Below are 141,880 nucleotides of genomic sequence, written 5' to 3'. Positions count from 1 at the left end.
AAGAACTTTCAAGGCAGATTGATGATCAGATTTAATTGGGACTCCTGATGTATTTAATGGAGAGAAAATCCTATATAAGCCCAGAGCAAGACCCCATTCAATACCATTGAACTGGATCTTGCAAGCTTCCGTGGTCCATGCTCTGAGGTTCTCTGAAAAACTGATTGCTGTTTGGTTGTATTTAGAAGTCTCTGCTTTTGAAGACAGTTCTTGTTTTTAAGTTATATTCTACAACTACACTTCCATATAGTGGAAGGTAAGAACAATTTTGAATTGATATCTCATTTATATTGATGCATTGCTATAAGGAATATGATTTATATTTTAGCTGTTGAGAGTGATATATTGTATGTTGTAGGAGTTAGCGGTGGGCGCTTTAGTTTTTTCCTTGGCTAGCCTAAGGTCTTGCATATGATAATCATATTTGTATTACTGTATTGAAGTATTAATGCTGTTAAATCTGTAAAGGCACTGGAAACGCCCAGACTGCCTATTAGCAGGGATCCAAAGTCGCTTGCAACCACTCAATCCATTATTAAGCATTTAATAAATCGAAGGAGTACTAATACTGCTCTGATTTGTTAAAACTTCAAATTAAATGAGTCTGTGTGATTATTAAAAAGTTCTCTGGACATATAGCACGCACAGAGCATGAACAAAACCACTTACAGGAGTTTAAAACATCTCTGTCCTCCATAAACGTCTCCCCTGAGTTTAAGAGTGTGCTCAAAGCATAAATAGAAATAAAAAGAGTATGCGCAATGCGTGTTGAAATATATGTTGAGTAAGTGTTGAAAAGGAAAATAAAGGCTCCTCAGATACAGTAAATGCATAAGTCAAATCAAATTCACTCAAAAACAATACCAAAATCAATTTGACTTTGTCACTCTAAAGAGGATCCACAGATAATCGGTGTACTTGATGTAATTCAGTTCTTTCTCAAATAATATAATTTAAAAAAAATATATGTTTTTAGTAAAAATAATGAAAAGCTACTTCAATTAAAGCAGAGCTAACTCAGATTTTTAATTCCATTCTTTTACTTCCTTATTAGCATTTAAGGCATTAGCACTGGTCCTCCTTGTATTGCCTGAGTTTAGCAATGCATATACTGTAGAGTAGGTTGTTCTCTTACAGATCAGGAATAACTCAAGCTCTTTTAAATGTGTCACGATGTCCGCATTCTCTGACTGAAGTCATTTCTGGCTACTCGGGTCCTGTATGGGAATTTTGTATAAATATGCATTGATTTTCTATGCAGTTATCATTAAGTGTACTGGATTGTATTAATAATTCAGCAGCTGCAAGGGCTGTGTGTGTGGAGCAGAAGCACTATCTCAACATTTCTAATAGTCATAAAGGTATTTCACCACAGTTGCATTGGTATATGCTGACAAATGTTTTTACCTAGGACAATAAAGTTGCCAGCTTAATTGCGAAGGGATACCTGATGATGGAGACAGAGCAAACAAGGTCAAGTCTTACCCCTTCTGTACTGCTGATCGTTGCAAGAATTTACAAAATGCACCAGCAGATGCTTGCTTTACTGGTTTAACCTGCTATACTTAAGGGACTGTACTAACAAGACCATGCATTTTTTTCTTCAATAGTAAAATGTATAGGGCTGCTTTTGAAGCAACACAGCTGTTTTAACATTGTACGGTAAAACCAGCAATGTTATTGCATTCGTTATGTGATCAAAATGTGTAGTGATTATAATTATTATAGTTGTAGAGACATCTTTTGTGATTTTCCAGCATTGGCAAGTGCATAGTTAACCAGAAGAACAGAATTCAAGTAAGATTAGTATTTGAGACGTCCCCTTCAAAAGTGATCTCAAAAGCCCAGATAGGTATGATAAAGCTTATTGGAAAAACACGGCAAATCAAGGTAAACAATGATGAATGCAAAGTAAAACCATGGAGAAAACACAGGAAAATGCAAAATTACCACACAAATTTACTGTGGTAACCATACCAGTAAATTCATCCCATAAATATACCATATATCTTGCATTATATTTGATATATTTTATTTACGTAAGAAAAGCGGGCTGCATTTAATGCAGAATTTACGATTGTACACATTTAAAATATATATATATATATATATATATATATATATATATATATATATATATATATATTGTAAGATAGAGGGTTGTGAGAGACAGCAGAGAGGGGGTTAAAACCTCCCTGCGAGAGAAATGCACCGTTTTGATTTGTGTTGCTTTTTTGTTTCATTTGATTTTCTAATTGATTTCTTAATTGTATTATTGTTTTGTTTAATTGTTTTATTATTAATTATCATCCGCACCTGGGCGTTATTGGAAATTAGGCCCAGGTGCGGGGTTTAAAAGGAGAGCAGGCAGTCTGCTCGGGGCTGCTAAGGAGAAGGAGGCAGAAGGGAGTACTCTGCTTCCTGGCAGTCCCGAGGTAAAAGGTATAGTGGAAACCTGTGTGGTTAAGTTTTGGGACAGGGAAACGGCTTAGCCGTCCTGTGGTAGTTAGGTCCCTGCGTGTGTAGTTAGTGCTCGTAAAGAGCTAGGTGTTTGTTTTGTGTTTTGTTTTATTTTGTGTTATTAAAAAAATAGCGCGTCAGCGCTGAAAACTAAATTTCTGTCAAGTTCTTAAAGGGGCAACGAACCCGAGTGGGTGAGTTCCTTTCACAATATATATATATATATATATATGATGGCTGAATTGTTTTCTGTAATGACTAAGTAAATGCTGATATTTAAAAACTATGACAATGCTCAATAGTAATCAATTCGTGTGGAGTAGTGGTTAGGGCTCTGGACTCTTGACCGGAGGGTCGTGGGTTCGATCCCAGGTGGGGGACACTGCTGCTGTACCCTTGAGCAAGGTACTTTACCTAGATTGCTCCAGTAAAAACCCAACTGTATAAATGGTTAATTGTATGTACAAATAATAATGTGATAGCTTGTAACAATTGTAAGGTGCCCTGGATAAGGCTGTCTGCTAAGAAATAAATAATAATAATAACAATATACGAGTTACCCAAGTTATCACGTGCGTTGGGCAGGAAATACTTGTGATTTAAAGGTCAAGACGTGAATTTGCTGCAGACGGTAGTCAAATTGTCAATGGTTTAAAAGATAAATCCATCTAGATATTATTTTGCATTTGTTTCATGCAGTACATATACCTCTGGCAGACTAGTATGCAGAAGAGGGAAAGAAGCGCCGGACAAGGGAAATAATGTGTCAGATGTCAAAGTGGATATGAGAATGACAGTGTTTAAAAGTAGACTGGGGGATGGGGGCAACTGGAGCACGTACCTGGGTTATGTAGGAGGCTGTGTGGTCCAGTGGTTAATGAAAAGGGCTCGTAACCAGGAGGTCCCCGGTTCAAATCCCACCTCAGCCACTGACTCACTGTGTGACCCTGAGCAAGTCACTTAACCTCCTTGTGCTCCGTCTTTCGGGTGAGACATAATTGTAAGTGACTCTGCAGCTGATGCATAGTTCACACACCCTAGTCTCTGTAAGTTGCCTTGGATAAAGGCATCTGCTAAATAAACACATAATAATAATAATAATAAAATAATAATGGAAACGTGGTATTACTCTGACAACAAAACAGACTGCCACAATATATGCATTTATTCTAGCCATGTCTCATAAGGACCCACACCTTATCAGAATGACCATGTATCCCTATTAAGAAATATATGCAGTACTGTATATTTTCTATTATTGACTTGCTTGAGGCAACAAAAACCTTAGCGAAATAATCGGAACAAAAAGAAAAAAAAAAGCAGTACTGTATTTGTTATACTGTACCTTGTAGCTTGCAAAAATGTTTTACTTTAAAGGAAGACATGAAATACTGTATACTTTACAAAATAAAACAGTATTATCAATATATCATTTTAAGATGATAGTGATATTTGAGATCCTTAAAAACCATTGCCACTATCTGTGGCGCCTCTTCTGCATAAATGAGCTTACTTTTAAAAGAAAAAAAATAAATCTGCTTGCCATCTTTTTTGATGTAGTGCTGGTATCAATCTCAGAAAATATGGAAACACTGAAAAGTCAGCGTCATTAAAAACCAAGCCGCACTATTGCCTGTTTAGTTTTTTACATTTGTCAACTATATTGTTTTCTATGGTTACAGTCCAAATGTATTATTGATTATAACAGAAACTGCTGTTGCTATGTCACACAAAACGTGAAAATAAAAAAGATGACTATTGGAAATCAATTTCAGCAATGCCTAGCTTTTTGAGTTGTCCAACTGATACAAAATGAGTGATTAGTTCTGCTCCAGAAAAAGAATACAAAGAGCAATTACAAGGCTTGCTGATTTGTGACAGACTTTTACAAGGTGATTTTTACAAATACTCTTTCCATGTAATGCCTATATCAGATTAAGCTCATTGAAAACAAAATTGAAACATGAATGGCTGACTCTTTACAATGTAATCTCAGATAATGTAAGAATCTAAATGCATAAAAGCAGTGCATATTGGAACATAAGCTGCATCATATTCTACTTTTAATACAAGATTAATTTGCATATGGCTACTAATTTTTATTTACATAAAATGGTCGTACCATAATATGGTCGTTCCATAATACTTAAGAGCACTAATACCAGAGTATACAGCACACCATGTATATAACATGCAGAAGTTTGTACAAAGGTGTCTATTATAGTTGGGAAATTACAGTAGTAATTTTTTATTAGCAGGTTAAGTTAGATTATGTATTAGACTCAGTGATAACTGTAAAATGTTACCTTGTCGCACTGAAACAATATGCAGTAAGTGAACTGATGAACAATTCATTCGGGGTTGGTGGCCATTGATCTTTTTTTTTTTCCTGAAATGGTCTATTCAGCTGCTTTTTTAAAATAGCCAGCCCATTGATTTGCCTGATTTTAATTTAAGTTTACAATGTAATTTGCAATGCATTTATTTATGTCTTTAATATCCTTGGGGCCTATCCTCAAAGTGTTTTAGTCTGTAATTTACTCCAAGAAAATGAATGATATAAAACAAAGAACAAAAAAAAAACACAATTGTGTGTGCTTTAGGAGACTTTAAATGACTGCATTGTTAAGATTTAGTAATAATTTCAATATATAGAAGACTAAGCCACCTTGAGTGGTATAGCACCATGTTGGTAACCATATGTAGAAATTGTAGAATTTCCTTCTGGTTCTATTTTGGAATGAATGTATCACTAACACATTTTGTTCATTAGGTTAGACATGGGTTAATTTTTTTCTGTAGTCAATTTAATAGCTGCATCACTCATTTTGCAACTTTGCAAGGCTGCAGGGTAACCTGTTACATCAACCAATTTAGAAAAAAAAACACAGTAAAGTCAGTGAATTAATAACCTGTGTACTCTGTTCCATTTATCATCCTAATTTATTTATTTGTTAAACATTTTTGTGTTAAGTTGCAGTGTTTTGCATACATTGCCATTTAACATTTTGATTAATAATAATCAATCCGCTTTCTAGCATTAAATCACATTTAAACACTTTACAGGAGGCTGTGTGGCCCGATGGTTAGAGAAAAGGGCTTGTAACCAGGAGGTCCCCGGTTCAAATCCTGGCTCACTCACTGTGTGACTTTGAGCAAGTCACTTAACCTCCTTGTGCTCTGTCTTTCGGGTGAGACGTTGTTGTAAGTGACTCTGCAGTTGATGCATAGTTCACACACCCTAGTCTCTGTAAGTCGCCTTGGATAAAGGCGCCTGCTAAATAAACAAACAAAAGCACTGACCTTTATGAGCTCAAGCACAGTGTATGCTATAGTTGCCTGTGAACCATATTATGTTTTTTTCAAAAGGAACAGATGTAGCCTTTATTTTTCCTAGTTTACTAATGGCATTGAAAAAGCTCTGAATGGAAGTTTTTTTTTTGTTTTTTTTTTTAATACCTCTTGAATACAATATTAAGTGGGTGCATAGTGCATGAACACATAAGAACATCCAGTTGGATACTAGCATCACCACTCTGTATGAAGAAGTTTCTCCTTCTGTCTGTCCTAAATCAATACCCACTTAATTCCAACTGTGTCCTCTGGTCCACTGTCTGTGCTGCGCTTAAAGTATTTGTAAAGGTTCATGATTTAAACTCCTTTTTAAGATTATGGAAGATTTTAATCATGTCCCCCTGTCACACGGCTGGCTGAGTGGTGCCGTCAGATCCAGGAAATGAATACACAGAGACAGATGAAATGAAATGATGAAGGCGTTTGCTTGCGTGGGTTTATTATAAATAAAAAGGTTTGAACAAAACACAGGACACGGAACTTGAGGCCAAATAAAACAGACAAACAAAACGAACAGACACTAACAAACAGGGACGAACAAACACGGTGAGTACAAACAACTATCAATTTACTTTACTTTATTTTATTTTACTTTACTCCTCTCTCCCGTTCACTACTCACCGAACACCCAACCCCGAGTGAGTGAAACGTGCACCTATATATACTGTTGTGCCGGGAGTAGTGGTTAGGGCTCTGGACTCTTGACCGGAGGGTCGTGGGTTCAATCCCCGGTGGGGGCACTGCTGTTGTACCCTTGAGCAAGGTACTTTACCTAGATTGCTCCAGTAAAAACCCAACTGTATGAATGGGTAATTGTATGTAAAATAATGTGAAAACTAAACTTTTCTAGCCCTAAAGGCTGCTTGAGCAGGATAACTGGCACAGAAATAGTACATTTATTTATTTAATACTCATATTTGCAATTTCATTTCTGTATGTTTGTGGGCCCCCCTCTGGAGTCGGGTCCCCAGACGCTTGCCCTGCATGCAAGAGCTCAAACCAGCAGCACATTGTTGTTCTTTTAATGTATTTGTTGAACAGTGTGGGTAAAACAATTAATCTCACTGCCGATCAGCAGCAGTATGGAGTAGTGGTTAGGGCTCTGGACTCTTGACCGGAGGGTTGTGGGTTCAAGCCCAGGTGCGGGACACTGCTGCTGTACCCTTGAGCAAGGTACTTTACCTAGATTGCTCCAGTAAAAACCCAACTGTATAAATGGGTAATTGTATGTAAAAAAAAAAAGTGTTAAAAATAATGTAATTCTATGTAAAAATAATGTGATATTTTGTAACAATTGTAAGTCGCCCTGGATAAGGGCGCCTGCTAAGAAATAAATAATAATAATAATTATGTGCAACCTCGTGCTCACATATTATATACTTTAAATGCACTTGAAGTGATGTGCAATCCCGTGCCTAAATACAATTATACATTTTAAATAACTCGTGCTGCATACACCCATTTATATCCCGTGCAGCCATATCTATACACCAACATTAACACACCACACGCAACATACAACACAGAAATGCAAATAGGGGCGGAGCACATTGCCACACCCCCTTAATTTTTCTTTGTTCTAAGTCAAATACATGCATTTCCTTTGGCCAATCTTTATAGCTCATTCTTTTAAGTCCTGGGATTAGTTCTTTGATGGAATTTCTCCAGAGCCACAATGTCCCTTTGGTATTGTGACCAGAATTAGACATACAGTAGTACTCTAAGTGTGGTCTCACCAGTGCGTTATACAGCCATAAATGTATACTCAAGCATTATGTTTGATTGCTTCCCCACACTGTCTGGTTGCTGGTTACCCCCTCATTTTGGTATTTGGATCCTACATTTTTGTGACCGGCATAAAATACTTTACATCTGTTGACATTCAATTTCAATTGCCACATTTTGTGCCCAGTTCTGTATGTGGTTTACTGGGTGTCTAAAAGCGTGACAGCCACTCACCCAAGCTTTGTGTCATTTCCAAATTTGACAAGCTTGCTAATTATCCCCTGATCCAAGTCGTTGCTATAGATAAGAAAAAAAAACAGGTGTCCAAGCACAGAGTCCTGTGGCACCCTTCTAAGTATTTGGCCGAAGGTATATTTCAAACAATGATGTATCCACTTGCATGTCCTTCCTTGTATTCCCACAGATTAGCATTTTGTGCAGCACTTTGTCAAAGGCTTGGAAGTCCAAGTACAGTATATGATGTCCTAGGCTCTTTTTGTGTCCATAGTTGCAGTGATTTCTTCAAAGAAGTCTGAGAGGTTTGTCAGACAGAAGCGTTCTTTTCTGAATCCATGTCCAATATTTTGAATTAAAAAATGCCTGCCCCATCACCCCCAACACACATATAGTTGACAGTGCATAATGCACGCCATGATAAGTCCATACATTTTCAGTGTTAACATTTTCTGGGAACAGATTGCTCAAGATAATTTTGAGAGAATGCTAATTCACAGCATTTTTGGAAACACTTAAACAATGCAGAAAAATTGAAATGATTGTTTCTTTGACAACATCAAATTAACGTATTGAGTTTGTCTTGTAGGAGTTAAGTTTGTTATTCTATAAAATAGAATTAATACTAATGTGTCTGTTTACCTTACTAGTATATCAGGGTCCTCTACAGTTCTGACTTTAGTATCTAACACCTCTTATTACTACAATGCAACACTTTTCACCTACCTTGATGTTGCACCCGTCAGAGGATTTTTTACTTGATTTCCATTTTCCCGCAGGCCTAATGGGTGTGACGATGAAATCTTTCCCCCTGAGTTGGTACTGCCTGGATTCTTCAGTGTCCTCCCATTTCTAATTTGAAATGACTACTACCAGGAGGGTGTATGACAGTAATGTAATTCATCTCAGAAGAAAGAGAGTTGCTTATTTAAAACTGCTGTCGTTCACATCTTGTAACCTCTCCCAGGTAACTTTATGTGCATTTAATAAAAGGTTAATGAAATTGTACATTCTGTTTAATAAAATAATGTTTTCACCATCTGTTTATTTAATATGTTGGGTTGCCATTTGTTTTCTAGACACATTTGTGTGTACCGATGTATCTCTGCCATACAAAAGAAAGCATGTATTAACCTCGCATCCCAGAGATATTACCCTGCTTTCGGGTTTATGGAGACAGGTTTATGTATCAACATCTCAAACGAAGCGAAACAGGTTTTGACAGATTGCAGTGTTTTGCCACAACATCTGTGTGACAGCAGTGACCTTTAACAAGCAGTTTGGATTTGTTACAGGAAGGACCATTAGTGATAGGGTCCTTGTTTAACCTTTGAACATTTCTTTTTGTCCTTTTGCTATATTGCAACAAACTTATTGGCTGTGAGATATTAAGCCAATATAACCAATATGTATTTTTTTTTTAAGCTTCACATTAAGGTTCAGAAATCCAAACTTTCTGGGAAGGCCAGTTTATTAAAACTATCATGTAAAACCTCTAAATGTAGTGTTATGTCAATTTGACCTTGTCATATATTTTAGATTTATATTTAACCTGACCAAAACTTTTCACAAAAAGAGCTTTGTTAAAAAAGGACCTCATGCCTCATTATTTATTTTACTGGTCAAGGTTTGTTTGCTTTGCCATGGTCAACTGAGACTTAAAGTTATGCCATGTGTTCTCTTTCAGATAAGCTTCTGGAATCATCTCAGCCAGTCCCTTCATCCTCTTTAATAGTTGTTACTGACTTTGCAGTCATTATCATGCTTCCACTGGGTAGGCACAATACTAGCTTGAGCCATCACCCTATGCAAGTAGGCAGCCTTCTGTGATATAATTACTTGATAGTTGCAAGTTTTTGCCTTAATTACATATCCACCCTGGACACAGACTTTCCTGAAGTGGCTATAGGTTACTGAGCTGGGTAAAACTAGTTAATTATATTTAAGCAGGATAGATCCACAGTGAAGCAACATTTGATGTTGTGCCCTTGTTTTACGGGAATCAAAGTCAACTTTTACCTGTATTACAAATTATCCATGACGCCAGGGTTGTATGGCATTTAGAGATATCTAAAATGCATTTTGAGATATCTTTTAAATAATTTTAAACAAAGTTAGAGATATCCAGAAATGATTTAGCGATATCTTTAAATATTTAGAGATGTCTCAATTAATTTGAGGTATCTCTAAATCATTATTTGGCTTGCCATAGGGTTGGCAACCCTATAGAGTAGAGAACCTCTAGAAGTTTAAATTGCTTCTAAAAAATATTTCTCAAGGCTAATTGTGGGGAAGTGAGGTTGAAGTATATTTGTGCTGTTCATAGTTCATTGGAGGTCAGCCTTCCAAGTACTGGACTAACTAGGCCTAACCTTGCTTAGCATGGAAAGTATAATTTTAAGAATGATTAATTTAAGGAGCATTTAACTGCAATGAATTAATCAATATGTGTGAGTCAGGGTTACTGACCTCTATAAACAAACTGCTATTCTGGTTTTGCTAGCTACTTTTGAGCCCAAAAGCGCTGTACAGTAGATAGACAGGCCAATAGATAGATTCTTAATTGCATGTAAATTGAATTTCAGCGCACTACTGTTGACATCAGTGACACAAACCTAAACAGAAAGAGAAAGTGATGTGTATTTAATACAAGGTTATCTGTTAATATGGAAAACTGGCACGTGAATACAGCCGTCATTGATTTTATGCCAGTTATTTCAGTAGATATCATACTTGCATTTAGTGGGCAAGGTTAAGCAAACAGCTAACAAACACTTCAGATTTGCATAACCCTGGCTATTTTATTTTATTTATTTTTTTTGCATGCAATCCTTAACACTGTACAGCACAATCAAATGAACTGGTTGAAAGATGGATTATCACACACAGATGTGTAACGGTTATTAGCTTTCTATTCCTATAAATATAAACATGAGTGAAGATGCAATTGCATAGGATCGGAATTATTATTATAATTTATTTCTTAGCAGACGCCCTTATCCAGGGCGACTTACAATTGTTACAAAATATCACATTATTTTTACATAGAATTACATTATTTTTAACACTTTTTTTTTTACATACAATTACCCATTTATACAGTTGGGTTTTTACTGGAGCAATCTAGGTAAAGTACCTTGCTCAAGGGTACAGCAGCAGTGTCCCGCACCTGGGCTTGAACCCACAACCCTCCGGTCAAGAGTCCAGAGCCCTAACCACTACTCCATACTGCTGCTGATCGGCAGTGAGATTAATTGTTTTACCCACACTGTTCAACAAATACATTAAAAGAACAACAATGTGCTGCTGGTTTGAGCTCTTGCATGCAGGGCAAGCGTCTGGGGACCCGACTCCAGAGGGGGGCCCACAAACATACAGAAATGAAATTGCAAATATGAGTATTAAATAAATAAATGTACTATTTCTGTGCCAGTTATCCTGCTCAAGCAGCCTTTAGGGCTAGAAAAGTTTAGTTTTCACTAAACTAAACTGTATGCGTGCAGTGCAGTGAAACTTTTCAGATATCCCCTTTTTCTATTCTATTTTCCTGCTTGCATCCTGTTCCCTTAGTCCCGCCTCTTCTCACTCCCTATTGTCTTCCGTCCTCCCCAGGTCTTCAGAAAGCTATTGGCTGATCTCGACACAGAATTATACAAACGTGCCAATTAAAGACATTTTATAATTGGCACATTTACTTTCCAACAATCATTTGACAGGTGTTTTGTTGAGCCTCATTATCAGAACGTCTATTATCGTAATGCCTAAATGCATATTATAGTGATACAATTTTAAACCATCAAAAATGAAACCTGCCAGACCTTTGGAACATCCAAATAAAAAGAAACACAAATCTGGATGTCAAAAACAGTAGGAAAAAAACAAAAAAAAAACTGCAATAAGCACAGTCAAATTTTCTATGTAAATTTAAAAATGATTATTTCAGTAAATGGTGGGAGGGGATGGTGAGCGCACTGGAGGTCAACCGCCCAGGGCCGACACAAACCTGCCACCGGCCCTGCTTGCATGGCTCTACAGAAAATATCACAACAAAACCTAAACAGAAAGTGTTTCTATGTACCTTAACAATTAATCTTAATGTCTGTTCCCATGAACTGGGTGTAAATCATTTCAATAAACTCTGACAGGAATCATTGAAGATCTCCAATTAATTTACAGTATATTTAAGCAGCAAGGCTCATGAAAAAGTGGTCACCATCTGGTTAGAAAGTATATACAAAATAATTTCATAAATATTACCTATTGTATTATGCACCTCCATTTGTTATATCGGTCTCAAGTGTGCAGTTTTTAAATAAACATGTTAAAGTTTCAGGTTTTGTTTAGTCTGTGTTAAAGAATTCTCTGTGTGCAAGCCATGCTTTCCAGGTAGTCATTTCACCAGGAGGGTGACGTGGTCCACTCCCTTTCATCTCCTTCATTCCTGTTATTAACCAACCAGCTACTTCTCTCTTGATTTGACATGCTTTCAGCCAGTAACATGCTTTAACCCAGAAGACACTGCTGAAGTGGAAGAGCAACAGATAGCCTAAGACTAAGCCATGGCTTTACAAACTGCACATTTGAGACCAATGCAGCTAACTGAAGTGTAAAGCAGGTATATTTACAAAATAATCGTGTTAGCTGTATCACTTTAATCTTATTAGCTCATTACCAAGTAAATGCTTGGCTTCAAGGAATTCATATTCTACCAGACTGCCACTCTACAAGTAGATATTTCTCTGTACAGAGTCAGAAGTTGGCTCATTTTAACATAATCCTTACCGATGCAGTGGCAGTCTGGCTGTCGGAAGGCAATATAAATGCATCAGTCTGGCTCTAGGGCTATTTTTTGTATGAAAAATAAAAAAAAAACGGAAAAAGAACACCAGGCACCAAAAATGTATCATATATTTTTACTATAATACAATTTCAAAAGAACACAATTGTTTTAATGAAGCATACTGCACTGAGTTGACTGATGTTTTGATATATTGTTGTTTTGTGTTCAGCATGTTCTAAATTGGTAAAGATATAATACAAATGTTTCTGGGAGCTTTAATAAGCAGTTTTCATAGAGGTTTGTTGATGAATAATTCATGGAGTTCAGTTACTGCCTCTGAAACAGGTCATTTTACTGTCTTTTGATCGCCGCAGACCACAATATTGGAAATCAATGGTGAGAGAATATTTTTTTTTGTTTTCTGTTTTACCATTAGTGCAATTAGCCATCTGCTTTTGTGCCACACAAAGGACAGGATCTGAATTGTATTTATGTGAGTGGTGTATGCTTTTGATGTTTACAATTGTAACTCCAAATGATTTTGAAATTCGAATAATACAATTTTCTGTTAAATAAGAATATATTTTCATTGTAGGATTCATGATGGATGACTTCTGAATTATTTAAGTCAAACAATAGGTAGCACATATTGTTGCACTATTGTATGTAGCACCTGCATGTAAATGGGCTGTGCCTCACATGACCAATTTAATTTGTAATGAAAATGGCATCACTGGTATGTTTTGTGTAATATATAAAAGCTGCTTCTCACTGTAGTCCTGATGCACAGGAGATGTTTCACAAAGAAGCTAACTTAACTGCCATTGGTTTAGTTGCCATGACATGGCTTTTAGTATACAATAAAAGTGGGTAAAACAATAGCCATAGTACTTTTTTTTTTTTTTTTTTTTAGCTATAGTGGTAGTTCAAGAACCTTGTTGCCCATGGCTGTTTCAGGTGCCTCCAGCTGCTTTGCATGAACTGCTTGGTGTACTCGTTGTTTGTCTTCCATCCTTGAGACAACAGTATAAATGTCAGAACACAGCTTTTCAACTGAAAAACTTAACACCGCTTGATGGATGATGTCCTTTATTTTAGATAGAATTTACATATACAGCTGTAGTAGTAACCAAGTGACTTTATCACTATTCTAGCTTTTAGTTAAACAACATTTGGAATACTGCATTAAGCACTGGTGGGGGAAAAAAAAAAAAAAAAAAAAACATTTTGGGAGGGTTCCCCAGGGGCTCGTCTAGTATAAAGCAACACCGCATGGGGCATGGTTGGAATCTTATTCCAAGAGGTCACAGTTATTGCCACCAGAATGAAAGAAAAGAAACCTGCCTTCAATAATACATAAGGACCAGGCGGGGTTCATTACAACTAGGCTAGAGGCCAATGGAAGTTTGATTCAGGTAGTACAGAGAATTGGTTCCCCCACTGGCAAAATGTCCTTAAATGTTGAGCAAAGTTTCGACAGAAAAGAGCAATGATATGTATTGTCTGCATTTATTGTTTTAGAAGATACAATTGATGGACCTAATTCCAGCAGCAGCAGTAACTATTAATTGCTAATTGTTCCAGGAACCTCTTTCCCTTTACTGGCACATATAACACTGAATATGTTTGGTCTATGCCACCATTGCACCAGATATAAAGCCTGGATAATAAATCAGTTTAATTCAGACTGTCTGAGGTATATTGTAACCAGTGCTTTTCTTTTACTGAAAGGATATATTTTATGTGTCATTAACATACATTCTCTTCCAAAAGTTAGGTTTTTTTTTTCCATCTCAGATTACAACATGTTGTAGAAATCTACATTCATGGGGATCGATAAACTAAATTGATCCTTGGATGAAGCGGGTTGTACAGTGTGCAATTGCAGAGTCAGGGCTGCTAGTTGCTGTTTTGAAATTTGAAAGACTTTCATTGTAGAATGTATCAGGTGCTAACCTATGCAGAGAAGAGTGAAACAGATGCTAACTGTGCAGATCTGCTTTGCAAAAACAGTCACCCTTGAACTTCAGTCAGCAATCAAACTGACACTCAACCTGTTTCAGAAGTGGCTGCTGTAGAAGGCTCTTTTTGAAGAGAATCTTGGATTAGTATTTTACATCCAGTAGTTGCAAATGTAACAATTATTCTGATATCCTGCTATAAGATAAGATATTTGACATGTATCTTGTCAGGTTGAAAAGCTGGTAAGAACATTTTTTAAAAAGTCAGTTCATGTTCAGTTTTATTTGAATCACACCACTGAGGTCATGGTGGGCTTCTGCCATCTAGAGAAGGCACTAGAGCTGGAAGCTAATTAGCAGAAGGCACTGAATCGTTTTCTGTCGTTAAATAGAGCCTCATTTTTTTTTTTTAAGCATGTCATTAGAGCCCATCACTATAATTCTCTGCTAGATGCAGATTTTGAGGTAGCACAGATTTTATTATTATTATTATTATTATTATTATTATTATTATTATTATTATTAATTTTTCTTTAGCACAAAGTCCAAAACTGAGTTTTGCTCCTACGGAAGTGTCTGACTGTCAAAAGTGCATCTGCTGCAAATCCATCATGCTGGCCCATTTATGTGTTGCTTTGTAAGTTATGGTTGTGTTTCTCCACTTCAACAGAATGCAACTTGTTTAGGTGAAATAATTCTTCTGGGACAAAATGCAAGCTGTTAGGCTTCTCAAACCCAATGTGTTAGTGGAATGCCAAACAGCTGCCAAGGCTGTGTGCATCTGTCCCAGTGAGCATAGAAATGATAGAAATAGAGTCAAAATGAGAAATCCCAAAAGAATGAGTTCAATTCAATCCAGCAGAGGTTACTGTTTTAAATATCAAGGCGAACAGGAGTTATATTATTATTAGGGCCTTTTCTTATGTTCATCTACATATTGCAGTGTATGGCTTTAACCTACACATACCTGAAATTCACCCAGAGCAATACAATCTAAAGTCATTCTTTTTAACCCTTTTTATTATTGCTATACCATAACAAACACATTTTCAGTGGATATTAATAATAGTCTTGTATGTTTACGTTTCTTAATGCACAGAGAGAAATACTTTGATTATAATTCCCACGGTACCTGGAGAAGAATGCAGCCACTGTTGAGGGTTAGTGGTTTTGTACCAGTGTTTCATTACCAGCAGTACATTTTAATTTTTAATACAATCTTAACTGCCCAATGGCTTACATCAAAGAATCATCCAATTTACATGCAGCAAGAATAACTTGTAAATGAAAACTAGCTACAATATGAACTCAAAGGTCTTTTAAAACTTGTATACTTAATTAAATGGCAACTGGAGCCTTTGTTTTTTTTACCATCACTCCCATCTTGCGATAATTCCTTTTGTTTCTTTGGTATAGGTATATGCTCTCCCTATTTCATTTAACAAATGAGTCATTTGATCATATTTCAATACAGTAGCTCATCAGGACCATAACATGTAAGATGAGGGCTTACTGTAACACTTGTTACTCTGAAGAGTAAAACGATACTAAATATGAAACTTTCCTTTCACAATGTTCATCATCTGGTGATTACTTCATATAGTAATTTAGACATAAATACAATTACATGGCCCTCAGAAATAGTGAACTGGACATGTTTAATGATATCAAACATTTGGAGAGGAATATGAATGAGTCCCAAATCAAATAAGAACCCCCATGGAACCTGACCCCTTTGTTATAATGAGAATGGATCGAAATGCCCCTTGACTGTGATTGAGAATTCAACCTAGTCAGGATTTTTTTTTTCCTGGTCTATACTGTAGTTGTATAACTTTATTCATTTACATTGTGTTTATTAAAACATCATTTTTGGCACTAGAGCACAGATTTTGCCCCATCCTTATTTTTCTCCAAACTAATATGGCGGTCAACAGCCGGGGCATTCAGAAATAATATGAAGCATAAAGGAACAGCATTTTAGACTGCTGCACCCAGACACATGCTGGGAGCACTTCAGCACAGTGTACTGTGAAATGAATTGCTTTATTGATTAGGCACCAATTAGATGAACATTAAAGTAAAAACCAAAAAAAGTTTTTGGGCTTCATGCTGGGCAGAATCAAATTTCAGGAAAAATCCTTTAATTCAAGACATCATATGTTTACATGAATGTAATACAGTTTAACACTTTCCAACACTTGCCTTAATTTATATTTTGACAAAAAATAAAATAGGTTGTTGTAAGTGAAATCTAATGCAGACACATGGGAGTGCTTTTTGTGTGATGTTAAGGGAGGGGGGAAAATCATAGACATGCAAAACCCATAAACACAAAACCTCTTACAAATCAGATTGTCCAATGGATACATTATCGTGTGAAATAGTGGGCATATTATGGTGCACACTGATTTTGTGCCACACTATGGTAATCTGAATAAATATGTGACTTGTATGGTAATGCATTATAGTGTATTCAAATGAGGCACCCCGCTCTGAATAATAAGATGAGCTTTATTCACACTGTATTTACTAAAGGGCGATAATCGTCATGTGCACCTTAAAGTGAGCGATAATTGGTTTGGAAACCAGGCTTTAACCACTGATAGGCACACTAATTTAAATCAATTTTTCTGGGCTGAAATCTATCTGGCATCATGGCTATATTAAACGTGAATAAATGTGAATTAATATTATAATTTATTAGATTTTGTTTTATAGTTCATTACATTGGCACAACCAATAGAGTGGTTAAATAAAACCCTGGACCAAACAAGGTATTATAATTTAAAACAACTATAATTTAAAATCCTCTGTGTGCAGTTTTAGTTTGAGTTGCTTCTGCCTGTCCCCTGCGGAGGGCTGCGTCTGTTGATCACTCATTTTCGGTCAATGTAAGCCACCTCCACCTTCACAATAAGCCACGCCTGGACTGCTGGGGCTTTTTATATCACAGTGGTCACGGGTAAGTCTTGAACATTATTGTGCACATATCGCTCACAATACATATAGTGTGCATGCTACATAAGACTCACTACTTAATGTGCACGTTGCAGCTACATTTAGTGCCCTTTCGTAAATGAGGCCCAATGTGTGAATTATACTGATTTGCATGGCAAAGAAACAATTGCTTTTCATTTGAGATTACTTTTCTTTAGAAGCACCAGTGTGGTATATTAAATTCTACCTTTGAATAAATAAATACTGTAGAACAACGCTTCAAATATATGCATTCAGTTTAAGGAATCTAATTTATATGGTGCTGAACACAGAGCACTGGAAGTTAAATTATAAACTGACATGGTAAACTGTTTAGCATATTAATTGCAATGTATAATAAACAAAATCAAGCAACCTGTTCGTCAAGCCATTAATGCTAAATTGATGTGTTATAACAAATAGTTTAACCAAGCTGGGCTTTGTGTTTCAGATGCAGTGCATTGTTGAAATGTATTCATGACAAAACCGATGTTTTTTGAATAGCTGCATATAAAATGTTTTTGCAATCCATTGAAATGGACACTATTTAAATATAAATATTGATGTGAAAGCAATCCACACCTTATCAGCGTGAAACATGTACTGAACTTTACATTTTTAACCCAAGAGCAGCTACAAAGCTGCAAAAGCTGTAGGGGCCCTGATTTGATATGGATTCTATCCCTCAAGTAAGCATGGTCTTATACTTCACAAGAACTGAAAATGATAGAAGATTAAACAGGTATACTTTACAATAGGGATGAATGCCTTATTCCTCTGTATTGAATAATGTATTCTGGTTTAAGCATTAAGGTAAGAACTTACAGAACAGACAATGTCAACTACAGTACCAAGGTAATGTCTGGTATACAGGGTTTTATTGCAATTAGAAACCACTCAACAGTACCTTACACTAGTCATTGTTTAAAATATAGATGTAAGATTTGTTTATCGGTTAACAGATATATATTTCTGTTCATTTTTTAATTTTTTTTTTTTTTTTAATTATGTATTTTATCTGACAGTTCTTCCCTGTGGTAGACCTCATCTAATGGTGCTTTCTGATGGATGGATTAAAGTTGTAAGGTTTTTAATCTGTGTATTTTCACAGAAAGTAATGGCTATACCCTTAATGAACTAATGTGCCTAATTAGACCTTTTTACTTGTTTTCAGCTCTTAAACAGTTGCAGTTCAAGCTACTTAAAAAACGTTACAGCTAACTTGAAGTCTACAACTGTTTAAGAGCTGAAAACAAGTACAAAAAAGTCTAGTTAAGCAAATTATCAGTTCAATTAAGGGTATGGTTAAGTAACTGAGAGCTCGGTTGGAATGAAAACCAGCAGACGGTGTCTCCAGGACTGAGATTGAGAAGCCCTGTACTAGTATATTAAATGCTAGAGGAAATATTTTTAGTTTATAAAGTCAGAAGGCCTATACGAATGCAGCTCATTTGTGTGGAGTCTTGCTTGACTGTGTTCACCACTAAGCATCTGATGGAATAAATTAACTGATTAAAATATGTGTCTATTCATTTTATTAGGTGTTATTTTTGATTGCGATTTCAAAAATCTGTTTTACATGCCGTATTATTCTTAAGAGGAAAGCCTAAGTGAAACGCTTTCCATGTTTTATGCAACCAGCTCAGACGTTTTAATTTAAAAGTGCTTTCAGGTGTAGAACTAGCTGCTGCTGAATTAGTAATCATTTACAGTTTACATTAAGGTTTTAAAAATAAAAATTAAATCAGAAAAAATACAGCAAACTCTTATAAACTTTGTACAGTCGAACCAGGTGGCTAGGGGCAATGAAAATACACAGAAAATGATCTGACTCAAATGAATTACAATTATTTTTAAGGCTGACTTGTTCCCAATTAAAAACATAGACATTAGACAATGCTTCGGATTGATATTAAATAAGAACTGGGATTGCTGACAGGAAAATATATCAGTGCAACGACTACAATGTATTATGACCTGCTTTAGTAAACTACAGAACTGAAACAATAAAGATTTAATTAAGATATATAGTTCTGGAGTAAGTAGAGTTAGGCAATATCTGGTCAAAAGGAAATGAAATGCTGAGTGGAGTTCTGCACTTGTCACAGAGAGGTCAAGTCATGGAAAGTAGATAGGGAAGGATATTGAGACATAAAAGCATTTTATGTGTGATATACTGTGAGAAAAAAATGTAAAACAAGTTTATTTTTTAAAATGAATTGTAAACGTCTGTATTTTTTTATTATTTTTTTTTGTTTGGACTGGGGGGCACAGGAAAATGACATATTTTATTACTAAGAATCAGAGTAGAGAATGTGCTTAGCTTTTTAGGAGGATACAGTTGAATGATTTCCTCATCACTCAATAGCCTCTGCTTTCTTGGCGTTAAATCTGAGGTTAGCAGTTTTATCATTCACCACCTTATCGTATTATACACAGGTCTCACACTATATAATAATATTAATAATACTTCATACTGGTGTGTGAGTATGCTATATTACTGTGATTTACTGTTATTATTTTTAATCATAATCTATAACTGTTAATAGTATAATTATCAAATGTTTATAGTGGATCTCAAACACCTTACCAACAATAATACATTATTATAAATAGTATTTAAGATAACTATTCCACTGAAAACTACCTTAAATATACTATGTAGTCAACTTGACCTTTTTTCTATTGTCAGGGGTCGAAGGTAAAGTGTCAACTCCAAACCTTCAACACATGCGGTGTGAACCAGTGCCTTAACTGCAGTACAAGAGAGCTTTTACCCTTGTCTCACCTGCATGGATACATATTCTGTAATAGCAGTGCACCACACAGCACTGTTCCACAGAGCTCTGCGGTCTCTATAAAGGTATTTTGAAACTCTCCTAAAGAGTACCTAATGATACCAAAGCCAATAACAATGGATTCTTACAATACTCTCACAACCAGAATATTATATTTGGATATTCTGAAGAACATTGACCTCTTATTGTTGGTAGAGCCTGGATAATGACAAGAAGTATCCAACAAAATGTGCATGACATTTTATCGCAGACTAGAAACACAGGGATAACTAACAGTGAGCTCAAGGAAGAAGAATGATTATAGACTAAAATAATACAACTGTATTGCTTCCCATGCACCTGCTAGTACTCTCCACTAGATGGCAATAGTTTTCTCAGTCTAAAATCCCTCTTGTACGGCTGTATATTACAGAACAATTTAATTAGACCATTTGTATATTTCAAATACAATTAGCTAGCTTTTGTATTGCTGTTGAAATTTCTGATGATTTCAAACAATTTGTTTTAAATTGATTATGTGTATTATTACAATACAGTGATAAATCCCTCTTTAAAAAAACAAAACAAAACAAAAAAATGAATATATTTAATTGAAAATAAGTAACTACCAGTCAGACTGTGTGAGGACAATTTACTGTATGCCAAGATACCTTTCATTTAACTTAAGAAGTTGCTTATTTATTGTTTCCCAATTTTTTTTTTTTAACATGGTTCTATAGTGTGGATTTTCAAAAACAATATGTGCCATTGGCATTAAAATAATAACCATTTTCCCCACAATCAATGGAAACAGCCATTTCATGGCCTACCACTGGAGGGCAGCACAAGAATGATACAAGTTTTACTATCAACGCACAGAGAAAATTTTGACTGGAAAGATCTGACCTTTCATTTTCACAAATCCACGTTCTATAACAGCTTTCCTTAATTATTTAATTCATTTTAGCTTAGCAACTGTGACCTTAATAGAATTAAACATTTTAAAAGTTCTTTCACACCCATATCAAGAAATGTTCTAATCAAACCATGTATCATAGAATTACAAAATAAAATTAATATAACTGGCATCGACCCCAACTGAAATGACAGTAGCCGGATTAGTAAGGTTAAATGTATAATTAACCAAGTAGAGTTCTGTTAAATATATAATCAGCTGGTTATGCATGATAGCTAAGAAACATTCTTACACACAGAAACCTCAACACTAATCAGGAAGCTGCATTGCAGGGCACTACAACACGCTAGATGACCAAGAAACCTCCTGATAGAGAAAAGTAAGGCATTGAAAAGGTAAATAAACTTAAATTAGATATTTTAAATGTTTAAGATAACAATAACGTCACTTTTTACCAGTTTATCATTGCAACAAATCTTTCATTGTGGGGCGTTATTTTGGTTGGTGACCTTGTTTAAGGGGGCGCGTCATCTACGGACGAAGTACCCTAATCTGTGTTACTGAAGCAACATAAGTACGAACAAAAAATGCTATGCATTTCCAAGGATGAAGCTAATATTTATATAATACTATATTAATTGATGAAAGGCATGTTTTCTACACACGTGTGGCCATTGATTTTACAAAAACTAAAAGGGAGAAACATTGACGTCCCCTTTCTCAAGTGGTTCTTAACAGTTTGATCTATGCAATGTATTGGTACGTTTAATGCAGTAACAACGTCTCATTAGAATCTCTAGGGGGCGACATTTCACTTAAAGAATGTCAATAAAAAACTAGATGGTAACTTTACAAGTACAGTTGTGGGGCTTGCTTTATTGGGAAAGTGGTCAAAGTAGCTGATTTGTGTCAAAAGTCACATTGTTTACTAATTGTCTCATGCTTAGAATGTGCTATAATTTGAAATTTCTCAAAGTTCTATGACAGTTAATTCAACAGTGGGAAGTAGCCTACTGAAAGAAGTTGATGCGGTTACTAAAACAGCTGTAGCTCTTGATTGGTACAAGTTATTTCTGTTTTGATTTCATATTTGAATAGCAGAGAAGTAGATGAAGATGTTATACCCTCTAACTTTTTGTATAGCTTGTTGGGAAAGTGGTCAAAATTTCAGTTGTTTATAAAAAGTTAGAGAAAATTTAGTTGATGCGGTTACTAAAACAGGTGTACCTCTTGATTGGTAAAAGTTATTTCTGTTTTGATTTCAGATTTGAATAGCAGAGAAGTAGAGGAAGATTCCGTATGCTCTAACTTTTTGTCTTACTTGTTGGGAAAGTGGTCAAAGTAGTTGATTTGTGTCAAAAGTTACATCGTTTACAGTAAATAGAATGTTGGAAGTCTGGGAGTTTTTAAAAAATGGGGAGCTTTAGAATGTTGAAAAAAATCCCATTAAAGTGAATGAAGATGGACAAAAAAATGACAAAAAGCTTAATAGTTTAAAAAGTATAAAAGATATCAAAAAGTTGTATACAAGCACACTATTCCAGACCGGTCTACACGTTTTAAAGTTTGAACAGCGTTTCTAGCTTCAACGGTGTAAGAGGAGTAGCGTGCCAAAGAATAAGAAGGAAGAAGAAGAAGAAGATGTCGAAGATTTAAAGAGGGGACTCTTGCTTCGCAAGCCCCACTAAAAATCCTAAAACTGAATTGAAGTTTCCTTCCTCTGCTGTGGGGTTGTACAAATGCTTGTACGGTGTAGGAATGAGAAGCAACACCTATAGCTTGGCAGCCATTAAAGACAGGCTTGCTATATTTAAAAAAATGGTTTAATGTTTTCCTTTGGTTGGGAAGTCTACCTCTCTTTGCCAATGCTAATTCTTCCTCTTTATATAAACTCCAGAGTGTTTAATGATATATTGCTGGTGACATTATGGAACAACACAATTAATTGCTTGTTGTCACCGCATTGTAAGCGCAGCTTGTTAAATTGTCAGGCTGGGAGTGTTACTTGGCAGGAAGGCTACCATGCCTGTAAATTAGACAGAGCTTGTGTTTATAATCCTATATTAAAATTCAGTGGCATTTACAGCCACCAACCGGGCGTACTTTTTTAGTCATCTTGGGTTTTATGGTGTTTTTTTTTTTATTTTAAAAAAATATAAGGATTTGAAACAGCATAATATGCAAACAGGCTGGCAAAAAAAAAAAAAAACAGCTTCTAACGGAAATTTTAAGCTTGTTTGTGGTAAGTAATGTGTCTGACCCAGTGGGAAACTGGATATTTACTTGTGAAAAACACTCTTTGCATACCAAACACTTGTGTCTCTTGTTCAAAGATGATTTATTTATTCTTCAGACCAAACATGTCAGAGGCAGATTTCTTTTTCTCTTTTTTTTTGGTACCTTTTCATGGCAATATACCATTTGACATTTTGTATTTTTCACATGAGTATAATGGTGCTGGATTTCTCACAATGAGACCAAGCTGTTGTTCTCGGTGTTAATCTTCACGACACTTGGAAGCTTTATTTTGTTCTCTGGATGGGTCAACGTTTTAATTTTGTATTCTGAATTAGACTCTGTCATGTCTCTTGGTTTTGGCACTATGTTGTAATCAGGTGCTCAAAGGGAAGTTTTAGTAAGCTATCCCTGACTGGAAATGATATCATTGTCCTGAATTACTAATTACTGCTCACTCTTTAGCTCTGCTAATGATTCATCTACTGTAGTCTCCTCAAATACACCTGGGAGAAAAGGATTTGAAAACATTGCAGTCCTATAAATTGAGATCTGTTGCTGTTATGGTCACACCATTTTTTAATCAGGTTTGAGAGACAACTGATCTAAATTTAAAAAATTAAAAACCTGACAAATCAGAAAAGAAGAACATGTTGCAGAGTTCACAAACATGCAACAGCTTTGCAAACTGGGCCCCAAATTAAATTTTAAGGAAAGCTTTAGAGCACAAGATAACAGTACAGTATCTCTAACATGTACAGCTCATTAAAACTGGGTTCAGAATAGCAGAAGACATTTCTGGGTCAGGTAGCATTGTGTTGTGCATGGGGTTGAGAGCATTTAAAATTGCTCTAATGAGTGCACACCAATGTCAAACAGATATGACCATTTACGGGAAGAAAATACAGAATGGTTTCTCTGTATTTAAATCTGAGGCTGCAGTACTGCAAGGACTGGCAGGCACTGTTCACCTAGCACAACTGTATTTATTTCCCAACCCATCATGGCCTATGATCTGAACTGAAGTTAATTACATTACAAGCTGGCCCTAATGGGTTAATTGTTTTAAACGACTAAAGTTTATATTATTTAGAATATCCATACTATTTAGAACATAAGAACATAAGAAAGTTTACAAACGAGAGGAGGCCATTCGGCCCATCTTGCTCGTTTGGTCGTTAGCATCTTATTGTTCCCAGAATCTCATCAAGCAGCTTCTTGAAGGAGCCCAGGGTGTCAGCTTCAATAACATTATTGGGGAGTTGGTTTCAGACTCCAACAATTCTCTTTTTAAAAAAAAAGTGCCTCCTATTTTCTGTTCTGAATGCCCCTTTATCTAATCTCCATTTGTGACCCCTTGTTTCTTTCTTCAGGTCGAAAAAGTCCCCTGGGTCGACATTGTCAATACCTTTTAGAATTAGGAAAGCTTGAATCAGATCGCCGCGTAGTCTTCTTTGTTCAAGACTGAACAGATTCAATTCTTTTAGCCTGTCTGACATGCCTTTTAAACCCAGAATAATTCTGGTCGCTCTTTTTTGCACGCTTTCTAGAGCAGCAATATCATTTTTGTAGTGAGGTGACCAGAACTGAACACAATATTCTAGATAGGTCTTACTAATGCATTGTAAAGTTTTAACATTACTTCCCTTGATTTGAATTCAACACTTTTCACTATGTTTCCGAGCATTTTGTTGGCCGTTTTTATAGCTTCCCCACATTGTCTAGATGAAGACATTTCTGAGTCAACATAAACTCCTAGATCTTTTTCATAGATTCCTTCTTCAATTTCAGTATCTCCCATATGGTATTTATAATGCACATTTTTATGGCCTACGAGCAGTACTTTACACTTTTCTCTTTTAAAAAAAGAACATTTTCTGCATTCAGTTTGAGAATTAATCGTTTATGCGGGACTTTGTCAAAAGCTTTCTGGAAATCTAAATAAACCATGTCGTATGCTTTGCAATTAACCATTGTCAATGTTGCATCCTCAAAAAAATCAAGCTAGTTAGTTAGACACGATCTCCCTTTCCTAAAACCATGCTGACTGTCTCCCAGGATACTGTTACTATATAGGTAATTTTCTATTTTGGATATTATTATAGTTTCTATAAGTTTACATATAATGTAAGTCTTATTGGTTTGTAGTTACCTGGTTTGGTTTCCATAACAGCAGTGCAGTCATTAATGGATAAACTTTTAAAGGGAGTAGGTTTTGTTCAATGCCCAGCAGAGGGGGTGCTGCAGTGGTCATTTTCTATTTTAAACAACCTAGTTATGACAGAGCTTGGAAATGGAATTCATAACCTTTTACTGCCGCAGGAACCAGCAGCAGGAGCTTGTCTATTTGGCTCACACGGAGATACAATGGCAGGTTTTGAGGAGGTGGAGGAGCCTGTGCCCCTTCAGCCGAAACTGCCTTGAGGGAATATAAAAAAATTAGCAATCAATAAGGTCTGCATTCAAATGAACAAAAGTGCACACAGGCTAAAATATGGAAAAGCACTGTTTGAAATACTGAACAAAAAACACTTGTGCGCACAAAATGCAGTGCTGTGTACTGAATATGGAAGAAATTCCTCATGGATGATCATGGGAAATCAAACACCTTTAATAAGATGTGGGGACCATTACTGGAGATTATTTGATTCATATAATCTTTAAAGTATGGTTGCTGTAAATACAGTGGCACACAAAAGTATATACATATTATTCGATGTCAAAGAGAATTTTACATGGTTCTAAAATCAGCCTTTTTGTGTATATTTTTGTAAATAAAAAAGGAACAAAATGCTCTTTGGATTGAAGGCCTTAACAAGCAATAGTTGACACATGCTATAACGGTACAGTATATGGAACAGCAACGCCACATACGTGTCAAATGTATACGTAGCTAACTAATGGAAAGATTTAATCAAAAGTAACCTCAGTGGGTATGCTAAATTAGCAAGAATCACAATTAAGATTAAATCATAAATTTAAACCCAAGCAGGGGACGTGACTTAATCCTACGTGTTCAAAGTATCCAGCCTAAATAATGTAGCGTGCCTCAAAGGGCAGGGGTAAGAGGACATGAATTGTTGAATTTACATGACTAATATAATCCCTATGGACAGCATGAGCGAATACCAGGAGATAGCATAAACACAACCACGTTTCCAGCATTCATCTAGGATGATGTTTTCTAGTGGGTATTGCACACTGAAGCCATACTGTATGTTGTCAGAAGAAAGTGCAAGATATACAGTACATAAAAAAAAAATACTAGAAATGACTTACTGTGTTTCGGGATCAAGAATTGTCTGACATAAGAATATAATTTATATTTAGTATTGTGTAAATCAGAACCATACAGATGTCTAGGCTTTAGCAGAATCTTGTACTACACTCAAACAAGGCTTGTACTGACTATAGAACCAAAAAATTGCTTCTGCTTTATGAATTATTTTTGGTCGTCCATAAACCACACGCCATACTAACTACTTTCCTCTGTATGTCTAGCCCCTTAATTCTTAATGTCGGGATCCTTTGTACCCTTGGCAGATTTACAGATCTTCTCTTGTGTAAGATTTTCACTTTATAACCCTTTGGTTTCAGCAAAAGAATCTAAGACAAATAGTTGTGGTCCGTCCAGATTATCTTTCATTGGAGATTTACAATTGCCACATCAAGGCCTTAAATGGGATAGACCAAAAGCATTCACAACAGTGACAAAGACTTTGGTCACTTAACATTCTTTTAAGGCTAACAACCCTCACATCCTCTTCACTTTGGCTCAGAGTATTAGAGTGTTTAGTGTTTCCATTAATAAATACTAATACTGGTAATTTGTAATGTCTGCTAATGCTTCAGTCTCCAATGCAACTGTAAGGAAAAAAAATAAAATAAATAATAGGTAAATAATATTCTGTGACACAGCCATGATATGAAAGACAATGATATGCAAGTCGATTGTTAATTAACATCCAACATTCTTTGTGCGTCTCCATGGTAACGCAAGCTGGCTGTTTACTTCACAATAGCTGCAGAGCAGTGAATTTCATTTAAAACCGGCATTCATAAAGAATGCAAAATTGTCAACACAGAAAGAGAGTGTGAATATAAAATGAATACAGAACCCAATTTCTCTATTTATATCATATTTTTAGGTTTTAGCTGCACTGCAAAATGGAAAGAATATGAGTCTGTCATAATGAAGAACTCACTCAATTGTTCAACTGTTAACACTGTGCTAGTTGTCTTATAATAGCCATCATAAGGGTTGGATTGTATCATGATTGATGATTAGTTTTATGGAATTCAAAAGGATATGTTAGCTCATTAATTCACAAATAAAGGATAGAAACCTAGTACAGTAACTAGTAACAGGAAAAAAAGAGTAATCAAAACCATGTTTAGGCAGGCCGGGCCACGTTTCAAGATGAAAACCAGGCATACTAGAATATGAGGGACACTTACCATATCTACAGAAATATCGGACATATTCAATTGGAAATCAAATTGTTGTTTTATTCTGTAATCTAGTAACACACAACAACCACCAGACAAAATCAGAAACATGTAATTGTAAAAAAAAAGATGTCAAAACAAATGTAAAACAGACTTTGCTTTCTCCAATTGATATACCCTGAAGGAAAGACTTCCTGCCAGCCATAATTTAATTTAACAAATTTAAGAAAAGGACACGAGGTCACTCTAAACACTAGATGCAAAAGTCAAGGTCTGGGTCACCAACTAGGCTAAAGCCCATAAAACACTTGGCAACCTTTTTTTTCTGACAACTTGCTGTACGTTTTGTAGACATTTTAAAGCAATTTTTGCCATGTGAATAGTTCAAACCACAATATAAACAATCTTGATTTGAGCTAATTGCTTAACAAATGGTCCCAACAACAAGAGAAGTTTCCAGAGAGCAGCCTGGTGTTGCACAGGCTTTATGATTAATAAATATTTTATAACGAACAAAGTTGGCAGTGTCAAGAGGAAATTGTTTCAATAAAACAAACAGGTATATTGTAGATATAAGAGAGAACAAGAAAGGTGTATGCCTTTGCTTCATTATGGGCTAGTTCATAGGGATTCATACACATAACAATAACATTACAAAAAATAAGACAGCTCTATAGTGCCATTATTGGTGGCAGTGGAAAACAAATTATTTCTTACTCAGCAACCCCCAATGAACTTTTGTGTTGATGATGCAGTGCTCTATTGAACCACACACTGAAAAGATGATCTCACTGGGCAGTATCAAGGGAAGGAATTAATCAAGCTATAACAGGGAAGAAATTGACCAAGTTGGGAGCTGATAGTAACCCTGGGTTCGGACCCTAGGAGGATTCTATACTCTTTTTGTTTCAGAATGAAATGGAATCCAATGGACATTCACATTCTGTTACAGACAAAATACATGGAAGAGACTCACAGGTACTGGTATAGATTTTCAAATCCTTGGTACACAATGTGCCCCGATATTAAAACTGCATATAATATATATGTGTATGCCTGTGTACATTGGGCAAAATATTAAATGCAGCTCAAAAAAGAAAACCACAGGTGCCATAATAATAAACTCATAATAAAAACAAACATTCAGCAACAACACAAGTAAGAGATAATAAGGTAGCGTTAATATGACTAATAAAACACTGGCATAATTAGCAAAGTAATGAACTACAAATGTTATCTCAATGTACTATTTCATATGCCATATTGTAATCTGTCACACCTGTTTAAATGTCATGCTGGCAAATATGTGATTGGTTTGTTTATGCTCCTGTCTTTGTGCTTGCTCAAATAAATAACATCTTTTGCTAAATGTATTTCACAGTTTAATTATAGATGGGTATATACATGTTATAAATACGGATGCAGTGTCATCCAAGCCTACAAGGTTAAAGAAGCTCTGTTTTGTAATCTGAATCAGTGCCAATCCCTAAGGAGAACCAAACTTGTTATGTTATTTCCAGGTTTAAAAATAATGTCCTAAATAATGTGTGTGTTTGTAAGGATTATATGGTATTGTAGAAGTTAGAGATCACTGGGCAATTAAAGAAAGTATTTGTTTTACAAAAGATTTGCTCCCCATCCTCAAGTAGTATGTCTTGGAGTAATTGAGTGTGTGGTTTGTATCTGACAGATCAATACATTCATTTGATTAAATGTGACAAGATATCACCTCTGCAGGTCTCCAGAGTTCTATTACTCCTTAATAGTTTGCTCCAGGGAGCATGCAACAAACTGCATTTGTAGTTCATACTGGATGTCCATGTGAAAACTAGAATAGACCATTTTAGTTCACAGTAAATCTTTTCCCTTTCCGTACGTTTTTGCCTTTGCAGTATTTTAAATAGATCAGTTTTTATTTTCATGGAATTAACACATTGCAAGAAATCCAGCCAACAACACCTAACATGCATTGAGATATATTGTCATTTTTGTAATACATTTTGAGTCAATGTTAAGTGAGTGACATATTTTATGTCAGTTTGTCATTGCCTTTTTATATTCACCTCAACAAGTGAATATTTCTAGTTTAAAGCCTGCCTCCTAACTAAGTGAGTGAGAACTAGTTCAAACTAGTTTGTATGCTAAATGCCACCATATATATAAGCAAACCCCGCTCGTCATCAATAACATCTCCTATTGAGTTTTTAACTTACTATAGTTACATTTTGTAACTTCACTATAGTAACAGTAAAGCAGGATATTCACTGTATGGGTTCTATTGACATTCGTAGGGCTCAAACAGACCTCAGGTTCAAGCCTTGAAACAGTTCAATTCTACACAAACCCGCCTGTATCAAATAGCTATTGTTCAGAGCAGCTGATACTTTATTTCAACATCTTGTTTGTTTATAAGATTTTGGAGCCTAAAGAGAGACCACTTAAAATGTATTTGAATCTAAGAAGCAAATACTGACTGTAAGAGCTTGGTAATGATATTTACTGTTTTTGATCTTAAAGTTATGAGTTTTAGTTATATGGGCCCTGTTTATTATGAGCTGCCAATATAATATTGCTAGCTGTCCCACTGCTGACCTACAGTAGAGCCAATTATTACTGGGTTAATTAATGTTTTCATAAAAGGCTACCATCAAGGGGAAAACATTCTATATTATGTCTGCTGTTTTACTTTGTGTTTCTATATTTGCTTGTTTTTATGGTTCTCCATATTCCAGTTCTAAGCCTAATAATAATAAGTGTGTCACAAAGACGGCCGGAGTGGGTGGCGTCAGACCAGAAGCAGGAAATAAATAAACAAAACGAGAGGTAGAGTTTGGTGGAGCTGAGCGAATGCTTTCGCTCAGCATTTAATAAATAAACAGAACAGAAAATAAAAGGTTTGAACACAACACAAAACAGGACACGGCACTTACGCCAAAATAAATATATAAACAAAACGGACTAAACAGTGAACAGACAAACGAACAAACACGGTGAGTGAAAACAACTATCAATTTACTTTATTTTACTTTACTTTCTCCTTCTCCTTCTCTCTCTCCCGTTCTCCACTCACGAACACCCGACCCCGAGTGAAAGAAACGTGCATCTATATATACTGTTGTGCTGGGATTCAATTACTAATTAATTATTCACTTGAATCCCAGCACGTGAATTAATTCTGTGCAACCCTGTGCTCACATATTATTACATACTTTAAATGCACGTGAAGTGATAGAGCAATCCCGTGCCTAAATATAATTATACAATTTTAACTCACACGTGAAACACAGACCCGTTTATATCCCGTGTACCAATGACTATACACCAACATTTACACACGCAACACGCAACACATAACACACAAATGCACACAGGGGCTGGGCACATTGCCACAAAGTGTTACTATTATTATTGTAACTTTACGTGTGGTTCAGGGGGCAGTAGCTGGGACTCCTTCCCCATTCTTTCCTGTTAATCTATCTGAGGCTCCTCCGCCATTCTTTACTGTCAATCTCTCTATTTAAACCTCAAGTCATGCCCTTGCTCACTGCCTTGCTTTTTTTGTTTGCGTGTCACTATTTTTGTCTTGATTATTTTCTAACGTCTAACTTATGACTTGTATCTTGCACTTTATTCATCTCTAAAAGGGTGTCGCTCACTGGCAGGGGCTCCCTTCTAAAAATCATTGCATTGGAAGGACACAGTTCTTTGGCTGGAGGAAATACATTTTCATGCAAGAAAGAAGTCCCTCCCACAGGACCCTGCCCAATTCTGGTTGCCATGATACCAAAATAAATGCCATGACAACCAGTACAACACAAAGACACAGCACTGGTGTTCTCTGCTTAATAGACAGCAAATAAAGAAACTGATTAAGAACACCAGAGTTGTGGTTTAGGTCTTGCGTTGTGTTTTGAGCACATTATTTATTCTTTATCTGCCCCTTCATATTTTACAAAGAATAAGTGGAAGTCCTAGTTGGCATTTTATTAACTTGCAAAGCAGCTTCCTGGCTGGCTGAATTGGTAGAGCATTGGACTCTGATTAGCAGTGTAGTTGGTTCAAGTCCTTCTTTTATTTTCAAATAGTGGGTAATTTCAAATATAGACAAGCAACTTGGAAGTGAGGTGGCAAAGTGGGCATACTTACTATAATACTGTGCTGTTCTTCTTGGAGGGCTGATTCCTTCCATTATTTTCAAACACTTGGCTGATGTCCTATACAGACAATGAAAAAGCAAAGCGTTCCATGGAAGTGAGGTGGCGCAGTGGGTTAATTCACTCGTATGCTGTGCTGTTATCCTTGGAGGAACTGGGTTCAAGTCCCACTGGTTCTGACCTTTATTTTCCAAGAATTGGAAATTGTCCTACATAGGCAATGAAAAAGCAAACTCTTCCTAGTATGCTGTACTGATCCACCTTGGTGGACGGGATTCAAATACCGTTGGTTTTTCTTTGTTTTCCCAAGACTTAGATAATGTCCTATGTAGACAATGAAAAGGAAAGCTGTCCATGGACGGGAGGTGGCACAGCGGGTTAGCTCCCTAGTATGCTGTACTGTTGCATCTTGGTGGACCAGGGTTCAAATCCCACTCATTCCATCCTTTATTTTCAAATATTTGGTTAATTTACCTTAAAAGGCATTGTGAAACAGAGCTTTCCTGTGGGAGCTTGTGGCGCAGTGGGTTTGTCCCACAGCCCACTCTCCCTGAAGACGGCAGTTCGAATCCAGCTCCCGGAGGTGAGTTCCTGAGGTGAGTAAAGATATTGGTTGCAAGTAACAGTGTCGGTTGTGTTTCCACAGATGTCAGAGGAGAAGACCTGTCCTGCGGAAGTAGGATAGGATAGAAGGGGGGGGGTCTGGCCCCCCCCGCCCGGGTGGAGAGCGAAAGCTGGCTGTGTTGCTGCGCGAGACAAGAGTAGCGTGACAAACAATACTTTTTGTCCACTTGTCTAACTCTTAAAAAGATCCTTCTAACTTTCACCCTTTTTTTAAGGTCTCATACTTTTACAAGGTTTAATTCTGTTTTTACTAATTATGACCATGTAAAAAAGTAGCTTGAATAGTTAGTTAGTTAGAAGGGTCTTTGAAATAAACGAAAATAAGTAATAAAGCAAAAAAAGATGCATGGACAAAAAGTATTGTTTGTCACGCTACTCTTGTCTCGCGCAGCAACACAGCCAGCTTTCGCTCTCCACCCGGGCGGGGGGGGCCAGACCCCCCCCCTTCTATCCTATCCTACTTCCGCAGGACAGGTCTTCTCCTCTGACATCTGTGGAAACACAACCGACACTGTTACTTGCAACCAATATCTTTACTCACCTCAGGAACTCACCTCCGGGAGCTGGATTCGAACTGCCGTCTTCAGGGAGAGTGGGCTGTGGGACAAACCCACTGCGCCACAAGCTCCCACAGGAAAGCTCTGTTTCACAATGCCTTTTAAGGTAAATTAACCAAATATTTGAAAATAAAGGATGGAATGAGTGGGATTTGAACCCTGGTCCACCAAGATGCAACAGTACAGCATACTAGGGAGCTAACCCGCTGTGCCACCTCCCGTCCATGGACAGCTTTCCTTTTCATTGTCTACATAGGACATTATCTAAGTCTTGGGAAAACAAAGAAAAACCAACGGTATTTGAATCCCGTCCACCAAGGTGGATCAGTACAGCATACTAGGAAGAGTTTGCTTTTTCATTGCCTATGTAGGACAATTTCCAATTCTTGGAAAATAAAGGTCAGAACCAGTGGGACTTGAACCCAGTTCCTCCAAGGATAACAGCACAGCATACGAGTGAATTAACCCACTGCGCCACCTCACTTCCATAGAACGCTTTGCTTTTTCATTGTCTGTATAGGACATTAGCCAAGTGTTTGAAAATGGAAGGAACCAGCAGGATTTGGATCCAGTCCTGCAAGAACAACAGCACAGTATTATAGTGAGTTTGCCACCTCACTTCCATGGAAGTGTTTGCTTTTTCATTGTCTATATAGGACATTATCCAGTTCTTTGAAAATAAAGAAAGGCACCACCAGGACTTGAATCCAGTCCTCCAAGAACACCACAGCATAGCAGTGAGTTTGCCCACTGCGCCATTTCACTTCCATGGAAGCACTTCCTTTTTCGACAACTATAAGGTAAAATTAACAAAGCCGTTGAAAATAAAGAAAGGAACTGGATTCCCACAAGAAGGACCAGCACAACACGCAAGTGAACTAGCCCACTGTACCACCTGGCTCCATATGCACCCAGTAGTCTTTTGTGTATGAGGCTTTGTGTGAGAATCGTGAATCTTATTGCACAGTTACAGATTCATGCCACTGAAAGGAAGACAGATTTTGAAGCCAAACCTATTGCACAGTAGGTCTATGAGGTAAATAATTCCACTTCTTGCAGGTTTGACTTTTTGCAAAGTTTCTTAGTGCTGAAACAGTAAACATTAGATGTTTTTCTTGCCATTCCATTATGAAGTAAACTGTCATACCCCCTACTACTGTACTCAATCTACTTTTAATTAATTATTACTGATGAAACAACATGAGTGACAATCCCTCCTAAATAGGTCAAGTTAGCACTGCTGTTTAGGTGTCAACATGCCTAAGCATTACCTGCAACCAAAGCAGAGAAATAACTTTGATTTATTGGCGTTGCGTGAGTGAAGTGAGCTGTATTAACACACTCCTTTTCTTTATGCAGAAGTGGACCTGGAAAGAGACAAAGTGGATTGAGAAAGGGGGTCTCAAGATTCGGGGAAGGGAAATGGAAGATTATCAAGGAAAGCTAACCCTGTAGAGGAAGGACAGTCATTATGATCAAGGACATGTGGAGGAAAATGGTTTAAAGCAGTATTTTGAAGTGTGTGTCATTGTTTATGTGTAAATACCCTTTTAGGGCTTGTTATTGTTACTGTTATTATTACTGTTCTTGTTATATTAAGCATATTTAAAGAAATACATGTGTTCATTGCTTTATATAGTTCTTAGTATTTGCTGAGAAAGGGTGTATCATGTGGTTTGTCTTACCAAACATATACAAACTATTAGAGAATAGTCAGTACATATTTAGCATTATTGTAGAATGACGCCACTGGTGGTTAGCATCTTGGACTCCTAAATCACTTGCCTGGTGGGCAAGCAGGAATATCCAAAGGTTTTATTCTTTAAACACGGGTGTCGACCTTCTATTCTTTTACACAGACAGAAGGGGAGGGGGAGAGGGGATAGGCATGATGTGGGAGGGGGAGACGGGAAAGGGGAGGGAGGGAGGGGTGAAAGGGGAGGTGGAGAGCAGAAGTATTCCTCCTGGAAGGACAGCTCCATGCACTGCACAGCCTCAGGGTGAAGCATGCAGGTTGCCAGCTGCTCGATACCATCCAGACTCAACAAACGCAGGCTCCTCTTGTAATCCTAAAAGAGAGGCAGAGGAAGAGACATGTCACAACTACACACTGGTCTACACCTGCATGTCTGTGTCTGTGTACTGTGTCTGTGTGTCTGTGCTGCAGCTAGTAACGGTTGCTTCCCAACCTTGGAGGGCGATCGGTTCAGTTTCACCACCGCCAGGTGAAACCCTGTCCTCTTTTCTAAGTCACAAAGCACTTCTCTCATTTTCCAAATCCTGAGGTTCTTCCTCCACTCAGCCCTTGCTGTGAAACCAGAATAGAAAGGGCCTAAACAGATGGCTGGTTATTCAAGGTCCAGAAAATTAAAGAACATTTTTGGGGGGATTTATTCAGGTGACTGTCAGCCACTGGGACTGACTTGAGAGCGATTTGAACTCAAGCTTGTTCATTATCATCAACAGCAGAACGAGATCAAATAGATCCGTGACTCTGTGTGGGACTCTCCAACTCATGTTAAGTCGCCGGTTTTAAAACTCGGACTGAAAAAAAAGAAAAAGTTGCTGGAATATGAGGACTGTGGATATCTTATAATGAGTTTTATTCACTGGTTTCATGGTGCAGATATAAATATTAATGTGGCATTAGTACAGGAGGCTAATAATCGAAGTTTTATTGTCAGAACTACACACTGGTCTACACCTGCATTTATGTGTCTGTGGTGCAGTTGATATTGTGTGTGTGTGTGTGTGTGTGTGTGTGTGTGTCTGTGTGTTGTATCTGTGTGTCTGTGCTGCAGTTGGTATTGTATATATTATTATTATTATTATTATTATTATTATTATTATTATTATTATTATTATTATTTAATTTAATTTAAATTTAAAATGATTTTGTTTTACTCTCCAGGGCAATTGTTTTGTAGTTGCACCAGGATTTTTAACACAGAATTTCATTTTTAGATTAAAAGAAAAAAACAAACATGTTACTAATTGTTTAGCTTTAAACAGATAATCTGCTATACAATTTCTGAAGACTGCATCACCTGCAGCTTTTACCCTTAATTTTAATTACAAAATACAGATACACAGTATTGCTGATTCAATTAGCCACAGTGTGATTTTATAATTCAGTGGCCAATCTTTAAAGCATAGGGATTCCAAAGACTTTCCACCACAATTCACATGAGTGCCTATAACAGCAGCCATGGCTTTATTCTGCATGCTGAGTATGCAAGCATTGTGACTGAGGCAATTTCCCACCATTAAATATAAGAAATGAATAACATACAATATAAACCATTCTTAGAGAAAGGGAATCTCAGAGTTTCTTTTTTATGCAGGGCTGTCAGTATAATATGGAAAGCTTTCCTTGGGGGAACACATTGATTCAAACAGTCAAAATCTGAAAACTATGAATAATGCAATCGTTTACATCAGCATAGTGGCATGACCATAATTAAATGAATAACAAGCTTTTCATTTTATGCACACTTGGTTATTGTTAATTTGTACCTGAAAGATGTGTTCTTTTGGGGCACAAAAATATAATGCATTTAATAATTAAGATTTTTTTTAAATTATTATTTATTTTTAATGTAGTTCAAAACACCCTTAACGAAATGTAGCATTGTAGTTCTGACAATGAAATGTAATTTTAATACCAAAATATACCATACATAATCATATTTACTGTATACAATTAGTATTTTTTATTATTATTTTTTTAATCAATTGCTTATCATTTTCTACCTGTTTTTCTACTCATTTGAAATTGGCAAATAAAATGTCCCCTCACTGCAGCCTGTCAGGAGGGCTGAGATCAGTGGATGACCTTCTTCATACACGCTGTCATACCAGTCTTCTCTTTTCACCCCCAGAACCAAGGCAACCTTACCCAGCCACTGAACCTTGGAGGCAAGTGACTAACCTAAAATAAGGTGCTTTGGATTTGTAGGGCACCTGGCCATTAGAGGCGAGCTACTGTATGCCAGTACTGTATTCCTGCTCAAGCTATCAGAGCGCAAAGGCCAATGCAATTCTCTACTCCTTACTGCCCCCAGACAAGATTGACAACCGGCAAGTTCATGCCAGCAATAGTACATTACTCATTTAATCATGGAGAAAGCATTGATGAAAAACTGAAAGATCCTATTTGACTATTTCCACATGTATATATATATCATGGTGGCCTAAAATTACTGGTACGACTAGGGGAAATTCTAAAACGACACAAAAATGTACAGAACCAATTTCTTTTGCACAGAGCCTATTGATCTATAGTCTGATCTGATCTTTACAGAAATCCTTGTTAACAATATGGGTTGTGAATAAGTCAGTTGTGCAAAATCTGTGAACTCGATGATAAAATACAAGAACACACTGTTTTAACATCCCTGAGAACAACAGACAACCAGGCAAGCTATGTCTTTTTGTGATTTACAACAGTCCCATGTGTTTATTTATAATTAGATGAAGATGTACGGGCAGATGTTTGGACAGACAGCAGATGCTGACGGATACTAGCATATATTGGAAGCATATTTGTAGATTATTTTGTAGACTGCCTCAGGAAGAAGTATGTGACCCTGGCCTATGTTACTACTGGAAGTGTTTTCAGCCTAGTTCCAGTAGGGGAACAAAGGGCTTTTTTGTAAGATTTCCCACTGCCATTTCACCATTGCATTGATTCACTGACATTTTATACATGTCACTAAGGGCAGAGAGTTGGGTGAAGTTCAGGAAAGAATCTGGAAAGGCTGGTATATAGTGCAAGACATCTTTCCCTGATGTTTTTATTATTCTGACTCAAATAAATTATGTTAAATCCATTAAAACAGATTTATGACATACAAAATGTGATTTTTTTTTCTCCTACTGTGAATAAGCAATCATGCTGACTTGTCAACTACAATTAAAGTTATAGAACACATTTAATATTGTTTCTTCAGTAAACCCACTGACACGACACATAATGTAATTACAGTTATATCAGGAAAGAAATGATAGCGTAAGATATTACAGTCAACATGGGCAGGAACAGTATCAAATAGATGATGCTTCTATTTGTGAAATTGTGATAGAATATATATATCATGTTTTCATTATTTTGGTCTATGGTATGTTTAGCAATTAAAATTAGGTGTGATGATATCAGTCTGTCTTTTATATAGAATTGTATTTTATCAAAGAATTTGAGTGTTTAATAGCAATAATACCAAAATGTTGACTGCTATGATAAAGTTGCCTTTAATCTAGAATGTGCAATGTTTTGCATAGAATTAAAAACTACTGTGATTAGTGTGGCTCATGAACAGAATGAATGATTCAAGCTGCTGCTCAATGATGCTCCTTCAGGCTTAAAAGCCAACTTCAAAAGCATCCAAAGAAAACAGACAGCCAGCTACTACAATGTACAGTATAATGATTGTAATATTATGGCACCTTATGGAATTGAATCATTTACGGGTTTAAGATGCTGTGGTTTAAATTCTACATATGTTGTGCTCAGCATACAAACTGCATCATTGTATGAAAGTGAAGGTATGATTTGTTTTTGTGTTCTGCTCACTTGCTGATCCACAGACTTTATCATCCTTGTATCACAGCCCCTGGGAGTTCTTCCTTTCCTTAGAATAAAACTCTTTGAGGCAGTCATTTTAACTCAGCTATACAAACATAAAATCCCCACACTGTCAAAGTGAATTATAATGGTTTTTATATAAGTATGCGATAATCCTTTAGCTGAATAGGGTTAATGAGAACTTAAACTGCTGTTGCAGTTTCGACTGACAAAGGAAAACTATAGAACAACATAAAAAAATGTATTCTTGTGAACAGTAATGTTTTTCAGTTGTGACCTGCTCAGTAAAATGAAACATGGTGCAATATATAATTCCAGTACTTTCTTTCACCTGGTGAATCTAATGGATTGATGAAGCTGCTGAAACCTAAAGGCAAGGGCCCAACCTGGGAATTCTCTGCCAGAACTCTTTGGACGCCTGACCAGTAATGGCTGCTGGAACAAAATGAGGTTCCTTCAATTCTCTGCTCTAACCCTGTGGGAGTGCAAGGGTGATAAAATGTTCCCTGTGTGTCCAACCAAGATTGTCTACTGAATCGAGTGGGATTCAAACATACAGCATACTTTCAATTAAGGGTTTTAATTGATTAATAAATAATCAATTAATCATACCTGTGGGCTGTGATCGATTAAAAAATAAATGATCAGTGCACGAAAAAATAATCTTAAGACCTTGGCAAAAGGGCAACTGGAAGGTATACCTGATATTTCACAACATCTCAGAATGAAGAAAAAAAGACTGCAATTCGCTTTCCTTTCACGGCAGTACTACAAGTTTACCATATCGTCTTAGTCACAAGTAAGCTGATTTTTTCCTTTGTATTCAACATATTTGTTTTAAACAGTATCAGAACATTAACTGCTACATTGTACTGTTTCCTCAGCTAACTAAACTAAACTGTACTCAATAAATTACATTTCTCTTCAGCTAACCGAAATCAAATAGCACTCAGTAAGTTACCTTTGCTAGTCTGAAACTTGATATCCTACAGTATTCTAGGCTGTAGATGTATTTTTAATCTTTTTTCATTTAGACATGGCATTTGGCTGAATGAAACACAAATGGGTAGTAGAACTCAAAAGAAAATGTCAGGTTACGTCACTCGTACTTATTTTTCAATACAATTGCATATCACTAATCGATCTCCTAGGTATCAAATCACATAAATATAATGAAAAGCATTTTATGGGTATACTGCTAACAGCATAGGCGTAGAATGATCTCTCTCAAACATAAATGTTTTTGTTATTAATTAATTCCAACTTCTTATCCTATCCCTGAATAAATAGTGACATTTCAATGCCTTTGGCACCAAAGCATATCATCATGTTATTGGAAAGTCTTTACAAAGATTAGTAAACTGCTACCACATTGAAAATATCCATGAATATTTACTTCCGCATGATTTCTTCTCATTATTCCACCCAAAGCATGTCAACTGTGAAAGAATTGCCCGGGATTTCCAATATAGTGTTTTTACAATACGCACAGCTTGCATGATAACATTCTAATATGTGTAAGTATAGTTGTATTTACTAAGTAACCACTGTGTAAATAGACATACATGAGAAACACTTAATGTAAAACGTTACCCTTTTGTCATGGTAATACTAAGCAAATTGACATGAAACAGAAATTGTGGTACAGATCACATTTCCCCCTCATTTTTTTTTTTTTATCATTCTCTGCTTTCACTTCTGCTCGTGGGAGGGTAGTCGAGACAGGAGATATTTTTATCACATCCAAAGTAATCCCTGACTTCATCATGTTGTCTTTGTGGACATATCAATTACAATTACAATCAAAATGCCGAACCCTCATTACCTGATTTTGTCATTGGATTTCCTATACTTATCGGTAACAAAGATAAAAGTATACTGACTCTGTCTTTTTGTTTTCTCTACCTGTTGTATTCCCCTTTTGCTGTGAGTGTTTGAAAACCTGAATTCTGACAAAGAATCCACAGATGACAAGCTCAATAACTAGGCCAATGAATAATCATGATTTTGAATGTCGTTGCATGTGCTCCAAGGGTGGGGCCACTGTTGTGGTAATTCACATGCGTGAAGCAGTAAGCCACAGTATTTAATGGAATAATAAGCACATAAGTCTGAACAACAAAGATGAACCAACATGTATTTACTTGTTTTTTGTTTAATGTTCCAAAAGAATAAATGCTTTGGATTGAAATGAAAGACACAGGTGTACAAGATAATTTTGGCCCATACTCCCAGCACCTGGTGACTCATTAAAATGCTGGCATGAGTCAGATGCCTTTGAGATACAGTAGGAAGGTCAAAATGTCTCCCTCCTACTGAAACATGCAGGCTACCAGGTAGGCAGCTAATCAATGATACACACAACAGCAATGACAATTAGGTACCACCCAATGGTTGATGACATACTCTAGCTAATTGATGGAAGCGGACTCCTTTCAGAAAACAAACTTTTCTGTTCAGAAAGGAAACTTTATAAACGTTAATTAAACAAAGTGATATATTAGCTTATGCTACCAATTACATATCATTGCATGAAGCTTTGGCCCATCCGTTTCTGCTATTTAATGCTAGCATGTGTTGGCTGTCAACAAGACCAACACCACTGTGCAGAAACAGAATTCATTACATGTCTGTAAGCGCTCATTGTGCCATAAAAATAGCCCCTTATTTAGCTTAATTCGTAATATCGTGGCCACTGTGATGTAATCTACCAGATGTGACCGCTTTCTGTGATTCTACAAGTTCATAACCCATTGATAGATATTTTCCACATGGTAGGATATGTCCCAAATTAAAAACAGCACTATAGCAGAGATTGCACCACTGGCACGTTTGGAGTAGGTATATCCATTGAGCTGTATACAGTTCATTTCTCAAATAGAATAGGATCTCTACTTTTCCTTAAATTGGTTTGAGAATGTTACAGCTATTAGTACTGTACAATGGCTTTCCTGTGATTAAACCATTAAGGAAGCTACTGCATGACCATTGGCAGAGATTACTATAACCGCACTGTATCAAACTGATTAAATTGAATGCTTTTGCGCTGCCTGTTCCCTAGATTTATCTAATCAGTCTGTGTATTTATTTATTTATTTATTTTTGTCTGGGGACTGCAAGGAACATATTTCTACAGTCAGGGATATAAATCATAAAAACACATGGTACAAGTCCATACATGTATGCCTTACAGCAGTTTATTTAGGTTCATGCATTCCACTGGTTGACACAGGTAAAGCAAATTATTCAAATCAGTGAGTCATAAAATATGTACCAGTGCAAATCTGTAACAGCATTTTAAAAGCTAACAGACCAACTGTAAACTGTGCACAGTACAATTGCAATTACTTTCTAAATAATGTAATATATATATATATATATATATATATATATATATATATATATATATATATATATATATATATGATCATCAGATTGAAATGTTCTGTTTTTATATAATTGCTGGATTTTTATTTTATTTTTTAAAATATTATTACATTGAATAAAATAGCACATTTGCTTTATTACTGTCATATGTATTTCCATTGAAATCAATGTGCTAATGACTGTTCTTAGCAATGTAGCAAGCGCTTTACTTTCTAAAATGGCTGTTGGATGCACTCTGACTGAGCCTGTGGGTGTTGTATTAAGCATAAAATCCCATTTGTAGATTGTACCATATGAGATAAGAGAATAATAACACCTGGAACTATTTTAAAATGTCTAATCGTAAGATGTCTTTATAACATTGCCACCATTTCCTTTGCTCATATCCACACATGGATACATATTTTTTGGTAGCAAGTGAACAAGGGAATCATTTTTCTCCATTCTCAATTCACAAACCTCCATTTAAGGAAATCATAATAAAGACCTTGCTCATAATGTATTATTTTCTGATTATGGATTCATAGATTATGATTATGATGATGATTATTACTATCATTCCTGACTGGAGTCCCACAACGTTTTATTTATTTTAACCTAAAAATCTATATTTACTGTCAGTTAGAATAGCATGAATGAATGAATTAGAAACAGTCCTATATTGTACAAAGCTTGCATAAATTAGTAACATTTCAGGAATATATAGCTTCCAGCACCTTTAACAACATATGCTAGAAGACAGTCCCTCTAACTTAATTATATTGCTTACCAGTGCATAACGGACATGAAACAGGATCAGAAATGTAAGATGCCTTACTTGAGGTTTTTTTTTTTTTTTTTGGTTGTCACATCATGATATAGCTAACAGACCTGTGTGCAGTTGATGGGGAAAAAGCGTTTAATGACAAAAGGGAAGATTTTTTTTAATTTATCTTAGCAGTGTTCTTTACATAAATTATCAGAATATATATTTTATTAATACATGTTTTATAGATATGTATTATTGATATTCCTAAACTGTAGAATTCATATTAAAAAATACTAATACTAAAAATAATGGTAACATCATTTAAATAATTCCTCTGCACAACTTTGTTAAAATGAGCTTAAAAATGATGTTATGGAATATGTGCTATAAAACATGTAACTCAACCATTATAAGAAACCTTAATTAGTTTATAGGAGTCTGTGTGGTCCAATGGTTAAATAAATGGGCTTGTAACCAGGAGGTCCCTGCTTCAAATCCCACCTTAGCCACTGACTAATTGTGTGACCCTGAGCAAGTCACATAACCTCCTCGTGCTCCGTTTTTTGGGTGAGATGTTGTTGTAAGTGACTCTGCAACTGATGCATAGTTCACACACCCTAGTCACGTATCTTGTAAAGCACTTTGTGATGGTGGTCCACTATAAAAGGTGCTATATAAAAGTAAAGATGATTATTATTATAGTAATTGTCAACACCTTTAATAACATGTCTATAGCTGTCCTATGGTCAATAGAAACACCCTGGTATTAACTTTTCATCTGTTCAACACAATCTACCTGATCATTGTCCAACATAAAGACTCAAAAGGTTGACTTTATCACAATGTGAGCTGTATGGGAATTTGAAGTTATCGCTTCTACTCCAGCACATCTTAGGCGAGGTGTACAGTATGTAGTTGAGGATTCAACTTGTAATGGCAATTCTTTAGTACAAGTTATCGAAAGAAAATAAGAAGCTGGAAGTATACAGTATGAGTTTGACACATTTTATCCATATAATGTATAGTTACAGCTCATTTTAATGTGCAGTCATTACCATCGCATACAACCAATGTGATATCAATAACATTTCTATTAAATGGACATTACATCCCCTACTGGTGATGATGTGTACGTCATCAGCAATCAGAAAGCTAGTGGGGCACTGCTTGTCCAATTGTTCTGAAACTTGCATAGGACATTCTATAGCACATCTTATTGATTTTTATCATAACCTGGGGGTACATAGAGGCTGTCTGTCTACTCATTTCAGAACAGTAATAGTAACTCCTGACTACCTGCCTTTTGTAGTTTTGCAATATTTGTGTTGCATAAAATATTCATAAGCCTGGGAGCAGTGTACCCTTTATAAATTAAATGCACAACAGCAGATTGCGTCTCATACAGCACTCACATAATTTCATGGACTTTCTGGAACACAGCATGCTCATGGGACATTCCACTGTTTCTCTATGATACAAAATAACGAAAGGTCTATTATATTTTGTATTGATATACTGCACATGTTCTATATAATGCAGCTGCCTTCTGTTCTGACTGCAAGAACCAATCAACCCCAAATAAAAACCAGAAGGCATTATTCTTGCTGGTGATGTAGACCAGGCAGCATTTAAACAGATGATATTATATTAATTGATCTCAATGTAAATATTTTAGACATAAGTACATGTATACAGTACAAATGAGCGTTGTCGCGGTAGCATAAAAAATAAACACATTTATAAATAAAATAAATGTATACCCAGTTTATAAATCACATTGATTGTTATAGATTGACCATACATCCATCTACAGGATACAGTCAATATATATAAGAAGTCAGATTTTCTCATACAATGCTGTAAGATAAGCTCATATACAGCGCCAAATGAAATTGACCACATTTACATATCCATACTTAAGTAGCAGTTGGAATGGGTGGCTATCTAAACAATGCCTTACAATGTAAAATATATGACAAAAGGAAAATTAAATTAGCTATGAAAAACCTTTCCCAAATCTCCCAGAGGCAATGAACTCAATTAAGTACATTTCTTTAATTCCCAGGTGCTCGTATAAGGCTGGAAGATTTCTATGAATTTGGCATCACATGTTGTTGTTCAATATCATCAAGGTCTGGAAGTGTGTTTTGCTGGTGAATACTTTATTATTATCAATAACATGAAAGAAAACTTATTAGAAAGCAATTCGATTTTAAATCATGTTATTACACAGCATATGTCAACATAGCAAAATGAAAACAAGACCATGTCCGGTCTTTTTTGAAGACCATGGCTTCAAAAAAATATGAACTATAAAAAGATGCATCTAGCTGTGAGAAATCAAAGTGCAAACTAAGCCTTGACCAGCTGCTCAGGTATCTATTATTTAAATGGAGCATTGTCAGTCATCCAGATACCAATAGAAGGTTATTATCACTGAGATCTACAGCAAGACACAACTTGTAACTTTCCAGATCATAGGTTGTTTTTGCTTTCCATTTCATTTACACATGTGGCATCCAGCAAGGAGGTTCAATCTTACTATATAATAGAATGCATTTGGTGTCTCAGCTGTCGCTGAGCTGGTGACTAGCAAGAGCTGTCAAATGGAACAACAGGTACACAACAAATCTATACACAACAGGTACTGTATATGAAGCTCAGGTTTACATCAAAAAAATCCCTTGAGGAGCGTAATCTACAATCAGTTGGCTTTAGAATTTTAAAGTATCTTGGGACTTTAAATTGATTATTTGAACCAGCTACCAACACTTAAATGGGTATTAGATCTCTTCAACCAGCACGACCATTAGAAAGCCAGAAAAAACTACTAGCTCTGACCCCAAAACAAACAATAAATAAATAGCTACATAAATAAAACCCATTGAGAAAAATGAACACTGCCACAACTATAAGGCACCTGAAACTGACCATTTGGTGAATTAGAAAAAAAAAAAAAAACTACTCGATCAATATGAAAGAAGCAAACCAATAGATAATATAATAAATATATACCAACATTCTAGCATATATTACAATCGGTTTGAAGTGGGAGCAATCGTAATGAGGGAGACGCTTAAATAATAATTGAACTGAAATGGTTTCCTAGGGCAAAGCCGCGACAGATGTGCGATTCTACACCTTTCCTGTCAGTTGAATACTGCGCCGCTGTTTTGGGGTGTGTTAATCATCTCAGTCGTGAAGTCTTTTTCTCCGGAGGAATTTTTCAGGGTTTGCCTGGTTGCCATGGATTCTGTGAAGCTCTCGATGCTGGTCACGAATGGTATCCTTCCTCTTAACGCCTTTGTAGTGGGAAACTGATTTTTTTTTTTTGCACTGGTGTGACTGCATTTAGGGAGAGATACATTCATGTGTCATTGCTCCTCCTGGCCAATTGCATGCATTTTTTTCGTACTTTACTAGTTTCCTGCTGTTAGGGAGTACAGAACTGTCAAGCCCTATTTCATTTTCAGCTGCTGCGGTGGAATTAACGTGTGCTAAAGGTAAGTATTACATCTATTTTGCTTTTGCAGATTTTTTGGGGGGCTAAAATGATTAAATACAATACATTTAAACGTACTTTAGTATTTGCATATATATATATATATATATATATATATATATATATATATATATATATATATATATATATATATATATATATATATATATATATTGCTGATTATGGTGATGTGTTAGGAAAAAAAAAGTTGACGGTTGTAAATTGACCTGTTATGTGTCTAGGTAGTCGTTTTGTTTTCATTATATTTGTAAGCAATTAAAATACCAAGGAGTGGAATGTAGAGTTTTTAAAATAAAAAAAAAATAATAATAATGTGCAAATGTTCTGGGTTGAACACGGTTATGCTGGGGACCATTGTATCCCTGGACGATTAAAATAAATGAAGACATCAACAGTCTATCATATTAGTTACATTGTATTACGCATGCATGCAATGGAGAGTTCTGTAGAAGTATTACATGCATTGCTTTATTTAAATAACTGCAGGGAAAGAAGAAAAAAAACTGTTTTGGTGCACAAGAAATACACAGTACAGTACCAAGGCATGTGAAAGTGGAGATATGTGTTGCATAGCAACACTACTTGTTCCTTGACCGTGTTTTCTATATTTAAACAACAGCTTAGAAATTGTTTTCTGGCCAGATACATTACTGTATACTGGTACTACCAAGTAATACTTCTTCTCAATTTTGGCAAGCAACTTCAAACCTGACATCGAAATGCAGTGCAGTGTTTGTGCAATGATGTGAGCAGCCTCTTTGTGCTTTTCTCATTAAAACAAGTACCTAGAACACAGAACCTAAGTTGGGTGCGGTTTATTGAATTCAGTGTTGCTAACTACACTATGCAGGTATATGAAACCTAACATACAAAAACATACTTTTTTTAAATCCTTCATTTTAAGAATTCAATGTCCTGATATATATATATATATATATATATATATATATATATATATATATATATATATATATATATATATATAACTTTATTGTATTTACCTTCAATGTTGTAGAAATGGTAGAAATGTAGTAAAATCTATTTATGTAAACTCTATACTACTATCCATATACAGTAGTCTCCAGCTGAAAGATCACCCCTCGGGAAGTAAGCAGTGTGTTTTTATAGCTGAAGTGTTCTGTAAGGGGGTGATGTAAGTATAGGCACAGTGCACATAATTGCGGATGCAAAATTCAAATTGCATTGCGGCCAGGCAATTATTTTGCACTGCGCCCTATGTAAGCTTAATGCACATGTAATGATCCGTAATCAGGTGTGCAGGGATAGTGGCCCCTAGATTGATGCTGGGGTCTAGCTCATCCCTCAATTTAGCTATGAGGTCAGAGATGACCTATGGAGTGAGACAATAACGCTTTAGCACCGCATCCTCCGACATCCCAAACAAAGTGACCCTGGGATTGAATATGCAGGGTCTTCTTCGTCTTGCCCTTCTCCTCTGAACGTGGTCCTGTCTCTCCTCAACAAGAGCCAGATGTTGCCGCATCAGGATGTGTACCACAGCAGCCATCCTGAAGCCAATGACAGGTCTCTGCAGGTGTGTGCTTTTATACAGCTCTTAGTTTCTATCTTCTACAATGGTTTACACCTTGTAAGAAGAGGTGTAAGGTTTTTGGAGGGACAGCAATTGCCTAAGTGCAAGGCAAAATCCTTACATCACATTATAATGTTTGTACTTGCTTAGTATCCAGATCCCACCCAATTCCATGCTCAGGTGAATGCCAGGTGAACACTATTCTTTACATGCTCCGCATTTTTAGCGGACGGTAAAATCACACTTTACGGCTACTAAACACGATATACGGTGGGGGGTTTTGCACCCGCAAATCACTTTGCATGTATCCTTACATCATCACCTAAGACACCAGACAAAATATGAATCAATAAATAAATAAATAAATATGACTTGTCAAGATGCACGTGCATCAACATATGAACTGAATAAGTAAAAAAAAACATTTGAATTTGATGATGAGTTATCAGGTTACAAAACGGTACTGTATCCGTTGTGAACAAATCACTATCGGTGCCAAGAAGGCGTTCTTTTAAGTGAAGTTCTTGTTCCTTTAGCATTTACAACAGGAAAAATCAGTTTTACCACAAGGGTGTTCCCTTAGGCAAAGTGCTCTCCTAGGAGTGTGTTTGTTACATTGTATCCTGTTCTTTTGGGTGTATAGCGGGTAGTTCACAGCTTGTTGTATTTTTGTATGTTGTATGTGCACTCATGTCCAGTGTATGTGACAGGGGTAGATTGTAACAATTCTATTTGCATAATTTTTGGAATAATGAGACCTTAGCCACGTTTGAGCATTTCAGAACTCCCTCAGTGGGATGAAGGTCAGCTTTGCTGCTGCCAGTGTTAAAATAAATAGACCTTTTACTGGAGATTTTATAGACACAAATACTGTTTATGTCATTTTTCTTCCTATGACCCTATGTTAGACATTCTGATAAACAAGAAGTGAAATGTATTATATTGTAACACAGAGCCCAGGTCCTCTTGGATTTCCAAAGCATCTGTGGTTGCAGGTTAACAAATAGTGGTCGTCTTGTCTATCAAACACCCCTGGGGTTGTTTGTAACAGTGTTGAAGCCTGCAACAACAATTGGTACCAGTTAAAGGAAAAAAATATATATATTACAGTATATGTAAAATGTGTAAGTCATTCACAGCTGTGAAAAATAATTGTGTTCCTTCTATCCAAATCTGTGTTTGACTACATTTCCCTTGTTACAGCCCCAGCACCATAGCAGGCTATAACAGATAACTTCCAGTTTTCATCCACTTAAAATAATATCCATAAACAGTCTCCCTTCAATACAGTAGTACTCGATAAAATGATTTAAAGCCATCTCTGTGAAAGGCCTTAGAACACAGAATGTGAGCAGAAAATAACAAATCCTGAAGGACACCACTGGTGTTGTCAGCAGATTCATGTCAAGGATCACTGACAGGGCAACCGTTGGTACTTTCAGTAATAACCTTGGAAATCAATGTATTGCTGATGAACAACTACACATGGAGAATGTATTTATTGTATTCCTGTTAGTACCTAAATGTTTTATTGCAAGTACATAGAAATCGCTCATGCACAATTAAAATAGAAATATCAGTTGAGAGTCAAGAGCTCGAGGACACTAAATTCTGCACTAAACTGATACATAAAAAGTGCCAATATCTTATTTCTTTGTGTTAAAACGGTAATTACTTTGTGGTGCCATTGTTCCATCATAGTCATAGGTCACTGTTGTTGGACTATAGGACATCATTCTTAATACACATTCATTTTAATGATTAACTCAGTTGTGATCTAAGCAGTGAGCTTGAAACGCATTTCTAACAAAGAATCTATTCCAAGAATCATATCATTCTTTTAAAATTACTTGTATGACATTTACTGAGTAAATGCAATGGTCAGTAAGTCATCTGTTGGATAATATACCCTTTGTTTCAAAGGAAGACAGTACTAACCAATGGACAACCGATGAATGAAATATGTATTGGAGAAAACTTGGTAGATGCTTAACCACAACATTTTGTTTTTCAAATTCATTTTTGAACTTGCATCATTATGTATTTTCACATTCACATTATAGGGTTTTTCCTGCTCAGTCTCTTTATACTAAGAAATTTGAAGGGGTATAGGACGTGTTGGGAGCAGTAGTTCTACTTCACTGACCACATAAATAGCACAGAAATAGAGAAAGATGAAAGCCATTATGTTACAAATGAGTACATTGTGTACTGTTTAAATGTTGTCTGGTTTGATATCTCACTCATTTAGATAAAGTCTTAACCTATTTTAAAATAGGAGCACAAAAAGCGCTGAACAGACCCTTTTGTTCTCAACCATACAATGGCTCTGCGTTCTGCTGGAGCATGAGTTGGGGACATTTGAAGTGTACCACAGAGAACGACCTTACTAGAAAATCACCTGAAGCACATTGCTTTAGAAATGTATGGTCTGATGTTAGGTGCCTTTCAGTATCTTTAGTATTTTTTATGGCTTTAGTAAAGATAAACCCCATATGTATAATTTTAAAAAAAAAACTACAAAACTACAGTACCTACCAGTATTCTATGTCAAACAAAGGAGGAAAATATTATCTGTCACTGCAAATTGTGACATTTTTATACAAATGACAGCTTTCTGATGAAGGAATAGCAGCTGATTCAATCTAACATCCAGACCTGAGTAAATATAATAACATATGGTAATATATGATTTAAATTGTGAAAACATACACATTTGAGCATTGTTGTCGCAAATAATCAAATACAATGTAAGGATTAGTATTGAGTAGCCTACGTTAAGTCTTGATGAAAAAGGGGATGGTATCAGGAATGAAAAAAGAAGCTCTGTTTGATGAATTATATCTATTGCTTGGCTCTGTATAACCCATAATGATGTTACACGGATCATTAATCATGACTGTCCTTTGTAAAACAGCAGCAGTGGTAAGATCATCTTTATTGTCAGGAAATGTATTTAGGTTTAGAATTGGGAGCTACAGTCTTCCCCTTAGGGGGAACATATTTTGATTTTAGTGTTGCAAAGATAAACAGCGTATATGTTTATTTGGTTCATCTGAATTCTCTCTTCCACATCTCACTAATGTGTCATAACATGTAGTTCAAAGTGTGGCAGGCAATTTTCATTGGTAAAATAGTTCCAGATAACAAAATCATTTTAAAAATGTCAAAATATACATTATCTTGCTCGAAAACTAGATAGATCAGCTCAAGGGGGTTTTCCTGGATAGAAGAAATTTAACAAATACAAAACAGTAAATGACTGCTATACTGCACATACAAGAGACTAGGGGTGATATCAGAACTGTGTTCAGGAATATATAAATTAAAATAAAAGATACATGGCTTTGATCTTCTTTATGCTGCTATACATGTGCTACAAACCTGGTGGTGTATATCACAGTTTTTTTAGCAAGGTCCACCTCCTGAGGCAATAACAGCTTGGACTCCAACATGTAAGGTCTCCTGCGGTGCAGTATCAGGTACCATTCATCTTCCAAAGCCTCAAACAGTGTGCAGGTTGTGGTTGCTTTGCTCAGAGGAAGTAGATCAAATTCACCCCATAAAGACTCAATTGGATTGATGTCTGGCAATTGGTCAGGTCAAGAGAGGTGAGACAGAACAGGCTGTGTTCTTCCAAACAGACCAACCCCTCTGGAGAAAGGCATTTTCAGCTTGGTAGGACCCATTTCCATTAGGAAATCAATGAAGTGGATCTTCATTTACCATGCTATGCAGGTGTATGACTGCCAGATAACCTTGACTGCTTTTTGAACGTCCAGTCATTACTGAAACACCAACACCCTGCAGTTGTCAGTGCTTACTCAGTGGGATATGTTCCTGCTTTTCCTTGTAAAATAGCACAATTCATCTGATTTCAATGCCTTTTCTGTTTGTATATAGTGTTCCGCATTTCCGGTTTATTCTGAATTTTACCAAAAAATTACAGGATTTTTTTTTTTTTTATCTGAAAGTTGGTTTTTCCAGTACTATTTAGGAAATACTAGGAAATACACAATAGATTAAAATGCTGTTTTATTTTGACTACAACATTATAAAAAGCAGTCCTACATTGCATCCTAGGATAAAGCCGGTACGTTTAGATGTCAGAGGATCAAATAATGTTCAAACATCACACATTGGTTCTCTGTTCACAAACAAATTATCACCTGATTCTGTTGGCCAATCAAAGTCTGATTATTGTGGCAATTGCTGGGTGTAGTAACTACTAGATTGATCAATAAATAAATTGAAATACTTACACAAAACTATAATACTTTTAGTGGATGTGGAATGGGAAGAAAACGTAAATCAGTTTATGAATATTCAAAAGAAAATAAATGTTTAAAAGTATACAAAAAGCAAAAATAGCAGAAGTGGGTCAGATGAGGCAGAGTACGCATAGCGTTGCAAATACTGATGCATTGAGGTACATGAAAAAGAAGCGACACAAACTAAAACAAGAACGTGAACTGAGAGACAAGCAATCCATTTATGTGGCTTTTACACACACTTTAATAAAAGAGAGTGCAGGATGACTGTGTTAATGAGTTAGTCAGAGCTCTGTGCTTTGTTGGACAGCCACTGTTTATTGGACAATGACACCTGTGCCTTCGGACAGTTCTGTTGTCAAATCAACGCTTGTATTCTTTCTATTCCTTAAGGATAGTATTGCTCATCCTTGTTAGACAGCTTTTTGGGTCTTCCAGCCCTGGGTTTTCTCTGTACTTGTTGATTATGCTTTGGATATCACACCTTGAAAATCAAGTGATGCGAGTTATTTCACTCAATGTTTTTCCTTCTTTATGGAAGCCAAGGTTGTTATAATAGTAGAAAACACTAGTGGATGCTTTGAGTAAATTGTTGATGCTCATTATGGAACACAGAGAAGAAAAATGCAACATGTCTAAGACTTTCGTACAGCAGTGTGTGTGTATATATATATATATATACACACACACACACACACACACACACACACACACACACACACACACACACACACACACACTTGGTATGACTGGTGAAATAAATACTGATATGTGTTGGTGGTAGAAGTATAATTGAATTTTGAATTTGCATATTTCTATAACCTCATCTCTATTTTCTATGTTTTCAGTTGGGAAATAGAGAAGATATGAATAATGTAACATTGTTGGATCTCTGCGGTCTTATATTTTTTCAGTGTTATTTTAATACCCTAGCTATTACCACAATCCTTTATTACAGAGAAAATATGGCACTGAGACAGCTGTGAATCTATTGGGATTTAGACCCTATATGATTCATGATTTAACAGAGCATAACAGTGGGAAAGCCATTTTTTTTTAAATTATCAATTAAATTAATCCTGCATGGATAATGAATTTAAATAAAATTAGGGGTGAAGGACAATTCGCCATTTCTGGTGGGGACTGGTGAAATACAATGATCAAAAACATTATGATGAGCTGTTAAAGCAATGATCTCTAAAATAATCATTGAAACATTTGAGGTCAGTGGTTTATGGCACTATAACTTCAAGTTGGTATAAAGCTTTTATTAAAATTTAAAGCGCATGCTGTGTTGCGGAACAGCTCAATCAAAGATGATATTTATAATTTGGACTTTTCTATTGAAGCATATTTGATGCAACTTACAGTGTAGGCCAGGTAGACAATTCACATTTTAGGACATCTTGACCTAGAAAAATGGTTTCGTTGAAATTCTGCAATATACATTTTTTTCAGCTTCAGTTTTTTAAAACCACAACATTTAATAAGAATGCATTAAATAAGGTAACATATCAGAACTCGAGTTTTGTACACGGTAGTCTAAATAACAGAAGGTCCGAGTAGTGAACTCCTATGGGATCTCATTAAGATGTTTGTTGCTCCTTTGGGTGCCTTGAACAGGCTGTTTGGCAACCCTGCTGGCTCAGTGTGCTGACAGGTTGGCTTATAGGATAAATGATGTGTTTCAGATTCTGCTCAACCCTTTTTATACCAGCACGAATTTCATTACAAGCTATGCATCTACATTACAACCAAATGACACCATTCATCATTGTTTCGTACATGATCATTATTGTGTTTTGGTAAAGAAATAATACAGTGATCAGTAGAATAGAATATCCATCTTCAAGAAAAGCACATATTTTCAACCAGGAAACAATGCATAGAACATTCAGAGAACATACTGTACAAGAAGCTAAAAGGTAATGTTCTGGATTTTGAAGTCTGTCTTGATAAAGCGCAACATCTCACAAATAGCTAATACACCAGTGGTGAAAACATTACAAACCAACCAAAGAGAAGGTTGAACCAATCTTACATGGATCAAATGCAATGTTATTTCTTTCTGAAAATATCAATTGCTGGGCGCTTTTTATTGTAAGTATGAATATAATATCTGAACATCGGGCAGTGAAAACTAGACTGCTTAAAGACACAAAAATAATTCAGTTCCTGATTAAAAAATAAGAACCAACAGCCCCAGCATACTATGAGAGAAGCTTTATTAAAGCAAGCCAATGATAACTCTCTGCTCCATTAGTTGTTTTTTTTATTCAATATGAACACAATATTTCTTCATAAATATATAAACCACACAGTATTTGCATTCTGCTGCATATACAACAAATGCATAGTACTGTACACTATATAATGTGTAATACAATACTGTATAACAAAGGTAACCACCTGTAAAGCACAAATCATTTTTCCTGAGTCTTTGAGATTTATGGCAGTGATGCTTCACTGCGTTAGCATTATTTCTCCTTGACATCACCTTATTATTTCTTTCCTATTAATACGGGTAGGTAGACTAATTTATTGATTTCTAAGGGCATTCAAAACTGCTCAGTGGTATTATTTCTCATTTTTAATCTGCACCGATGCACGCTATATTTGAGAAACAGTTTTTTTAACCAATATAATGTTAAGGAACCGCAAAATAGGAGGAGCGTTATAAAGTGGAAATATTTTGCCTTTTGTGAGGGAACTAAAGTTACCATTTCCACGAATCAGACCAACACTAAGGCGGCACACAGAATCTGAAGCCTTTGTCCACTGGAGACCAATTTTCAATACAGCAATATAGCTTTGGCTATGAAGCAATAACACATTGTTGTCAAAGAAAGATCAACCTTTTGGGGCTGTTGTGCATTTTAGTTACCATGTAATTCAGTAAAATGAGAAATATTGAATGCCTCTGCTCAACATGTGGAAAAACTGCTTGGTTTTACCACCAGGATGCAGGCATTCATATCATATTTGTTCTGCCAAATTCAAGCTTCTGCAGCTCTTATTATGCCATAGAGCAACGGTTAAGATTTTAATATTTAATGTAAATCAATTTAGAAACCTGGCTGTTCATTTTTTGTACTGTATGTGTTTAACTTCCTAAGACTAAACTGAAGCGTCTTGCTTGCCAGATAAAGTGTTATGAAAATACATTAGCATTGAAGTGTTTACTAAAGAACTGCACACTATAGTATTTGTAAAACACATACTAGGTTTAAAATTGTGGAACAAACTAAGTCTAAATTAGCCAAAAGACTGACTTACTTTCCCAAGAAAAACAAGAAGTATTTAAATGAGTTTAATGAATACAAATAAACGTATTGAATTAACGTAATTTACTGCTGTCTAATTCATTTAATAATAAACAGAACCTTAATAAAAGATAAATGAGAGCACTTATATCACTAGCAATATCTAACTGCATTAGCTTATCAATGAAACAGATAGTAGGTTTGAAAAGATTAGGGACTTGAAGTGTAATGAAGCTATTTGAATTGAATAGGAGAGATTGGTTTTAATTGTAAAGCTTCCTTCAACATGTTCCTGAACATTAAAACAACAAACCACCTGTATTGAGATGGTTGATGTCAAAACTATTTGCAATAAAACAAGGTTTTCTTTTGTTCCTCAGGAAAATACATATCATAGCTTTTTAACAGATTGGAGTCTATTTTAATTAACTATTCTACAGCAGAGCTTAGAATCAGCCCTGTGGGGGGAACAATAACAAGGAACAGATTAAGGGGTGACAGTATTTAAAATCACTCTTGTCATCTTTCAGTAGCATGGTTCCATTTAGCCAATCTGGGTCTGGTCTGATGATGGAATCAATGTTGCATTCCACTGCCTGTTTATTAATTATCATTTTAAATATTTATTTCTTAATATTCTGTTCCATTACTTTTTTTTATCCTAGTTTGATAGTCTCTTTGACTCCCAGATTACTACACAATACCCCCCCTGGACATGATCATCTATTCTGAAATTTACAAATGTATTTTATTACTATGTGCATATTATGTGATTGCTTAGTTTACAGACTGATCTGATCAGTGATGAACATAACAAATGTTTTTTATTTCATTGTTTTAAGGAAGAACACTAAATTGGCAATGGTATGCAATGTGTACATAAAATTTGCTACCTACGACAGGGTATGGTGAGTAATTAAAAAAAAAAATAATTAGCAATTTGGAACTCAACTCACTAGATTTTTGCAGTTCCAGTATAATGACTGTTGATCCCCTGTGGTTTTGCTTCAAAGCAAACTGGGTTAAAACAAGTGCTTGTAACTTTTTTGTGGCTTTCATTGAACTATGGACTCTTTGAAGCGTCGCAGACCAGGAAAGCGGGTTGCTAGAGCCCCTGAAAATGATTGTCAGACAGTGTAGTAGCAATCTTTTCATGACTGTATGACTTACATGTATTATATTCAATCACTGAAAGGTCAGGGAGACCAATTGAAAATGAATTCCACAATTTTAAAACAAGGATTTGAAAGAACAAGGTTGAGAAAAGGGAACCAGTGTTTCTGCAGAGCAAAAATGAGAAGAGACAGGAAATTATAGACTCAGACTTGGACGGAACATTTTACTTCATGTCAAAAAAAACAACAAAAAAAAAACTAGTGCAACATAATACATGGCCATAAATATTTGTCCTTAACTGTAAGGATTTTTAATCTTATAAAAAAAATAAAAAAAAACTAGAAATGGTAGAGCCTTTAGAGTTCGTAATAGCTTCAGGCCTTTCCATTACAATCAATATACAATGGAAGAGATCCTACAGAAACTTGCTTTGAACTACACGTATAGATAGATTTATAGTACAAAAGCTTTTATTCTGTACCTGTTAATAGAGGTGGTAAAGATCAGGGTGGTCAAAAGGCCTGCAGCATTTTTGGAGACCTACAGAACAATTTTGTCAATATCACTGTACAGAATTCATGGCAGTTGTAACCAATTAGTATGGAATGACCTTCATTTACAAGGTTATATTGTAGTGAAAAATGTAGTTAATTAAAATAAAAACAAATTCTGTTATAATTATTATACATTTTATTATTCAAGTTTGGTTGTGTTTAAGAAGCAGACTGCTTTACTAGACATTTTTGAATGTCATTCTTTATTATATTTTTGGGTTGACATTTTAGTTTTCAAGGGGATTGGTGGTGATTTACAAAGAGCAGTCAGACAAGACTGTAAAATAAAATAATAATATATATCATTGCACCTGAGAGGAATCAAGAAATCTGAGAGTACTTGCAATTCCTAATCTGTAACAGTAAATATTTGAGATATTGCATTTAAATCTTAAATAATTGCAATGATGTACCAATACAATCCTATGTGTATGACTGTGTATGCACATTAAACACATAATAAGAATGCACTGCACATATGGTATAAAAAGCACAGTATTTTAAAATCGTGCAACAGAAGTCGCGTTTGAGCTTTTAATTTCAAATAGCTCAAACAGGAATTATATAGTACTCGTACTGGAATTTGTTGAATTATTAAATATTTTTTTAAAGGGTCTAGATGAATTGGATATCATAACTCAGGGAATGTGGGATGTGGTTTACAACTGGAAGTATTAAATCAATTTTTTAATATCTAGTTTTGGTTATATTCTTCAACTCAGATTTTGTCCCTACCTGTTTTTAAGATGAACTGTCTTTATAAAGCTTCTTTTCAAAGTTTCACCAGTTTAAGCAGGAGTGGCGTCCATTGGCAACATGACTCTTGTGGGATTTGCTCTGCTTCTGGCACTGACAAATGTTACACACAGACCTGTGTCCGCAGGCTTCAATTCCTGGTGTCTCTGGGGCTTGATACAATGATGAGAGAGAAGTATCTATTTTATTGTAAATCCCTTCACTCTTGGATGCCCATTATGTGTTTTTTTTTTAAATGTACCTGGACTCTAAATGTCAATTATGAGTCATCTTGTTTACAGTGGCCTTTAATTCTGCCTTGTCTTTTGTGTGTCCCACTGTCCCTCTGTTGTTTCCTGCTCACCTGCTGGGACTTAGCAAATGTCATTATGTCAATAATACCTCCCTCTACAATGCGTGCTGTATAATTCTTGAGAGGCATTACATAAAGATAGCATACCAGTTTTAGTATATCTTAAATAATATGTATTACTACCAATTCATAAATCTCACATTTTCATATATGAAAGGTTATGGCAAACTAGTATTTGGTTTAATTGCTATATTTTTTATAGCAAGTAATGAACAAAAACAATTTCCGGACGCACTTCTGATAGAAGTCACACCAAAGTGAGTCATATGGAAAGGAGCGATTCAAATTCAAAAGGATAGCCAGAGCAAGCAATTGATTCTATGAGTTAAGAGTTATTGTACACATTTTAGTTTAAATATGTTTCTCAAGATTTCTGTCTTTACCTATCTGTGAGCTGCCTAGGATTGAACAGACATTTTTCATTACATTTAAATCATGTCACAGAACGGCCTCTCTACAGTATAGAGTAGGTTTGGTCAGCAGAGTTGAAAGATCAAGAAGTCTCCAGACAAGCTCAAAGCAAGCTCATAGCCAGGTAAAAACAGATACAACATATACAAACTCAACAGCATTAAAACCCAGAACCCCTCTCAATGAATGCAAATATAATAGAAAGGCACAGAAAAGGTGCGACAAAAAAAATGGAACTACTTGTTCTTTAAAGTACTGTACTGCCAATTGTAAAAGGAAGCCTCCGGGTTGGTTTCTGCTAATTAGTAAGGACACTCAGCTGGGCTCTTCGGAAATAGCTGAGATTCCCTCAAGTGAACATGGCCATGCTTTATTGCCCCATAAGTGTACTCCACTTCAGTCAGTGGAAAATGTGTTCAAAACAGAACACTCAGGGCCATATTTTCAAAGCGTGTACTCCAGGGGAAAATTCAACACTAATGTCCAAAACTGATAAACACAACTTGAGAGTGCTCTAGAGACCTTCTATTACTGTACATTACTTAGATGTTTGAAACCAGTTTTGTAAAGTCGATATGTTTTTCTCCTTTCAAAAAAATAGAAGTTCCGTTAATTAAAGACTGCAGTAAACTAGAAATATATGAAAATGTGGCCCTCAATGTTTCCCTTAATAAAAGTAGCGAACTAAGTTTGACAGCTTAAGAACATCTCTGTATTATTGCATTTGCTTCAGTGCACTGCATTTTCTGTGTTGGGAAACAATTACTGAACTGTACACTAAACATTTTTTGCAATCAATTTTGCCTGACATGTCAGTTAACTAAAGTGAATGCTTGCCTCTACAAAAGTCAATCAGACTGAACAGTTACCTCATAAACAAGAGAAATCGCATTGTCTCCATGAAGTCTCAGGTATACATTTATCAATTCAAGTAATGTTATTCTCTGCAGATAATGGGTAGAGATGCTTGTATTTATATTAATTAACTGTGCAGATGCACATCGCTTTGGTTACAGAACACTGTATTGTTACTAAATCATGTTAAATATTGTTTTAGTACATTTGCATAACACAACACTTTGTCTATGTCCAATCTAGAAAGTGGATGTCCAAATATGAATTTGTAAAATACCGAAGGAATTTTGTTTGTCTGACAATAACACCTGTGATCACTAGGTTATGGAACTGTAGAATTTTAGGAATCTGAAACATCCAAAATCTACATGGAGTAGCACTAGAGTAATAAAGCAGGGTGTTATTTATGCTGTCATGATTGCACACCTAGGAAACATTAAGACCCAAGACAAGCCAGGAGTGCAATTATGTTAAGCGAAGATATGCTGAAGAACTGAATCAGCCAATCAGATTTAGTCATACACTATGACTTTTCTCCATTTTAAAGTTTCTTAGTGATGACCTCTTTCATTCTTTTTTTACAGAGTAAGAAAAGTACAACACTGCATACTTTCAGGGTGACATTAGCGATGCACCACACGACAAGGTGTTGAGGGAAAAGAAAGATTTTCATAACAGCAGCCCGACCTCAGACAGCAGTATTAAATTAATGGTGCATTGTATTATTTTGCTGTCAGTGCAACTTCAAAGGCAGATTTATAAATGCACTGATCTCTGAAATAACTTGTTTTTCTTTGCTTTTAATGGCCACTGAAAATATTATTCAAAATCCCTTTACCAGCTTCCAACCACAAATGACAGTGTGTGAAGAAGAAGAATGATACTGACTGAACAATTATATTAAATATATAGAAAATATTGGACATTTAAAGAATCGCTTTGAAACAGTAGATTTTATAGTGTTCTATAAATAAGAGAAACACAATTTAGCCCCTTCTCACATGTCTCCCATAGGACTGGGTCCTAATTATTGCCTCTCGACATTTATCTTCATTTGTGGTTAAAAATGAGCAATCCATAGATTGTTTCCAGATTCCAATATTAGGTCTGAGACTATATTAAGGATGCAGTTGGACCTTGGAATCCCACTGGTGATGTAGGTGTCCCCAGGCTCCTAATTAAACTAACTACACAAAGGATATTCAGTGCTCCACAACATTTTCAAACGATAAAAAAACAGTCCCCACATGTAATATTACATTATCTGCTTATTTAAATGGACATGTAAAAGCGGGTTTGTCTTATACAATATAAAAATAAATGAACCCAAGCTAACTGTCAATTGTGGTTTGCAGGAACTATCCATATCTGTATACTGTTAGTACTATCAGCGTTACAAAATCTATCAGCGCTAACTTTATATCGGCCTGTCACAAAGACGGCCAGAGTGGGTGGCGTCAGACCAGAAAAGGAATGCACAGAGACGGTGGTTGTGATGATGAGCCGAGTGTAATGGCTGCACTCAGCGTTTAATAACAAATAAAAGGTTTGCACAATGGAATACAAAACAGGACACGGCACTTGACGCCAAAATAAACAGACAGACAAAACGACTAGACACTAACACACAGGTGAAACGGAGACGAACAAACACGGTGAGAATACACTTATTATATTTATACTTAACGATTTAACTCTCCTCTCTCTCTCCCGTTCTCCACTCTCTGAACACCTAACCACGACTGAGTGAAAATGTGCATCTATATATACTGTTGTGCTGGGATTCAATTACTAATTAATCATTCACTTGAATCCCAGCACGTGAATTAATTCTGTGCAACCCCGTGCTCACATATTACATTTAACCAGCACGTGAAGTGATTTGTGCTCTCCTCGTGCCTAAATACAAATCTACACTTTAAATATACGTGAAACACAGACCCGTTTATATCCCGTGTACCAATCTATACACCAACATTAACATACGCACGCATATACACAACACAGAACACACAAATGCACACAGGGGCGGGGCACTTTGCCACATATACCCCCCCTTGTGCGCAGCACACATGGCCTCAACGGCCACCTCCCCCCTTAAATACCCAGCAGTCCCGGCCAAAGTCTCGGGCTGGGAAGGGAGGCTTTAGTGGGCCCATGGCTGGACATGCTGTCAGCTCCCCTGCCGGTAGTGGCATGGCTGACAGCATGCTGGTCCCGTCCTGCAGCGAAAAAGCTGCGGGGGCAGGTGGTCCCCCGACCTCCCCCTTCTTCATAGCCGGCAGCTCCCTCCTGTGGGGCTCCGGCCACAAGAACTCCTGCAGCGAAACTGCTGCTGGGGAAAGTGGTCTCCAGACCTCATCCCCCTTCTTCGTGGCCGGCAGCTCCCCTTTCTGGGGCTCCGGCCACCGTACTCCCTGCGGAGGTACGGGCAGCAGAGGCAGCTCCAGCTCCTCTGCTCCAGGCGGTGGCGGAGGCAGAGGCAGCTCCAGCTCCTCTGCTCCTGGCGGTGGTGGAGGCAGAGGCAGCTCCAGCTCCTCTGCTCCTGGCGGTGGTGGAGGCAGAGGCAGCTCCAGCTCCTCTGCTCCTGGCGGTGGTGGAGGCAGAGGCAGCTCCAGCTCCTCTGCTCCTGGCTGTGGTGGAGGCAGAGGCAGCTCCAGCTCCTCTGCTCCTTGCGGTGGTGGTGGCGGAGGCAGAGGCAGCTCCTGCTCCTCTGCTCCTTGCGGTGGTGGTGGCGGAGGCAGAGGCAGCTCCTGCTCCTCTGCTCCTTGCGGTGGTGGTGGCGGAGGCAGAGGCAGCTCCTGCTCCTCTGCTCCTGGCGGTGCTGGCTCCCTCTGCTGTGGCGGCTGGGCATGTGCGCGCCGTGCTGCCTTCAGCAGCATAGCTAGAGGCTGCTGGGGGACACCAGCATCCTGCCCTTCTCCCCCCAAAAAATTTTCAGGGGGTTGAGCCTGTAACTCCTCCCCTTCTGGCTCTTGGGACGGCACCAGCAGGTATTCACCCTCTGCTGGTGGAGGTGGGACCAGCAGGCATTCTCCCTCTGCTGGCAGCTTGGGTCCTACGGCTGTGGAAGCCCCGACTTCCCTCTTTTTGGGCTGTGGACGCACCGACTCCTCCCTTTTGGGCTGTGGACGCACCGACTCCTCCCTTTTGGGCTGTGGACGCACCGACTCCTCCCTTTTGGGCTGTGGACGCACCGACTCCTCCCTTTTGGGCTGTGGACGCACCGACTCCTCCCTTTTGGGCTGTGGACGTTCGGGCTCCCCCCACTCAGGCGTAGGACGTTCGGGCTCCTCCCACTCAGGCGTAGGACGTTCGGGCTCCTCCCACTCAGGCGTAGGACGTTCGGGCTCCTCCCACTCAGGCGTAGGACGTTCGGGCTCCTCCCACTCAGGCGTAGGACGTTCGGGCTCCTCCCACTCAGGCGTAGGACGTTCGGGCTCCTCCCACTCAGGCGTAGGACGTTCGGGCTCCTCCCACTCAGGCGTAGGACGTTCGGGTTCCTCCCGCTTGGGCTGTGGACGCTCAGGCTCCTCCCATTTGGGCTGTGGACGCTCAGGCTCCTCCCGCTTGGGCTGTGGACGCTCAGGCTCCTCCCGCTTGGGCTGTGGACGCTCAGGCTCCTCCCCATAACTGCGGAAGGGACAGTGGGCGAACAGGTGATCCTGGTCGCAGAGGAGGCACCCCGACGATGGCTTGTTACATCGCCGTGGATGCCTGGCCCTTAGGCGGCACTCCTCCTCCCTGTCCTTCACCTCTTTATCTGTCTCCCGCTTGGGCTGTGGAGGCAAAACCAGCAGGCATTCACCCTCTGCTGGTGGAGATGGGGACAGCAGGTACTCCTCTGCTGGTGGTCCTGCTACCTGGGCTGCTGTTCCGTTTATCGTTGCCTCCAGGTAGCTGAGGAGAAACTCCACACCTTCCTCCAAGGTGTTTGGGGTGTGTTCCTGCTGATAGGCCTCCCATCTCTCACTGTCCATCATCCACAGGGCCCGAACGACTATGGGCAGAGCCTGGGCCTCCAGCCCAGCATTCTCCAGGAACCAGTCCCGCCATTTTGTGGCGTCTTCTGCCATTATATATATATATATATATTTTTTTTTTTTTTTTTTTTTTTTTACAAAACCCCTCCTGGTCTGACGCTTGGAGGCGCGGCTATCCCACTTCTGACACCACGTGTCACAAAGACGGCCAGAGTGGGTGGCGTCAGACCAGAAAAGGAATGCACAGAGACGGTGGTTGTGATGATGAGCCGAGTGTAATGGCTGCACTCAGCGTTTAATAACAAATAAAAGGTTTGCACAATGGAATACAAAACAGGACACGGCACTTGACGCCAAAATAAACAGACAGACAAAACGACTAGACACTAACACACAGGTGAAACGGAGACGAACAAACACGGTGAGAATACACTTATTATATTTATACTTAACGATTTAACTCTCCTCTCTCTCTCCCGTTCTCCACTCTCTGAACACCTAACCACGACTGAGTGAAAATGTGCATCTATATATACTGTTGTGCTGGGATTCAATTACTAATTAATCATTCACTTGAATCCCAGCACGTGAATTAATTCTGTGCAACCCCGTGCTCACATATTACATTTAACCAGCACGTGAAGTGATTTGTGCTCTCCTCGTGCCTAAATACAAATCTACACTTTAAATATACGTGAAACACAGACCCGTTTATATCCCGTGTACCAATCTATACACCAACATTAACATACGCACGCATATACACAACACAGAACACACAAATGCACACAGGGGCGGGGCACTTTGCCACACGGCCCTATATTTTTTTCCTTCCACAAAATATTTGTGTGCACTTTGCAAAAGAGAAAACCTATCAACTATTTCCCAATGTGTAATTCTTTAATTCTGCCACTAAATGATTCATGTCTTGAGAACGCAAGCTACATCAGGTTGACACCTCCAAATGAAGCTTACCTCGGTTACCTATTTCCCCACCTCCTGTTGTTATTTTGAAATGTCATGCTTAGCCATTTAAAAACAACTGGAATACTAGCTATATATCACCAAGAAACCTAGCAAAGCATCGTGTCTATATTATTACCATTTCAGTGCAAATAGCTTTAGATTTTAAATCTTTGGTTTCAGACCCATGCAGCCTTGAGGAAAGAGAGGCATTGTGAGGTGTTGGGAAGCAGACTCTTAAGACTTCAAAATGTTGTATACTGATTTATTTTAAATTAACCTTTGAGCTAATACTTTAAAAAAAAAAAAAAAACCTTTGATAGATTGAGTCAGGCCCCTGCTGTAGCACATACTGTAGCATTAAAAAAGGAATGTATAGGGGTTGCAGTGGGTCATTGCATTTCAAATCCTTTGCTTATGATCTCACAAATGTAGTCTTAAGACATGCCAGAATGATATTGTAAAAGGTCACTTATGAAATTGACCCATGTTGTTAACGCTGGCTTCAATTTGGTTCTTTCTCCACAGTGACACATCATATAAACCTTAACACACTGAATTAAAAAAGAGAATATAATCACAGGCTGTCTGGCAACAAAATGGAAATGCTTCTATTTATTAACAGCGGCACAATTCAGTTCCTTTGATAGGTTCAGTAAAGGAATGACTCAAGGTTGAATACCTTTAGAAATCTTATGGGGTTCATTTATTTTATATCGCAGAACAAGAAATTACGATGCAGGTATACACTTGACATCAAAGTAAATATAAAAGTACAAATGGTCTGCTCTGCTATCAGTAAGTAGCACCTGTGTATTGGTTTATCATATTAAAACGAACAATGATGAACAGCAGGCAATTCATTTTTATCTACAGTACTCTTAATTACTTATGAACAGTGACTTAGTTTTAAGTATATCATGCATTCTTAGTACAAATAGTTCACAGTTAAACTTGACTTTTGCACCCAGATGTGCAGAAACTCTAAAAGGTGTAGTTGGTTAGTTAGCAAGCAGCCAGATGTCTTTAACTGTAACACTGTTAATAATCTGCTGTAAATAATAGATCAAAAGAACCCGTCATCGTAAGGATGTGCTCCTGGTACAGAATAAAACATTGAGGTCATTACTGACTGCAATGAAAAGTTTTAAAAAGCTCCAGGAAATTGCTAATGTAAAATGCTTGGCCACACATCCGAATCTTCAGATGTGGTTATCAGTAAAAGCCTGCTTTAAGGACACCTCAATACACAATTTATTCATTTTTTCCAGTATTGATTTGTGTATATTTAACTGTAATGACACCCAGCATTCATTAATAAGACCATCATCTGCACTTCCAAATACATCAAACCAGTATATTTTTAAACACGATACATTAATCTACTTTTCATCTTTGACTGTTATCGGAATGTATTTTAAAATAATTACTATGTATACACATGGGTGTACTTACCTACATAGTTCCACGAACAAGAAACTAAAACAAATACTCAGGTTGCAACTTTGGAAAGAGATCATCAATGTATTTCTCAGTATTAATTAAATTAACAAGAACTCAAAAAATAACTTTAGGCTCAAAACATGTTGATAAACATATTTTTTTTATGAGAAATCATGAGAATGAAGAATGTTTTCCTAATTTTTTTTTCTGAAAATGTAAATTCCTTCTGTAAGAGACTGAAGGGAGTGTTCTCTAAAATTAACCAAGAGTAAGTAAGTTTTCCACTACAACTTTCTTTCTTGCCTGCTATCTCAATTTTAATATGAGCAAAAGAGAAAGAACTGCAAAACACTCATTAATAGACTCTTTCAGCAGGGAACAGAGGAGAGAACAAATGTGTTCATTCATCTGCTTCCAAAATGCTAATGCGTCTGGCTCTTAACGCTTTTTATATGGGTTCCCATGTCACGCCATAGCTAATGAACTATAATGGCAGTAGCGAGTTTGTGTACATGCGCATGCCTGAGCATTATATACGGTAAATAAGGCTGGTTTTATGCACATCTTTAGGTACTTTGAAGCTATTTTTATTTGTAGGTCAAATATGGTTATAACATAAACTCAACAAAATTTACGTTGACAAATGGGAAAAGTATAGTTCAGGGAAGTTTAAATATGGTTGATCAGAGTTTGGTAAAGCACTGTACAGTAACTGCATAGTAACTTTACCAAGTGCATATATTATTGTAAAATCTCATGTTCTTTTTTTTTGTCACCTTTTCCTTGATATTTTATGATGTTTGCAATTATGTTGAGTAGTTCTGGGCTCTTGGTTCAGTACTGAGTGATTATAGTTTTTGTTCTTGTATCTGATTTTGCCTGTGTGTGAGCTTGTCTTTAAAATTCAGACTGCCTAGGACTGAACAGACTCCCTCATTCCGTTCAAATCATGTGACTAATACTGTACCTAAAAAAGGTAAAATCACTATTTGAATGTGCATAATAAGCACAATAATATCTCAGCAAACTTTAAACACAACAATACCGCAACAACATATTTACCTATTATTAGCACGAGCCTGTTTAAACCATTCCCAGAGAAAGACGTTCACTTGCTCGTACTGTACCTGCATGTGGGATTCACACGCTTTCTGCTGGCATTCAGGTTTTCTCCATGTTGCTTTTAAGTAGGCATCTTTTCTTTTGAGAATGTCTGAAACAGTTTGCCTTGTGATTTAGAAATTTTCACTCAGCTCTTTAAGTGTTGGTTTTGGTAAACGTTCAGCTTTTTTGACAAGTACACATTTTTCATTCAGGATATTGTGGACGTTTAGACATGTATTTGCTGTTCAATAACTGTGCAATTCAGAATGGCGCATGCAGGTCATGTGAGTATATACGCAACACCTTGTTTTTATTTGTTATTTTTTTATACCAGTTTTAAATTTACAAAAAAATAAAAAAAGTTACGTGAACTGCACAGTCAGATTTAGATAGAATTTAGGCAGAAGAGACTCATGCCGGATTCCAGAATAGACAGATTTCTGGTTTTAAAGGGTATCACACCATTCATTTCCATAGGGATCCATAGAATTATAGAATTCATTTGGGATTATACAGAATGCCGGTATGTAGAGGGGCAGGCTAAACAGGTTTTACTGTAGTTTGAAAGGTCACATTGTCACATGGTTCGAATGACGAGGAAGCTTATTCAGTGAAAGCAGTTAGACCTGCTCAAAGCAAGCTCAGAAATAGAGAAAAAAAATATTATAATTCAATATTGGAGCATCCACCACTTGATGATTGCAAAGGAAATGTTGAACAAATAAATGAAAAGGCATTTGAGGTGACTAAGTATAGCAATCGCGGTTGGTGTAGAAGCTGGTATTTAAGAATGCTCCCCTTAAATTAAACTGGAATTGATACATTTTGGTCAACTAACAAAATAAAGAAGAAGCTGGGCATGACATTATAATGCTGCATTTTACATTTGACTATTATAGAAGCCCAGGAATCTTTCCCACCACCCAAAAAAAAAAAAAAAACTGCAGCAAGACTAATTACTTATATCAGCGCACAATAAGGGGACCAAGGTTGTCTAATCATTGGTCTGCTTTTAGTGTTCAGTCTCAACAATAAGACAGACATTAGAGAGCTTTCGATGTAGCTCCATAACAGTAAGCACATTTAACAGGTGGAAATTAAATTATGCACCTTACCATTAGTAGTTGGAAGAGTTCAGGGTATTTAGACTCAATTGTAAAGCTCTTTAGCAGAATTGCTCATGTTTAAGTGTTCCAGGTAGGGCACTTCAAACTTTGGATTGTTACTACATTCAGCCAACACCAGATCTAATGATAAGCTTAGAATGCACTGAAAGAGCACGTGGCCAAGTAGAATGTGTTTAGGACAGCAGTTATTTCAGCACATGCTAGGACGAGTTTAAGGATTTTGACGTGGGCAAACTCATTTGCTTTCACAGAAAGTGTTTAAGTTGGCAGCTTCAAATCTTGAATCATTTTCTGTTTTATCATAAAATAAATCATGGAATGCAACGCCTTTCAAGATGCTGAGTTTTAAAATAAAAAGGTGGTTTAATTAATATTTATATATATATACATTACATAAAAAGTACTTTTTATAATGGACCATGCACAGAAATGCTCACGGAAAAGGTCTGGTTCTTTAGATGGTAGATTTTTGGTTGAATTCATGCAGAGAATTGTCCCATAATAACAATACCCCCTGTTTCAAAGGCCTTGGCCATCTGTGTTTTTTTGGGAGACACACTACTGGAGTAGGTCTTTCTCCAAAACTGAAACAGGTGCTGATGACATGACTCCAGGCAATTACTGGGTCTAAATGAAATTTTGGTTCCCTTCATTTTTGTGTTTTAATGAGAGAATAAGTAGTTGTCTGGAGGATATATGTTGAACAAACTAATGAGTACAAAGATCCAGGGACTGTAATAGCAGGCATCCAAAAGCAATTATTCCTTATCAAGGACTATTAAAAGCCATGATCAACGCAGTTACTGCTGCAGTCTTATCTGGATCAAAAGAGAGTTATTGTCAAAAAAGAATAGTTGTGCCTATCTTAGTCATTTAAACACATCATTTCACTTCATTGTTATTTTCAATAGTGGTTAATAATGGCATTATTCACTTTCTGTAACCTCTTTGGTGGGTGGTCAGCTACCCTAGTCAAATATGTGCCAAATTATTATGGGAAGGATGCTGTGGTCAGTACAAAAAAAGTTACACTTTCAGGGGAAAAAGGGAAGAAAGTGCAGTACTGTTGTTGTCCCGTTACCAGGCCTCTCTTCTGTCTCTTTGACCTAGGTTGGCATCTGTCATTTGTGAAGTAATTTCTGTTTGGCGTCCTTTCAAGGCGTATTTGAAATATGGCCTGGCCCGGTGGTCTGTGCCCTGTTCTTTAAAGCAGGGGGGTAGTAGGGAAAGGGGAAGGGGAAGGGGAGGATTTTAATGTCAGAACCATGACTAGCACTAATTTGTCACTCAACAAACAATGTGTCAAGGGCAGTTCCATTTTGGAATGTCCTACACAAGTTGAAAGTCTCAGCTCAACCAAAACTATTCCAATGTTTTACATACAATGTGCAATGAAGGCAATATTCCTATTTCCATTTAATCCTATATTCGTGTAATTACTGGGTAGGTAAATAAGGGTTAATATAAAATGTATTAAAACTCATCTTTTAAAATGCAAATACTAGTCTGTTTTTTTTTAGTTCTGGTGTTTAGGCAGCAGATATGAGCAAAGGTATAATGAGCACCTGCAGCTAAAACTGGTGTCCTTGAATCAATCACCTTGACAGCTTATTGCAGAACAGAGTAAAGTGAATTACCCTACTCGTGTGGGTGTTTCACAGCGTTTTTCTTTTTTCCATCAATCGATGGCTAGCTCCTAAGAAAAAAAAATATACCACAAACACGAGGCAAGTAGTTTCATGTTTCAATGGACAATGTGAATCAAAGCAGAGCTAAACAGTCAGTTTCACGAAACGTTATCCTTTCTTAATATTTAGTCTGATACCCTTTTAAGTCTGGGTATTAAAATTTTCCAGTGGCCGCCGAAAAGAAGGTGTCAGGGTGATCACATTGTACTATGAAAGAGACTTTTTGGTTTTAAAATTCTCTGGATATTTGTAATTAGTTTTAAAATCTGTGCATATTTCTTAAGATGAAATATTCACAATATATTCCAAGCATCTGTTTTTAACATAAATCCATTTTCATGAATGTTATCTTGGGATCTAACCCATTCTTCTCACTTTGATATTTTTTGCTGACATACACCATTAAAGTCCTGTTCTGTTTTTGATTTATTTTTTGTGTATAACCATATTTCTTTTCCCCTATTCAAATGATAAAGGTATTTCTAAAAAGCTTGAATACAATGAAAGAATATCATTTTTTATATCATTTTGATACACTTCAAACAACAGGTACATTAAATAAGTGTAGGTATATTGTATATGCTGATGTGCTGATATTTAGTGCATGCACTTTGAACAGAGCCTACAATGCAGTCCCTTTATTTTGAATTATAAATCACACATTAGAAATCATCCAATCATTAAGGATTTGTATACATTCCAATACATCCTGTGTAGAGACGTCATCCTCTGCATAGCATATTCGACATGGCTCTAATACAAACCCCGTTTAACAATAAAAGACCCCCTACACACAACATAATAACTTTAGTGTATCCACAAAAACAGTAAAAAGATACTGGTATATCACAAATAGTAGAGTGGATGAATGGAACACTGCAGTTTATCACTGACCAAACCGTGGGTCCGACAAGCAAGGAATGCAAGAACAATATTCCTGTGAAATCCATTTAAAGTATATTTATGCTACACTGTAGGATAATATTGTGTAATACTAATTAGATCAGTGACATTAATCCGCCCAACATTGTCAGTAAACTGAATGCTAATGCTGATTAACAAAAGAACATCTGTTACCTTCATATACGTTCTGCTAAAAAGCAGTATTTAATTTCAACAATGGAGAAGAAAAGGGTTGTAGCAGTATAGCTTTGAAGTACTTGACATTTATCGAGCAAATATTGACAGGAGGAAATTGTGTAAACAAATAGATAAAAATAATAGGTTAAGATTTATAGTAATATCTATCTACCTATCTATCTATCTGTGTATCTATCACTTCATAACAATTATCTAATATTAGATTGATAATATCATGATTATCATAATTCATTAGGAGGTTGTGTGGTCCAGTGGTTAAAGAAACGGGCTTGTAACCAGGAGGTCCCCGGTTCAAATCCCACCTCAGCAACTGACTCATTGTGTGACCCTGAGCAAGTCACTTAACCTCCTTGTGCTCCGTCTTTCGGGTGAGACGTAGTTGTAAGTGACTCTGCAGCTGATGCATAGTTCACACACCCTAGTCTCTGTTGCCTTGGATAAAGGTGTCTGCTAAATAAACAAATAATAATAATTTAAATTGCCGTTCCACTGAGCTGCTCAAACATGTACAGTACACCAGGATGTAATATCTACAATACAGGCATGCTTCTGTTGTGCTTGCTGAGCTTTGAAGGAAAGCCAGCACATTGCCATCTAATCAGAATGAATTTCCTAATTTAAAAAATGTAAGGATGCAGCTTTTAACAAGGCACAGCTGTAACAAACTAATGTCTGCAACTATGTGGCTACAATATGCGAATTGTTGTGTAAAAAAGACATTTCCCAGGATTGCATTGTCGCTCATACACTTTGGCTGCCTTGCTAGGCAACCAAGCATGGGGCAATAGTGGAAATAATAGGTTTATTCTTGGAAATTATAGTCTTATTTGTTATTTGACAGCAACTTTCATTTAAGAAGAATGCAATCTATCAAAGTACTTGACTTTAGACCCACATCAATCTTTTTAGTGAGTATACCTATATATATATATATATATATATATATATATATATATATTACATTTCTTCAACTTAACCATTGCAATGGATTTCAAGGGTCTATAGTTAAAAGGGCATTCACTGTAGGATTGTCTATACTACACTTCAATTGTGCTTTACGATGCTTTTACCATGGTTTATTTCAGTAAAGTTGTATATGGGAAAGCAAAGTGGTTAGTAAAGCTTCTTATGCTTCTCACTTGAACCGCACTCTGCCAATTCTAACAGCAGGATGACATCATATTGTGCTTTGCATGTGCTGCGTGACAATTGCAGAATAGGCGAGGCTTATTTTGTGATTATACAGTTCAGTATGGACTTGTCAATTCATAGAATTCAGCTTGGGTGGATTTTGGCAATCAGCATTTAAAAATGATATACATTTAGCTCAATATATAAAATAACATTCCTTGTCTTGATCCAGCTACTAGGTTACTCATAGAGGTAGAGGGGGGTTGCCTGCATGGAACTGGTATTTGTCCAAACTGGGTGCAGCTGAATAACTTGTAAAAAGCCCCTAGCTAATTCATGTTACTTTCATCATTTGTGTTGAAATGTAATAATAGTGAGATACAATGTTTAACTAATTATTCTAGCTTTATGGGTGTGGGACAGATTCCAAGACCATTATTGTCGATATAAGCTAACCTTTCTGGTGCTGTAGCATGAGGAATTGCAATGTCCATTCAAAGTAAACATGTCCTTGCTGTATATGTAACACTGTCATACACCATTCTGTACAAATATTTGAACTCCCACGGCATACCTAATGCATTCTCTAACAGAGTACTGTATGTACATTGGAAGACCTAAGATGATTGATTCATTTTACTCCATTGTCCATTTTTCTTCATTACTTTGATTCAATATACAATATACAACAAACAATGCAGTTTAAACTGGATGATTCAGTTGCTACTGTTCATATGAAGGGTGATTAAATAACTTGTCAACATTGCAATGCAGCTGTGGGGACAAAATACTGATTTGAAGGATTATGTGTGTCTGTTTGGAATTGCTGCATTCTGCTTTTTTAATCTTGGTGTCTATATTAATACAGCAAGTAAGTGTGCAGTTGTAAGTAGACCCTTTATAACCCATTCAAAGAATCTTGTTGTCCATCATTTGATGCATTTGATACCCGTACTTTTCATTGCTCTGCGGTGGCCTACTATTTTGATGTGTACAATAAACACAGCAAAGGATTTCTACCAAGTTTCTATAGCATTTTTTATAAAATATATGTCATAAATGACTAAAATAGGTCCTCTGTTCTTAGAGATGACTTTGTGAACCCTACAGGACTGTACAGTACGTAACACTCTGATCCCTGTTCGCCTTTGAAATTCGAGACGCTTGAATTTTAGATACCAGGACTAAACATGTTTATACAGTCTTTCAGCTGGTAAATTGGGTTGAAATGATTGTGAAAAATACAGGAACTACAGGTCTGTGAGTTGTTTTACTGACATGCTAGTCTGTTTGTGCTTGTTTGCTCAGTGGCAGCTCTTCACATTTTCATTTTAAATGTAGAAAATAGTGGCTAATTTGGTTTGGATACAGTCCAAACATTTCAAGGAAGAGGTCAATTTCCACGTTTAACTGATCTTAAAAATCTCAAGTGAGACCTTCTGTATGAAAACCCATTTATATATCGTAAGTATGTTTTTTAATTGTAGGCATGTATTCTGTTGTTGCTGTTATGTGAATAGCAGGCCTGGTATTTACAGGAAAGGATCTGATTTTTCAACATGCTGTCATTGTTTTATGGTTATGGTTAGTTTAGATTGATTTGCTTTCAGCAGTAGTTCATAAGAAGTTGATGGGACGTCGCAGAAGATTGTGAAGTGCTCAGCCTCTGATTTGAACCCTAATTAAAGTATTTCAGAAACGCCTGCAGTGTTTACAAGAAACACATTACATTACCTTTGCTGTATCCCGTGTTGTCCGTATCACAGCATTGTATTTTTAAACATAACCCTGATATTCACACCAAGTGAATACACAAGACCCACACTGAAGTACGATTATTTTTTATGGCCAAATCTTGTGCTTCACAAGTTTTGACTTGTGCAATCCATGTATTCATACTCCACCCTGGTAAAAAAAAAAAAACATACTATGACTATGATTTGCGTAATCAATAGCATACAGCAAGAAGATACTTTGGCATTGTACACCAATTAGAAGACATCAAGTCATTTGCCTGCACCTATTCATAGCTATGGGAAGGTAAAGCAGCTGGCTGCCTTTAGCACAGAAAGCAAAAGAAAACTGTTGCCACGGTGAGGCAAACTCCTCATTGGTAATGTATTTACTTTTTTGTCTCTCAAAAGCTTGGTAAAAGTTATCCTTATGTAGTATGCGTTGTATAAGTGAATACTATAAAGAAAGGAACATGGTTGGATTTTTTTTTTAAAACACCAGCCACACTATCAAAAGGATGGGTCACTATGAGCAACCAAGGCAGCACTGAGTGCTGACAGCAAGATGTTATATGTCATTAAAAAAAAATCTCTATATTTTTGTTCAATCCCTGTACCTGTGTGGCACTATGTTAATCAACTGGTGTGCCTTGTTTAGCTTACATTTCAAATATATCTTACATTGGTACATGTACAGTAGTTACATGTTACAACATCTGATTAACAAATAAAGCAGCAAATGTAAAGTATACTGCAATTTTGCAGACACCAGTTGGGGAGATTCAGCAGATGACATTGCAGTGTTTTGGACAACTAGTGCTTTAAAGAATCTTGCATATGCAGGGTACTCCCTTTTTATCACTGAGCAAAATGCACATGCTCACTCACTCAGCTTAGAGTAGACTGCAGTAGATATGTTGATATTTTATTACTCTATTACGCTGGGCTAAGGATGATGTATGGATTCAATTTGATGTAGCTTCCTTTTTTTCCACTCACTGCAATGCCCCCTAAAGTCAGGCAGGGCATAAATTACACCTACAAAACTAAAGTTAGGGACAGCAATTCCCATGTTAGTCTGATATAATCAGTTCTAAAATGCCACTCAATATTGTACCAGTTTAATATCCCTATGTTTTATTTTTTATTTTATTTTTGTACTTTATTTTTGTTTTGTTGACTGTTTTAGGTTGATTTGAATTGTTTATGTCATTTCCATACAAAAACAGACATAATTATTTTGTAGCAGTGAGTATATTTGTAATTCAGATATAAATTATATGAATACAATATTGATCACTCATAAATTACACATTTCCGGGACAGATGGTTTACTAGAAATACCCATAGGAATACATGTTTATATTACTAAATGTCAAAACTTTACAGATTTTGTGAAAACATGGTCGTATTGTTTTGCTGACATTGGGGGTAGGATAAAAAATGTAACTCTTTTCTCCTTGTGTTTGTTGTGCTTGGATTGCAGTTGCTTAGGTTGCATTATCTGTTGTTATGAAAGCTTTTGAAAACATGTCTTTTAGTAAGGCAAGCTTGTTATTACCAATGGAATACAATTTATCATGTCAGTGTATTAGTGCATGGGTTTGTTAACAGTATACATGGCCACTGCACCCCTCTGTAGAAATGTACAACCTGGCGTGGAACAAGATCTTCTGTGGAACAACCAATTTTTACCAATTTAAACTTAATTGAAAAAATCCTTCGAAAGCTACTGTTTTTTATTTTATTACAATTGTGTATTATTATATTTAGCTAACAGTTTTTAACTGTGCAACGAGTGCTGTGATTGTAAAGGTTTTAAGATTTCTTGTAAAGAGAAATCAGCCGTTTTGTGTTAATGCAGTTGGCTCAATCTGCCAAGAAATATCAATACACCTTAAGAAAAAGAGGTGGGGTAGGGCATGTTTGATCAGTTTGCGGGGAATTAGATTGTTTGGCAGATTCATCTTCTTCAGCTAAACCAGAGATAACATGTTCCTGACAGTTTGTGCTCAGCTGTCTGTGGGAAGCTATAGTACCCTGTGGGTTGTCAGGTAGAGGTTATGTAATCTTGCAGACTGACATGTTACTGTGCTCCGACCTCAACCCATTCAAACACGATTTTCTCAAGGGACACAGTTAATCCTTTTATCAGCCTGAATTTTCAAGGTGCAGTATTTCCTGTCTTGATATTATTGATGGGATCAGTTGATTGAGGGTTGTACAGTCCTCTAGATAAAGCTCTATAAAAGGCCCCATCAGCTCCCACTGGAATGAGATCAATGTTATTTCATGGGAAAGCAGTGTGGTGTAGTGGTTAGGGCTCTGGACTCTTGACCGGAGGGTCATGGGTTCAATCCCCGGTGGGGACACTGCTGCTGTACCCTTGAGCAAGGTACTTTACCTAGATTGCTCCAGTAAAAACCCAACTGTATAAATGGGTAATTGTATGTAAAAATAATGTGATATCTTGTAAGTCGCCCTGGATAAGGGTGTCTGCTAAGAAATAAATTAAATTAAAACAAATGGGTTTGAAGCACATCTTTTAAGTGTATATGCTTTTTTATCTTTTCAACCTGGCCTGGTGAATCTTACCAGAACTTTTCAGTTCCATGAAAGTCATTCTTGTTATAGAAAATATCTTTACCATATTACTGCATTGTATTGAAGAAGTATATTCTAGTGTTGCTGATTAAGAGTATTTATCGTCTATGGTTTGCTTTGGTCTTGTTTTAATTACCTTGACAACTATGCTGAAAGAAAATAAATACACATAGGCTTTATGACCTGGGTCATTTTCCTGCTCTATTGAATTAAAACATTCCAAGCACACCTACTGTACACACAAGCAAAGGTTCAAAACGTGTGCTGACGTTTGAAAAGAAATTTTAAAACACATGCTTGAATACAGACCATATTTCCTGATTGAATCCACCCAGTCTTTAAAGCCTGCATTTTGGTTCACATTGACAACAGTATGCAAACAATGTGAATATACAGGGGTTGAGCTAGTACAATGTTGTGGCAGCATGATGTATGTATGTTTCTGTGTAAAAAACGTGAGATGCCATGACATTGAAACTGTGAGGCACAATTATGGGTTGTCTTGTGCATTCATGGTTTTTACATACTGAGGTTCACATTGGCAGCTTGCCTCTGTACCCTCTAATGCAGACTCCAGAAATCATTTACACCACTGGTTAGACTTGTGCAATGTTTAGATAACCATTGGAGTCAAGTAAAGAAGCTGGAAAACCTTACAAACCAATGGCAAGTACACTTATATTTGTGGTGCTCAACTCATACTTTACAGTAAGTGCTATAGTTTGCATTTTTTTTTCTAAACATATGTGGAAATAATGACAAGCCAGCAAACACCATGAGGTCTGTTTAGTGTATCGAAAGAGAATCAGCTTTAAATACGCTTAACCAATTTTCTTGAAACTAATAAGAACATAAGAACGTTTACAAACGAGAGGAGGCATTATAATGTATGCATTATATGATATGTTCTGTAATGTGGATGTACTGTAGATCATGATGATAGTGTTATTATTGCTACTTGCCGGCAAACAGGATTTCCTGCTGCTAGCTGCCAATTAATAGGATTACACATCATTATTTAAGAGCAATACATCTGACAGTTCTGTTATTCATGGTCTTCTTTATATTATATATATATATATATATATATGCATTACAGACGTCAAAATACAAGCTTAATGTTTAAATCACCATTAAGTTACAATAAGCCTGAGCTACCTCTGATTTAAATAGCAGATGTCATATCTATCCTTGTTAAACTGTAGGGCACGAAACCTTACAGGTTTATCATTTTTATCAGAAATGATAACTAGCTACAGATTTCACTGGTTTTATAGTATAAATACTGTCTTTATGTTTAGTCTCTAATGCATTTTTACAAGTGTCATGCTTATATTTGTGTGAGGTGACCCAGAACAAAAATATGTATTATGTAGGTTACTAATGACATAGCTTTTATCCAATATATGACTTTTAGTTTTACATCCACATATATAAAATAGTTTTTATCGAACATCTCACGTAGGAAACGGATCCAAATGCAAATGTTCTCTTCCAAGTACAAGGCTTTAGGGTAGCAGCAAGCATCATTGCACAGCTTCATAAGTTGGCTCTGGAGCTAATGATAAACTAGGATATTATTTTAAATGGCCTTGAGTTACTAAAACCCGGGTACAGTTTAATCACCCAACATGTTTTGCATGATGCATTTCCTTTCACAAGGAAAAAATAAAATGCTGAAATGTAGACATGTATATTCAGAGAGAACATTCAAAGCACATTTCATCTGTGGTGCAAAGCATTTTGTGACACTGAAGGATGCATTTTTAAACAGTGAAATCAAATTATTTATCAAATTCAGTTTTATGAAAGCTTTCTTTTTTTCTGACAGCATAATTTAATTGATTCATAGCTGTCCATGTGGCACATTAGTTATGTTCATACGGTGCATAAGCTAGCAAAATATGCAGCACATTAAGGGACTGAAGAAAGATATTCCCTATTGAACTGCCCTTAAAATGTAATTTAATCAAACCGCAGAGCATGGTGTTAAAATATTGGCTTGTAGTGCAAAGTATAATGCAATCGGGCAACATGAACTTTGTGTGAAATTTGAATATGTTATATACTCTTTTAATATAGAATAACAGTTAAAGTGATAAAAAGATGCACTACTGTATAGTTTCAGATTGACAAATGCAATTATTAAATGCATAGTTCCATTCATAACACTGTAGACCAGTAACATGATGTAAACCATTACAGACCAAACTGAAATAAAATGGTCCTTTTCACTTTTCATCTGCTGCACTAATTCTGTTGTGACTAACGTACAACTGTGGAAGAAGTGAATACAATTAAATACTGCGGAAGGCACTACGATTGGCATTTTAGTTCTGACCTAATTACTAAATACAATAGTGTGTTTTTTTTGTAATCCATATGTTAAAATGAGGACGACTTGGCATAATCTGATGCAATATTAAATGGGTTAAATTCAGACTAACGGTGCTTTAACCTTCTGTCTCAGTATAATGCGTTGTGAAAAACATAAGGAACTAAGGATTTCATATTGGTGTTGAGAGAGTTTTTAGTGATTTGAGACTAAATTATTCATGAATTAATGTTATGATATACATACTGTACATGATGTTAGGACAATAGCAACAGAAGGGTTTCAGAGAAAAGGTTTTATTGCTTCTTTTATAAAAAAATTTTATGAAGTCTTTTTTTTTTTTTTTTTTTTTTTTTGACTGGGCTTCAGACTTAACACTTTCAAACATAAGTAAGCACAACTTCAAACATTCCAGCCTGGTTCTGGCTCTTTTCTCACAATTGTACACAGAGACTCTGAATAGACTTTGGATTCAGCTTTGTTCAGATGATTGTCAGAAGCTTAATGAGCTTTTTGTGCAAAGCCAATGGCTTTGGTAACATATGTCCACAGTGAATCCCATTGCTGCTGACTGGTTGTGTGGTGCTAAACAGTAGATGGCTGTTATACTATTTGGGTCTTTACTAATACATATTATATTAAGTCAAGTGTACCAGCATTGCATTTTATTTTAGTGTTTTACCAATTATCGACAGTACTGCTTAAAAGATACAGGATAACGACCATATGGAGGATGATCTCTTAACAGAAATCAATTTACTTTCATATAAGTAAGTTTTTAAATATATGTGTACATAGATACTGTCTTGTAACTAATTACAACAGAAGCATTTTGCTGTAGGGTATAATAACACAATTATCTGTGAGCTCTGTATTTATTTAGCTGTATGTGTGTCTATAGATATATATCCGTGTTACATATGCATTTCACACCATTATTATTAGCAGTAGTCGTATTGGTCGTAGCAGTTATAGTTGTATTAATTAAATTAAAAATAACAAGGTTTCCACTTGAAATTTAAATCTGTGTAATTATGAAAAGGAATTTGCCTGGGTAGAAAATGCAGGTGTACAGTACATAATTTATAATTGATTAAAAAAACAAACATGATTGTCCATGGCATTCACTGCCACAGCATTCTGCAAGCTCCAGGGGAATTGCTTTTTCTTAGGGAATATATGGCGATTCCTAAGTAAAGAAGTGTAGTCTAGATTTTATTAAATCTGTATAAGATGAAAGCATTCCAGTGGGATTTTGTCTACAGTTCAGATGATGCACGCATTGCCACACAAAAAAAAAGCCAAACTACTATCAATAAAATGTTGCCATTGTAAATGTAATCAGATATAAAGTTATGAAAGAGATGTTATTTCCTATTGAAAATCAGTGGTGTCAAGTTTTATTTTGAAAGTTGGTACTAGGTAGTGATTATTATTATTGTATAATATTATAGTAATCAATCCATCAATCAATGAAAACAAAATATATCAGACAGACAAAATGTTTAAACCAAACCACAGACGTGTGCTAAATATATTGCCATATCATCCATCACAACCCACTGGTGCCTACATTTGATTAAACCCATAACATCAGTTAGTCTCCTGTGTCTCAAGTTGGTCTAAGATTATTGCTTTCCAGTGTAAAAATAGTCCCTTTCCCTGAAACCTTTCAACCTTGAAGGAATTATTCCAAGAGACGTCTATAATGTAACAGAAGCTATAGACTGGCTTTGAAACCCCCAGAAAATCAAATTAAACATCAATAGAATATTTCACCAGAAGTCAAATATACACACTCTCTTCTAGCTGCTGAGGAGACTTGTGTCCATAACTAGTATTTTTACTTATTTGAAATAAATCAATTCGACCTACAGGTCAAAGTGTGTGTTGTTCCATGTGTTCTTCATCAACTTGTCACTGAGCAAACCAGAATTCCGAATCACCATTGCAACTATTCAGCGAAACTGCTGAATCTCTTTCCCTGACCTCTGAACCTAATCTTTGCTCTTGTTCTGTTGACTCATATGACTTTCATCGGTGAGTCATAAATTAGTCACAGCGATGACAGGTGTGCAGATTGAAAATTAGAAAACCATTCAGTACCTCAGCCAGTCGGCTTCCAGCTGTAGTGGGGCTTCTATTAGACGGTAGATGCTCGCTGCTACGTCACAGCATCAACTGTGAATCAAATTTAAAGTCAATCTGCACAAGTATCAGCTTTTTACAGTAAATACTAAGCATGTTTTAGTTCTCCACTATATAAGCTTGTACCTCAGGTTTGGAAGGTTTTTAAGTACGCTGTCAGAAAACTTATTTAACTGAAATTCTGATTGCACTGTAAAGGCTGACTAATAAGACATCAAGAAGGACAACAATGCCTAGATGTATAGTGTCATTTGCCCTTCCAGTTTAACCCTGATCTCTCTATTGATTTGTCAACTGTCAAATAAACCATATTCACCTATAGTGCAAAACCCTCTGTCGATCCAATTTCAGTGCACAGTAAGCTTGTTTAAAAACGCAATTTTCTAAATGCATAACCTTTGGCATGCCTCGCCAGGTTTATATATCTACCCTGATCTCTATAAAATTACATGTTTAGGTGCAATGCACAAGTTGGCAAACACGTTGTATCAAATCATCTTGTTCATGGTGACACAGAAGACTAGAGGTATCGTTCCTGTCCATGTCTCAAGAACATTAAAATACCTAGGGGGTATGTTCTGTGGATTTACATACAGTAGCGGCAGATTTCAATGACAAGAGCTGGTAACAGGTCTATACAAGTTATACCTACCTAGTAAACACTCGATAGTGTTGCATTTAGAAATACTAAAAGAAAGTGTTATTCAATCACAAACTTTTTGACTCAAAGTATTTTTCAATGCCACTGAATTTAAGTTTCTTCCATCTTTACAGTTTTCTTGAAATGTCTTTCATTCTTTACATTATTTAAGCTTGGCCACCAACCCCAGAATTAGCATCATATTTTTTTCCTGGTTAGGCAGAACCAAGTTGTACCCAATACAAGTCCATACATGTGTCTGTTAATTCTCACTTGAGTGACACAGCCATAGGTCTTCTGTTAAACCACAATACAAACTATGTTCATGTATTTACACTGGCTGAAGATTTTAATAACGCTTTAGCTAGGTTGAACAGGTTTTAAACAAATGTATTGTACATACTTACAGAAATTAAAATGAACCCCTCTGATTCTACAAGTACAAGACTGCAGACATTGTGTAACATGCAGACATACAAACCTATCAATGTATGTATCATTGGATGCAAAGCTTTCTTTCAAGGTTTTTTATAGACAAACCCACTGCACTTCATTGTTTTGTCAACTGGTATCTTTGTTTTATTTACTATACATGTGTCTGTAACATCATTTTATGTCAGCTGTTTACATTGTGTGTAGATAATTAGGGGAACATTTTGAGTGAATGTATGTATGTATGTATGTATGTATGTATATAAGACATTTTGAAAAACACATAGAAAATCATAATATGGCTTACTTGATTTCATTTTTTAGAACAGTTCATCCATCCTCACCCCAAATGCTAAAATTGGAGTTAATGCTTCTATAACCGAAGCACCAAGTACAGACTCATGCAATATTCATGGGTCTATAATTGAGCTGTTCAGCTGCCTTTGTGTAAAAAAGGAGATATGAAAACGAATGACAATTAACTGAGGTTTTTATTTAACATCGCTTGATGTTATCTGGGAATGTTCTTGCATTGTTATGACTGGTGGACTCTGATTCTAGTTTAATAAACTTGTACTGGATGTAAGCTGACAACAGATTCTACAGGCGTTCATTATTATTTAATGCAATGCTCTTCATGTCTTTATAGTGTATCAGATCTATAACCACAATAACCTGGAGGTCAGTATGCAAATACACTCCAGAAGGGAGCTCATTCTTGTGTCTTCACTTTCTTACTTCAGTGTATTTAACAGGAACATTGCATGTGTGGACAGTATGAAGGCAGTACAGTGTTTTATGTTATGTTAAGGTAATAATCTACCAATCATGTCTAGTAACAAAAATCATTTGTACATATACTGTCCAAGGCTTTGTTCATTAAGTACTTGTGTCTTTTTTTTTTTACTTGCATGCAACTGAGTAGAGTACAGTTTGTTGTATTGTATCTTCTCTTACAGGACAGAACCTGCTAATCCTATTAAAGGCTTGCGTTTAAAACTACTGCACAGCGTAAGGTGCATGGTATTGTAAAGGTTTGGTTTACTTGACCTTTTGTTTAGGTGGTTAGGCTTCGACATAACCTACTGTATTATGGCTAAATGAAAAACTGAAACCCTCACTCAATTAAATACCTCATATTTACATTAACAGCTTTGAGAAATTGTGTGTCAAATTCTGTACTTGCACTTACAGTAGAATCCAACCAAAACACTGCAGGCCAATATCGTCAAGATCTTGGTCATTTACTTATTTATTTATATCTATGATACAGATTATTTAAAGACAAACCTAACCTAACTGACAAAGGCAGGATGTGAATTTAATCAAGCTTCTTCAAACATGTTGTCCTCTCAAAAAAGATCTTGCACAAACTTTGCCAGCTCAGTGGTTGGCTTACTAGCAATTCATAAACTCGTTCTTGTGTACATACAAACCAGCTGAAGCTTGTTTACTTCTGAAACATCGTTAAGAAAAAAATCAAAGATTTGCAGAATTGTAGTCACTACACAAAGAAATGTCAACTTGTTTAGAATGTAGGAGGCTGTCATTTCATCAGACCATAACTTGATTCACTGCTTGCTGCCATCTTTAAAAGGATTATTTAACAGTTCACGGAGTCGTGCACACGTGAGAAGGGATTTAGTATCAACTGTTTACATGAACGAGTATTCAGTTATTATTCTGAATAATTGTGAAATATCCCAAATTCTACTTGCCTTTTGAATATGCATTATTCTGTATAATACCAGTAATGGATATCAACAGGCATCTAAACTTTAGGATTGATGTTATGTCTTAAAGACCAACCATGATAAATTTAAACTTTAGTCTCAAACACATCACTCGCGTACTGGTACAATAGAAGCCTTGTCATTGTTTTTGCATACCACATTTAATACAAATGATTGAAGGACAGATGACCAGCTTTGGTTGTTGTTGTTTTAGGGTTAGCTGTGTAAAAGCTTCACATTTCATTTTAGAAATGCAAAGGGTCAACTTAATATGATAAAAAAAAAGTATGTGAATATGTATTTGGATTAAACAAAATTTGAAACATCAGTCATAACACTGTCAGAATGGGTGTTTGACCACCAAGGGCAACCAAGACGTAACTGGTCTCAAGCTGTTTTTATTGTTCTGATGGAATAAATGACCCTGAATCAATGGTTACAGTCCTCTAATTGCTTCAGGAAAGTCTGCTCTCTATAATGACCCATATACCCATTGTTTTTAAGACTGTTACTGGTGACACATTGGTAATTTATGAAGTCCTGAATATGGAAGCACAGGTCTAATGAGATGCTACAATTTGCAGGCATTTCTATATTCTGTTTAAATGTCTAAAACCATGATAACATATTTACCCCCCCCCCCCCCCCACACACACACACTTTCTGTAAGGAAAACAATATTTCAAATATATAACATGAATGCTTACAACCACTTGAGATTTCTTCAATTTGCTTTTCTTGTAGCGGGCGAAGATTAATATGCGTTTCGTATTGTTTATTTTTAGTTCCTCAGCCGTTCCATTTACTGAGATGAACTGAAGCTGCAAAAGACAAAGGATCAGCATTTCTTTTATGGGATTTGCAAGCTGCTTCAGCTGCAAAGTGATGAAGATGTTACGGACTGCAGGTGTTTCATTCTCATTTGCCTTATCTGCAATACTATGCTTATTAAACTGGACAGCAGCCCTAGACATACCACTTGAGGGTAAGTTCAATTTGATGTACTGCATACTGCCTTTTTGGTTTCAATTAACTTGGTCATTCATTCATTATTTTACTATGCCCCCTGGTGATACATATTTCTGTGACAGGGGTATAGTTGAGGTACTCATATGTAAACACTATGTAGTAGTTTTTTGTTTTTTGTATATAGAACTATATTCTTTACCAGTTATGGAGTGTATCAAAGGCCATGGATATAAGGAGATGTCTGTCAGTCTATATGAGTATTAAATGTACATACAGTAGATACATTAGTATTTAATGGCTGTGGTGGGGGATGTACAGTATGTTAACAAAATACTGTTTTTTTTTCTTACCATGTTACTGTCTAGCTTTTTATTAAATTACATTTTGTGTTATATTATATCTAATAGTAACAGAAATGGACACAATCCGTACATCTTTTTCAGCATCTTATCTCAATAATTTCCCAAATGCATTTTTGTCAAAGCCGATATCATAGCCCACCATAACTTCATCTAAACCAAAGTCATTTCAGGCATATTTATCATATATTAATAATTATCGTCACAACACCCTCCCCAATTTCAATCAAAACCTGGTGTGTTCATTCATGCGTTTGGCAGGTGCAACCAAGTCTGGTCTTTGACTTGAGTTAACCTCTGATAACCTCTTTTCAGATATGCTCTACATTTGTAGGGTTGGCAAAATATAATAATACAACTTTTGTAATGCTCTGAATTAAATCACATCAGACATAAACAAGGACATTGGGAATATAGGTTCAAAGAGAAAAAATGATACGTGAAGACTAATACTGTCTTACTGTTGAGCTGGTGTGGTTTTACTTCATCACATCAAGGGTGCTGAGATTTAATTAAAAATCACTGTAAACTGTACTGGTGTTGGTGCGGTTGTGTTCTTATTATTGCTTTGGTTGTTAAGACATGTTTTAATTTATGGATTTATTATTCACTAGCCATTAACAATTTATGAGGATTTATTCAATTCAGTATATTTTTCCAGTTACTGATGCACATTATTAAATGAAGTCAAATTTTCTTAAATGTTAAATATGAAATGCATCCTGTTCACCAGTTTCTTTTCTCATGTCTTGCCTCTCTGCTCGCCTGGATTTGTAGCCTTAGGTCATGCAAACAGTAAGTGTTCCAGTATCCTAATGTGAAATTACCAATACAGAATGCAACACAATACTGTATAATGCACTTTAGTGGTAATATTGAAGAGGTCTACATTGGTGTTCAAGTCCAAGTCTTGATATAAATCTGCTCTTTGTATAAAACGTAAAAGCAGGTTGTTTTGTCGTTAGTTTTACAAAAAAAAACATATTGCTGCTAATTGGTTGATTTTTTTTGTACATTCTTTGTAATATGTATGTATTGTGCACAACAAATCTTTACAGTGTAAATATTTAATTTGACATTTGTATGCTGTATTAATTACATCCTATACGTCTTTTTTTACCCAGTTGAACAACTTCCAACGATCACAGAGCAGTCACCGTCCTCTCAAGTAGCGCTTCCCTTCGATGAAAACGTTCCAATTAAATGTGAAGGAAAAGGGAATCCGCACCCAGAGTGAGTTCTTAAGACACCTTTCTTGGGGGATGCCTTTGGTCATGCAGACAGATGATCAATGAGGTCCCTTCGTAATGAGCTTAGATATTCTGGTGAATTATTCTGGCTGAATAATGGATGCAAACCCATATAAATCTCAGAAGAATTTCATATGAGTTTCACCTTTTCTTACTCTGTCCACCGCATCGTTTCATTTTAACAGAGAAAGATTTTTGCTTTGTCCTGTCTGCCACCCATTTGTCCTGTCTGCCACCCATTTGTGAGTCAAATTGCATTATGGGGGAAATGGGAGCTACCACCTTACCGTGTTATAACCACACTATAACAGATTGCGTTATTGGGGTAGCACTGTATTATCTGACATTATATGTAAACTACACTGTTTCAGCCACAATGCACGGCTAACAATTAATGCAAACTCATTTATCTTGAGGAGGGTTTCCATCACGGATGGTGTTTTTTTTTCTTCTCAGCACCACATAGGGCTATAAAGTTTTGTAACCACCATGTATTATTACAGTGTGCTTCTATAGCCCCAAATGGTGTCCGACAATGTGTTATTTTTTAAATTAGATTTAAATGGACTAAGGACGGTCAGCCTTTCGATCCCTCAGACGACCCAAGGGTGACTATGGTTGAAAATTCAGGAACATTTATAATCGGAAACAATGGAAACATATCAGAGTTCCAGGGTGTTTATCGCTGTTCTGCCACAAACAAACTGGGAACAGCCATTTCAGAAGAGATCCAAATCATAATACCAAGTAAGTGAGGAGGACTTTTGTATTCTCTAATAATATCAAATTATTATTAGTATTATTATAAAAAAATGTTTTTGCAATTCTAGCTGGGTAACAAATGGAAATTCATGCAATAAACATAACACATCAATTTTCATTTTGGTACATGATCAATCATCTGTTAATTGAATCAAAATAAAAGTTGCTCCAAATGTTCTCAGCTTATTACTTGTCATTTTATTTTCTTAGGGCAACTGAATTGTGCCCTAAATAATGTTATATTCCATGACACTCAGTAGACAGTATTTATTTGTAAGTGGTGTTAATTGAACTGTAATCCCAGACATACAGTAGTTGTTTCCAAGGGAACATTGTGTCATAGCATTGTAATATATATGCCCTTGGTAATGCTATTCCCAAAAATGTATAGAGGCTTATATTCCACATAAATGCAGATTTAATTTCTAAGTGTTGTCTTTATAGATAGTCCTACATAGTATATAATGTGGTCCGGCTTGCTTATCTTTTTTTTGCATGTTATTAATTATTGCAGCTCAGCAACATGAAGCAACTGCCACCTAGTGGTGTCTTTGTACTGCGTTTGAAGTAAATACATTGATGCAATTGCTGGCTTCTGTATTTACCTAGTATTTATGGATGGATTGATTTTTAAATGATTACCACACTATTTAAAACAACATACCATTGCTTCTTTTGCAGCCATCCCAAAATTTCCTAAAGAAAAAAATCCACCGATAACAGTTGAAGAAGGAAATGCTGTGGTTCTGCAGTGCAACCCCCCTAAAGGAATTCCTCCCTTAAAAATACACTGGATGACAATTAGTAAATATTTTCTTTCACATTATTATTTCTAAATTGTGTTTAAAGGTGTCATTAGGTTCCAAAACAACAATGCCAAATAATCCCTAGATTACTGTATTGCATTATAAAAGCTTTCACGTATAGTAACATCTTGCAGTGCTTTTGGCATTAATCACTTGAGAATACCAGCTACAAAAAAAAAACAAAAAAAAAAAACATCTGTAGCTGGTTGTCAGGGAAACAAATTTACAGTATTGCATTTCATTGAAAGAAGCCATGTGCTCATTAAAGTGTAGTGCAGTCTGGCTATTGCCTGCAGTGGTTCCATCTGTGATTGGAATATTTCACAGACAGAATGTGATAACCAGTGCAATCTTTTTTATATACTTATTATAAATGTCTTCCATGTTTCTCTGGCACCACTTTCACCATTCTCGTTTAAATAACGTTGGCCCTGAAAAAACCCTTGTATGTATTGCTACATACAACAAGCCCTTTTAAATTGCATTATTTGACCTAATATTCAGATGCAACTTTCAATTCGATTCAAAGTTTCAATTCTTGTTTTAAGGATGAGTATTATTTACCCATATAGTGGGCATCATTTAATATACATTTCTGTTTTTCAAAGGTCACCTAGGGATTTAACAAAGCTATACAATGTAATATTATATATATATATATATATATATATATATATATATATATATATATATATATATATATATATATATATATATAGTTTACAATATATATGATGCACCCTGTGTGTGTAGAATAAAGCCCTCAGATGGACAGTTTGATCTGTGTATTTCACTGGGATTAGGCAACACCATTAACATGTCCCCTGCATCACCTGCTCCAAGTTCAGATGATTCCTAATGTAGGGACACATTGGACTTTGAGTTATCAGAAATAGATTTGTGTTAATAACTATCTCCATCCTGAACAGGTCTGCAGCATATTGAACAAGATGAAAGGGTTTCTGTGGGGCTCAATGGAGATCTGTATTTCTCGAATGTCCTGGAAAAGGACAGTCGGAGAGACTATTGCTGTTTTGCAGCTTTTCCACGAATCAGAACTATTGTGCAAAAGACACCAATGACCCTGATCGTCAATAGAAGTACGTTTTATTATGGTGGACATGCATTTTATACTCATCAACACAATACTGATTTATTAAATATTATTTTCATTTTGTGCATGTATTATTATTTTTTCATATAACCATGCTTTCATGATCATTACATAGTTTTTTTTGACTTTTTGTTGCATGTAAGCATTATCATTTCCATATTTTTATTTCAGTTCAATCTTTCAGTGACACAGAATCATCTGTTACCTCTGGTGGTGAGTGATTAATCAAGCTGGGCCATGTTTATGACATTTATTACCCATGTCTCTTGTGATAAGTATATATATTTTTTAGTGTGGGCTTGCATGGCACATACATGTGCAGTACCCTCTCTGACATAATAAAATACTACTTGTATTGCTAATGTATCATAATACTGAGGCCAGGCAGGATAATACAGACTTTATCTTACCTGTTGTATTTTTTGTTTTGTTTTTGTTAATCTTAAAATCAATTAATTAGCCAATCAGGAACATTTAAGTATTGCTATTTAAGGTTTCTGTCTTACCCTCTCTGTGTTTTAATTTAATTGTAAATGTTAATTGCTGTTATAGTTACAGTTATATTTTCTAGAAAGCATTTTTTTTTAAATGTATTTAATCCATCATGTATTTAAAGACTGGTTCTACACTGCTGCTGATCTGATAAGGTTCCGTATTACAGATTTAACTTGCATGAACACTACCTCCCTGTACAGCTAACTCCATTCTGCAGAGAAAACCCAAGCTTCTGACGCCCTCTGGTGGTCATTCTACAATAAGTATTGTGAAGGCAGACACACTTCAGTTGGAGTGCATTGCAGAAGGACTGTAAGTATATTTATTTACTATAACAATACATCATGTACCATATTCACCATCACCCTCTGTCACGACAGTCTTCCTCTAGTTTGGTATTTCTTACATCCGTTAGGGGCAGTGTTTCAGGGGGACCGGTAAGATTTCTTCAGCACTTTAGTCTGTTAATGACAATTTATAGAACATGTGTAAAAGTAGACAGATGCTTGGGCAAGTGCCTTCGTCGGCATCATCATGATGAAGTCACTAGCTCAAAAATGTGTTTGCTTGACTTTGTTTCTTACATTTCCCCCCCTTAAAATCTATTTGAGTGTTTTTGATGAATATTACAACTGCAGCTTCATTTGTTAAAAATAGCAACTTGGTTGCAGGGAAGTTTTAAAACTTTAAAATCACAGTTTTCCTTTCTGAAAATGTGCCTCAATTGTATTGTAATAGCAGGATTCATTCTGTTTTGGATTATTTTGTGTATTACTAGCCCAACTCCTAAAATCGAATGGACCCGACTGGATGGAGAACTACCAAAAAGAGCTGTGTTTCCAAACCAGGGAAAACTCCTTAAAATACCTGAAGTCACAGAAGCTGAAAATGGCTTATATCAGTGCAACGCTGCCAATGCTTTGGGGAAAGTATCACATAACTTCCAAGTTACAGTTGAAGGTAATGAAGCAGTGTTCAACAATATTTAAATAATGCCACTTTACATTTCACATGCAATTAACACCAAGTAATGCACAAGGGATATATCAATCCAGAAAGTGAGATTTTGTCACTTCTTTCGCTGCAATTTTTAGCCTGGGTTATTTCTTTGTGTTATTTGACTGATAATTACAAATACATACAGGAGGATGATTTAAAAGTGAAATGCTCCATCTAGTGGATGTTATTATTACTGCATCATCTTCCTTTAACACTGAGCAACAGAAGACAACACAGGCGCCATTTTTTCCCTCTGCATTGTGCTGCTGAGTGTTGAATATCAGTATCCATAATAACAGGTTCAGCTATGTTAATATCTTTCAAATATGTGCCGTCAGTTTAAGAAGATATATGCATTATAAATTAATGTCAAATTAATGCTGCATGAATAATGATGTCATGCAGTTCAGTAAACACAGTTCTTATTTTAGTTAAAAATATTAATTAGCAAAATGTATCTTTTTTTTTTTTTTTAAAGTGACTTGTTTACTGAGATAAATTAGCAGAATGCATCATGGACTTCAAAGTATGTTAATGGATTTAGTATTGTATCATTAGCATTTGCATACTGGTGTACTGTTTTAGTGGTGTACTAATATTACATATCATCTTCCAGAGCCACCTCGATGGGTATCTAAGCCTGAAAGTATGATATATACGATTGGATCAGATGTTACATTAGATTGCAAAGCTGCTGGCAAGCCAGAGCCAACAATACAATGGAAAGTTAATGGCGTGCCTCTCAGAAGTAAGAAGTAAATCACAAAACATGAACAAAATGCTTGCCATTAATAATACAGTAATCTGTCATGTATCCACCCGTCACATATTTGCCCTAACCGCTTGTCCGCCATGATCAATCTCTTCAGCAACGTTAGTTTATTATTGAACAGAGAAGATTAGTTCAGCACTGTGTTGTATGTGATATTGCTGGCAGTGTCACGTGTGCTGTTCAGTGTGTTGATATGTAAATAAATCCTGTTCACATGCGGGGCGTATCAACTTCATCTTCTGTCTCGATCTCCTGCCTGTCACTCGAATGCACGCACCCACACGGCAGACTGCTACTCTGGCACAAGCGTAAATACCCTGTATCTTTCTAAACAAGGGATTTAGGGCAGCTCCCTAATAAAAGCTGAATCTCAAAACAATAATTGTGTGACTATAGTAATTGTTACAGCTGCGTATAATGGTATTTAAAACAGGATTAATTGATCCGCCTTTTTACTTATTCTGGTCCCACTGCAGTCGGATACGCGATGGATTACTGTACAGGTGTTTATTATTAGCTTTCCAGTTATAGTATTAAATAATATTACCTTTACCTACCAATTGACTGTTAGTGCTCCATATTACTCTGTTATCAATACTCTTCAGTATGCTTCTCTTTTGTTTGTCTAATTAATCTAATTAATCTAATTAATCAACGTTGCCCATTCTCTGGATATTCCATGAATTGAATTACTCTGCTATTAATTCCTTTAAATATTTTTTTTCTAGATATGCCAGTTTCCATTGACAATCAAATTGTGCGCAGGAATGTAAAAAAAAATGACAGTGCAGTCTATCAATGTGAAGCTTCCAACAAGCATGGCACTATTCTTGCCAGTGCTAATATCCTGGTAATTAGTAAGTATCCCAAATTATACAGATATCTACAGCTTGATAAGTATCCACTGCAAATCATAAGTATCCCAAGATTCAGATTGATAAATGGTAGACGCACAATTACTGAAGCAAAAAAAAAAACCAACAAAAAAAAAACAACACAGATTGATTCATTCCACCCCTAGCCAATCACGCCCCTCAGACACTGTATTTTGCAAACTAGACAATCTGCTGAGGAGAGGGTGGGCTTTCAATTCTGCAATACACTGTCTAGGTGTTAAATTCTCTGTAATTGCTCTTGTACAGTAGCCTAGCTCTTTTCTACAGTGGTTAAGATGCTTGCTTAAGGAGTGTGCGGCCTATGGTTTATGCACAGCCTGTGCCCAGTTTCACCAACATGTCATTGTGGTAATATAAGTCTAAGAGGTCAAACCTTTTAAAATAGGCTACAGACAGGACCTGTATTTAACATCTTACTGAAACACTGAGCCCCCAACAGATCATTACCCCCTATCAAAATTGTACTGCTACAAAAACCAGTATGAACAGTTACATAGTCTTTGACAGTTGTTCTTGGCACACCAAGGTCAACTTCTACTGTACAGTATATCTGTTTCCAGTTTTATAGCTCTGCTTTTATTGCTTGTCCTTCTGTCTCTCCAGATGTTTTGGCTCTTAATAAAAAAATTAAACGTGCCCATTATGTCTAAATGATGTTGAACATCTGTTCCATTTATTTAAAATGAGAAAAAAATAGATATTCATTATTTTAAATGGCTGCTGTTTATCGGGTTTAGTGCAAATAAAAGCTTGCTTTAAAGTTAATGTTACTCCAAAGGGAAAATCACAGTATGCTTACAAAGCCTGTTGGCTACCCCAGAGATTCAGATTTCTTTTGCGGAGGCAGGGAACATGGTAATAGATCAGTTTTCTTCACAAACAAATTTGAATTGGAAACGTGTGGTGCTTCAAGCTGGTAACAGCTGCCAGTGTGACTTAGGTTGTGGGTTGTTTGCCACTTCCAGATAGGATTCACAATCAGTCCTGCAGTTGATCTTCTCCCACCATAAGGATACATCTTAATTAATAACAATCAGTTGTTTCCATAAGCCTGCAGGGTTCATGTGTGCATACTGAAGCTTAAAAATTCCCTAGGATATATTCATAATAATAGCAATAATAAAAAAATAGCAACCTCAATATATAATTCCCTCCACTTTAAGGAACTATTATTTACGCGATTCTAATGTGAGGTGACACGCACCCTGCTGTTTTCAGTTTGTTGATTTTCTTCACAGATCTTGCTCCAATGTTACTTACTGATAATAATCTGGAATATGCAGCAGTGGAAGGGAAAGATGTTCTCCTGGACTGCAAAGTGTTTGGATCACCACACCCTGTAGTTGAATGGTAAAGGATGGCATGCTTGCTGTGCTTGTTGGCTTATTGTATACCGTACACAATATAAGGATGGAGACTTTACAGTGCGCCAAAAATGTTGATCATGCAAACATACTGGAAACTGCCTGTGTATAAGTTCTTTAAAGCTTCTCTACAAATATGTCAGTGGCTGGGAAATGTATCTTGAACTTGCAAGGCGTGGCTGTAAGCATTAACATCAGCAATGTGGTATGTGACACGTGATATCAGTTCTTAGTCAATGGGCCAAAATTATGAAGTCTGGCACATACTACGTTTGTGTATGCTGCTCATGCTATTTTAATATAGCTCAACCTGCTGCAGACATTTATGTCAATAGTATTCTGCATAATCCATATATAGCAATGTATCTATCACCTTTTTATGAATCATATTACATTGACATCCACATGTAATTCTGTATTGTAACTGAAATCTTTTAAAATAATCCACTACATTCCAAGGATAATCCTCCAGTTAAAATCTGACAATTTCCTTACATTGTGTATTCTGATCTGCATATCAACAGGGACAGAGAAGACTCAGCCTCACCTGTTCAAGGTCCAAAGTATTCTATATATGAAAATGGTTCCTTGAACATAAAGAATACTGTAAAGGAAGATTCTGGGCTGTATACCTGTTTGACTGGAAACACAGAAGGAAAAGCTGCAATCACTGCCATATTAGATATAAGAGGTATTTTAAATTGTTAAATATGGATGAAATATGGCACACTCTTTTTTTTTTTTTAAAGGTCACCACACATTAGTTTAAGTATCTATTTGTTAAAAAAAAAAAAAAAAAAGTATAAATGTGTGCTTTTAAATATGTTTATTATTGATTTATTAACAAGTGATACCAGTTTATTAATAACACTAAGCTTCAGGTAATGTCATACAGTGATACTGTTTTTAATACATCAATTATATTAATAACAGATACTAATGTGTTATGAAAAAAGTGTTTTAGTAAATTTCCTGTACTCCCCAAATACAATTTTAAGCATGAACTGGGATGTTTTTTTTTTTATTTACAAATGAACACACATCTCTGACTGTATTTCAAATATTCCAGTTGTATATTGTCTGGCTATGTCAGTGCTAACATGCATTGTATAGCTGAAGAAAGGCAAGATAATTATTGTTTTAACCCATGTATATTCATTAGCGTAGGCAGTCATTTTGTGTGGGTAAACATGATTGAACAACAAAGCAATAACTGTAATATTAACAGTTACTGGAGCAGCCCAGGGGTGGGCAATGATGGCATTGTACTGTAGGATAACATTATTATTATTATTATTATTATTATTATTATTATTATTATTATTATTATTATTATTATTATTATCTTTATCTTTTCACAAGCAGTACAAAGCTGCATAATAAAGCCTTTTTTTTTTTTTTTTTTTTGGTATTCTTTAGACGCTACACAAATTGTGGAACCTCCAGAAAATATAAAGGTTCTAAGGGGAAGCACAGCTCAATTCACATGTGGAGCAAAGTATGATTCTGCTTTCGCAAATGACTTCCAGGTTTCATGGAATAAAGATAACGAGGAAATAACTTTTATCCACACAGACAACAGCAGGTAAGAACAACCACAACTTATGAAGCTCATAATTACATGTATCATTTGTGTGGTTCATGTGGTTTATTTACAGTGTATGTCTATTTAACGCACACTCCTCTCTCTTGTCTATAGACACATACTGTACTTCAGCTATCAGGCATGTTTCTCTTTGAAAACCCACATGCACCAGGTTTTAAAGTAGGGCTAGAGTTTTGATTAAAAAAACATGTAAAGTGTGTCATTTTCTCCATCTCATTCCTAATGTAAAGGGTTTTGTGAAACTTCAGCTGAGTTTCCAAACTACGAGTTGACAGATAACACCAGTGTGCTGCGGTGTTGAACCAGGCCCTCCACAGGAGAGACAAAGCTAGTTTGTGTATTTCAATCAGACTTGGCAGCTGCTCACACATTCCTCAGCTGGGCTGAGGGGCTGCACTCCGGGGAAGAGACACAAAATCAAGATGTTATTAAAGATTTCTTGCCACTGTTGGCTCGGTTCTTTAATGAAGAGGAGTTGGAAACGGCAGGTCTTAGTCCCAAAGGAAGCACACTGCCGCTCCGTCTCCACCTGTCACAGCAGGGCCACACTGATATAATGAAATGATACTCTTTGATGGTTTTACTCATTGCTCAAAATAGTCTTTAAACACACATACAGATTTTTTTTTAATGCATTACGAAATACATTAATGGTTAGCATTAATTATCCTGTATGTTATACTTTGTTTAAGAGGTTTTTCTGTTCTTAAATTCAGATTTTATGTTGAAGATGGTGTGTTGCAAATAATGAACGTGAGTGCTGAGGATCAAGGAAATTACACCTGTGTAGCTAACACTTCCTTAGACCAAGCCCAGGAAACAGCAGAGCTTATTGTGTTGGGTAAGGTTTTAAAAACTTACAGCATTTGATATTAGTTTGTCATTGTGATAGTGTTATCAGAAAGTAGGTGTAGGGTTGTAGCTGTAACATTACAGCAGTCACAACAGCACACTATTATAAAGTGGATATAAATAAACATTTTAAAATATAAAATTAAAACTTAATTGTAGATATGCTGTACACCAGTAGTTGATAAAACCAATTCCACAGAACTTTCATTTTAGATTACTGTACAGCTAAAAAAAAAAGATAATGATATTGTTATCTGTACCACTATATTTAAATATTATATTCTTCCCCATGTGAAAAAGACATCAAATAAACAATTTGGCAAAACATGTGCCTACTTTAACTTGTTTGTAGAAGTATTGAAGGAACAGACACAGTATGAATGAAAAAGGTAGACATTCATTACACAGAACATTCAGATTTAAATATAACTGCTGCAATATTCAAGAAAAAAAATTATAAGGTAAAAATGTACTAATTGTTAAACATTATTCTCTATTACATTATAAATGCATATTCTATGTTTTTATTTTTATTTTTTATTTTTTAAATAAGATGTACTTTGTTATATTCCTAGATGTGCCTGACCCACCAGAAGAACTGAAACTCTCTGAACCTAAAAACACAAGTGTGAGACTGAACTGGACCCCTGGGAACAGTCATAACAAGCCAATAATTGGTACATCAAGGCTATTACAAGTGAACATCCTGCTCCTCAACATCCTTTACTGAACACATTAAAAGCATTACAGAACACCTACTGTGTATATCATCCTCACTAATTAAGTTCACTCTTGAGCACTACGTTGATATTGTTGATGAGCGTTATATCTCTTCAACACAGTAATGCTATGTTAAGACTACACTCTCTTGCTAAAATCTCAAATCCACATGTATCCATGCTTAGAACCAAGAGTTACAAGCTCAGTGTAATAACCTAATTCTTCACGGATCCAGGCATGTCTTCGCAGCTTCTAAACAGCATCCTACAGGGGAGTGCTACAATATATGTTACACTGGTGTCACCATGCTTAATTGTTTTCTGATTCAATCTGGAAACCTTGCTTTTGTTACACTCATGGGGACCTAACATAATGTGCGTGTCACTCTTTAAATAGAGTTCATTGTTGAATATGAAGAATCCAGATGGAAGCCAGGGGATTGGCATGAATTGGTAAGAGTTCCTGGGAATCACACTTCAGCACTTCTGAAGCTACATGGCCATGTAGACTACCAGTTTCGTGTCTCGGCAATTAATGAAATTGGAAGAAGCCAACCCAGTGACCCTTCAGACAGATACAAAACTCTACCCACAGGTTTGTTTTAATGGATACTATCATTGTCTGAGCTGCATGCTATTTAGAACCGTTGCATCACAATGACAGTGTGCTCTACACTGTGCTGCAATGATAAGGTATGACTTATTTCATTTAAAAAGGTGAAACATGATGTTGTAATTGTGCTTTCTGTACACCTTGTTGGTCTTTTGCTTTTGTGCTATTTGTTTAATTTGTTTAATTTAGATTATGGTATGGTAAGCAAACTTGTTAAATGTGCAGACAACACAAAAATAGGAGGAGTGGCAAACACTGTTACAGCAGCAAAGGTCATTCAAAATGATTTAGACAGCATTCAGAACTGGGCAGACACATGGCAAATGACAGAAGTGTAAGGTACTGCATGCAGGAAATACAAATGTGCATTATAAGTATCATATGAGAAATACTGAAATTGAAGACGGAATCTATGAAAAAGACCCAGGAGTTTATGTCGACTCAGAAATGTCTTCATCTAGACAATGTGGGGAAGCTATAAAAAAGGCCAACGAGATGCTCGGATACATAGCGAAAAGTGTTGAATTTAAAATCAAGAGAAGTAATGTTAAAACTTTACAGTGCATTAGTAAGACCTCATCTAGAATAGTGTGTTCAGTTCTGTTCACCTCGCTAAAAAAATGATATTGCTGCTTTAGAAAGAGTGCAAAGAAGAGCGACCAGAAGTATTTCCGGTTTAAAAGGCATGTCATATGCCGACAGGCTTAAAATCGATTCAGTCTTGAACAAAGAAGACTATGCTGCGATCTGATTCAAGTATTCAGAATTCTAAAAGGTATTGACAATGTCGACCCAAGGGACTTTTTCGACCTGAAAAAAGAAACAAGGACCAGGGGTCACAAATGGAGATTAAATAAAGGGGCATTCAGAACAGAAAATAGGAGGCACTTTTTACACAGAGAATTGTGAGGGTCTGGAACCAACTCCCCAGTAATGTTGCTGAAGCTGACACTCTGGGATCCTTCAAGAAGCTGTCTGGTGAGATTCTGAGATCAATAAGCTACTAACAACCAAACGAGCAAGTTTGTAAACTTTCTTATGTAATACTGTGCAATAAATAAGAATAGATGATCCGTTCTAATAATTCAACGTTTCTTTTTAAAAGCGCCAGAAAACAATCCAGGTGGCATCATAATGGAAGGAAATTTGCCTAACGAAATTCATATTAAATGGGAGGTAAGGAAGCAAATACATGTATTTAATGTATGGATTTTTTGGGGTCTGTAATATTGTACACATGTGTATGTGCACACTTTTTATTCAGTACAGACATTTAAAAATGCAGTATAGTAACTGTGCTATACAGCTACAGTAAAAGAAAACTACTCTCAAAATATAGAAGTGGTGTGTGATGGCAGTCAGTAACTGCAGTGTACGGGTGGTTGTTAGATTGCATGAAAGGTTTTCATACCATTAAACTCAGGAGTGTTTTCTGTTGTGGTATAATTAGACCCTGTGTAAGGAGAGCGTGTGTAAAAGTTCATGTTATTTCATAAAAGAATAATAACAAAAGAAGAGTATTTATACATGTATTCTGTTTCTTCTAACTTAAAAGAAGAATGTTGGATGCATTCTTTCTCAAGCCTACAGTGACATTAAAGAGGTTACATAATGTGTCGAATCTGTCATCATTAATGCCCACAGTTTTATGGCCTGTAATTGTGTTTTCTGCTGTTTTGCTCGGGTATCCCACAGTGTGAAGCATGCCAAAAGATTATTTATTTATATGTATTTTTATTTTTTTATTTTTTTTATTTTTTTCTGTTCTTTTGATTCAGATTTTGTTTTCAATTCAGCAGGTTGCCATGCAATAGAACAATCCAGTATATTCAAGTAAAACTGTACTTAGTTTTTTCAGCTCAAATCTACTAGTTTGTAACAGAGTGTAACAAGAAAAATACAATAATTGGCTGTTTTTAAATAAGGCTGAGCTGCATACATTATACCGTTTGCTGTTCGCAAAATAAGAGTATGACTTGGTAAATATTGAACGTCGAACTTCAGAATTATTTTTTGTTTGCTTTTAGTTTTGATTAAGTTAATTGTATTTTAATAAATACAATTAATTGTTTTCTGTTAATTGCATTATAATTCACTTATTTTCGCTCAAGCATAAAACACTTCACAGTTCTTTCTTACACTTTGACATGTGTATTTTAACCACATTTAAGAGATTACAGGAGACATTTGTATAGATCATTGCAGCGATAGATATTTGGCATGAGCTGCAAAAGCAAACAGAAGCTAAGTGGGGAAAAAAGAAGGTTCAATAGTGCTGAAACGGTTTAGTGACAACCTAATGCAGATTCTAAATGAGAAAAGATGGGCAAAAGTTCAGAAATTGGTCCTAATATTTTGTAACTGTTGTGTAACCTTTATGTTTGTGTCTAAGTGTTCATTTTAACCTCATGTCAGCCTCTGAAGCCCATTGAACAGAATGGTCCTGGACTGGAGTACAAAGTAAGCTGGAGACGAAAAGGATTTGAGGATAACTGGAATGAAGAAGTAGTGAAAAGGCATTCCTTCTTTATACGTAACACTCCAACATTTGAACCATACGAGATTCAAATCCAAGCGATAAATCATCTCGGCTTTGGTCCTGAGCCAAAAGTGGTGACTGGATTTTCAGGAGAGGATTGTGAGTGTATTTGAATTGTAATCCTTTCTGAGTGTAGCAAATAGGTGGAATGACCTATAGGATATTGGAATATCATCTGTATAACTGTTATAAATGTTTCCGACTGAAGAACGATCTTGCAGAAATGTACCTCTTTTACTGCCCTAATCATGGCAATCAAGGTTCATGTTATCAGAATATGATATCGAGTAAGCAAGGAACAACGATTTGAACAATACTGTATATGATCTTAAAAACAAAAGTAAATGAGTTTACCCATTCCCTCATATCGTATAGCGGACAGTAAACAATGCTGATAGTGTTGAGTTACGACAACCAAATGGTATAGGAAAAAAACACAAACACGAATACAGTTTTTCTTTTTTTTCCGATGGCAGACATTTTAGTTGTAAATTATTTTTGTATTACTAAATTCAGCACTATAGTGTTAAGTAGTTGGATTGTATTCTACACATGAACCACAGTTAAAGTAGCATTCTTCCCCTTTTACAATAATTAGGCTTTACAGCCAACATTTTACATTCTGCTGTAGACTGGGAGGGCAGCTTGCTCCAGGCTTCCCACTAGCTCACATTTACCTGTTAATGTGCGGGGACCCGTCACTGCCAATTATATACAAATTCACTTTGCATAGCTTGTGCAATCTTCTGTGTCATCGCTTTCACATCTTTAGCTGGTGAAACTATTAGGATTGCTGAAGAATAAAATGTTTTGTCTGGAAAATGAATATATTTGATATTGTATTGAAGATTTATGAGACCATCTGATAATGCCTATCGCCGTTTTCATTCTGCTTTTTTTTCAGTCCCAGAATCTGCACCTCAAAATGTCACAGTGGAGATCATGAACAGCACAGTAATCAGGGTCAACTGGTTAAGAGTTCCACAGGAGAGTATCCGTGGCCATCTTGGGGGATATAGGGTTGGTTTTGGTTTAAATAACTTAACTGGTAAATGACTGAACACACTCCAGCTGCATCAAAGATCGGAAATCCTGCTAAAGATCGCTCTGTCCAGTACAAGAAGGGGACATTTCACGTGCCTCTTGATATTTTACTTTTAGTAATGATTTTTTTTTATTTACTTTTTTATATTTCACTGATGGTGAAAATAGAATGTCTTTAAAAGGTGGGCATAAAAAAAAAACTAAATATTTAGCCATTTAACATTTGCTGTTTTTCAGGTAATAGCTTAACTCCAGAGAAAATGATACATTTTTAATGTGACAACACTGTTTTTTTTTCTGCTTTAAGAAATATTATGTTTAATTGTGGCATATTTTGAAATACCTATTTTTACAGTGATACAAATACAACCCTACTTATATGGGTTTAATTAAAAAAAACTTTGACTTGTAGTGGAAAACTGTTGCCCTCTGGTGAACAAAATATGACCAACAGCTGCTGCTAATAATCAAACTTTGATGTTGTGTGCGTGTGTGTGAGGACCTAGAAAAAGGTCCAAGCACCAAAACAAACTATCATCCACGGTTTATAATGAAAATTCCACCACCTATTTAAATACTGTAGATACAAGGACAGGCAGGTATAACCTATACTGATTAACATTTTCCTCACCCATGTTGAACATTCCACATTAACCCGCTTGTAGCAAGACATTTTTTACTAAACTAAATACTGGACACTTTGAGCATATCTTGTTACAGGTTCACTGGTGGAAGGTGAGAAGCTTGCTGGAGGGGAAGAGAGGGCATAGCGAAAAACATTCTTTGACATTCCATGGGGACAGAAATCATGGAATGGTTCCAGGACTGAAACCTTTCTCTGAATACAGTCTAATCGTTATGGCTTTTAATGGGAGAGGAAATGGACCAGCAAGTACGCCTTTCACGTTTAAAACCCCAGAAGGAGGTAGGAAAATATTTTCACATTCCAGAAACAAAAAGTTACATTTAGACAATATATTGTTGAGCACACATTATTTTAAAGATTAAAAATATATTATTAAATACAGTAATAAATACAAAACAATACTATATTTAGGAAAATTATATAATTCTGTACAAATGCACACATACACAAAGGTGAAAAAATAACTATTTGTGTGCAAGATGCTACTGGATAGAAGATAGAAGATTTTGAGGGGTTACAAAATCCCTTCAAATACTGTACTATATCTACCCATTACATGATTACAAGCGTGTTTCTAAAAGACCAGATACATTTTAATTTAAGGTTATTTGAATGATATTAAGTGACATCTGCTTAATGCTTTCCAGTTCCAGAACATCCTGCTTTATTGAGAGTTGCAAGTTTCAGTAAGGATTCAATAACTCTCTTATGGGTACCACCACTGGAGCAAAATGGCATCCTCACAGGACACATGTTGCAATACCAACTGAGTGAGTACAAGTTAAAATGTTCACATCCAGTCTATGTATAAGTTGGAATTAACACAGGTAAATGGTTTGCTCAGCATTACATCGCTGGTGAATTAGGCAGTAAAAAAAGCAAATGTTGACAGTATTAACCAATCTTAAGTATTTGGGTATGGCTTTTTATTGTAGTGTGATGACTGAACACAGTCATTAACCCAGATTTTAACCTCCACAGCATCTGGTATCATGACTTCTCTCTTGAGACTTCCCTAGCACCTGCGGTTGCCAGCATAATATAAACCACTCTGGGAATGTAACAATATATTTATTATTAGTATTGTATTATTAAAGCACAGTATAAACATAATTGAACGATAGACCATACAAATAAAATCCCATGCTTACAGATGGACAGATGGGCTAAAACAGACCAAATACCACTCCAACCAAAAAAAACAGGAAAGTAAAACAAAACAATACTTTGTTATGTTTCCCAGGGGTGTATTTCATATTGATTTCTTTTTAAATGTCTTCAAGGCAAAAATAGATACCAGTGAGACAGAGCTGAAATAGTTGAAGTTTTCCTTCTGGCGGGGGCTTGTCAATTTCTGATTCTGATGAAAATGAGAACTGCATCATATGCAGCAAGCTGCAGAAGGCTGTGTCGGGCTGTGCCAGCACATCCATTCTAGAGTGTAGGGCAGCATGCCAAATGATGAGGCTGTCCCTTGACATCAAGATCAATGGCATCAGCTCAGCTTCAGGGAATGCTTACACCCAATCCAACTAAAAATACCAGGGCACACACTTGCAGTGTTTCTGGGTTTCCTTTTCAATAAGCCTGTTAGAGTGGGACAGACTTTCAATTAGACATAGACCAGATGCTCTTGGAAGAGGAGGAAATTAACTAAAAAAAACATTCAGTTTGTCTTCCTTGTTTTCTTCTATATGAATATATTTGTTTGTAAATTACAGTACTTGGTTTACGAATTTTTGGCAGACACCCTTTTATAATCCTTTTTATTTATGCTAGTACTTTCCCCACATGATATTACTCTGTGGAGTCAAAAGTATGTTAGATATGCACATTTAAACTGCTTATAAAGCAAGACATATGTTATGTGCAACAGCGGAATTTGATGGATACTCCGAGCTGCTGAAAGACTAGACCGAACAGCTGAAAGCATGGGGGAAAAGCACGGAAGAAAAATATATAAATCACATCATCGTCTAGTATATGCTTTACAGATCTTTACATGTAAAACCAGTGTTACTACACTTCAAGGAGTTGTTACCTGAAGGGGATAATTCTGTCTTCAGGGTACCATTGGTAAAACAGGTGAACAAATGTTTGCATATTTACTTTTTCTTCTACAGTGGCTGACGGTTATTTATTTCCTTTTGCCTGTATTCTTCTTTGGTTTGGGGTATTTTACAGTTTACCATATTTGTATTTACCTTATTTATTTTTTACAATGCTCTGATGTGTTTTTCTGTCATTTGCCATGTTTGCTGGCGATTTACCCTCATTTCACAATACTTTGCTACACATTTACCATAGTATAGCATAGAAAATGAAATAGACACAAGCAGATTCCTGGGGAATAGATTCATTTATGAAACAAATGATATGGCATTTTGGTAAGATGACATTATAAAATGTGGCTATTAACCCTTTAAATTAACACATTTTCATGAAAGGTGAGTGACAGTAAAACTGACAATTGTATAGTCAATGGCAGAAGTATGTTTGAATCCTACTGGACAACTAGCTTACAGTCAAGGTTTATTTTATGCTGTGGAACCAAAATAGTTTATTTTGCCCACGACATGAACCCTATGAAGTCAGATAAGTTTAAACATGAAATAAACAGCATAGAATATTTTCACAAATCTGTTAACTACAATTAAGTCTATTTGACAGATAAAAACAGTTTAATTTGCCTTACACAGAACAAGTCTTACTTACTTAAAATAACTTCATAGTCATGGCCAGAGCGCCCTGCTCAATTAGTGAAATGATCTTTTTCAAACATCATGTGAAATGCTTGATGAAAGACTAATCAGGGTTGGAAAATATTATAGGACAATGGAAATACAGTACAGGAAAAATAATCAAAGATGCACTTCTATTGTCTTGTGAGAAAAGTAAAAAGTATATGATGCCTTCAGTACTTATCTACAAGTGGCAATTGAACAGCTACAGCTACAACATACTGTAGTTTGGTTACTTAGCACTGCTGTTAAGAATCCCCATTAAACCACATCATGTAGTGATGGTACTGGAATCTCACGTCTTCTTATACCTCAGTGCAAAGGTTTCCTGCACTCTGATTGGTTATGAACCAGTCCTTAATCCCTGTAATAATTTACAGACCGAATCAAAACAATGACTTTCCTCAAAAAAGTGACCAATAGCTATTAATTCCCTCTTTGTCTGGATATGTTCCTTAATTGCCATCTTCTTCTGCCTCCTCTTCCAATGATTTAATAATCTGTGATGGATGAAAAATACAACAACAAAAAACTACAGTAGGTGGTAACATGTTCCTTTTGTCCTTTATTTCAGTTAATGATACGGAAGAGCTAGGCAACCTGCACAACATCACCATCTCAGACCTTACAGTGACCAGGTGGAAGGTTGGGGGCTTGGAGACAAGCAGCAAGTACAAGTTCTATATGAGTGCCTGTACCAGGGTGGGCTGTGGAAAACCAATTACAGAAGAAGGAATAACCACCATGGAAGGAGGTAAAAGGGAAGGAGGGAAGATATACGAAAGCTGCCAAGCTTGTCATATTTCCATCATTGTACCACTATATTCATAGGCATATCATGGTGGGTGTGCCATTTATCATTTTGATAAATGTACAACTATATATTGAATTGACAGTGAAAACTAAATGCAGAAATGCTCAGTTTGGAACAAAGCACATACATCTAGTAGATGCAGGGTAGAAACTGCAGTTCATAATTGTATGGAAGAAAGCTTTGTCAATGTTACAGCTGCCTTGTTCTGTAGCAAAATGAAGAGGGCTTTCAAACCTTTTTTTAAAGATTTCATATCGAGCTTTTTTGTCACCTGATTTCTGTCTCATCTATTCAGCAAGGAATATTTGTTGTACCCCTGAACTGGTGTACACTATGTTAAGCTTGAGGACTTGCATTGCAGTTTATTAAACTGAGGAGTTTTAAGGTTTAGGGCCAGCATTCATTTTAGGATCAGGGGTTACATTGGGGTTAGTAATCATAAATAAAAACTGAAATGTTGGTTCTGCTTTGTGACATGATTCAGCAGGAACCGTTTAGATTCCATACACACACTGTACAGTACAGTTGATACAACACACAACATAAAAAGATTGTTAGATATCCGTAGGCATCAACTATTTATTTATTTATTTATTTATTTATTTATTTATTTATTTTTGTTGAATAATCCTGGTTTTGAAACTGCACAATCATTTTTATTTTTGTTTTAGATATTGCTAAATGATTGCCACTTATATTGTACTTGAAATGCAGTCATTTTGTTTTAATAGACACGTTGAAACATCGGACCCCTAGGGTAATACCCTTCACACCCCTAGTAATATACTTTTTTGAACGACAAAACAACATTGAAATTAAATACATTTATAACAGCATTTAGCAAATAAAATCTTTTCACAGATAATATAGTTTAAACATATATAGCAAAGGTGTTTTGCTAATCTTTTTAGGCCACTATTATCTCTTTGTACTGCATGTTTCTTGTACTTCATATTTCCTTCTTTTAACCTGTTGCAATACATGCATGGTATACAATTTAACGGTGGTATGAACTGAAGTATTACTTTTATTGTATTACTCTTACCTTTGTTTCTTTTAAAAGATTTTACTTCAGCTACAGCGACAGCAGGTGATACAAACTTCAGTATGTAGTTTTCAGTTTCTTTAGCAGTAGAAAATAACGAAATTACTCCCACCTTCACATATTAGAATTATCTAACCTCTTTGTATTAGCACCCTCAGGCTTCAAACTTGAAAATAATGATGGACTTTGCAGCAGCTATTATCCTCTAGAAAACCCCAAAAAAGGAAACTGCATCTCCATGTAATGCAATATAATCACCATTAGAGGCCTGATGGTATAATTAAAACATAATAACCATGTTCAATTTAAACATGTCTCTCAAAACAACACTGTCGCAGTGTAGCACTAAATGAAAGTCAAAGAACACTGCAAGATGAGCTGTACAATAAGCAATTACATATTTTAACCCAGCGTTTAACTCTGGTCACATGTTACACAGTACACACTACTAGAAATAAGTATAGCATATACATATTATTGTATGCATAATAATGATTTATTTGTCCTAACTATTTTGTTAATGAAATTGCAATACATTATGCAGTGCTATTTGCAGTATATGAAATCATATCTATTAAAAGATATGCCATACGTTTTACTAGGAGTGTACAGTAATTCTAAGTGTATTGCGGTTTAAAACACTAATTTGGTTGCAAATATAGAACTTGTATGCACAGAAAAAGCTACTAATGAATACTATCTGATATAGCTTCCTTGGGTACTAATATTCCTTCTAACCTGATGCTGAATGCATATGCTCAAAAGTCTATCTCTGCTTTTTTTTCAGGAAACACCACCACTCTTTCTATTCCAACTACCACTCTTTCCCCAGTTGCCAATGTCTCTCTGTCTTCCATAGGTATTCAATTATTTCCAAACTTCCCTAAAATTGTTTGTTCTGGTGAGAAAAAAAAAGATACTATACTGCTTATTCGGGCTATAGTTGTAACTACCAGTAAATTGCTTTTTAACATTGACTGACTCAAGTAAGTTAATCAAGGGGTTTGTATAAGATCAAACACTGCAAGGCCAAGGGTCAAATTGTTTGTTCAGCCATCCAGTATGATTTATATTATTTCATGTATGCACTCTGCTGGTAATGACCTGTTTTGCTGTATGTGATGCCAAGATTTGTATGCTACCTGGTAATGACCTGAGATTTATAAACACCATCCCTAAATCAGTAACCCATGTGGGGAAGCCTCAAACCAGAGCTCTCATATTGCAAATGGCACACCAGACTTGGGAGAATTGATACATAGATTAAGTAGTTTTGGTTGCAGAACCACCACCAACTACTATGATATCCTAGTTTATAAGGCAATGCTGCAGTGCTACCATGAAATCAAGGACTAATGTACTGTATTTGCAAACTTAACAAATACATATACATTTTGTTTTTTTTTATAACAAATGCAAAAAATAAACAAATACAAATGCTCAAACAGCCAAGAAAACCTGTCACTCCATTTTCCACAGGGCCCCATTTCACTGCAGTGCTGAAGTCCTAAGTTTTAGTAGCTTTATATTTATGTATTCCGATACTATACAAAGTGACATTGAAGAACATGATATGATTTTTATTGTTTAAAGAAGCAAACCTCATTTATGTAGAGACTTCAAAAGAATGTGTTGGTACAGTAGATATAAGTCTCCTACTTGGCAGATTTCTTTGCACTGAAAACGAACATCTTTTATGAGTTCTCTTCCTGATAAAGCATCCTGCTGTGGCAGCAGCAGCTTTCAGCAGGATTTAATATCAGCGAAAACAGGAAGATGATAAACGCTTGCTGAGAGTTGGATATTTTCAGTTTAAGTCTCATGTCATTGTGTGGTGCACCTGTAAAGTGATTCAATATAAAATACTGGTAAACAACACCATATAGTATGTGTATTACAGTATTATTATTATTATTATTATTATTATTATTATTATTATTATTGTGTGTATGAAAAACACAATCAGTATGCTGAAGTGATTTGAATCCCATAGGAATATCTATGTCTTTCCCTGAATACAGCAACTGAAGAGTAAATATTTCCAATACATAGTTCAAAGATTGGTCATAATCAGCAATTTACTGGTATTGGCCATTGAAAAACAGACATTTGTCCATATCATTTCAAAACATGTCTTCCAATCCACTTCATTTGGGCTTGGCAGAATATACCTGTTGCAACACTCCAAGTGCCGTTAATTAAGTCACGTGTAATTTCTAAATTACAGTATCTTTATATTTCAGCTTGTATTCTATTATGATGTGATATCAAAAACAACTAATTATCAATGTAATACATCATTAAACCTGTTTAATCTTGCTATCTGCTGGTAATTTTCTATGAACCAGCAGGCATGTATTTCCTAGCTTTTATATAATTGTATGGTAATTACAGTTCCTGCTGTTCGCATTGCATAATTGAACCATAACTGTCTTAACTTTCCTACTAACCATAATCTACTTTTGCTTCTCTTCTTTCCTTCTTGTTCGTTAGAACCAGCCTTACTGAACATTAGTTCTTCTGTTAGTGACACCAAAGCTAACATTAGCTGGATTACTGGGATGGCACAAAAGGAATCTGAGTTTTACATTGCATATATGAATAACCGTAAGCCACTGGTCCTTTCCACTTTATTGTCTTTAGTTTCTCAACTTCCCATTAGCCTGACTTAGGCTAAAGTAACGATTAAGAAAATGGGAATATTTTTTTTTACTCAGTTGTATTTGTAAAAGTGTACTAAGTATTCTACTAAGTATTGACATACATTTTTTATACATACACCACATCGAGCATGATCATTTATCCTGTTAATACATTTATGAGCCACTCAAATGGATTTTAGTGTCCTTGGCAAAAAATAAAAATAAATTGATTATAATGATAATAAAATCTTTTTGAATGGCATATTACAGAGCAAGGAGCAATTAAATAGTGTTTGTATGTTTTTAAAACAGTGTCCCATCTTTGTTTTCATACTTTCACACTGTGGCTTTCTTGACAGAATAGTAGAGCAATACACTTTGAAACTCTTTTAATTTTGATTTATTTCTGATAAACAACATCCAGTGAATCGAAACGGAAGGGTTTGTAAGTTTGGCACCATTACCATAATATCTAGAAAACAAGCACATAATGTGAGCATGACAAAATAAAAAAAACATACATGAATACTGTGATAATCACTAAACATTCGGTGCTTCCTTGGTCATTAATATGCTTCCTGAACTTTAACAATGTAAAAATAACAACTATTTACTATTTAATTGGTTGTGCACCTTTCATACTGTAGGTAAAGGTAACTGGAAGATTTCAGAAGCAGTAAATATTTCACAAAATTTCCACATCATTGAGGGACTTGATCCTGGATCTGAATATACAATCCGTCTTATGACTAAGAACTGGGTTGATAATACTAGTATTTTTGAAGATGTGGTCGAGACCAGGGGGAAAGGTGAGGAGTTAACCCTGTTTAAAAAGGCATTCTTAGAGAAATGATCAGTACCTTAAAAAAACAATAAACTAGATACTAGATATTTGAAGTACAAACATTTACAAGATTATCTTTTTTTAACACAGTATAGTATATTAATGATAATTGATTTTCCCCATTAATATTACTATTTTAATTGTATAAAGTTTACCTTGGACTGGAACATGTTTCAAAATTTTGTGTAAACCTTATACTGACAAATTGGAAATGAATTTGCAGACTAGATTCCAGTACTGTACCTACAAGTGGTAGAACGACATCTCTTTTGCCAGAGTTGTTTATGTAGCTGCTTTTTGACTGTGTTTACAATGACATACTACTCTTTGAAAACACTTTATTACATTGTAGCATTTTTTTTTTAGGTGTTATGGTGATCTTTTTGGTTTTCCTTTCACTGTTCTTGTGCTTATGTTTATTCTAACCAAAATCCTTTTGCTAAAGAGACACTTTTGCATGACCTGCTTGCTTTTTGCTTTGGTGGCTTGGCTTATATATACAGTGAAACCCTCCGCGTGACACTATTTAAAATAACTTTTATGAGAAAGAAGCTTCCACCCAGGTTGCTGAACTTCACGGTTAGAAAGAACTCAAGCAAGAATATAATTTATCTTATTGATTATATGAGGATGCTATTTATTTTATACCATACGTTGACATTTGATTGCAATATTTCGTCAGCATTCAAATACAAAGAAGCTATAAATAATGAAGTACAATTTATTAATACAGTTGAAATAATAATCATGGTTTGTTGCATCCAACAGCTTATGCAGGTATTTATGATGGGATTTCCACACAAGGATGGTTCATTGGCGTGATGTGTGCTGTAGCTCTTCTTACCTTAATTATGCTCATTGCCTGCTTTGTCCAGAGGAATAAAGGCGGAAAATATTCAGGTATGTGTAAACTTTTTATTTTAGTATTTTGTATTGCAAATTGTGACAAGTATGCTTAAAAAATGTGTTTATGTGAATATCTTTAGGTTATTTTTGTTTCAGTAATATGGTTGGAAAAAGTGCCAAAAATTTACTTTAAGGGTTAAGCAAATATTCAAAAGAAAATGTGCCAAAATTACAATACATTTTCTATTTCAGTGAAAGAAAAAGAAGATTTACATCCAGACTTAGAATCCCCAGGAATTAATGATGATACTTTCTGTGAATACAGGTAAAATATATATATTTTCTTGAACTTGAGTTTTATTTAGCCTTGAATTGTGTTTTCTGTAACATTAACACTTTGCATTGTTTATGCATGTTAATCGTTTGCATAGTGTTCTTACATATTTCTTTTATTTTGAAAGCAAACCTTACATAAAAGAGTTTTATAAGGACCATCACAGACATCCATGTTCCAGACACATTCTCATCTAGGTAACTGTTGAATGTAGGTAGTAAACAATAACTCATACTGATAAAGCTGTTGTTTATGTTTCAGTAAAGCTGTTGTGTGTGTTTATTGTGTGTATTGTAGTCAATATTAAGCAGTGTAAATCTACACCATTGAATGGTAAGCAGTTGCATCTTACTACTGTAAATATGAATTGTTCATTTGAGAACATTTTTTTCATACTGAATGTAATTTTATTAAACCATAAATGGGTATAAATTTACATGTGTACTCATGGACCAGCAGGGGGCAGCATTCTCTCTTAGCACAGTCAGTAGATCAAAGACTCAACCTACACTTTAGTTTATCAAATCCAATAGAGTCAAAGTAAAGTCTGCGTCATCAGGATGAATGTTTCATTCAAGATTCAAGTTGATTGTTTTTACTGTAGGTTTCTTATTCAAAAATCTTACCACATGATATAATACAATCCAAATCCCATTAACATTGTTGGCATCTTTGTATACAAGTACAAGAAATGGCCAACATAAAAAGAAAACAAATGTTGTGTGAAGTATAAAATTAATAATAATAATAAAAAAAAATATTCTTAGATAACACTCTTCATTGTTTTTCACACTTCTAAATTAAGTGATAATGATGAAAAACCACTAAAGGGAAGCCTTCAGTCGCTGGATGGAGAAATTAAAGCTGCAGAGAGTGGTGACAGTCTTGCCGGTTATGGAGATGAAGAGCATGATCAGTTCAATGAAGACGGCTCTTTTATTGGAGAGTATGCTGCACACAAGAACAAAGGGCCTGTGGGGGTGAATGGAAGCTCAAAAGGATTACATCAAGTTACTGCATAAGGAAATGGACACAACACTTATTTTGTGTCACAACTGTAGACAATACAGTATACTGAACGGGAGTGTAAAACATATTCTCTGAAGCACAATTTCGAATGAGAAATCCTGAATAGTACTATTGTATGCCACACTGCCATTTCAAGCTCACTGTATGGCAAGTGCCTGCATACTGTGTGAGACTTGGAATAATTGTTTTCAAATTTATACATTTGTGGTTCGTTTTATACATTGTCTGATGAAATATAAACTACTTTGCTTCTACTGTTTTTGAAAACGCAACACTGTTCATATTTTGATCTTAAGATAAAAGAAACTGTGATATCTTCTGTCAATTGATGTATGACTAAAATGAGAAATGCATGTGTAGCCTTTTACTGTCAGTGTCATATGTAGCTGAATATATTTTATCCAGCTCCACATGTATAATCCAATGCCTATACATAGCAGTCATGTGTGCATCGCTAGATATGAAGACAGTTTTGATCTCTTGCAGCAGAAATGTAATATTATGTAAAAAAAGAACCCTGATTAGATAAAGAAATGTGTTATTATTGGCAATTGTATGTCCACTACATACTACTGTAAGACATGCACTGTAGTAAAAAACTAAAAGAAAAAAGAATCCCTTAAATCTGAGACTTAAACATGCATGCCAGTAGTCCAGAAATTAAGTATAGATTGAAAATGTCATTTAATATTAAACTATTTAGTTACAAGTGTTTAGACTTTAGAAGCTACTCAAATGTATTTGTGTCAAAAGGCAGATAATATTTATCTGAACCCTAACAGTATGTTTAAAAAAAATATAAAATATATATATCGGTATGTTTACTTTTGTGAAATTCAGGGGACGTGAACCAGGGCTTCGCTATTTCCTAATTTCACCTGTCTATCATCATTGGCTCCCTATTTAAACCCAGTCACAGCTCAGCTCTTTCTCTTGTGTTAGCTTTTTTCCTCCTCCTCCTATCTTTTTTCATATGACGCGTGCCTCTGTGTCAGTCTCCTGTGGGTGAATATTGATTCTCACTTCCGATCTAGAGTTCCCATAACTCCACAGGTTCTTTGTGCAGTCAGAAGGGACCACTGGCCACACTGTTCTTTAACAGCTCATGTGCTTTATCTTGCCTCATGAAAGAAGGCTCTGTCTTACTTCCTCCTTTATCCTCCTGGGACATGGCCCTCATACTCTTAGTGCTTGAATCCCATAACTAACAATTATTTGTGTTCTTTCAGATTCTCTTTTCTTCCTTACGTCAAGGCTTCGTATGAGCCGTTCCGTCCTTTGAGGGTCAAATCCAGTCGTTAACTGGGACCCAATTTGCGAGGCCGAGCCTATAACGACCCTGATAAGTCAGAGGACTCTGTTTTTAGGGGCCCGGAGGCCGATAGGGCCAGCCTCAACTCCATAGGGAAGGCTCTCTCGATTGGAGTCCAGCCCATCCTTTTTTTCTCTCTCTCTCTCGCTCTAGAGGCCGACACTCCCTTCCTCTCGCAGCCCTGGTTCCCACCCTGTGAAATTATATATATATCACACACACACACACACACACACACACACACACATTTACTTCAGGTTATTTCAATGTTCTGCCATAAAACAAATCACTGAAAGCTTCCAGGGTTTTAATTTGTGTTTTTAGTATTGTCACATCCCTAATCTGGGACCTGATGTACTGCAAACACAGGTTCCCGTTCAAAAGACTGTAATCTCATTCAATATAAAGTGGATACACAGAAAAAAAAAGAGTGTATTATATTTTATGGTTCTGTGTTAAGTTAAAACAGCTGCCTAGTTTGTGTCTGCTGGTAAAAAGAAAATAAATTGTGATATTCAGGGGCATGAAGAAATTATAGACATTTCAACAAATCTGCTCAAAAGGTCAAGCTGTACACTGTATATTTCCTTTCTATAAAGCCTTTATCAGAATGCATGGCACTTTTTGAACAATTACAGCTTGGTTTTAAGTACAACTACTTTTTGTCTTTTGTTACGTGTGACAGATTTTTTTTTTTTATCCAAGATTTTGCATATTTGTCAATTGTGATAATATTCATTACAGAGAACCCAATTGACATTTACAGATGTCATGTATTCATTTTGGAGAAAGTTTATCTTGACAGATTTTGACAAGAAACATCTTCTCTAAATGACAAACCCTTAACATACTGAATCCTAACCGGGTTGTGCCGTTTCTTTTCTCCCTCTATGGTATTGGTGTGCAAGGAGTTGAGATTCATCACAACTGGACAGTGTTATTTTGGGTAGCAGAGGTCAGATAATTTGTGAAATCTGAGATGGCATGTCATTAGTAATCAGTATCTTGTATAACCCAAATTGCTTGCATTAGCTTGCACAAAATAAAATTATGGAAACATAACTAAAAAAATATTGTTCAATTGAGAATCAAATCAATAGAAATGCTTGGGATTGACAGATGCGTTTTTGATAAGAATAAGATAATGTCAGAACTTGTCAGCTTCAGGCTATTTTGTTACTAAACATGCCATTTCCCAAACATAATGGATGTTGCCACAAAGCAGAAATACATTGCTGATACTAGTCAACACCATTCCTGGTGCCCATTAAATTCAAACTAGAAGGCTGGAGTGACTGATTCATTGAGCTGCATTTGGTTATTGTAAAATGAGTGCTGTGTAGTGGTTAACGAAACACATTGACTTTTGACATTGACACAAAAGTGTCAGGGCTGAGTGGTCCCAAATGCTGTTTTCAGCAGCCAGATATGCTTTATTTTTGCCAGGCCATAATGGGTATCAGTCCTACATTGGATTGTTTTGTCTGATTTTATTGGGGCAGTACTATTTTTGACAGCTGCTGTTATAAAAATATTACTCTAGTCATTGCTGTTTAGAATCTATATTAAGCACTGAAACTGGATGCTGACCAATCAACATTAAAATGAATACTTGCATTCTTCTTTTCAGAACCAAATACACCTTTCTGAAATTTGTATCTGTTTTACGGGTTGTTGAGGTTTTATTTCCACTACACCTTTTTTTTATTCTCCAGAAAATAAATGTTGATGATAATGTTAATCAGAATATTAATCTGGTATTGGTATTGGGGGTTATCAAGTTTTTTGAAGACACCCCTCGAATTCTCTTTGAACCTGATTTCAACCTGGTCATGCATTTTCAGCAGTCATGTCCCCAATCACAGGTTGTTTCATACATTAAACTTTGGAATAATCTTTTTTGTGGGTTGGATTTAGAAAATATCACTTTGATCTGTCCATTCAAGTACCAAAAGAACATGATTTGGTTTTATTAACTGTACATGACATCTGTTCTGTAGTTAAAAATGACCTTGTGCACCCTTACTTTAGTGGAAATAATTGTTACTGTTGAACCAAAGTTTATTTTTTATTTGTTATCCTACCTGTATAAAAGCTTTTCTTTCATCACTTGTATCAAGTTTAACATTGACCTGTTTTTATAATTTGATATTTTCGGCATATCTTGGTATTAAAGGAATCAGCAACTGAAAAAAGAATATATTTGATATTGTACCGTGGCATCTGATCAAGTTGTGAATAATAGCATCCCAATTCATATTTGCCACGTATGTTTGCCAGTTTCTATTTACAGCAGCCAGTACAATGTGGTAGTTTAAAGCATGAAGCAGACTTGATAAACTATAGGTTGCAAGCCTTTCTATGTGTTTTTTGCATATTGTATTGTTTTATTTTAATAGTTTATTAATAAAGTTCTCAAAATGCATATATTAGGTCTATATAGTATTCATTGTGAGATATATTTCTGTTACCCAACATGTTGATACAGTACATAGCCTCCAAAACTAAGCTATTTAGTGCCATGGAGACAGATTGGTTCAGAAGTAAAAAGCTTTGCCTCTTAACTCTCAATAGTAGAAAACAACTTCAAGTTGAATCCACCGCCAAACTTTTATGAAGTTTCCCTGTTGGTTAATAGGTCATATATTTTAACCTCTCAGTCTCAGTGTAATTGGATGCAAAATGCTTTTGAAGAAATTAGATAGAATCTCAGCACTGGAAAATTAGTTTCTTCATCTCATCCATTAGACTTTTGCGGTTTTTCATTTTCTTTTCCATGTAGTCCAATTCGATTAAGATAAGGACATTCAGCAGGCCATAGAAATACTGTTTTGTTTTTTGCTTTTTAAATCAAATTAGCTGCTTTCTAAAGTGCAGTAGGGTTCATTATACAGCTGAATGTATCTTAGAGCACAATTGAGTTACTTCCAGATAATGTTGTTTTATTAAGGTTGCTGTGTCACATAGTTTTGCAAAAGGTTTGCATTGGAATTCTGATTGACATGCTTTTACAACTTGCAAACTATTCTGATGCATTGTATTAATAGTGTAACAGATGAAAAGCATGATTTTGACACCCTGAAGTGCAGTATCCTGGGAATTAAAGAAGTGTTGGACCACGAACCAACTGCAGGAAAAGTTAGCCATCTATAAGAAAGGAAAAGCAGGGAACATGCACTTCACATTTCTATACCTTTCATGTTTGGATGCTCCAATCAAATACTTTTTCTTTTTTTTTTGGGGGGGGGGGGGGGGGGGGGGTTGGAGAAAATGAAAGCTGAGTAGAAGAAGATTGCATGTCTGAGGCTGTGAGATAGAGTTGCAATGGAATTATTTGCCAAGCTCTGCGGGAGAACTGGGTTGCACAAGGCCCTACCTTCTCATTAAAACCAGAATGAAACTTACAGTACCATGCATAACTAAATCTGAAAAAGGGACTCTGTATGGGCAAATGCATTACAGCTGATTATTCAAGTTGTAAATTCTGAGAAATATTTCATTTTCTTAATGCATGTGAAGCAGAAGAATGTGAGGAAATGGTTAGCACATTGATAACAAACAATAGGCCTATTGTACTGTACAATGTTAAAACATGCACTTTTCAAATTAGTCTACAGTTCATGATTTAAATGTTCTCGGCCTTACAAGCAATTTAAAATGTCCTGCTGGGAGCTTGAATGCATTTTCCCCCCTTGTAGTAAGCATTGCTGAGCAGTGCTGTGAAAGATGCAGAACTGCCTACAGCTACAAATATAGTGAAGTAAAGGCACTTTCAAGTACTGAAATTATTTGGGAGTAAGCTGCTTACATGATCCCCCCTTGTTGGTGCTTTACTCAACTATCTTGTCCTCTATAATGCCTTATTCAAATGAGTTAAAAAAAAAATAAGCAGAGGTTAGACTGAGATGCCTTATTGTCTGCAGAATGATTTATAAGGACTGTTCATATGCTTGTGGTTGATGCAGTGCACAGCAGAATGTAATAATGAAAGGTTGGGCAATTTTATTGAGTGGAGCAGGGTATGGTAACAGAAGGATTTAGCATCAATAAAGGAAGACAGCCATTACTTATTTATTCTTTTTGATGAATATGTTATTGACTATGAATATTAAATAATGTCATTACATTTCAGTGGTCACTAATGGATATAGAATATAATGTTCTAAATATGCCATCCGGTTTCTCCTGTCGATTCACTGCAGGGAAAAAAAATTATAATAATATATATTATATATATATGTACCACATTAATAAAAAAATGTGGTATTAGGCAAGTTAAGCATATAAAAAGTGTCAATTGAGCGAAGCAGGGCTAGGATTTACAGGGTAATCAATCATTTTTCCCCCTGTTCATGAAAATAATGCAATTGATGGCTAATGGAATACGTTTGGGACCAGTGGACTTTGTTCTTAATGGAGATAAGTCGTTTATTGCTGCTTAGTACTTCAGTATACAGTTCTCTCATTTAGCTTTTTTAGATTTAACCCTTTAACCAAGAAACATTTTAGCATGTTGTGCTTTGTTGTGTATAGATTTTCACAGCGACTGCCCTCAGAAGTCATACGTGTTTGAAGTCATGTTTACAAATAGCGACCTCCGGGCATCACTGGGTTCATATTTTTTCTGACAGGTAGTTTTCATGATGTCTTAGGATGCATTCTGGCCTACTCTATAAGGTATTTCAGTTTCACTTCTAGACTTAAAAGTATAAAATGAATGAAACATTACTGAATATATATTAATTTGGATGTGCTTTAACTGCTATATGTAGCATACTAATGTGTTGTTATGGCAGTTTCTTTTTTTAAGATACCCCATTAAAACAGTGCAGCCAGTTCTGAAGTGCATTTGAATAAAAAGAAGAGACTGCTATTATCTGGTTGCAATTGAATGTAAATATTATTCTGACATATAATAGATATGCATATGGATAGTACATCTTGAAGTGGACATGCTGACTGTTAATAAGGTACTCTCTCATTATTTCAGTGCAGTATCTTACTGTAGATATCAAACGTGTGAAATTTGAAACAGTCAATTGGTGACGGGCTCATGTAACGTAAAACAGTACATGTGCAATATGCTTCAACACATTAACTGAATTTGAAAATCATTGAAATGTGAAATAACAATGGAGCACTGTAATTGGGAAATACTGTTTACAAGGAAAATAACAGCATTCAGAAAAATAATTGTAAACTCGCCACATCTTTCTATTGTAGAAATAGAAATTGAACGTTATCATCAGAGAAGGGGACAAAAACACTCCTGGTGAGTGTTAAAGAAGTATTGAAAAAAGCTGCAAATGTGTACTTGGTAAAATATGTTTTCAGAAGAAAAGGATTACATTCTGTTGCTGTGGTATTTGTGGAAGAAAATGTTCAAAAGTCAGATTTTTCTTTTAATAACGCATTTCTTTAGCTATGTTTTCCATGTTCCAGACTTAACTAACAATGCACCAGAGTTTGATTATATAAAGAAAAGCAATATTCATTTGCATGTGTTTGTCAATGTGTTCAATATTTGAATAGATTACGTGGTGTTTAGATGCACAATTCAAAATGTCTTAGACTATTTTTAGACTACTCTGTTGACTGCTTTATGTCTAAGAGGGATATAACTACTATACTGAATTGCAAAATGTTCAGGCTATATCATAGATGTACGATTTGTTTTAAAAATAGTGTTAAATGATTGTATCTAATTACCAGTTCTGATATCAGCCAATAGATTAATAAGCAGGATATCAGGTATTAAAAAAGTATGCATTATCAAATGAACTATGCAGTATATAGATGCACTGCAAGGATCAAATATAGCATTAATTTGCATTTAAGTGAATTAAAAATCTAGTAGAAAACCAGGTGTTGGTGAATTTGAAAATTAATGGAATCAAAACAGTGCTAGATCAAAGAAAGTAGTTTCCACAATTAGGCTATATATTTGGTTCATGTCATGGAGACCTAAAAACCATTATGTGTCATTATAAATGCAAACTATTTGGCTAAATCCACTAGAGGGCACTAATCCCAACTAAAATATGCATTTAGGTTAAACAAAATCAGATCTTTCTGGATGGAGCAAACGAAACAGACAAAGAGATTTTCATATCATCATACCAATAATTATAATGCCCCCCACCTCTACCCCCCACCCCATTTAATCAACAAGTAGTTTTAAATACTGTATGTTGAGTAATTATTAAGTCAAACAAATGCGTAGGCTTTTAAAATTATTTCATGTGTATTGCACTCCCAAGATGCATATGCGGTTTTGTTTTTTCTTCATATTTCACTTAGAGCCATACTGTGCATAGAGAAGCACTGAAGCCAAATTGCATGACTGCTTCTTTATGATCTACAACACTGGGACTGTAAAAGGCTCTAATCAATTGGTAATGCATTGAAGCAGCCAAGAATTTGAGTGTATAATTATTCAAAGTACCTTGGAGCACAACATACTGATCAAACCTCATGTGTCCCTGCTCTCTGTTCTGCAACGCATGACCCCAGTGAAGAAGTCAACATGAATACAAGTGCTGGTGCTAGATAAAGGTAAAAGTCAGGTGATGATGAATTATTAACCTTGTAAGCTAGAAGAGTAAAATGGCAACTGGTAAATGCCTGACCACCTACAGATTTGAAATATTCGCTCCCTAATAAAAGCTGAATCTCAAAACAATAATTGTGTGAAATATAGTAATTGTTACAGCTGTGGATAATGGTATTTAAAACAGGATTCATTTATCTGCCTTTTTACAAATCCGCCCTTACTCTGGTCCCACTGCCAGTCAGACACACGATGGATTACTGTAATTGCAATAGCCTTATAGGAGGTATTACCTGTTCAATAATTGTGTCTTTTGTTAAACAAACCCATATCTAGCTCTAATACATACAGTACCGTCATTTGTTTCACTTTATTAAGTGAATTTAACTTATTCATACATACTGTGTGGGTGTGCCATAAATTAAGTCATTATGAAACATTTCGTGCATCCTACAACCTGTTATTCTCCAGCACCAGCTTTCCCAGCATCGAAGCTCTGTAAATTGTAATTATCTACGACAAAATTAGCAAAATAGCTGTGGTTTGATAACTGGAGTCATTTTATACTATGGTCGATTTAGCTGATACATTAAAATAAGGCTTTGTGCTTATGATTTTTATAAAAAGGCCAAGGTAAGCACAATGGACACTTTTTTAAAATTCATTTAAAAAAATCTGAAGTTGTAAGCGCACTTAAACACTTGTCAGTTTGAAAGTTTCTTTTAAGAATTTCTGTAGACCATTTTGCAGGCACTGAGCCATATTCACAGTTTTAACCCACACTGTAATGCAAACATATGGACTTATTAAAAGTATTATCACTGGGATACTATTTGAAAGGATGATTTATGAGAAACTTGTCAAGGTGTCTCAATGAGTAAGCAAACCTCTTTGGGGAAAAAATCCACGGGAGAAAGTTATCTGTCCCTATGGAGTATCTTGGGAGACCTAGTGAAGGACAGATATGCTACAAAACGTTTCTCTGCATTTCATTCAAATGTCAACAAAAAAGTACACATTTTTAATACCTGTTTGGATTGTATATTTTAGATATCTGAAAAATATCATATACTGCAGTTTTCACCTCTCAACTAACCAAAAGACTACCCATCCATAGGACACGCATTTACTGAAACAATAGTCTTTAAGCAATATCCACTTTTAATTATTATTATTTATTCCTTAGCAGGTGCCCTTATCCAGGGCGACTTACAATTGTTACAAGATATCACATTATTTTTTTACACATGTTTTTATTTATTTATTTTTTTACATACAATTACCCATTTATACAGTTGGGTTTTTACTGGAGCAATCTAGGTAAAGTACCTTGCTCAAGGGTACAGCAGCAGTGTCTCCCACCTGGGATTGAACCCACGACCCTTCAGTCAAGAGTCCAGAGCCCTAACCACTACTCCACACTGCTGCCCATTATACCCAATATTTATAATACCTCACAGTGATCGGTGTTTAAAGATGGCACGCAAAAATGGATTACTGATACTACATTCTCCTACACACTAAACTGACACCCAGCTAGTCATCATGGCAGCATTAGCTACACCCCTCATTTCAAACTTAACTAAAATAGACATACATATTATTCAGTATAAGTATATTGCACATATAAAATCAATACAAAAAAAAATGTGTGTCCCAAAACATCCAGAAAATATCTCAATGTATATAACCCATACATTAAAAATATACAGTAATATTGGATTATATAGGTCTCAGGATCCCAGCATTGTACATATGTGATTAAAAGACTCTTTAGACATCAGTCCACAGGCACAATAAATTGAATCCAGGAAGAAGGTAACACAATGGGATGTGACAATTGTTTTGGTCTTTTATTAGTGGAAATAAATGAAGAGACACCAGACCACAAAAGTGAATGAGCAGTAATTCCTTTAGAAGGATCTGTCAACTCGAGTGGCCCTGAGCTGCTATCTTTTATCTATGCCTTTCATGGCTCAACAATTACTGCTTCCATATAGTCACAGTTGAGATTATGATACATTGCATACAAGATGTATTTTATCGGTATGTATGTATTTATACATGGTGTTTAAGAGGACAGGCTGTGCTAGGAGCATTTATTAATTGTTATAAATAGTCGGAATACGCAATTTCATGTTTTTGTAGTTAAAGTAGCAGCATCGTGAAACACTAACTGAAGGTTATGCTACAGGGTACAAGGGCAAGCAACACATTTAATGAATTATGGGTACAGTTTTATCTTGGTAATGTTGTAGTCATTTTCTGCGGTTACATAAATAGCTGGCTGTTATATGATGTGATCTAGAGTTCAACTGCAGTAGGAACCAAAGAGATTTGCCATTCTGTCATAACTTAGGACATCATATAAGCATATGAAAGTGAAAATGATGTAATGACTGGTATGTCTAAATCTTATGTGGCATACGTTTCAGTAGTTCCATTGTTATAGAATGTATAACTAATTGTACTTTAACTACTGGCACGCCATTATGCAGAGATTATTAATCCTGTCAGGGTGTCTATAAACAGTAAAGCAAAATGCAAACCATCCAGCAAATAATGATAAACAAGCATCCCACCTAAAGTCAAAACAATATGCCTTGTAATTCAACCCAATCTTCACGAGATGTCACTTCACTGGAGCATGGCATTGAGTATGAGTTATTATTAGTGTCCCGAAAGTACGAAGCATGCTGCCTTTTTTGACACTCTTGGCCGAGACACATAATATTCTGCAGAGGCGTATCTTGATTGATAATGTTATGAGACACATAATGTAACTTTCATTATAGCCTATATCAGAATTTTCAGAGCATCAAAGACAAGTTAATTTACATCTTATGATAATATTGTTTCATCCCACTCACATTTTTCATACTTTTAATCTTTTGAAAAGTTTAGTTACAGTCAAAGGCAAGTTTTAACTGTAGTTACACAAAAACAAACTTCTTTGGTAAGGACATATTTGATCCAAATGTACTGTGGGTTTTAAACAATTTACTCTGGGGATTGTATACTCCACAACCCCATCTAACCCCCTGCTACTATCAAGAAGTAATCGAAGCAGTCACTTATTAGTATACTTACTATACATACACGTTGTACATACACCCACAACTCTAACCTTCATGCACATTCTTATCATTTATTTGGTAGATGCATACCCTAAATCAGTGTGACAGCTGCTGAGCAAGGAATTATACTAAAACTGAAAAAAAAAGAAAAAGCTACTCTAATTTCAGAGAGCATATCAGATTGTCAACACGTGACTCGTTTACTTAAATTTGAAAAATGACTACAACCTCCATTATCACTACAAACCACATGATTGGCTTCTTGGTGAAAGAAACTGCAGAACAATTACAGACGTGGCACATCCATTTTGTCTTTAGAGAACAAGCTGCCAACAGCAAACTGCTTACATGTAGGTGGTTATACATGTAGGGTTCGTGTAAGTGCCAATAATGGAAAGATTTGTGTTGACACCATGGGCCAAATTTTGATGCAGGGACAAGACCCAACTTAATACCATATTCAGCACTCTCAAGAAGACCCTCAGAATGAACATGGAGATCCAGTAAGGGTTTGTTTTCATGCGTTCAGGTGTATTTAAAGGGGGCAGTACTGACACAAGACTTACTGTATTACCATATTTCAACTTAACATAATTTAGATTCACTTTTCAGCTCCCATGTACTCATGGATACAAGGTAACACTGAATCTTTCTTTCTTTCTTTATTAACTACATGTTTGTTTTGGTTTATGCTTGTGAACTATTCCCTAATACTTTTTAGGTATTGTAGTCTTTGTAAAGCATAACAGACATTTGAACTAATTACATTTCATTGGATGAATATCTTAAAACTATAGTAATGTACAGTATCATTATCATAATTGTGTATGTACTGGCCCTTTTAAACACACCTTAACATGATTAATTCAGATGAATACTTACAGGGACATAGTAGAAAAAAAGAGTTAATTATTATTATTTGTTTATTTAGCAGACGCCTTTAAGGCGACTTACAGAGACTAGGGTGTGTGAACTGTGCATCAGCTGCAGAGTCACGTACAACACGGTCTCACCAGAAAGACGGAGCACAAGGAGGTTAAGTGACTTGCTCAGGGTCACACAGTGAGTTACACAGTGAGCCAGGATTTGAACCGGGGACCTCCTGGCTACAAGCACTTTCTCTTCAACCACAGACCACACATCCTCCTAGTGTCTGCCAAAATAACAGTGTCCTTGCGCAGTAAGGGGGACCGTTCCTTAACAGTTTCATGGTGATTATCTTGGGAATATTCAAAAAATTATTTGTATACATGTTATTAAATACAGCCATAGTATGTATAATATGGTGTTCATTTTGTAATTAAACTTTCACAAATAAAAAGTAACTGCAACAATTTATTCAAACCAAACAATAACATAAACCTGCAAAAAGTTCACATTAAACTGGTATGATACAAAATCAAAAACCTGCTCCTGAGACAGATATTCCTATTTTAATCTGAACATCTGCAGTATACCTCCGATGGCTACACAACCACAACAGTGTTGCTAGGATTAAAATAGGGCATTTAATACTTTCGCTTACTCCTAATCTACCTGTTTTCTTGTAGGTGCATATCGCTTCCCAGAAGTAATTTACAGACCTGATTTGTGAACCTTGTAGTTGTAGACTGGATTTCAGAACAAATGAGCTCTTGTTTTCTGTAAGATTGATAGCAGAGATTCGGGCCATTTGATTGCCTTTTCCTCATGTCCATTTCCTTTCTCAGTAATTCTGAAAATACAAGGTTTGTATAATTACCAATATAATATAGGATCATCCCTTTGGTGCGGTTTAACATAATCACATTGAACCAAATCCTGTTCTTTCAAAGACCTCTGTCAAAATAATGTTTTAGCAACTCTCGTATTAAATTAATACATTCATATATTAGTGGAGTAGAATCTCAAGTTCATGTTTCCATACCTCTCTAGTGTATTGCAGTATTTTCTTTTTCACTGTGCCTCCATAGTTAAAGACACATTAATGAGGTGAATCTTGTGCCTGTTGCAAGTCTTTATTTTTTAATTGTGGGAATGTCGAGGGTGGAATAAAATCTCAAATTTGTGTTTCAATCTCTCCCTACTGTATTGTAGTGTGTCTTCATTTTTCCTGTACAATTATAGCTAATACATTTCTGCATGTTTTAAAGATTTTTTTTTTTATAGGTCTTAGGCTTTTCTATTACCAGTTCATTAGATTTCATCACCGTGTTCAGTGTCTATTGTTATTTATTTTCTCTGCCACAGAAGAGTTTGCTACGCCACACCATTAGTGACCCCCACTTCCTTTCCATATCTCTGTGTACTGTCACAGTCTGACTGTATTCTGGGAATCAGTCTAATGGTTCACTTTTCTCAAATGTCACTCAGGAACAACCCCTATCAATTCTGGGATCTGCCTTACAGTGTGACAGCTTCTTCTAAACATATGAATTTATTCATCACATATTTTTAGTTCAAACATAATTTTTGCATTCAAAGTACTACTGTTGGCCTGCTGGTATTAGAACTGTGGCAAGGTGATGTAAAATCAGACATTTCTGTACTCCCTCTAGCTGTTACCTTCTTAGTAATCCTCTCACTGTCATCCTTCATTCAAACTCCGTGAGCCCCATCACCTTCTGTCTTGGGCAGTTTATAATTAAAATGTGGCTCCTCAGTGCCTTTTAAATCAGTCAGACGTCACCTGGCAAAGTCACCTGATTTCAATTTGATTGCAACAATGAGAGTCAAAGTGTTGATCTAAAATGATGGGATATCACTAATCGAATTTATAAGCTGTGTGTGTGTGGGGAGGGAGGGTGATGAAGGGGTGGGGCAAGGTTGTGTATGTCAGACATCAAAGGTGTTTCTTTGATGTCTGAAATAACAGTTTGACCTACTTCAGGTATAAATAGAATACTTGTACTCTTGTGACTGCATGATCTCAGGATATAAATTAGAGTGATCAATGACTTGTTAAGTTATTTAGGCATTCTTTACTCTGAGTCATGGCCAAATGAAAATCTCATTAGAAACATATGGTCCTCAACTATGACAGCATTTTTTTTATTTTAAATTTTGTTGCACTAAGATTATAAAGGCATACACTGTCTTCAATATCGGACCTGCAAGCCCGTTTTAGTTAACTTGTGAGTTTTACCACAAGGGACTACCTAACCTCTCTATATTTCCTAAATTACTGATGTATCAAGCTTTTCACACTTTTTTTTTTTTTTACTTCACCTGGGATAGTGGGAGACCTGCACAACATTTTTCAGTAACCAGCCCCTTCCATGAAAATTATATTATTCCTTATCCTTTTTGAATCAATGTCCATGTCGGTTTTCTCCAAATGTGTCAAATGGCAGCTATTGCTGTTCCCATTCATTATAGTGAATCTTACTACAATCGCTACATCTGATATGGAGCTATTTAAACAGGAGCAGTTTGTTTCACTAGGCAGAACCATGACTGTGCAGTAATGTTAATTTACTCCCCTGGGACTTTCAGTCACATTTTGAGTCATCACATGATAAAAGGTATCAGTTTTCAGGTTTTTACAGAAATGTTTAACTTCTGAGTTCAGAATGTTATTACTTAGTACTCATTTGAATATCACATCACTCCCCCTTCAATTGATATATAGCAAAACAGCATCTTCAAGAGGCAATGGTGTTTTTAAAATTGTATTTATTTATTTATTTATTTATTTATTTCGTCTGCCCAATTATTTTACCCCATATTTTTCTCTCCAATTTGCAATGTCCAATAATATTTTCTCCTTATCGCAGCAATTTCCCACACAGCTCAGGGGACCTGAAGGTTCAGTGGGCGTCCTCAGATCTATCTATATTCAGAATATACAGTAAGCTTTACACAGTGTATATACATGATGAACTGTGTTGATGATCCCACAACTGCGCCAGCTTCCTCTTTTACACCCAGGAACTCGAGAGCAGGTGTCAGCTATAGGTTATTTGTAACCAAATGGCACTGGAACAATTAAGTCAGCACAGTCTGGAAGTCCTATTAAAAAATAGTGAAATCATATGAAGGGGAGTTGTGTAGAATACTTTTCCTTTTCGGTTGGCATACACTAGATACACAGAATCCAACAATGAAGGAGGAAACTAACAGAGAATTCCTAAAGTGACACCATCACTTTAGATTTAATCCTATTTAACATATACCAGACTTAAACTGCTTCCAAAAGGACACAGTACATTAGGCTGAAAGAAATATAGGTCTATATATAAAGTGCATCGTAAGAAGGGCTGTATTCATACCATAACCCTTAATGTACAATGCATGTTTACACAAAGTGTATCTCGTATATTTACATCAAGGAATACAGTATGGAAGCAATTGTAATAACAAACAATAAAAATGCCCTGAAGCACTGACTTTTTACAATGAGAAAACCTTTTCTGATGACAAAAGATATCTTGCATTTTGATTTTCTGTAAGAAGCTTTCAAAGACAGAGGTTAGAAGTTAAATGCTGTTAGCTGAACATCACAACACACTAGCTGTTTGCCCAGGGTGACAGTTTTCATTTTTCAAGAAGTGTGAATTGCCAGCCTTTTAGAGCCAAACTCGTTTTGTTTGTCCTGTGGCTACATTGAGTTCTTATATTCTCTCTCTATATTGCTGTGGCAGGTAATTTGACCTGTTAATAGTGTATGTTACTAGCTGATTAAAAAAAAAAAAAAAAAGGACAGACCTATCTTTCTGGATACTAGGTCACCTTACTTATTTAAACTAACACGTAAAAAAAAAAAAAAAAAAAAAAAAAAAATACAGAAATTACAATACTGCAGTTTATAAACAAGCTCTTGTAACATGAACGATCCATTACAGAAATACAAAATCTCAGCACGATAATGGACATAAATTGTTGATATTCTGTATTTTAAGTGTATATAATATTAAAGAACTGTCTCTGTTAAATATTGGTCACAATCATTCATCTTGTGCAGACTGTGCGACCAAGTGTGTCTCCAAGTTAGCATATCACAAATCAACAAGAAATGTAAGGTTTGTTCAACTGCACAAAATGAATGATTGTGACCAGTATTTAACTTAGACAGTTCTTTAATTATTGACTGTATCTTATATTGGTCTGCACCACTGTTCAAATTAAGCATTGTAGTGCATGAACAGTATTTATTTGCTTAGAATACACACACACACATATATATATATATATATATATATATATATATATATATATACACACACACACATATATATATATATATATATATATATATATATATATATATATATATATATATATATATATATACACACACACACACAGGTAGTGAACAAAAAAAAATGGAAACACCAATGTAAAGTCACTTAATAGGGGGTTGGGCCACTATGGTATCCCGCTCTGTGGCGTTCTTGGCAGACCGTTTTTGATTAAACTGGCAGCTCGCGCCCCTGGTTGAAATTTGCATTCAATTGATCTGCAGTTGCTCGCCTGTTTTGCCTTGCACTTCAAATTAATGCACGGATATCACGATCCTGGAGTATGCGCTTCCGCCCACTGTTGCCCTTTGCTGATGATGTCTTTCCCTCGGAGTTCCATGCCGACATCACCTTAGACACCGTTGCTTGTGAAACATCAGCAAGTTGAGCTGTCTTGGTCACTGCCAAAACACACCCCAAACATGCCCCAACGATTACTCTTCTTTCAAAGTCACTGAGGTCTCCTCTTGCAATCATGCTAGCCATAATTATAGGCATCCAGGCCTGTCCACCTTTTTTATACATGACCCTTAACATGCTGGGATGTTATTTGCTTAATTAACGCATGAGCCACACCTGTGTTGAAGCCCTTGCTTTCAATATACTTGGTGTCCCTCATTTACCCAGGTGTTTCCATTTTTTTTGTTCACTACCTATATATAATTTTAATTACAAACTGTTAAATCAGTTAGAATAACATGATAAGCATCAGCTGTGTATCAGACAGCATTATAATAATTTACATTGACAATATAACATGAATACTTGGGCAAAACTACCAGAAGTGGATTGAAATATAAAACATTTGATATTGAGTGTATTATGTTTATTAGGTAAAGTTAGTATGAATATGCAGACTCACTCACAGTATTGATAATTTTGTACTTCAGGACTCGCCTGTAGATGTATACATTCTAATTAGTCTCAGTTTGTTCAAGACCTTTTATAGACAAAGTGAAGTAGTTGGTGCATGCTGCTAAAACATTCAAAAGGAATTACATAATAAGTATGATCGATAACTTGACATTCATTCATTTACTGTTACAGGCATAACATAGGGTTTTTCGGTTGCAAGATTTCATTAAAACGTTTTTCTTGGGGTTTCACATTGCTGATTGAAAGCATGCAAGCATGCAGTGTTGCCAAATCAGGCCACGTATTGCACACTGAAGTTTGAACAAGTTATTATTCACATCTTTGACTGGATTTCAGCATTTCACTGCAACAACGAAAACATGACTCCATCTTCAAGAAACACAAGCCAAAATGTTCTGATGAATTGAGCAGATGTAGCCTTATTTGTAATTGTCCCCAGTGTCATCATGGTATGCAACGTAATTTCTAATGCTTGAGGATCTTGGTTTGAAATGGTCTGTGTGTGAAAGCTGCGAAACAGACAATGTTATTATAAGTACTACTTAACCACTTCCAAAACATCATTTAACTCTAGGAACCTCTTATCCATCAGCAAACCCATTCAACATAAAATAAATAAACCATGTATATACAATATAAATTAATTTTACGTGTTAAAAACAAAACCAGATAATTCTAGTGTGGGGTGTAGTCTAGATTAAGTGTATGTTACATAAAACAGAATTATTATTTGCCTGGCGTGTTGCAATGGGGAATATATAAACATGCCAGAATATTCATGTTCCAATTCATTGAAAAGGCAATGGTGTATAAAGAGAGATAGGCTGCACAGAGAGAATTATGAAGAACATTGCTTTGCTTTTCTGCTGAAGTATTGTGGACTGCCATCTGTAATTTTATGATTGATTTAAAAATCTGTTTACCCTTTATTGCTAGGACTTCATGTTCTTTACAAGCATGTCTATAGAGTGCCCTTCACATCTAATCAAGATTTTGCAGCTGCACCAGGGACATTGATTGCCATAGCAATGCATATTTAGACAATCACAATGATATGCTATGCAGTTAAAGTCTGTCATTTTCAGATGTCTCATTGTTTTTTTTCTCCTTTTAAACCTTTTAGAACTTAAATATATTTTTAATATTCAGAATATGCAGTAAGCCTTACACAGTACATATAAATGATCAACTTAAAAATAATCCATTCAAAACAAGGGCAACATACCTGTGATATCCAACTTAATTAAAATGCCCAGCATAAGTGATAAACATGATGCACCAATTAAAAATAATTGGTACAGAATTTGGTTGACAAAATCTGTCATTACTTGCACTTTAATTGCAGCTGAAGTTACATAGTAGTTACTGTAAAAAAACGGTATACAAGTCCCCCCCCTGCCCATTACAGTGTATTGTTTTAATGATGTGATTGTGGAGCTCAAATGAAACCCCTTTGGTGTATTTTAGAATAAACCATGGTTTGGACTTTCTGCTTTGAACAGATCTGCTGTAAACATAGAAAGGCCTTTGCTATAAGAAAACAGGTTTTAAAGTGATGTCTCTGCTACTTCTGATCTTTCACTGCATCTTCTTATGATTCTATATGACATCCACTAAAACCAATGTTTTAGAATGTGCACATGCTAGCCTTGTATTTAATGCATTATGCTTTGTTTTTCCACAGTATTTAATGTATTATGCTTTTTTTTTTTTTTTACTGTATCTTGTAAAGCGCTTTGTGATAAATAATGATTGATTGAAAGTATTGGTTACTACTTTAAGGGGCTTCTTTCAGTCTGGCTGGAGCGTCTAGCCATTAGAAATAACAGACAAAAATAAAACAGGGTCTCAATAACAAAATGCTAAATTATATTTGCGGACTTGAAACAAAATCGAATGATTTCTGATTGCAAAACCTGGTAATTACAGTGTAGTTCTAGATGCACTGTACAGAGAAAGAATAGCAAATGCATTTTATATCTAGTTGAAACTTATTGCGGACATCATTATGTGATGTTTGAAAAGATGGGGTATCTGTAACCAAGAAAAAAAAGATGGGAGTTGGTGTCAGAACAGTATAGAATCACTATTACATAAAGGAAGTTGACAGAAAACAGATAGAGGTGTAATGAAAAGCTAACACCACAGTTCTCCTGGCACAGGCCAGGAAAGAAGATGCAGATCTTGCAGTTCTCCAGCATTTCAAAAGCAAAATCAATTGTGAGTTAATTTGCATAAAATGTTGTAGGATGGAAAGGAATTGATAATCAAGGTCCAAGAAAGAAAAAGGTGGATAACTGCATGTATATTCATTTCATTTAAGATTAAGTAACAAGGCTTTGTAATATAAACAGAACTGTGAAATTATGCCCCAAACAGAGATTGCCTTAGTTCACATTTCTCATACATTTAACACAGATTTATGTCTTTTCAGATTAGAGTACTATTTATACTGAATTGTTTTTAGTGATTATTGTTCTTGGAGTAAAGCATAGTGTAAGTGAGCTAGACGGCAAAACCATGTTCTACAAAAGAACAAAGCATTGAAAAAGACGGATTGTTTTCAAGCTGCGACTGTTTGTTATTTTAATCCAAGTCTGCTTCATCCAAGCATGAGGTGAACAATATGTTATGTAAAGAACAGGAGCTTGTTTGTGTTACATATTGTACAATGTATGATTTCTCAACATCCAATGTAATATAAAAAAAAATCCAGAATTAATTTCACTTGTCAATAAAACGCATGAGGAAATATTCTTTAAAAAGCATGTATCCATGTAGCATTTACATTAGATATCCATGTGCAAGTTATTGTTCAAAAAATGCTGTTAAGCAACTGTACCAAGGTAGCAAAAAAAATTAAAATGCTATACAAGTGCTGTAAAAACCTGATGTATTATGAGAACTTTTATATACTTAGAGGTCATCAACTGCTAATGAGTTTGTTGAGTCAGCAGTGACTTTAGCAGTTTGCTCATGATGTTCATGTTCAAGTGGTTGTGATGAATAGTTAGCACTTTTAGCAACACCATGAACAAATACTATTCCACATTTTAAAAGAGAAACTGGACAAGATCGACATTACCCCTCAAGGTAAGAAAGCCAAAAGGATTAACAACCTACCTGGATAATACATTCCCTAATAGCCAATACCAAGAAACACACAGCATGAAACCAAATTGGTCCATTTCACATGTAAGAGAAGTCATTAAAAGGACAGCACTTGGTTAGTTGATGACTCTGATTCTAAAGAGGCTAGAGGGTTATGTGATATACTAGGTGAAACTCACTGTCGTCTTTTTGAGCTGCTGTTGTGTAAAAATAAAAATAACTACAGAGCAATGGAACTTCGCAAGTGGAAGGGAATATGATTTCAGTGTGCTGCAGATGAATATGCCTCAAAACATTTCATTAAAACTTAAAAAATTGCGGAGTGCAGCTTTTTCACAGGTGCACACAGAACTTCTTGATGGATGGCAACTTTCATTTCAGTTAGTTTTCAATACAACAGCGTAAAGAGGCCAGCAGACTCTGTTTATGAATAAACATGTTTTACCTGTGTCTTCAGCATACAGAATACCCTCATTCAGGGAACGAGATGCATCCTGACACTGTTTCTAAACATCAACGGCTGTCCTACTTTTAGCCATAATAGTAAATATTTATGAGCCAACTATGTCTTTCTTCATACTAAAGTTTAAAGTGTTTGGCTTTTTTAAAAGCACCATTGCCATTTGTATGCTTTCAAAGATATTTGCTGTGTCTGTGTAATATTCCTGAAGGCACTCCAAGACTGCAAATGAGATGTCAGTTGGTTTCTGGCTAAGTAATTTTAAATAAAAGCCATTACTCCTCTAGAATTGTGCTTGATTTATTTAAACTTTTCTTCCTGGTGGGAATGTACATAGTGTGTATGTTGTGTAGTGATCAATCGACAATGAAAGCAAACCTGATAAAAGAGTTTAGCACTCTTTGTGACTATAAATTCAGCACATGCATTATTTAGAAGCTTACTGGTGCAGGATCAACAGCCATAATTCTAACGCAACAGCGAAACAACCATTAATTAAGCATCTAGGAAATAATACACCATTAAAAAAGGAGCTCAAAATGGTCTAAACTTCATTACCAATAAAGTTATTTACATTACCTGTAAATAACTTTGGCACCATGTTGGTACATTGCCAATAGACAATCTTAATGATGAACTGGTTTGGCATTATGCTTTGCTTGTCTAAATGTTCAATATGTCATGCATTATCAAATTCCAAACCATGAAATCTATTTATTTTTTTACATTCATTCAAAATTGATGTCCCAACATGTAAAGGATATGTATTGAGAATGACCATCATAATCTCATTTCCAGGGAGGCCCTGGGGCAGGAGGAAGACATACATCAATCTCACAAATACAAAGTTATAAACCACAATATTATGATTTAATGTTACTGACAGTGCAGTCTCATTTTAAAACTATTGCTTCACAACTATTTTATTAAAAAAAAAATGTTCATTATACTGAGATGCAGCATCTCCTAAACAGAAACTTTTTGGCTTATAACCGCAACACTGTGTCAAAAAACACCATACAATTTACAGTAATTAAGAGAAATTACAGCTCTCTGATGTAGTTTGCGAGATTGCCCATTAAAATTCCGTCCAGGCAGAGTTACAGAGTTGGTCGAAAGGATCATGATTATTCTGGGACTCTGTGAAGTTAAGTGAGTGACGCAAAAGTCAAATTTTACAACCTGCTCTGTTGTAAAGAGTGGAAAAAGAAATAGCTTTATCAGAACTCCACAAGCTGTCGAAGAAACAGTGGAATAACCTAATAACTAGTCCAACGCTTACACACATCCAAAAAACTAACCATGCAGAAAATAAAGTACCTGGTCTTAGCACTGAAAAAATAATGGCATTTAGTAAAGAAAACCACCCTCCTCCACAAATAATTAAAATGGCCAGTGAATGCTATGTATTGTTTTATTATAATGTATTATTTGCATTTAAGAAGCAAAAAATATTTATACAGGAAAAGCCTACAGAGATTAGAAATCAAATTTACAGGAGCAACCACTTTGCCGGCAGGAATACAACTATCCTGCAATATAGTCACACAGTTTAAACTACCAGGGATGATAAGTCACACTTTTTTAAAACCGATTTTGTTGTTTATGATGATCTATGATTGTAATAGGCATTATGAAGTTTCTTTTCCGACAAGGGTCTGATATATTGACACACAAAACTTGAACCTACTAGTCAGTTATATAAATACATTAACAATATTGTAGACATTAATGTTATCTGTTTTTTAAAAAAAAAACTTTTCAGTATGTCTTAATTCAGGGGTTATCGGGGTCAAAGTGACAGCTATAAATGAAACTGGTGAGTTAATCCTAACAAGTAATGACTTGGGTATAAAAGACACACACCTTGCAGCATTTTAAAGGTCACAGATTGCCACTGATATGGCGCATCTTCCCATTGTAACCATCCTTGTTTTCCAAGACAATAATATATCATATAACTGGGTGATAACAATCTTTTTCTGGTTTTGATCCTGTATTTTTGATGGCAATCCTGGTCCTATGCATATACTGGCTGATTTATTAATTAAGTAATACTGATGATTAGATCGACCTATATGCACTTGCTTTCCAAAACACACAGAGGGAAGTCATTCTCTACTTTTTTGCTTTATAGTATATTTATGTATTTATTTAAAACGTTTGCTCTCCAGGATATAACTCTAGAGATGCAACATTTTGTTAACAAGGGAGACAACAGCCACCACAGACATTACAAACGCATTGTCACTCGCAATATGAAAACAGCAAATCAAACATCAACACTTACATGAATTTAATAATTCAATAAAGTGTTTTTTAATGTGTTTGTTGTACTCATTTAATATGCCTTCTGGTAGACTATTCCAAACATCAGGTGCTCTATATGCAAATGCTTGATTGTCAGGAGCAAGTTTTGATTTCCTTAAGGTAAAATTGCATTACATACAGAACACAGGCAGATGAATGAAGGCAACAATGAAAATAAACACAGACACTGTACTGTATAAGATAAGCGTCTTGGATGCTAATGTCAGTTCAGCCATATATCCTCCTGTATTGCTCCGATATACTTTGAAAAAAAAGATTTATAGAAAGAAAATTCCAGCACATTTAAAATATCCTGAAGATCTGTGGCGGAAATTGATGTTACATCATCCCATTAAGTCTTCTAAAGGTATTTTTGATGAGTGGGCAATTTTTTCCAGCAGTGGTAATTTAGTCTGAATATTTAACAATTTTCCATGCCTTTACCACAGCACTTGAACATGTATTAAGGAGTAATGTTATGCAAAAAATATTGCTCTATAGCCTGTTCCTGTACAAACCATAAGCCCCTGGATGTGTGAAGATTAAAACCTTACTATCAAGGAATCTGAGGACTCAAAAACCATAGGAGGCTGCGGACTGGAGTCAAAGGACTTGCACAATACAATTTGCAGCCGTACAAATCTAGATGTAGAGGTCAGAACAACCTTTGGAGGATCAATACACAGAGTTCAAAGCAACCTCTGGGTAATAGGATGCTGGAGATAAGTTCGTTCTGGGGACAGACGCATGCAGGAGATAGAGTCATGTTTTGGAATTTACAAGCAGGCAATGGAGATCACAAACTGCAGAAGACTGAGATGACTTTGACTATCAGAGATGCAAAACACGGTCTATAAAAGGCATCTTTCAAAAGAGAGGAGATAAAGCAAGACCGGAAACTCAGAATATGGTTAAGGGAACCTCATACGGCTGAAATGCAAAGGCTTGTACTCGTATTGAATTCAAAGAGTACCAAAGGGCTGTTCTGCTCATCCAGGTGCTGCTGATTAATGCAATCTCATCTCAAAAGTACTAATTGGAAGCTAATAAGAGTACTCGCATATGCAGATCATACTAGACACCCTGGAGACTAAGTGCAATTTAACTGTGAAACCCCACAGACTACTGAAATACTGATCTGCATTTTTTATATAAATATACATGTTTCCTGCAAAGCCCGGAGGCAGTGCAATGAAGATAAACAGCAAAAAAGCAACTGTGATATATCCGCCAATATTAGAAGCCTACTGTTTAACTTAAGACAGACTGCAGCTTGCACGAATACAGATTTGCAAGCAAGAGCCCAGAACATCAATATTCTGAGTCCTGTTCAAAGGCCTATGAATTTTCTTCAATGCATTAAATACATAATAACAAGGCCACTCTAAGATATTTCAAACTGTTTAAATTATATGAGCAAATCAATGTGATGGAAGTAAATTGTAGCTCAGCTGCCTTTTTAAAGGGGTTATAGCTAATGAAATAATTTCATACATTTTATCAGTTGTGCCATTCCCTATGTAAGCTGTAGAATAAACTAATATGACTTACTCTTCTGATATCGTTTTGTAGTTTCTTTGATTACATGATCTAAATTATTATTATTTTTTAATTAATGTCTCAATCCTAGAATTCTAGGCGATGCAAAACTTTTGGCCATAGCTGTACATCGCTGTAGTGAAAACAACATTATGTATTTGGGTGTGTTTAATTTCATTTAAATGGATTTTGTCTTAGTTTTAGGCCATTCAGAATATAAAAATAACCTTTGAGCGATACCAGATTTATGATTTTATCCAAACTGAAATCAAAACTAAATTGAAAGCATTAGTGAGTAAAACCAAATGCAATTCTTATATTGTAAGGGATTATTCTTTGATCCACTCTCAAAATTGCTTTCTCTGAGGCCCTAAAAAGCAATGCTTATCAACAACAAAACTCTCTTTTTGTAATCACAAAGCTTTACAATAGTAGACCACAGTTGTGTCAAGCACCTCATATTTGATGATAGCAGTTACCAACAAGGCTCAGAAAATCCCAATAAAACCACATTGCAAATCATATAAAGTGTTAAACAGATCATTCTGTAATTTATTCAATAAAATCCTATAGTTAAATGGTGTGAAGTGATACTCAATGAGACCCACTCCCTCTTCAACTCAGTCAACTATAGTTGGTTAAATCCAGAATTGTATTATGTGAGGGATTCTATGAAGTAAAAAAAAATGCCAATATCTTTCTGTATTAATATTATCCCTGTGTTTAAATCTGTAAAATACTGTAAGTCGTTTATTGTTGGAGATGGAAGAATCATGAACTTTTATTGAAGAATAATGTGAAAAGAAAAGCATTTCTCATTTTAAAGCCATCGTCTGATAAGCTGCCTTGATTCTGGAAGTCACACTCTACAGAGCAATGGGTATTTGATCAAGTTACAGCTTTGTGTTTTTTTTCCCACAGATACTGAAGCATAAAAACAGGCTACCTGCTGAAACATCAAGTTATCGCTCTCAATTTGTATTTTATTGTGCTTTTTACTTCCTATAAATATATTCTGATGAACACTTATTTTTGATATGTGTTCACGGATCCTTGTTCATAACATAATAATAACTGAGGGTTTCTTTTCATTGCAGTTTTATAGAGAGCTACACCAAGGGGCCCTTCTTGCTAGATGGGACAAACATGCTTGTCATTCTCACACTTGTATCTATTCATTTAATCAGAGCATAGAAAAGCAATGAAAAGGTCATCACAGAGGGTGTCATAAAACAGTGATCCTTGTTGAAGGCAAAAAAAGGACCCAGTGGTTAAATACATAAGGCTTGATTCTCAAAGTTTTGAACTTCACATTGGCATAAGTACAATTTTATCAGAAAGGAAAGGGGCACCCAATAAAGTACCACAAATAACTAGCTCAGACATTTCATTTTGGGGTTCTTAATAGTTTTTGAAATTCAGTTCTATGTCACAGTTGAACACATTTTTCTGTAAAATGATTGTAAATGCTTCACATGGTTAGGCCATGTTTACAGTAAATCCTATGTGCTACTGTATAAGATCAGTCACGATTTCATGATTTTTTGATAAGCAAGTCAGATAGGGAGCATGTTATTCCACAAACCTAGGGAAACACAATTATTTTGCTCTGATTTGTTGGTCTTTTCAAAAACTCATTGATTGCAAATAATGACTAGAAATAAATGTCAAAACCGATCTCTGAGTCTTTTAGTAAATCGTGGGTAAGGCTTTGTAAATCAAGTCTGTAGCTGTACTACATCAACACAATCAGTACAGGTATTATCTCAAACGCAATGGTACCCACTTAGCAATTGATTATTTTATTAGCTTACTGAATTAAGAAAAACAAATCATTTATGTTTTATGAGGTTGAATTCTGATCTGGTTTTAATACTCTCTTGCTGGCACACAAAAAGCAATGACAGCTACAGCTAATTGATCTCTACACAGCCAAGGTTTTTTTTTTTTTTGCACATTATTGAAGCTAACTTTACTGCATTCTCTCCACAGTCATTATCTAGATTCGTCGCTGGTATTTCTCATTTGTGAAATTATATTAATTATATATAAGGAGATGATATATTATTATTATTATTATTTATTTATTAGCAGACGCCCTTATCCAGTGCGACTTACAATTGTAAGCAAATACATTTCAAGTATCACAGTACAAGTAATAATACAATTAAGAGCAAGATAAATACAATGACTTTGGTTCAAGGAAGTACAAGTGTGACAAAATACAATTCAATAATACAGCAGATAACAGTGTCAGTGATAGTTACATCAGGATATGATTAAATACAAAATACTACAGATTAAACACTTGGCAGATTACAGCACTCTGAAGTACAGGATTAAATGCAGTAAAATAGGGGGTAGATAAGAGCAAGTAAAGCGCATTTAAGGAAGAGTGATAAGTGTCCCAGGGGAAAACAGAGGAGTTCTACAGGTGCTTTTTAAGTCTAAATCTGAAATCCTATATTACATTTTGCACCACTAAAAACAAACTGTCAAATACATATTGCATCTGCAGAGCCAGACTGTTGATCCATACTTTGGTGTTCCTGTCTTTAATTTGGTGGGAAGCTAGTTACTATTATGTTGACAATACACAACACTTCACAGGCACTTACTGAGGGGATGCTTCACCTCTCTTCTCTTAAAAAGAACCATCCCTGCTCCATGCATAGTTTGAGAATCTTTTTTATGCACATGCTGTTTCAGAGAAAATTGAATTGGTGAATGACAATGATGACTGGGGATTTCTATTTGATAATCAAAACTTTTGACATTCTGTTGTTGTGTTTTTTCTTAAATTCTTTTGAGTGTCTGTCGAGCAGTTTGTCAGTTTCACCGGCCAGCAACAAATCAACCTAGAAATTGAACATGATATTGTCCTGATTGACTGAAGTTTCCCAATAAAACCATTGTTCTTGCTGTGAAAAGAATACAGCAGAAGAGGGATGATTTTTTTTTTTTTTTTTTTTTTTGGATGTAGGTGTTCTGGCTGGAATTGTGGAAATCGTACACTGGAAAATTGGGAAAAGATGAGCATGGATAGGAAAAGAAATTGCTTGAGTTAATAAAATAATTGTTGTAGCCTAAGAATATATAAGTTAAAGAAGCTTCAAAATTATCTGAAATGTGTACTTGCCTGTCATTCATGGGGTTTCCATGCTGGGCAATTTACACGTGAAACGGTGATGCGCGTGCAGGTTTGGGAGAATTACTCATGTAAATCAGGTTTGTGGCCGAAAAAACACAGTTACACTAAACAAAATCTCTTTATATGACCAGAGATATACACACACACACGTATATATATATATATATATATATCACACACACACACACACACACATACTGATGTGTTTTTATTACAGAGGCAACCCTGCTAAATTGGGAAAATGTGTTTCTGCCACTTAAGAGTATAATGGTAATGTATTAGGTGACAGCAGTCGTTGTGCTTTGCTAAAGCACTGCTGGGTTTTGAATGATTAAAGACGTGGTTCTCCCTGTGAATATGTGATTAGTGTTGCAGTTTAGCAGAACTGACATCTGTACCACCCCAGTGGATACAAAATCAAACAGTAGAAAGGTCAAACTATTCTAACAGATACCTGACAGAGGATTTAACAAGTACTATCTTTTCAGAGGATGAGTAGGTTTCCCTCTTCTCTTTTGTGTTATTGATTGTTGATTTGCATTCCATCACAGGTTACACAACCTTATTACACAAATAAACTCTCAGCAGCTTCCTATCTCAAATCATATATTTCATAAGCATATAACTGTTGGATGCATATGCCAGTACTGTAAAATGTGTTTTATTCAAAAAGGTGTTGAACTATACAACTTAAGGAGAAATATGCAATACAGTGTTATTAATATGTGTATGATGGTTTGGTAGTTTTGTGTATTGTCATTTGGAATATAAGAAAGAGTAATGCCATGTTATAAAGGTATAATGCTGTTTTTTTTATAATTAACATGTTTTTTCTTTAGCCTATTTTTATTATTGATAATGTTTAATATTGTGCATACCTACCTTTATAACACATCACTGATTACACCGTGTAACAATTTTTTTTTTTTTGGTTCCTGGGTAGTAAGTGTTATTTCCTAATTGCTTATGCCTCAAAAGTATAGAAAATGGCTATTATTCCCCACAAACTTTACTTTTGTGATCAGGACAGTGATATTTTGAAATTTACCTATTTTCCAGAACATTCCAGATAGATTCAGTGCTGAGTAAAATTGGAGTAACTTCTAGAACTTTCCAATAATATAAATAGTAGTATAAATACAGGGGCCTTAAGCCCACCAGTTCAGTTTAGTTCCAGCTGCCTAAGTGGATACATATCTGCATTTTTCTGAGATGGCATCAAGAGGCTGCAAGCATCCGGCAGACGCATTTTGGTATGTCTGCGGCCAATTTATCAAGACAAGAGCGAAAAAGTACTCCGTGGAAGCATCTGCTAAGATGTGTGAGGCGGGACTGGCCACAGCGGACCGAGTTCTCTGTGGGGAGGAACAACGTCAAGTGGGAGCCACTGGTGGACCCCCGGAAGGTGCTGATGCCACCACTGCACATCAAATTGGGCCTTATGAAACAATTTGTCAGAGCTCTAGATAAGGAGTCGGCAGCCTTCAAGTACCTTCAAGACTTCTTCCCTAAGCTGTCTGAGGCAAAGGTCAAAGCCGGTGTCTTCGTCGGACCACAGATAAAGAAGATCCTGGAGTGCAATGAATTCCCCAAGAAGCTCACTAGTAAGGAGAAAGCGGCTTGGAACAGCTTTGTCACAGTGGTTCGGGGCTTCCTGGGCAATCACAAGACCGAAAACTATGTGGAGCTGGTTGAGACTCTGGTGAAGAACTACGGCACAATGGGCTGTAGGATGTCCCTCAAAGTCCATATCCTTGATACTCATCTTGATAAATTCAAGGAGAACATGGGAGTGTACTCGGAGGAGCAAGGCGAGCGCTTCCACCAGGATTTAATGGACTTTGAACGCCGCTACCAAGGACGGTATAACGAGAACATGATGGGAGACTACATTTGGGGGCTGATTCGTGAAAGTGATTTACAGTATAATCGTAAATCTCGAAAAACTACTCACTTCTAAATCTTTTGTAGTCATTTTTGTATTACTTTAGTATAAATACATGTTCATTTGGATTCATATGTTGTTTTTTTCTGACTTTATGTAAACGAAAAGACACAAATTCGCCCGTTTTCTCATTGGAAATAGGTAAATTTCAAAATATCACTGTCCTGGTCACAAAAGCAAAGTTTGTGGGGAATAATAGCCATTTTCTATACTTCTGAGGCATAAGCAATTAGGAAATAACACTTACTACCCAGGAACAAAAATTGTGTTACATAGTGTTATTTATAACATATACGTAAAAAAATAAATAAAAAAAAAAAATGCTTCCAGTGTTTCAATGGGTATTTGCTCCATTAATATCTAAACTTCTCTCAAAAAGATTTTTTTTAACAAACTGATGAAAGGAGCACATTTAGGTTTGCCCTAGCTGTCTGTCACACATTGTAACTGCAAATTTCCTTAAATGCATGTCTTCTCTGGTGGTTTGG

The 141,880-nt window shown here is 35.9% G+C and overlaps 1 protein-coding gene across 16 annotated transcripts; it reads left to right on the top strand.

Annotated features, from left to right (window-relative positions):
* Positions 1-46,107: 46,107 nt before the first annotated feature.
* Positions 46,108-115,579, top strand: LOC131701508 (neural cell adhesion molecule L1-like protein). 16 transcript variants are annotated; one of them, XM_058999752.1, is made up of 31 exons: positions 46,109-46,427; positions 84,528-84,727; positions 85,848-85,865; positions 86,195-86,303; positions 86,877-87,067; positions 87,764-87,886; positions 88,818-88,988; positions 89,174-89,215; positions 89,698-89,809; positions 90,276-90,457; positions 91,113-91,244; positions 91,997-92,125; positions 93,403-93,514; positions 94,053-94,219; positions 94,948-95,113; positions 95,851-95,975; positions 96,562-96,663; positions 97,103-97,300; positions 98,424-98,494; positions 99,734-99,956; positions 100,762-100,877; positions 101,622-101,826; positions 102,195-102,317; positions 104,863-105,042; positions 106,166-106,207; positions 106,935-107,006; positions 108,641-108,754; positions 109,437-109,598; positions 110,402-110,533; positions 110,732-110,804; positions 111,619-115,579. In XM_058999752.1, exons 2-31 carry the CDS (start codon positions 84,595-84,597, stop codon positions 111,833-111,835), a joined length of 3,942 nt encoding a protein of 1,313 aa, XP_058855735.1. In that variant the 5' UTR covers positions 46,109-46,427; positions 84,528-84,594; the 3' UTR covers positions 111,836-115,579. The 16 variants fall into 16 exon arrangements, with proteins under 16 accessions (XP_058855745.1, XP_058855735.1, XP_058855743.1 ...); XM_058999754.1 differs by lacking the exon at positions 46,109-46,427 and adding an exon at positions 73,417-73,581; XM_058999753.1 differs by lacking the exon at positions 46,109-46,427 and adding an exon at positions 74,112-74,230.
* The last annotated feature ends 26,301 nt before the right edge of the window (positions 115,580-141,880 follow it).

This window comes from Acipenser ruthenus, chromosome 25 (genome assembly GCF_902713425.1).
Source record: "Acipenser ruthenus chromosome 25, fAciRut3.2 maternal haplotype, whole genome shotgun sequence".
Taxonomy (NCBI): domain Eukaryota; kingdom Metazoa; phylum Chordata; class Actinopteri; order Acipenseriformes; family Acipenseridae; genus Acipenser; species Acipenser ruthenus.
The sequence above is the reverse complement of the archived record's forward strand: the minus strand, read 5'-3'. Positions and strand labels throughout refer to the sequence as shown.

Bases quoted from the DNA above. Each gene is read 5' to 3' on its own strand.
- LOC131701508 (XM_058999752.1), top strand. From the start codon at position 84,595: ATGGGATTTGCAAGCTGCTTCAGCTGCAAAGTGATGAAGATGTTACGG. The intron at 86,304-86,876 runs GTGAGTTCTTAA...TTTTTAAATTAG, and splicing joins AAAGGGAATCCGCACCCAGA to ATTTAAATGGACTAAGGACG. The intron at 93,515-94,052 runs GTAAAGGATGGC...GCATATCAACAG, and splicing joins CCACACCCTGTAGTTGAATG to GGACAGAGAAGACTCAGCCT.